This window comes from Calypte anna, chromosome W (assembly GCF_003957555.1).
Source record: "Calypte anna isolate BGI_N300 chromosome W, bCalAnn1_v1.p, whole genome shotgun sequence".
Taxonomy (NCBI): Eukaryota; Metazoa; Chordata; class Aves; order Apodiformes; family Trochilidae; genus Calypte; species Calypte anna.
In genome coordinates this window covers 20,949,597-21,093,775 of record NC_044276.1, presented here as the reverse complement: position 1 = coordinate 21,093,775, position 144,179 = coordinate 20,949,597, and the positions used below count along the sequence as shown (strand labels likewise).

General features: G+C 43.6%; 1 pseudogene; it reads left to right on the top strand.

Annotated features, from left to right (window-relative positions):
• Positions 1 to 60,772: 60,772 nt before the first annotated feature.
• Positions 60,773 to 134,819, top strand: LOC103534496 (annotated as a pseudogene).
• Positions 134,820 to 144,179: the final 9,360 nt, after the last annotated feature.

The window sequence follows — 144,179 nt, the reverse complement described above, 5'->3', positions numbered from 1 at the left end:
AGTTCTCTGTTTGCCCACCCCTGTTTGCCACACTCCCCAAGGGCATTTAAATCCCTCCACAGCTTGCCTGGACACGCCTCCCGCCATGCCTGATTGGCTTAGCAAGTGAGCTTCCGGGTTTCTTCCTGTGGTTCTGGGCAGCTGTACAGAGTGTCCTGATCTCAGGAACCCCCTGTACTGCTTGATCTCATTAAACAAGAACTACATTGTCTACCCCTCAAGCAAAACCAGTAGAAACCAGTCTTTCGGTCTGGAGCCCTGCCAACTCAGTAAAGGTAAAATGGACACCCTGAGGAAGACTTGGAGCCTTCCAAAAGACCCCTGCCCACGACCACCAGAGGACAGTGCGCATGCGAAGATGGGTGGAAACTTATGTCAATAGTTGATTTAAATAACCTCTGCTTCTCATATGCATGTGCATGCCTTTTGTAGTACATATGTATAACTTTGTGTAATAAATAGCTGCCTGCATTTAGCAAGGGTGTTCAAGATAGGAGTGATCCCCCTTATATCCAGCACTGTATTAAACATACCTGCTTTATAACCTTTTGTGGGTTGTGAAGTTTGTTTCTGCTCATCAGTTCTTGGGTCAGTCAAGCATGACTCCCCCTTGGTGAATCCCTGGTGACTACTCCTGACGACTGTCTTGTCCCTCGTGTGCCATCACCTTCGCAGGGATCGAGGCAAGGATGACTGGCCTGTAGTTCCCTGTGTCCTCTTTCTTGCCCTTCTTGAAGACAAGGCTGACATTTGCATTTCTCCAGTCCTCAGTCACCTCTCCGCATTTCCATGATTGATCTAAGATTATCAATAGTGGCTTCACAATGACTTTTACCCGCTCCCCCAGCACTCATGCCTGCACCCCATCAGGGCCCATGGACTTGTGTACATCTGGCTTGCTTAAGTATTCCTTGACCAGTTCTTCTTCTTAATACCTAGTCTAAACCTCCCCTGGCACAACTTTGGGCCACTTCCTCTAGCCCTATCATTATTCACTTGAGAGAAGTGGCCAGCACCCACCTCCCTACAATCTCCTTTCAGGTAGTTGTAGAGAGCAATAAAATCTCCTCTCAGCCTCCACTTCTCCAAACTAAACAATCCAAATTCTCTCAACTTCTCCACATAGACCTTGTTCTCCAGACCCTTCACCATCTTGGTTGCCCTTCTCTGAACATGCTCCAGCAACTCCATGTCGTTCTTGTAGTGGGGGACCCAAAAATGAACTTAGTACTTGAGGTGTGGCCTCACCAGTGACGAGTACAGGGGCACAATCACTTCCCTTCTCCTACTGGCCACACTTTTCCTGATAGAAGCCAGGATACTGTTGGCCTTCTTGGCCACACTGCTGTCTCATATTCAGCTGGCTGTCGACCAACTACCTCAGGTCCTTTTCTGAAAGACAGCTTTCCAGCCACTCCTCCCCAAGCCTGTAGTGTTGCATTGGGTTGTTGTGACCAAAGTGCAGGACCCGGCACTTGGCCTTGTTGAACCTCATATTAGTGGTCTTGGCCCACTGGTCCAGCCTTTCCAGGTCCTTCTGCAGAGCCTTCCTACCCTTGAACAGATCAACACCCTCACCCAACTTGGTGTCATCTGCACACTTACTGAGGAAGCACTCAATACCCTCAGCTAGAATGTTGATAAAGATATTGAACAAGACCAGTCCCAAAATTGGGCCCTGTGGAACACCACTGGTGACTGGCCACCAACTGCTTTTAACTTCATTGACTACAACTCTCTGGACCTGGCCATACAGTCAGTTTTTAACCCAACAAAAAGTACACCTGTCTATGCCATGAGCCTCCAGCTTCTCTGGGAGAATACTGTGGGAAACAATGTCAAAGGGCTTTACTGAAGTCCAGGTAGACAACGCCCACAGCCTTTTTTTGTCCACTAGGCGGGTCACCTGGTCATAGAAGGATATCAGTTTGGTCAAGCAGGACCTGCCTTTCCTGAACCCATGCTGTCTGGGCCTGATCCCCTGGCTGTCCCACACTTGCCATGTGAGTGCACTCAAGGTGAACCTCTCTGCAATTTTTTGGGGCACCAAGGTCAGGCTGACAGGCCTGTAGTTACCTGAATCCTCCTTCCGGCCTTTCTTGTAGGTGAGAGTCACATTGTCAAGCCTCCAGTCATCTGGGACATCCCCTGTTAACCAAGACTGTTGATAAATGATGGAGAGAGGCTTGGTGAGCTCCTCTGCCAGCTCTCTCAGTACTCTCGGGTGGATCCCATCCGGCCCCATAGACTTGTGCGTGTCCAGGTACTGTAGCAGGTCGTTAACCGCTTCCTCCTGGATTATGGGGGGTGGGTGGGTGTTGTGCTGCTCTCCATTCATCCTTATCTTCCAGCTCAGAGGGATGAATATCCTTGGGGTGGCTGGTCTGACTAATGAAGATGGAAGCAATGAAGGCATTAAGTACCTCAGCCTTTTCTTCATCCTTGGTTGCAAGGTTTCTCCCTGCATACAATAAAGGATGGAGATTGTCCCTGGCTCTCTTTTTGTTGTTAATGTATTTGTAAAAACTGTTTTTGTTGTTCCTTATAGCAGCGGCCAGATTGAGCTCCAGCTGGGTTCAGTGGTTTAGAAGCTACATCTTCCACTTCCCCAGTACCCTGGGACGCATCTCGTCAGATCCCGTGGACTTGTGTATTTTGAGGTTCCTCAGGTGGTCTTGAACCTGATGGTTTCCTTAGATGGGAGGGACTTAGTTACCCCAGTCTTATCCCTTCCTTGAGGTTCAGGGCCAGTGAAAATGGAGGCAAAATCATCGTTGAGTACCTCAGCCTTCTCCATGTCAGTTGTCACTCGATCTCCTGTCTTGTTTATCAGGAGGAGGTAGGGGGTTGTGTACATTGTCTTAAGTCTTCTTCATAAAAGACCCTCAGTCTTTTATGAGAGGATGTGCGAGAGAACTAGAAAGTGGACTGATTTAGATCCGGAGGAGGAAACTAACCAAAAAAGTGTTTAACATGCTGTTTATAGGTCGGTCAGCCTTGGATCCCAGAAAGAAATGGCAGAAAGTAGATGGGGCAGGAGGAATACCAATCTCACAGTTGAGCGAAATAGCATATAAGGCTTACATTAATTGAGATGAGAAGGAGAAAAAAGGAAAACAAACAAAAATGAGATTGCAGGCATCATTATTAGCTGCTGCTATAACTGAGAGTAATCTTATAAGACGTGGGTGAGAAAAAAAGCAGAGGCCAGGGCATAGTGAGATGTGTAAGATCATCATCTATGGGGAACTGCCATAAATGGAGCTTCGTTAGGATTAAATCAGTGTGCAACTTGCCGGGAGGAGAGGCACTGGAAACATGAATACCCAAACAAAAGCAAAAAAGGGAACAGGAAAATTTGGAAACTGATGTAAATTTGATGATAGTGAATCTGACTCAGACTGAAGGGGACTGGAGGAAATGATTCATAAACCCTTGGTTGATCTTCTGGTTTCAATTAAGCAGGTGTGTATGTGTGTGAAACTATAGATTTGTATTAGTGGAGCCACATACTCAGTATTTACTAGTTGTAAGGAACCTTTAAGTAAAATAACAGTGCTGATTGTTAAAAAAGGAAAAAGTATTAAATATATACAAATATACACAAAACCAATACCATTACTCTTTCTTTCCCCCCAATAATGTTCATGTCATCATCGAGTCTGCAGGGCATGCCCTGAAAAAGATGCAAGCTGGCCTGCTGTAGTCAGCGGCAGACGAGTGCTGGAGGCAGAAGCACAAGTTTCAAGATGGCAGAGATCAGGACCACAGGCAGATGAACGGATGGAATCCTCCCAGGATACCAGCCATGGACAAAGGAGCAGAAGAAGGAAGGGGCTTGACCCTTGTGATCCCTCAAATTTTTACTGAGTATGACACATATGGGATGGAATACTCTGTTTTGTCAATTTTGGTCATCTGTCTTGTCCACTCCTCCCTAAAGGAGGGATGACAGTATGAACCCTTTACTCCCTTTTAGGAGCATAAGATGTTTCTCAGATCTGAGCAGTGGCCTTGGTTCTGCTTACCATTCTCTAGCCATAATTATAAACATTGAGCATTATCAGTCCTAGAAGTAGACACTGACAGAGAAACTTGCTGTTAATTTCAGCAAGTGCAGCTACTTACAAGAGACTCAGCTGAAAGCAAAATTACAAGACAAAAAAATAGTTCTATCCAAACCAGGACATTCCACCCCTTATTCCATACCATTTGCATCATACTCCAGTCACTACTATTTCTTGTCCACACATATAAATATACACAGATTATTACCATCTTTCTATACAAAACCTCACTGAGTTAATTTAGTCCATGGTTGCAGATGTCCATCTATCATTGCAATATCTCAGGGCAAAGAACAATTATTATAGTTCATGTCCATGGGCTGCAGGTTACATATGTCAGCTTCAAGGAAGTTAGTGGTTTCATCACCACGATATTATCTCGGGAAACACTTATTGAACAGTGTTAGCATTATGCAACATTTCACATAACAATTAACGTGGGGCTTGAACCCATGACCCCCAAAATTCTTTGCTCTACTGATTCAATTATTCAGGCAAAAATTCGGTATTCTCACCCAGTGTTACATTCCCTTGTGGTACACATCGTACTTCCTCATCCTCCATCATCCCCCTCCGAGTATATCCAGGCCCTTGAGTGAAAACAACCCCACAAATGGGTTTGCTTTTGCCCAAGTCAGGAAAAACCCAAACCGTTTTCCCTAGCAGATTCCTTTCACACACCACAGGCACTTTATCCCCATCTACTGTGTGCAGAAGGTCTGACTGAGCAGGACCATCTCGATTGATGGAACCCCTAGTATTAACTAACCATATACTTTGTGCTAAGTGCTTGTCCCAATTTTTAAAGGTTCCAACACCCATTACCCTCAGGGTGGTTTTTAACAGTCCATTGTACTGTTCAATTTTCCCTGAGGCTGGTGCATTATAGGGGATATGGTATATCCACTCAATGCCATATTCTTTGGCCCAGTTACTTATAAGACTGTTTTTGAAGTGAGTCCTAGTGTGTGATTCAGTTCTTTTTGGTGTACCATGCTGCCAAAAGACTTGCTTTTCTTGGCCCAGGATGGTGTTTCAGGCTGTGGCATGAGGCACAGGATATGTTCCCAGCCATCTGGTACTTGCTTCTACCATTGTAAGCCCATAGCGCATACCCTGGTAGGTTTGAGGGAGTGTGAAATAGCAGATTTGCTGGGCCTCCCCATGCCTATATATCAACCATTTCCCTTCATATCACAAAGATTTCAACTGTTTAGCTTGCTTGACTGTAGTACCTGTTTCACAATTGTGGATAACCTGCGCAACCCCATCCAATGTTGAGTCCACTCCTTGGTTACAAGCCCCTCTAATGTTGAGCACAGTGCCCACACTGGACAGAAGGGTTTGTGTGGCAAACTGGACCCTCACTATTAATTCCTTGACTCACACTTGGACTGGAATTCCAGCTGCTGGGGCCAGCAATGGGTGTTTCTTGGGGTGAGGCTTGAGTGGCACAGCCGGCTAAGACACAGTACTGCAATGCTGACACCACGGGTTAGAGACTCCTCAGAGCCTCACCCTGACGGTAATGAGCGCTCATGGCGCAATGAAGGTAGTGCAGTGCTCCAAGAGCAGCTGCCCTCTCTGCAGGCATGCTCAGGACTGAGCTGAGCCTGTGCTTTGAGACTCACCTTTTATTGGCCCCCTGGTCCTGCTCATGCGCAGTGGGGGCCCACCCTAATTAGGCACAGGTGGGCTTGACACAAGCTCATGCTCACTCCCTGGCAATTAGTGGCACCTGGTTGCCTCATTTCACTACAGTCGACCACAGAGAACTCTGTGTTGTGTTCTAACCTGAGCTGGCCTCCTAGGGAAATGCTGTTTTTGATAGCTGATACATGAATCCATTCAGGAGGATGAGTGTTATTCTCTGTCTCCATCTTGGATAACTTATCATTCAGCTTCTCAAAAGAGTTTTTTAACTCCTCAGCTGTGGTTTTTAACTCCCCAGCCATTTTTTCCCCAGCTGAGACACGAGCCTGTAAGAGGTTAGACACACTTTCTTCATACTGTCTTAGCTGGATAATAAATTCACTGACAGTTGGTGGTTTTTCATCATCTCCCCCAAAGACCCTTCCCCCCAAAATGTGTGAGTACCTACCAGGGGCACTCTGTGTGAGCTTTTTAAGCAGAGCCCTCCATCATGGCATTTCATCAGGATCCTCAGGTGTTTCTCCATCACTATAGATGACCTCCTGAACTGCCAGCTCCTTCAGATATTTGATGCCTCTTTCCACAGTGTTCCATCTAATAGAGTGATGGCATTCGATATCCTCCATATAAGGATATTGGCTTTTTACAGCAGACAAAAGGTGTTTCCAAAGACTTTAAGTACTGACTTTTCTCCTAATTACCTGTCCTGGTTTGGGCCAGGATAAAGGTGGTTTTCTGTTTCTGTACTTTTGCTTTTAGCTAAGTCCCTTGTAAGTAGTTGCACTTGCTGAAATTAACAGCAAGTTTCTCAGACAGTGTGTGCTTCTAGGACTGATAACACTTGATGTTTATAGTTACTGCTAGAGACTGGTATGCAGAGCCAAGGACACAGAGGCCCCACCTGAACCCTCCTTTAGGGAGGAACGGACAAGATAGATGCCAGAATTGACCAAACAGAGTATTCCATCCCATATACGTCACACTCACTATAAATTTGAGGCATCACGTGGGCCGAGCCAGATCTTTTCCTGCTTCCCTTCCTTCACCCGGCATCCTGGAAGGATCCTGTCTGTTCATCTGCCTGTGGTCCTGATCCGTGCCAGCCCATATCTGTGTGTTCCTGCCTCCAGTTCCCGACTGCTGCCGACTCCAGGAGTCCAGCCTGGACTTTCCCAGGGCTGCCCTACAGCCTCGGTGGTGACGTGAGAGTTATTGGGGGAAAGGGGGGAGGAATGTGGTTTCCATTTTCCTGTATATTTGTATATATTTAGTAATTTTACCTATTTATCACTACTGTTTTATTAAAGTTGTGTAGTTTAGTTTCCAACCCATAAGTCTCTCTCCCTTATTCTCTCTCCTTTCTTCATTGAGGGGAGAGACAGATTAAAGAGAGCGTCTGTTATTCGGTTTAATTGCCGGGCCAGTGTTAAACCGTGACATTACCTTATCAATATCCCCATCTCTGGCTAAAGATCCCAGCTGCCCCCCTTCTCTGCCCTCCAGGTCTACCATATCTGCTCCCTTGTCCCAGACACGCATTATCCAAGCAGTCAGTGATTCACCTTCATCGAGCATAATCCTTTCTTAAATTTCCTATCTCTTTCAGAGACATAGATTGGACAATTATCTCAGGTTCTGAATCTCTCTCTTGTGTCATTCCTGCCTTGGGCCCACTCCTTCACTTGATTGTCAGGGTTTTCTGTTGTCTCTGTCTCTAAGTCATCATCATCACCCCTCATGGGGCAGTCCGACTTCTTTAGACATTTTCTGCAGGTTGTGACGGGGGGGACAAGGGCTGGTTCGGTGTCAGTGGGGGAGGTGTCAGTGGCAGTGGGATCGGCAGCGGGAGCAGCAGCAGTGGGGGCAGTTTTCCCGCACAAATATCGAACATTGAACCACCTCTGGAGCACATTTAGGCACAACAATAACCAAAACAAGTAACACCAGCAATCACCAAGGCCTCCAAACTCTGTCGAGTCGAACTCATCACAGAAAGGAGCAGAATCATTTTGCATAGTGAAAGCACTGGGGCTAAGATCTGATTTCTTTTGTTTCACTTTTGTTTTCACTGTTGTTTTGTATGGTCCCATCTCCCAGCCATGATACTTTACTATGCTGTTAAAACAGGGGTTTCTGTGAAAATGAGTTTGGTTGGGAATTTGATTGGGGAGTTTGGGGACTCTTTGGTGAATGCGTTCACTATGCAAAATGATGGTAATTTGATGGCAATTTGATGGCATTTGACACCCTCTCCCAAGGCATCCTTGGAGCTAAACTGAAGAAATGTGGCCTGGATGATTGGGTAGTGAGGTGGATCAGGAGCTGGTTGAAGGATAGAAGCCAGAGAGTTGTAATCAATGGGATGAAGTCTAGTTGGAAGTCTGTTTCTAGAGGGGTCCCTCAAGGGTCTGTACTGGGACCAATACTATTCAATATATTTATTGATGAACTGGATGAGAGAGTAGAGTACTATCAGCAAGTTTGTTGATGACAAACTGGGTGGAGTGGCTGATACCCCAGAAGGCTGTGCTGCCATTCAGAGGAACCTAGAAAGGCTGGAGAGTTGTGCAGAGAGAAATTCAATTCATTACAAGGGCAAATGTAAAGTCTTGAATCTGGGAAAGAACAACCCCAGGTACCAGTATAGGTTGGGGACTGAGCTGTTGGAGAGTAGCATAGATGAAAGGGACCTGGGGGTGCTGCTGGATGGAAGGATGACCATGAGCCAACAATGTGCTCTGGTGGCCAAGAAGGCCAATGGCAACCTGGGGTGCATTAGAAGGGGTGTGGCTGGTAGGTCAAGAGAGGTTCTCCTCCCCCTCTATTCTGCCCTGCTGAGGCTGCATCTGGAATATTGTGTTGAGTTCTGGGCCCCTCAGTTCCAGAAGGACTGGGAACTTTCTGAAAGAGTCCAGCGCAGAGAGACAAAGATGATTAAGGGAGTGGAACATCTCCCTCATGAGGAAAGACTGAAGGAGCTGGGTCTCTTCAGCTTGGAGAAGAGGAGAATGAGGGGTGACCTAATCAATGTTTATAAATATGCAAGGGGCTCATGCCAGGAGGATGGAGTCAGGCTTTTCTCAGGGGTCACTAACAATAGGACAAGGCACAGTAGTTATGAACTGGAGCATAAGCAGTTCCATATAAATATTAAGAAGAACTTTTTTCCCTGTGAGAGTGACAGGGCACTGGAACAGGCTGCCCAGGGAGGTTGTGGACTCTCCTTCCCCGGACATATTCAAAACCCACCTGGACATGTTCCTGTGTGTCTTGCTGTAGGTGACTCTATTTTGGCAGGGGGAGTTGGACTAAATGATCTTTTGAGGGCCCTTTCAACCCCTAACTTTCTATGATTCTGTGATCCTATGATTCTATGAACTCAATCGAACACATTTCAGCCAGATTGTTTCAGGTCACAGTCCTGAACAACACTTTTAAAAACTGTTTTGATGTTTTATAATTGCATTCATTTAACATCACATTTAAACAATTTTTGGATGTTTTATAAGTGCATACTTTTAGAAAATATCTCACATTTGATTGTGTTGCCTTTATCTCATCATCAGTTTTTCTTGTTACAAATTGTGTGACTCATACACCTGAACTCCCCTATATATACAGTTTCTCTGAAAAAAGTAGAGCAGTCATGAACAGAGCCATCTCTTTCCAAGGTTCTGTCCACAGCGCTGAACAATCGCCACCTTCTGGTCAGGCGCCAGTTATCCTGGTGGTGAGTTGACGGTGTAGAAGTGTCAGATGGCCAGTTGGGAACAGTGAGTTCGGCTCATGAGGTTCAACAAGGCCAAGCGCAAGGTCCTGTCCCTGAGTCAGGGCAACCACCAGTATCGATACAGGTTGGGGGTTGAAGGCACTGAGAGCAGCCCTGCAGACACAGCAGAGTGACAGAGATACAGAGCCCTAGTAGACAGTGGTACACTGAGTGTAGTGGGGGCTGAAATGAGCCTGTTGGGAAATGACTGGGAGACTCACTGTATAGTGACTGGCCCAGATGCTCCATACATCCTTGGTATAGACTTTCTCTGGAAAGGGTATTTCAGGGACCCAAAAGGATATAAGTGGGCTTTTGGTGTAGAAGCTGTGGAAACAGAGGGCATTAATCAGCTGTCTGCCTTGCCCAGCCTTTCAGATGATCCTTCTGTGGTGGGCCTGATGAGGGTAGAGTAACAGCAGGTACCAACTGCTTCTAACACAGTACACTGTCGCCAGTACTGTACAGAGACTCCTTGCTCCCCATACAAAATCTTATTTGCCATTTGGAGATCCAAGGGGTGATCAGCAAGACTCACTCACCTTTCGATTATGTTGGAGCTTCAATATGAACTGGAGTCTAAGGCAGCCAAATGATATGCAACTATTGACATTGCTAACGTGTTTTTCTCCATTCCCATAGCATCAGGGTGTGGGCCCTGATGTGCTTTCACCTGGAAGGGCATCCAGTAGACCTGGAACCAACTGCCTCAGGGGTGGTCATTTTCCCACCATCTGCCATGGACTAATCCACACTGCACTGGAGAAGGGTAGAGCTCCAGACCATCTGCAATACATTGACAATACTGTACATGGTAATACAGCAGAAGAAGTCTTTGGAAAAGGTGGGAAGGTAATCTGAATTCTGTTAGAAGCTGGTTTTGCTATAAAGAGTAGCAAGGTCAAAGGACCTGCCAGAGAGATCCAGTTTCTGGGAGTTAGATGTCAAGATGGGTGCTGGCACGTCCCTATGGATGTGGTCAGCAAAATTGCAACCATGTCTTCACCCACTAATAAGAAAGAGATGCAGACCTTCTTGGGTATGGTGGTGTTTTGGAGGATGCACATTCTCGGGTACGCTCAGATTGCAAAACTCCTTTATGATGTCACCCAAAAGAAAAACAGTTTTACATGGGGCCCTGAACAGCAACAGGCCTTTGAGCAGATAAAACAAGAGATAATCCGTGCAGTGAACCTGGGACCTGTCCGAACAGGACAGGAGATTAAAAATGTGCTCTACACTGCAGCCGGTGATAATGGTCCCATCTGGAGCTTATGGCAGAAAGCACACAATGAGACCCGAGGTTGACCCCTAGGGTTTTGGAGTCATCAGTATAAAGGTTCAGAGGCCAATTACACTCCAACTGAAAGAGAAATACTGGCTGCCTAGGAAGGATTTTGAGCCGCTTCAGAAGTGACTGGTACCGAGGCAATGCTCCTCCTGGTACCCCATCTGCCAGTTCTGAAGTGGATGTTCAAGGGGAAGATCTTGTCTACATACCATGCCACTGATGCCACCTGGAGTAAATGGATTGCCCTGATAACAGAGCGATTGGGAGTCCTGATAGTCCAGGCATTGTGGAGGTAATTACAAACTGGCCAGAGGGTAAAGACTTTAGAATGCCACCAGATGAGATAGTGAACCGCGCCAAGGAAGCCCCTCCATATAATGAACTCTCAGGTGATGAGAAGCAGCTTGCTCTCTTCACCGATGAATCCTGCCATCTTGTAGGAAGTCAGTGGAGGTAGAAAGCAATGGTTTGGAGTCCTACACAGCAGCACAGGGGGAAGCCTATTTGGGCTGCTACTCTGTGGCAAGATATCACTGCCCAGTTAGAGACACTAACAGTAAGGGTACAGCACATGGACTCTCATGTACCTAAGAGTCGGGCCAGTGAAGAACACTGCAAAACCATTGGGAAGACCAGGCAGCTCAAGTGTTTCAAACAGATTTAGATTGGGAGCAGAGGTGAACTGTTCTTAGCTTGCTGGGCCCATGACACTTCAGGTCAACAAGGACGTGATGCAATGTACCAATGGGCCTGTGAAAAAGGAGTGGATTTAACTTTAGGCATTATTACACAGGTTATTCATGAGTGTGATGCATGTGCAGCAGTCAAACGAGCTAAATGGTTAAAACCTTGGAGGGACTGGTCAAGTGCCTCCTACCAGAGGGTAAGTGCTATATGCTCACAATGGTTGAAGCAAGCTCTGGGTGGTTGGAAACATACCCTGTGCCTCATGCCTCTGCTTGTAATACTATTTTGGGGCTTGAAAGGAAAGTTTTATGGTGGCACGGTACCCCAGAGATGATTGAGTGGGACGCATTTCAAAATACACCTCATAGACAACTGGGTTGAATAGCATGGTGTAGAGGGAATATACCATATTCCCTATCATGCACCAGCATCTGGAAAAATCAAATGCTACAATGGCTTGCTGAAAACCACCCTGAAAGCAATGAATGGTGGGACTTTCAAAAATTGGGATATACATTTGGCAGAAGCCTCCCTGGCTAGTTAACACAAGGGGATCTATCAATTGAGCCGGTCCTGCTCAATCAGACCTTTTACATATAGTGGATGGGGATAAAGTCCCTGTTGTGTGCGAAAGGAACCTGTTGGGAAAAACTGTTTGAGTCTATCCTGCTTTGGGCAAAGACAAACCCATCTGTGGGATTGTTTCTGCTCAAGGTCTGGGACATACTTGCTGGGTTATGCAGGAGGATGGGGAAGTCCATTGTGTACCACAAGGTAACAACTCTATCCGAGAGCTTTTAGTTTCACTTTATATAGTTTTAATTGTTATATAATAGTAAGAAATTGCATTAAGTGTTTTTTTCCCCAGGATAATGCAGTGGCATCCAAGAGTTTCAGGAAGAGTTTGCAGCACATGAGGGTGTGAACCCTGACAGATCCTGTACCACCTGTCTTGCTTTGAGAAACTGCCATGCTGAGGATCTGTAGCCTGGACTTAACAAAAATCTTTTTTAAAGACAGGGTTTAACTCTTGTTTAAAGACAGGTGAATGAATATGGAGAAAAATTGAATTGAATAAGGTGTGGAATGTCAACGTTTGAACAGAAGGAACTAAAGAAGGAGGGCTTTTTGGACTCTGAGAGGGGTGGAACACAAAGGGAGGGCTCTATTCCTTCACATTTTCTTTCCATACTCTATAAAGTTCAGGCAGACCAGAAGCCCCGCTCTTTTTCCCCCGCTCCTTGCTTTGCTCCTTTACCATCAGCTCACCAAATGCTCTTCAGAATCCACACCCATCGAGTACTGGGAAGAGCCGTGGAGCCCTCTCCTGAGTCAGCCCTGTCACAAGGGGCCCTAAGGCACCTATTCTTGCAAGCATCGAGATCAGGTTGTATATATATTTCTATATATGTTTCCAATTTTTTTTTTTAACTTCCCAACTCTAAGTCTCTCGTCCTTATTTCCCTTTTATCTTCCCTTTAGGAGGGTGGAGGGGGGGAGGGTAATAGAGAATAATTCTATGCTCTGGTTTTTGCCTTCTGATAAGATGTGACATGTCCAGCTCTGAAGTCCTCAGTACAAGACAGACATGGAGCTGTTGGAGCAGGTGTTACGATCTGAGTTATATTTTGATTGCAAGGAAAAATCAGCCACTACTTATAGACGACGTGTGAATTTACAAAAATAACAAGGCTTTAGGATTTAAACAAGTTACAAGGATTTATTTTAGGATTTATACAATTAGCTACTTTGGAGAGAAGGGTCGTTAAGAAGAGAAAAGAGACAAAGGGGGTAATCAAGTTGTTATCACTGTTCGCTGGCCCTGGACTCGGGCTGCAGTCGCTTGTGAAGGATCCGTCGCTTCTGCCGCTTTTCCGTTCCTCCGCTGTAGGTGTCTCGTAGCTGAAGCCGAAGTGTCGAGAGAAGGGGGCGTCTAGAAGAAAAGCTGCTGCTTTTTCCTTTTTTCCTAGGGCTTTTTATACAGCAAAAAGAAAGAGGGGTCCCTTTTTTGCATAAGTCCCTGATATATACAGATTTCCAGACTTCCCGGAGATGAGTCATCCTTTTTGTCTATTGGTGTCTTGCTACTTTCATTGTTTTTTGTCTCCACCATGTGTGGGAAAACAGTCTGCGGAGGCTTAAGGATTCCATGTGCACATCAATATGATTGCATGAAATCGTTTATTAACAACTTGCACTCACTTATATAGAGAAGTCTTGTTTACACCATCTTATCATGCAGGTGGCTTTGTATTCCAATTACACATTCCATTCTCATGGAAAGATTCTTCTCACATAATTATTTTCCTCTTCTGTTGCCAATTAAGTTATCTCTTTCCCATTAGCTCATTCTCAGAAAGCCTCTAACTAGGCCTCAATAACCATTAACCCAATGTGGCCTAAATTGAAGTAAGTCAGGATTGCTCACAACCTGTATATTTCTGAACTGTTTCCCCAACAACCATGCACCAGGAGGCGACCTGATGAGCAATCTTATCTTTTAGGCGTCTGTCAGGCATATGGTGAGGTAACCAAGCAGGAAGAGGGAAGAAAAAAAAAAAAAAGAAGAAAAAAGAAAAAAGAAGAAAAAAAAAGGTGATTCAAGAGACATATTTTGTATTTTCAGTTCAAGGTGTATACATCAGCAGGCCCAGAGAATGACTGCAAAAATTATCAGAGGGATGGATATCCTATGAGAACAGGCTGAGAAAGTTGGGGGTGTTCAGCTTGGAGAAGAGAAGGCTCCTGAGAGACCTTATAGCAGCCCTGCAGTACCCAAAGGGAGCCTACAGGTGTCTTGCAGAGAGATGACTCTACAACTTGCAAAGTTATAGATGTATGTTTTATTATAGCGCCGGGTGCAAGGGGGATATCTCCTCCTAATTTGCACACCAATACTGCAGTTAGGCTTTTGTTATATACGTTGTTGTTTTACACATTTATTAGATTTTACAATAGACCTATATATATGCATCACCTACTCCTGCTTCGTATTAAAATTAGTCCCAAAAGGTCATTTTCATAACCTTCTCCCCTCTGTGCCTGCGCAGTGCCTCCTGGTGATGGTAGTCGGTGGTTGTGGGGATAAAGTAAAGTGAAGTAAAGGTCTTCCCTGTGCGTGAACTTTTCACCTCTTCTTTAGGCGTGCACATTTCTTCAACCCAGGTTGATTCGGCTGAATTGGCTATGATTTAAAACTCAACTGTTCTCCTCCCTTATCTCAAGGCTGTTAGTTAGACACATATTTTTCCCTTATAAGATATTGCTACCCCAAACAATTACTTAGTTTCTTTAAACAAGCATTCTGTGTTAGTTTCTATAAGGTCAACATGACCCCTAAACTAGCAGGAATTTTATATTAACCCTTATATCACAGGAAAGATGTGGAGGGACTTTTTACAATGACCTGTAGTGACACGGTGAGGGTGTCACGGTCTGTAACTATTAATATTTTATATTTTGTTTGTGAGGAAATATTGGCCACTGCGCATGTATGTCCTACAAATTGCAAAAGTAACCATCTTTAAGGTTTGAACAAATTATAACGGTTTATTTCAGGGGAAATGACACCACGTTGAAAGGAGTTTTTAGGAAGGAGTTAATAGTGGGAGAGAAACACAGGGAAAACAGGTTTTTAAGCAAATTAATCCCCCAGGAAAAGGGCTATTAAGAAAAGACAGGGAATGAATAACGTTCTTTTGACCCTCCTCACCCCCGTGATTGCTGTCTCTTTGAAGTCACCGGTGGGGGTGCTCTCTAGTGCTCTGCTCCTTTTCGCATCTGTCTGATATTGTCTGTTTCTTCTCGCTTCTGATTTTCCCCTTTTTTCCTCTGAATTTTTATAGTAAAAAGTTCCTTCTTTTCATCAGTTATTGCCAGAGGTTGAAAATTGGCAAATGCAGGTCCTCCCTTTGTATTCAGGATTCCTGGAATTCTTGTATTTGCTACTAATTTGCATTAGCTGTCTGGCAGCTTATTAGCATTTTGTCTTTTTAGTCCTGACAAAGGAGGGGGGTCTGTTGATGAGATTTTGCTGCTGGAAATAAGTTTGATACATTTTAAACAGTGTAAACAGAAACTGTGGAGACAGGGTTTTGCTGATGGAAATAAGTTTCATACATTTTAAACAGAGTAAACTATGCTGGCAGAGCCAGGTTTTTGCTGATTCAAGAGGCAATTTTTAAATTTTCAGTGTATCCACATTACAGAGGGGTAATGGTTTTAAACTAAAAAAGGGTAGATCCAGACTAGATGTAAGGAAGAAGTTTTTTTACTATGAGGGCGGTGAAACACTGGAACAGGTTGCACAGAGTGGTCGTAGATGCCCTATCTTGGGAAGCATTCAAGGTCAAGTTGGACAGGGCTCTGAGCAACCTGATCTAGTCAAAGATGTCCCTGATCATTGCAGGGGGGGTTGGACTAGATGACCTTCGTTACGATCCGAGTTATTATTTATATTTTGATTGCGAGGAAAAATCAGCAACTACTTATAGACGACGCATGAATTTTACAAAAATAACAAGGCGTTATGATTTAAGAAAGTTACAAGGGTTTATTTTAAACAGAGAAAACCAGTTTCCAGGATAGCAGAAAGCCTTTGCATAAATTAGTCACCTTGGAAAGAGAGTCGTTAAGGTAAAAGGGAAAAACAGAGAGATTTTGTCACCGTCCGCCGGCCCTGGACTCAGGCTGCAGTCACTTTTAGCTTCTGCCACTTTTCCATTCCTCCGCTGTAGGTGTCTCGTAGCTGAAGCCGAAGTGTCAAGAGAAGGGGGCGTCTAGAAAAAAAACTGCTGCTTTTTCCTTTTTTCCTAGGATTTTTATACCCCAAAAAGAAAGAGGGGTCCCTTTATTGCATAAGTCCCTGATACATACAGATTTCCAGACTTCCCGGAGATGAGTCATCCTTATCTTTTTGTCTTTTGGTGTTTTGCTAGTTTCATTGTTTTTTGGTCTCCACCATGCACCAGGAGGCGACCTGATAAGCAATCTTATCTTTTAGGTGTCTGTCAGGCATACATTGAGATAAACATATGTTAATTGCAAGCAGGAAGAGAGAAGAGAAAAAAAAAAAAGTGATTCAAGAGACATATTTTGTATTTTCAATTCCACGTGTATACATCAACCTTTAAAGGTCTTGTCCAACCCAAAGCATTGTATGATTCTATGTTCCTTGGGGATAATTGAATTACTTCCCAGTCAGTAAATTCTGGCTGACAGGGTATAGGTGGGTATGGGTGGAGTGAGAAGGGGAGCATGACTGTTCACCCACCCCAGGACGCAGCGTCAGAGCTGCATGTAGATCAGGAGATGTGGGCACACCTGTGAGTCTAACATTCCTGTGAGCTGCTTGTGATGTGGGGACAAGTGAGGGGACATGGGGTGGCTCTGATCCTTCCTATCCATGCACACATGCTGGCCAGCTGCTCTGCTCTCTCTGTGCCTTATCACACCAGATCGTGTTATCTCCAGATTCCCCATGCCTCCCTGCCCCTTTGTAGCCCTGATGATTTTTCTCTTGGCCAGATCTAGCTCAGGATTGCTCAGCCAATGAGAGGGCTTTGTGTTTTGCTCCCTGAAGCACTTCATCTCTTTGACCATAGCTGGTGGCAAGGTCGGGGGGGGATCAGTCAGGGTTTGGGGAACTGTGATGGACAGTGGGAGAATGTTAATATTTTCAGGAGGTGAAGGAGGAAAGGAGGTTTGGGGAACATTGTTGGGAACATTGTTTTCTTCAGCTTATCCTCCCTCAGCACTGCCTCCTTTGCTAACTCCTGCTACTTTGATCCCTCCTTGTATTACCCAGCAGCACCCACTGCACACTCTGCTTTCTTGACAAGGGACCCTATTTTTATCCCTATGCATAGCCTCGGTGGGACACAACTCAGGTCCAGAGTTGGTACTGAGCTAGGATAGAGAGAACAGAAAGTGGGATAATTGCTCGTGAACCTCACTGCTTTATAGCCTCGTATTGCTGTGACCTAGGATGATGGGGAACAACGTGAAGGAGCTAAGGACCAGGAGATTGTTTCTGTTCTTAGTATTTTCCTGCAGCTGTGGGAGATGTTTCAGTAGCTGTGCAAGATGGTTCCATATTGCAATGCTAGGTGTTTGAAGAAAAATTCTAGGGGGATTTTTTATGTGATCAATAATAGTCAAGTGATGAGCTAAATGCCCCTCTCCTGATGTAAATCTGGTGTCTCTTTTGGATTTGCTTGAGTGAATCATCTTGGGACACAGCAGTAGCAACAGCTACTGCCACAGATTAATGCTAGACTGAGGTGAACAGGGGGGTTCTCAGAGTCCAAGGAACCCAAGAAATATTGAGGAAATGTGTGGTATTGGCAGTTCTTGCAACAGCAGCTGATGCAGCTTGGGAGTTGCCAGGAGTAACCAAGGGAGATTTAAACTCCTTCCTGGAGCGCATCAATCAGAGCAGGCAAACAGGGCAGGGCATGGCAGTTTGCACAGGCAGGGTGCACAAGGAAGGTACGGCAGGTTGCTCGTAGGTCCATAGGCCAGGTAAGTTGTAGTGGAACAAAGCAACCAGATGCCTCTAATTGCCGAGGAGTGGGTGTGAGCTGGTATCAAGTCCACCTGTGCCTAGTTAGAGCAGGCCCCCTATTGAGCATGAGCAGGACCAGGGGGCCAATAAAAGGTGAGGCTCACACCCACAGGCTAGCTCACTCTTGGGCTAGGCAAGAGAGAGGCCAGTAGCTCTTCGAGTCACAGACTGCTCTAGGCTAGTTCCACTTTGTGAGTGATAGACTTAGAGCTTGGCTCACCAGTCTGTATTGTGACACCTAGTTAGACCTTGAGGCGCCGATCCCTAAAGAAAGGTTTGTCTCGCAACATCTGGTGGAGAATGCGGGCATAGACTTCGGTCTAGCCCGTGTTCTGACGAATCTGGAGAAAGGGATCCAATCTAGCGCGAACTGCAATTAGCAGAAGGTCTGAGTTTTCGGGTAAGAAGATCCGTTACCCTTCCTTCAAACTACTAATTAACCAAGAAAAAGGAAAAAGATGGGACTTTCATCAAGTACCCCGGTCGAGCAAGGACTCTCCTACTCCCCATCCGCTGTTGCTGCGCGGGAACTCTGGAAAGAGGTTTGTGACCTATTGAATAATCTCTATGATCAAGAAGTTCGCAAAAACATAACCGGAGTAGATGCTACCTGGGAAGTGGTGATTAATGCTTTAAAAGAGATAAAAGCTGAGGCGAAAGCTGCCATCACCACGATAGCGGCACTCCCACCAAACGGCAGCCTTGATAATAAAACACCACCACCTGAGGCAGAACCCGGCGTAGTCCCAACAGCACCTCCGCTACCTCCCGAGAATGAAAAAGCCCAAAAGGTGTTCCTAGATTTAAGGGACAACAACCTTGGCATCAAGGGCATGAGAGGAAAGGCACATCGTTCCATAGATGAATTCCTCTCAGACATCGGGCCGGAGGAAGAAAAAGAAGTACCTGCTCCAAAGACCGAAAGCAAGGTGAAGATGCCGACGACCCATGCCTCCGAGATGGGTGGCTTCAGCTGCTGCGTGAAACCGCCCTTACTGCCACCTTCCAGCTCAGAAAATGAGCATGGGAAAGTAGCAGCCGCCCCATCAGCTACACCCGTCGGCCCGGAGTCTACAGTAAAAGCCCTCCTAGAGCAAACGACTCAGGCGGTGAAGTCTTTAGAAAAAAGAATGACGGACATAGAGTAACGGTCACCCTTCTGTAACTATCGAGACCCACCCACCCTCCCTGACGACGACGAAGACATTCCAGCCCCACTGTTATCGAGGCGGACCAACCCTGGCATCAAAGGTGCTGGTAAACCCCGACCCGGAAGATGGTCTGGAATCATCCGTGATGCTATCCTCGAAGGGGATTGGGAGGCCAGCACTGTTGCTTGCCCTGTCCTACATGATAACAGTGGGCCGCCTATATTCGAGCAGCACAGCTGGAAAACTTTGCAACAAGCTAAGAAGACCATAAGAGACGGAGGACTGAAATCAGAAAGTGGTCAAGCCGTCCTGGACTGGCTATTCACCGCAGACACTAACTGTCCCCACAATTGCCGCAACTTGGCCAGGTACCTGCTTACCCCCTCCCAACAGATTGTATGGGTTAAAGAATGGGAACGCCTGGCCCAAGCAGAGGCAAACCGCCCTCGAGCACCTGGTGACCCATTGTCAGGGGTAACCGCCGAGATGCTCACGGGCTCGGGAAGATATGCGGACGTTCAAGTCCAGCTCCAGTTCCCGACCGTGCTCCATCACATTGCTGCGTATTTAGCCCGCCAAGCATTTAACGTGGTTCCCGAGCCCACTCCAATCCCTTCATTTACTGCTGTTAAACAAGGGATGAATGAGCCATTCCAACACTTTGTCGATAGACTCTGGCAGTCTATCACGGCTCAATCCGAGCTGGGAACTGAACAAAGGGAATCCATGTTTAAGTTACTGGCATTTGAAAACTCAAATCTGAAAATGAAGTCACTGTTTTCCACATTACCGAAGACAGCTCGCATTTCGGAAATCCTAGAGGTAGCTTCCAGGGCCACCCAGATGCAGCAACACCAAGGAATGGCCAGTGCCTTCGCTGCCGCTCTGGAACCCACCCAGAAGCTCCTTGCAGCAGTGGCACAGAGACTGGACGGAAGGAGAAATCGATTCAAAAGGAGAAATCGACCAAGAAAATCCACCCCTGTCTGCTACCAATGTGGAGTAACAGACTGCTCGGCCACAGTGTGGTGCGACCGCTGCCAGAAAGATAATCATAACAACCTGGCATGCAGGTCCGCAAAAAACGGAAGACGCAGTGCGCAAGGCCCCCGCGCCAGGACACAAGTAGCCAGGCCAGCGCTATACAACAGCTTCCCGCCCCAGCCACAAGGGGAAGCTTGGGCATCGATGTGCCCTCTGCAATAGACATCACGTTGACAACTACTCAGGTTTACCGGTTACCAACAGGGATATACGGACCTATACATCAGGAAAACAGTACGGTAGGAGCCTTATTAATGGGACGTTCATCCACCAGAGTCACAGGACTTCTTGTGCTCCCAGGGGTTATAGATGCGGATTCTACAGGGGAAATAATGATCACGTGTTTCACGTTGACGCCCCCCCCTGATAATCAAAGCGGGAACCCGGATAGCACAACTGGTCCTCCTCCCAAAAATGAACTTGGGAAAGAACGTCCCCACGGCACGAGGCGGTCAGGGCTTTGGATCCTCTGGAGGCACTCTAGTAAATTTAGTGCAGCAGATGAAGACAAGGCCCATTATTGTTGTGAAGATGACCGCTGGAAAAGAGGTAAAGACACTTTCTGTGATGATGGACATGGGGGCTTATGTCACAATCATCAACCTCAACGTGTGGCCTCATCACTGGAAACTTGTCACTGCCCGTGATGCCGTCCAGGGAGTAGGTGGTGGTTCCACCCCGCTTCAGGCCCTTGAATTGGTGCAACTGCAGTTTCCTGAAGGTCAAAAGTTAACCGTGCGTCCATATGTGTTGCCGCTGCCAGGGCAACTTGGAGGGTTGATCGGCAGGGAAGTAATGAGTCAGCTAGGAGCCGTCCTCTCCATCCCTGAACCCACCTGATCCCCTCAACATTTTCAGTAAGGGCCACTGCAGAAGTGCTGCCAACCCCCAGACTGAAATGGAAATCAGACACCCCTGTCTGGGTGGAGCAGTGGCCTCTACCAAAAGAGCGGCTACAAATTTCCAACAGCCTAGTAAAAGAGCAGCTGGATGCAGGACACATCCAGCCATCAATCAGTCCTTGGAACACACCTATCTTCGTGGTTCCGAAAAAATCAGGTAAATGGCGATTATTACAAGATTAACGTAAGGTCAATAACCAGATGTGGCCAATGGGCGCCCTCCAACCTGGGTTGCCATTACTTACAATGTTACCAAGAGGCTGCCACCTTCTGGTTATTGACCTCAAAGACTGCTTCTTTAATATTCCCCTACATCCAGAAGATACAGCGCGCTTCGCATTCACCATCCCTTCAATCAACAAAAGTGAACCTGCGAAGCGGTACGAATGGGTAGTGTTGCCACAGGGGATGAAAAACTCTCCGACAATATGCCAAATGTATGTGGTATGGGCACTATCGCCGATCCGCGACGAAATGCCGGATACATTAATATACCATTACATGGACGACATACAATTCTGCCAGGAAGCCCCGTTCCCTGACGACTTCGGTCAAATACTGACCAACCGACTGAAGATGAAAGGACTAATAGTTGCTCCAGAAAAAGTGCAAACCCAATCGCCCTGGAGCTACTTAGGGTGGAAAGTTACCGATGCCATGGTGAGACCACAGAAACTGGAGGTAATAAGCTCGGTTAAAACATTGAACGATGCCCAAAAGCTAGTGGGCGAGCTCCAATGGGTTTGACCCATTGTAGGTCTCGCCAACGCAGACATCCACCCCTTTTTGTCATTGTTGCGGGGCACGCAACCAGATGCGTTAGTGAACTGGACAGATAGCCATACTAATGCGTTAAAACAGGTCGTCCATAAACTGGCAACCGGCTATGCAGATCGACGAGATGCCACACAAGCCATCGGAATCTGGGTATGTAATCACCCGTCATTCCCATTTGCGCTGTTATTACAGGACTTTAATTGGCAAAAGGAAAATGGGGAGTATTACGGCGACAACTATGACCGAAAACGCAATCAGACCTCCCTGAGATCAGACTCAATAGCCATCTTCGAATGGCTATTTCCATCACACACACCGCAGAAAGGTATATGGCAGCAAACTGAGATAACAGCATTCTTGATACGTAAGGGACGGCAGCGTTGCCTGGAAATAGATGGTCAAGAGCCGGGATGGATCAGCATCCCTATAAAAGCAATTGACTTTGACTGGCTACTGCAACGCTCCACTCATCTACAACTCGCCTTATTCGAATATTCTGGGGAAGTCCGCCATGGAGGCCCAAAACATAAGCGCTTACAGGCCATCAGCCAGTTTCATTGGATTGAGCGTCCGATTGTTTCAGAGCGCCCAGTGCCTGGCATAACAGTATTCACCGATGCCGGAAAAAGGTCGAAAACGGCCGCCTGCATATGGCAGGATAAGGGACGGTGGAAACAACACCTGATTCCGGGCACTGACGAGGATAATCTACAGACTCTGGAATTACTGGCTATTATCTGTGCCCTAACACAATGGTGACAGGTTCCCCTTAGCATTGTCTCCGACTCGCAATATGCAGTCAGAGTCGCGAACCGTATCGAGGATGCTATTGTCAAGCCGGTACAAAACAAGTGGCTATTGGAGCTCTTCTTTATGTTACAACGCGTGCTGAAAATTCGAACAGAACCATGCTGCAACTTACACATCAGAAGTCATAAAACATCTTTGGGCCTAAGAGAAGGAAATGCAAAGGCCGACTCCCTGGTCAGCCTAGGATTACAGAGTCCGGTAAGTCAGTTTGCGAAGGCCCAAAACAGCCACTCCCTATTCCATCAAAATGCCAGGGCATTGAAGTGCATGTTTTCCATTCCATGGGAAGACGCAAAAGGGATTGTTAAAGCGTGCCCTCAATGCGCACAATTTGGCCCTGCCCTAGGAGTGGGAGTCAATCCACGCGGACTGCAAGCGGGGGAGATCTGGCAAATGGATGTCACCCACGTCCCAGAATTTGGACATCTGAAATATGTCCGTGTAACAATAGATACCTTTTCGGGCATGCTCTGGGCGACAGCTCAAACAGGGGAAAAGGCTTTACATGTGGTCCGTCATCTGACTAACTGCTTTGCTGTCATGGGGGTCCCCCAAGTAGTAAAAACCGACAATGCACCCGCCTATACAGGTGGAAAAGTCAAGCAATTTTTTGCTACTTGGGGGGTAAAACACATCACAGGAATCCCCCACTCGTCTACAGGCCAGGCAATAGTGGAAAGAGCTAATCGCACCCTGAAGACGTATTTGCAAAAACAGAAAGACAGCAAAGAGATGGACCCGCAGATGCGGCTTGGCAAGGTGCTTTTTACGCTAAATTTTCTTAGCCCAAGCCGTGACTCACAACAACCCCCTGTGCTGCTACACTATTCGTCCCAGAAGATCAACCGCATGCCAGACGTCCAGATTAATTACAAGGACCCATCTACAGGTCAGTGGGCAGGGCCCAAACCACTACTGTTTACCGGGAGAGGTTATAGCTGTGTCTCCACAGACTCTGGACCTCTCTGGGTACCCAGTAAGTGGACACGCCCTGCCGCAAACAGACCCTTAAGGAACAACAATGCAGCATCCAGCAGTTCAAATTAAATAATCTTGTCAAATTTGCCTGCCTGGACATTACATGACTTTTCTTTTTTGTTGGTTGTGATCCCCTAAGAAAACAAAAACAAAAAGGGGGGGGGGGGGGGAAATGTAGTGGAACAAAGCAACCAGATGCCTCTAATTGCCGAGGAGTGGGTGTGAGCTGGTATCAAGTCCACCTGTGCCTAGTTAGGGCAGGCCCCCTATTGAACATGAGCAGGACCAGGGGGCCAATAAAAGGTGAGGCTCACACCCACAGACTAGCTCACTCTTGGGCTAGGCAAGAGAGAGGTCAGTAGCTCTTCGAGCCACAGACTGCTCTAGGCTAGTTCCACTTTGTGAGTGATAGACTTAGAGCTCGGCTCACCAGTCTCTATTGCGACACCTAGTTAGACCTTGAGGTGCCGATCCCTAAAGAAAGGTTCGTCTCGCACCAGTAAGTGCTTGAGGTTTTAGCCAGAAGGGCGGGTACTCGCCTCTGAGCTGAGACTGGTGCCTACATAAGGAAAGCCCCTGAGATGTCTGATGCTTCCACCTAGACAGATCTGGTAAGGAGAGGCTTCAGTACAGACAGTTGTGGAGGATTGGTTAGCAGAACAAGGACATATGGACTTGACCAAAGTTGCAGACAACTTAGCAAGGGTCAGAGTGCAAGCTCCCTGACTTGCTGAGGTTGCACAAGTTCAGCAGTTTTCAATCTTAGAGTCACGAGTGTCCTTGTACGTGCTGCTCAGCACATTGTGGTCAGTAAAGCAGGATGTAGAAACGGCTGTGTCAGTGAATAAAAGGAGCAGAGAATGAAACTAACTTTTAAATTAGAGCACCAATCATGAGCTCAGCTTTTGCAATATGTATGAGCTAATTAACAAGAGTATATTAACCTGAACTTGGAATACAATAAATGAGCTTGGTGGATTCTTATATTAAGCGTCTCCATTCTTCCCTCGTCACGACAGACAGTAGCTTGAAATAGGTTCCTAGACCCTTCTCCTGGAGGTAAGGGAAGTACCTGCACAAAATGTACACAGGTGGCCAAGTTGAAGGGAACAATTAAAAGACTGGGTAGTATTAGAGGAGCCAAGTCTCAGACATAGATGGTTTCAGATGGTAACAGTCAACACTGAGAATGAGACACCTTGGACCCTGGTAACCCCCAAAGCCAGGGCACTGCCACAATCTCTGTCCTCCAACATTATGACCATTAACAGATATGAAGCATTAACAACTATAGACACTGTTACGGTCCACTCTGTGGATGATGTAACAACATTCAGATCTTGAAAGAACAAAGTCCAACTATGAAGGTTTGGGTGCAAATAGAAAGTTTTATTTGGTGGACAGCAATATGAAGTGACCTGGTAAAGATTTGGCAAGTCTTTTGAGAGAAAGAGTGGAAGAGAGAGAGAGGTAAGAGTATCACCACACAAGGATCCCACAGCATCCCAATGGGCCTTTTTCCTGGGGTGGTGGGCCAGTCCTAGGCAGGTCATCAGTCAGGTCCTAGGCAGCAAAGAATGTACGCATTGATGTTCTTTATATGCTCCTGGAGTTTCCCGTCGCTCCTGTTGAAGATCCAAAATTCAGTCATGTTGCTTCTTCAACATTTCTTTCCCCCCCATTGTAAGCACACTGGATACTATTGTCTGGGGATAGCCCTTATCTAGCCCAACAGTCATTAGCCAGTCTCTACAGGAGACAGCTCACTGGCAGCTTCTCTGGGTGAGACCCCTCATCTGACATTTCAGTCTTTGTGCTCATCAGGAGACCAATGTCCAACATTCCATTTGCCAATTGCCATTTGAGGCAAAGACAATTCTGCTGAATGGAACCTGACAGACACCCCCAAGCAAAGTCCAGTAGGAGCAACTGTACCAGCAGCACACAATGGGTATTGCAAAAAGAAATGCCGTGTGCTCATAGTGGATAACTCTCTGTTCAAAGGCACTGAGGAGCCCATCTGCAAGCCTGACAGGGAGTCACGGGAAGTGTGCTGCCTTCCAGGAGCCGAGGTTCGGGATGTTGCAGAGCCAGTACCTCAACTTGTTAATAGCACAGATTAATATACGTTGTTACACTTTCACGTGAGCACAAATCATAGAATCATAGAATTGGCTGGGTTGGAAGGGACCTCAGAGATCGAGTCCAACCCTTTTACCACCGTTGCGGTTGCTAGACTATGGCACTGAGTGCCACATCCAGTCTCTTTTTAAATATCTCCAGGGATGGAGAATCCACTACTTCCCTGGGCAGCCCATTCCAATGCTTGATCACTCTCTCCGTAAAGAAATTCTTTCTAATATCTAACCTAAATTTCCCCTGGCACAACTTAAGACCATGCCCTCTTGTCTTGTTGAAAGTCGTCTGGCAAAAGAGACCAACATCCGCCCGGTTACAACCTCCTTTCAGGTAGTTGTAGAGAGCGATGAGGTCTCCCAAATGACACTGCAACCTGTAAGATGGGCAGAATCAAGAAAGATTACAGAGCTCCAGGGCAACAAGTGAAAAATTTGGGGGCCCAAGTTCCTCCATTTTAGCAATTGGAGGCATGGGGGCAGACAGAAATAGAAGATATTAACCTCTGGCTACGTGACTGGTGTCATGAAGTTTTGGGGTTTTATGGCAATAGGATGTTCTTTTCTGGCTGTAAACTGTTAGGAAGGGATGGGATCCATGTCTCTAGAAGGGGCAAGGGGATCTTTGGCAGCAGGTTGGCAAACTTAGTTAAATGGTCTTTAAACTGAAGAACTTGGGGAGTGGGGGCCTGTCAGGGTCAGTAACTATTATTTTATATTATATTTGTGAGGAAATATTAGCCACTGCACATATACATCCTACAAATTGCAAAATTAACCAGCTTTATGGTTTATAGAAATTACAATGTTTTATTTCAGGGAAAATAACACCACGCTGAAAAGAGTATTAGGAAAGAAACCTCCCCTGGCACAACTTGAGCCCATTACCTCTTGTATCACTTGTAACTTCATTGAACAGACCTATCCCCACCTCTTTACAACCCCCTTTAAGGTAGTTGTAGAGAGCAATAAGGTCTCCCCTCAGTCTCCTCTTCTCTAGGCTAAACAACCCCAGCTTCCTCAGCTGCTCCCCATAGGACTTGTTCTCTAGACCCTTCACCAGCTTGTTTGTCCTTCTTTGGACACGCTATAGTAGCTTGATGTCCTTTCTATAGTGAGGGGCTCAAACCTGAACATGATACTAGATGTGCAGCCTCACCAGTGCCAGGTATAGGGGCAAGATAACCTTCCTGGTCCTGCTGGCCACACTATTCCTTTTACAGGCTAGGATGCCATTGGCCCTCTTGGACACCTGGGCACATTGCTGGATCATGTTCAGCCAGCTGTCAATCAACACCCAGGTCCCTCTCTGCTAGGCGTCTCTCTAGTCACTCTTCCCCAAGCCTGTAGCGCTGCTGGGGGTTGTTGTGGCCAAAGTGCAGTGCCCGGCATTTGGCCTAATTGAAACTTATGCAATTGGCCTCGGCCCATCTGTCAAGCCTGTCCTGGTCCCTCTGTAGAGCCTCAAAGATACTCCATTGGAAGATCCAGACTGGGAACTGTATATAGACGGCAGTGGTTTTGTCCAGGGAAGAAAATGGATGTTGGGGTATGCTATAACTGCCATCAATAAGGTAATTGAATCATAAGCCCTGCCCATCAAAGTCTCAGCACAGAAGGCTGAACTAATAGCTGTTACTAGAGCATTAGACCTAAGTGAAGAGAAACAAGTTAATATATGGACAGATTCTAAATATGCCTTTGGGGTGTGTTTAACACTGGGCTGGCAATTACCTGAATGACAGATGCTCTCTGTTAATCCCCCTCCCCTCTCTGATAAAGAAAAGGGAGACAATAAGGGAGAGAGAGAGACATGGGTTGGAAACTGAACTACAGAGCTTTAATGAAACAGTAATGATAAAAAAGGAAAAATAATTAAATATATACAAATGTACAGAAAACCAACACCACGTTCCTTCCCTCTTTACCCCCAGTAACACTCACGTCACCACCGAGGCTTCAGGGCAGCCCTGGAAAAGTCCCAGGCTGGATTCCTGGAGTCAGTAGCAGTCAGGAGCTAGAGGCAGGAATGTACAGGTCAGCACCACAGGCAGACAAACCAGGGTAATCAATTGACAGATAAAGCTGCAAAAGAGTCTGCAGACAGAAGCATCCTAGTACCTGACAAGGTACTAACAAATAGCCAACAAATAGTCCACCAAAATATGACCATAAAGGTACTAAATTAATAACCAAATTGAAAGACAATACATGGGAAAATGGGTAGGCTGTTACGCCTTTGGGACAAGTGGTAATTCCACCCTTCCTAATGAGAGAAGTTGCTAAGCAAAAGCGTAATAAGGTGCATTAGGGAAAAGAAAATTTTGTAAAACATCTTCATAAAACAATAAGTATAGAAATGAAAGAAATTGTTAGATCTATTACCAAAAAGTGTGCCTTAGAAGTAACCAGAATACTTGTAATAACTTCACAGAATCATAAAATGTTTAGGTTGGAAGAAACCTCCAAGATCATCCAGTCCAACATTTGATTAACACCATAGTCAACTACTAAACCATGTCCTTAAGGGCCAGGTCCAAATGCCTTTTAAATGCCTCCAGGGATGGTGACTCCACCACTGTCCTGGACAGGCCATTCCAATGCCTGACAACCCTCTCAGTGAAAAAATATTTCCTAACATCTAGCCTAAACCTCCCTTGGCACAGCTTCCATCTATTCCCTCTGGTCCTATCACAGTTTACTAAGGAGTAAACTCACTCCAACCTCCATTGAGGTAGTTGAATAGAGCTGTAAGGTTTCCTTTTAGCCTCCTCTTCTCCAGACTAAACAACCCTAGCTCCCTTAGCCTCTCCTCATAGGACTTGTGCTCCAGGCCCTTAATGAGCTTTGTTTCCCTTCTCTGGACATGCTCCAGCACTTCTATGTCCCTCTTATAATGGTGCTGTCCCTCTTATAGAGGTGCTGATGTAAACACTTTGAAAATACAAAATGTCTCTTGAATCAGTATTTTTTCTGCTCTTTTAAAAATATACCAAACATATTCTCAATTAACAGATTTTTACCCCAAACTTAACTAGCTTCTGTTTTATATCATACTTGCCAGGCACCTAAAGATAAGACTGCTAATCAGGTCGCCCCCTGGTACATGATCAAGACAAAGATAATAAATTTAGCAAGGTAACAAGGACTAAACGATAATAATAAATAAAAGTGAAGTTCTTGGGATGGAAAAATCTGTGTGTCATCTTTAGCAAGTCTGTGTGCCAGTGATTTATGAAAAGAGAGAACCCCTTTTTTCTGTATAAAAACTCCAAGAGAAAAGGAGAAGATGCGGGTCTCTCTTCCCCCCCCTTCTCTCTCGCCACTTCGACTTCAGCTACAGGACAGCAACAGCGGAGGAAAGAAAAAGCGTAGAACATCAGCGAAGCAGGAACGGCCAGTCCTACGCCCCCCCTCCCGCCGGAGACCAGAGCCAGTGGATGGTGATAAAACTTAATTGTTCTCTTGCTGTCCTGATTTGGGCCAGGATAAAGGTGATTTTCTGTCTTGTGCTTTTGCTTTCAGCTAGGTCTCTTGTAAGTAGTTGCACTTGCTGAGATTAACAGCAAGTTTCTCAGACAGTGTCTGCTTCTAGGACTGATAACACTCAATGGTTATAGTTACTGCTAGAGACTGGTATGCAGAACCAAGGACACTGCTCAGCTCTGAGGAAAACTTATACCCTCCAGAAGGAAGAAAGAGGTCCCACCTGCAGCCCTCCTTTGGGGAGGAACGGACAAGATAGATGCCAGAATTGACCAGAGTATTCCATCCCATATACGTCATACTCAGTATAAATTTGAGGCATCACGAGGGCCAAGCCATGCTTCCAGCTTCCGGCTGCCTGTCCTTCCTGCTTTTCCTTCTTCCCTTCCTTCACCCGGCATCCTGGAAGGATTCCGTCCATTCGTTTGCCTACGGTCCTGATCCGTGCCAGCCCATATCTGTGTGTTCCTGCCTCCAGTTCCCGACTGCTGCCGACTCCAGGAGTCCAGCCTGGACTTTCTCAGGGCTGTCCTGCAGCCTCGGTGGTGACGTGAGAGTTATTGGGGGAGAGGGGGGAGGAACGTGGGATCAATGTTCCTGTATATTTGTATATATTTAGTAATTTTTCCTATTTATCATTACTGTTTCATTAAAGTTGTGTAGTTTAGTTTCCAACCCATAAGTCTCTCTCCCTTATTCTCTCTCCTTTCTTTATCAGGGAGGAGAGAGAGATTAATAGAGAGCATCCGTCACTCGGTTTAATTGCTGGGCCAGTGTTAAACCGTGACACTTGCTTTCTTTCCTTTTCTTAACAACTCTCTCCCCAAAGTGACTAATTTATGTAAAATCTCTCCTCTTATAAACTTGTTTTTTCTTTTAAAGGTGGCATTATTGTCTCCTTTCCCTGAAATAAATCTTTGTAATTTGCTTAAATCATAAAGCCTGTTCTTTTTGTAAATTCGTGTGACGTCTATGAGTAGTGGCTAATTTTTCCTCTCAATCAAAATATGAAATAATAGCTCAGATTGTAACAGGTGCCAAGAAGTGAACACAGTACTCATGATGCGGCCTCACCAGAGCTGAGTACAGAAGCATGATCACCTCCCTATTCCTGCTGGCCATTGAGTTCCTAATACAAGCCAGGATGCTGTAGCAGAACAGCAGAAGAGCAGACGCTGCGTGGGACAGAGGCTCCTGATGGACTGCCTGATACTGCTTGACTCTGAGGGGAACAGGGTGCTGTAAATATCCTGAGTAATGTGCCTCCTGGACAATGTTATGTCTTGGTACCAGGTGTCATCAGTGGGAAATGGTTAGATAAGGATTTATGTTAATGCATGTTTATCATAGAATCATAGAATCATAGAATCATAGAATTGGCTGGGTTGGAAGGGACCTCAGAGATCATCGAGTCCAACCCTTGAACCACCGTTGCGATTGCTAGACTATGGCACTGAGTGCCACATCGAGTCTCTTTTTAAATATCTCCAGGGACGGAGAATCCACCACTTCAGTGGGCAGCCCATTCCAATGCCGGATCACTCTCTCCAGAAAGAAATTCTTTCTAATATCTAACCTAAACTTCCCCTGGCACAACTTAAGACCATGCCCTCTTGTCTTGTTGAAAGTCGTTTGGCAAAAGAGACCAACCCCCACCTGGCTACACCCTCCTTTCAGGTAGTTGTAGAGAGCAATGAGGTCTCCCCTGAGCCGCCTCTTCTTTAGGCTGAACAACCCCAGCTCTCTCAGCCTCTCCTCATAGGGTCTGTGCTCGAGTCCCTTCACCAGCCTGGTTGCCCTCCTTTGGACCTGCTCCAGGACCTCGATATCCTTCCTGAACTGAGGGGCCCAGAACTGGACATAGGACTCGAGGTGTGGCCTCACCAGCACTGAGTACAGGGGCAGAATCACTTCCTTGGACCTGCTGGCGACGCTGTTCCTGATACAGGCCAGGATGCCATTGGCTTTCTTGGCCACCTGGGCACACTGCTGGCTCATGTTCAGCTTCCTGTCAATCCAGACTCCCAGGTCCCTTTCTGCCTGGCTGCTCTCCAGCCACTCTGTCCCCAGCCTGTAGTGCTGCATGGGGTTGTTGTGGCCAAAGTGCAGGCCCCGGCACTTGGCCGTGTTAAACCTCATCCCATTGGAATCAGCCCAACTCTCCAGTCTGTCCAGGTCCCTCTGCAGGGCCCTCCTGCCTTCCAGTTGATCGACACTCCCCCCCAGCTTAGTGTCGTCTGCGAATTTGCTGATGATGGACTCAATCCCCTCATCTAAATCATCTATGAAGATATTGAACAGAACTGGGCCCAACACTGATCCCTGGGGGACACCACTAGTGACCGGCTGCCAACTGGATGCAGCCCCGTTCAGCACCACTCTCTGCGCCCGGCCCTCCAGCCAGTTCTTAACCCAGCACAGGGTGCTCCTGTCCAAGCTGCGGGCTGATAGTTTTTTCAGGAGGATGCTGTGGGAGACGGTGTCAAACGCTTTGCTGAAGTCCAGGTAGACCACATCCACAGCCTTCCCCTCATCCACCAGGCAGGTCACCTGATCATAAAAGGAGATCAGGTTGGTCAGGCATGACCTGCCCTTCCTAAACCCATGCTGGCTGGGTCTAATCCCTTGCCCATCCTGCAGGTGCTGTGTGATTGCACTGAGGATGATCTGTTCCATGACCCTGCCAGGCACTGAGGTCAGGCTGACGGGCCTGTAGTTTCCTGGGTCCTCTTTCTGGCACTTTTTGTGGATTGGCGTGACATTCACCAACTTCCAATCATCTGGGATGTCCCCAGAAAAAACGTACTATCAAAACGTACTATTTTCACAATACTGCTAGACAGAGCACTTTTAGATGTAACCTATAAATCAATCAGTAGATATTGGAATACTATACAAGTGTAGCAAACCACACAATAAATGATTCTGATTGTTCACCGCAATTGGGGTCCGTGCATTCATGTCCTCCGACATGTGGCACTCCATGTGAGGAATTCAAGAAGAAACTGAAAACTCAGAGGAGAAAACTGCAAATACTGGGAGGGCACCCCCCCCCAGTGAGCCGAATGGGAGGTGAGCAAAAATGCATCCGTCCTCGAAGGGAGGTAATTGAAGATTGTGGACAGGGATGAATTAAGATGGGTCAAACAGCTACCTGATCCCAGCAGCTTCATCATGAAGTTTTGCTGTGTATAGCCAGAGAACAGGGCTTCAAAATAAGCCCCCAGAAAATGACTTTATTATTATTACGGGTGCGGCGCAACTGCCTATAGTATGCAGTCTCAGGCACTTACAAAGTGTCAGAATGGGAAAGAGAGGGCGATGCATTGACAAAGGCATGGGTTGCCGATCAAGACTTCACCTGATCATCTGATAACATGGTGAATGTTAATTGCCACTTTATGGTCATTATACACTCAACCACCTCTCTCGCCAGTGCTATCTGATTCATGTCCTGTTGCTTGAGAAGCAGGGCAGTCTCAGAATGCTGGCAATAAAGCAAAGACGGAAAAAGATCTCATGTTGTTCGCCGCGGAGGGTGCAGGAGCCATGGCTAAGCCGCTTTTTCACGATGCAGTAATACAGACTAGTCTTATTGATAAACCTACTACTACTGATGCATTGTTAACTGACTCTGAAATTTCACATCATAACTTCGCAATGGAGGATTCTGATTCCTTAGAGGGTGGGAATACTTTTGATCCAGGGGTAATAGATCCTGAAGAGGAGCCAAACTTACAGCCCCCCTCGCCCCTTTAAGAGCTGCCGCTGCCGTGGTGCCTGTAAAAGATACATTGGCAGCAGCCCATGAGAAAAGCAAGAGAAGGAGGTGGGTGGAGGCAGAGAGGGGGTCCAAAAGAGGATCCTTATGTTTACCCCTGACACCTACAGCGCCAGTTGTGCTAACCCCCACGTGGCCATTCGTGTTCGGGGAAAATGCTAATCCTTGGTGTCCTCGTTCTTACGAAACAGTAAAATATTTATGCAAATCAGGAGCAACAGTGACTTCTTGGTTGAAAAGTACAACAACCAAAGTAACTGCTGACAGGGACGAACAGAAAGGAATCAGAACTGATTTGCTGCCATACATCATGAATCCCCAGGCTTTCCCAGTATAGTATCGGGAAGCAGAACAGAATGACGATAATGGACAGCCTGTTCATGCTAAAGTCCCAGAGTATCATTCTATGTGCTATGATTTATTGCAAGAATTAAGGAGATGGGTAGTAGAAAGAGGCTTAAGGTCTCCGTATATAGAAAATCGATTGGAAGCGATACAGGAAGCATATTTGATGGCTCCACATGATTGGAAGGTTATTATGAAACTTATACTGTCACTTAGTCAAGATACTATTTGGTCTATTGAGTTTAAAGATTTGTGTATTTTTTATGTGAATAAGGGTACAGAGCAACTTAATCCTGAACAATTGTTGGGGGAGGGACAATTTGCCAACCTGAATTTACAAGCCCATTTTTAAAAACTGATTCTTGAAGCGGTGGCTAAATTAGCAGTAAAAGCCTTTAAAAAGATTCCCAACCTGAGAAAATCTTCCAAGCCGTTCAGCGTTATCGAGCAAGCTAATGGTGAGCTATGCATTCAGTTTATAGGTAGATTACAACGAGCTGTGAAGCGGCAAGTTGATCTTCCTGATGCTGCAGAGGCATTGCTAAAACAGCTAGCTATTGAAAATGCTAATGATGACTGTAAGAGAATCTTGGAAATGTTACGATCTACCAATAGGCAAGCCTCTGTCTGACTATATTAAAGCCTGTGTACACGTAGGCTCTGATTGGTATTGTGCAGAAATGCAAGCGGAGTTGTTAGCCTCAGCTATAGCACAGCAATTAGCTGTTAACAAGACACAGATCAAATGTTCTAATTGCGGTGATGAAGGGAACGTAGTGAGAAATTTTCCGAGGTCTATATCTGACAAAAAACCTAACAAGCTTTGTCCTAAGTGTAAAAAAGGATATCACTGGGCAAAACAGTGCCATTCAAAATTTGATATTGCAGGAAATCCATTAGACATGGCAAACCCTGCCACGTCGGGTCCCGTGCTGGGAAACTTGATACAGGGTGCGAAACCCAGTGCCCATAAAACCATCAGGGTTCATTACTCACAAACGCAGGTTCTGGAAAACACACCTAGCCCCGAAACAACCAATGTGGATCTTTTGTCTGATCCACTCCTGGCAGTGCTGGAGTGGACATAAAAACCACTGAAAATATCTCTCTGCAGGATACTAGCATCCATCTAGTGGATTCTGATGTAAATGGACCACTTGCATATGGTGCTCATGCTTTATTGTTAGGATGCTCCTCAGTAACAAAAATGGGACTTTTCATTCTTCTGGGATTAATCGATAAAGATTACCAGGGCACCGTTAAAATGATGATCCGGACCCTGTGGCTGCCCTGTGTTATACTGGCAGGTGAAAGAATTGCCCAGCGAGCCCTTGGAACATGCTGATATTTGTTGTTCCAAAGAAATCTGGGAAATGGAGACTGTTAAAAGATTTATAAGCTGTTAATAATGTCATGTATGATATGGGAGCTTTACAGCCTGGTTTATATCACCTGTTGCTTTCCCTCAAAATTTGCTAAGTTATATTATTGATCTCAAAGGCTATTTCTTTACCATTTATTTACATGAGGAGGACTGTAAACATTTTGCATTTTCGATTCCTTCTGTAAACTGTCAAGCTCCTATGGAGAGGTATGAATGGGTAGTGCTACCACAAGGTATGAAAACAGTCCTACAATCTGTCAATATGTTGTGCATTCATCATTGAAACCAGTTCACTGAGCTCATCCTAGAATTATGATCTCTCATTATATGGATGGTGTTTTGCTTTGTGCAAGTGATGAAAGTCAAATCCAAAAATGTTTACCATTACTTACCAAATGCCTGGAAAATTATGGCTTACACATAGCTCCTGAAAAAATTCAGTCAGAACCACTCTGGAAATACCTAGGATGGAAATTAACAGAAATCTGGGTTTCCCCACAAAAACTGAAAACTATCCAAACTCTGAATGATCTGCAAAAATTATTGGGGACAATAAATTGGATAAGACCTTTACTTGGTATCTCTACTGAGACACTACCTCCATTATTCAATTTATTAAGGGGTGATAGCAATCTTACATTGCCTACGCAATCGGATCCTGAGGCATCTCGAGCATTACAACTTGTGATGACTAGAATTAAACAGTCTTTTGGAGATCATTATGATCCAAATTTAGTTCTCGGAGGTTTTGCGATGAACAACATTTTCCAGCCATTTGGCATACTAGGGCAATGGGATGGTGAGAATTTCTGGATACTGCAGTGGCAATTTTTACCACATCATTCAGCTAAAACACTATGGTCCTGTTTTGAAATGTTATCTGAGGTGATTGCAAAACTGTGACTACATGCTAGAAGTATTTTTGCGCTAGATCTTGCCATAATACATATCCCTATTACGAAACAGGATTTTGATACAGCTATTCAAACATCACTGTCTTTTCAAATTGCTTTAGCAGATTACCTTGGGGAAATACAGTTCAATTTACCAGGTCACAAATTATTGCAATCTTTACATGAATTAACAATACAGCGTTCTATTTTAACAACAGTACCACTTGAGGGAGCTCCTACTCTGTTCCAATAGGCAAGCCTCTTTGTCTGACTATATTAAAGCCTGTGTACACGTAGGTTCTGATTGGTATTGTGCAGAAATGCAAGCGGAGTTGTTAGCCTCAGCTATAGCACAGCAATTAGCTGTTAACAAGACACAGATCAAATGTTCTAATTGCGGTGATGAAGGGAACGTAGTGAGAAATTTTCCGAGGTCTATATCTGACAAAAAACTTAACAAGCTTTGTCCTAAGTGTAAAAAAGGATATCACTGGGCAAAACAGTGCCATTCAAAATTTGATATTGCAGGAAATCCATTAGACATGGCAAACCCTGCCACGTCGGGTCCCGTGCTGGGAAACTTGATACAGGGTGCGAAACCCAGTGCCCATAAAACCATCAGGGTTCATTACTCACAAACGCAGGTTCTGGAAAACACACCTAGCCCCGAAACAACCAATGTGGATCTTTTGTCTGATCCACTCCTGGCAGTGCTGGAGTGGACATAAAAACCACTGAAAATATCTCTCTGCAGGATACTAGCATCCATCTAGTGGATTCTGATGTAAATGGACCACTTGCATATGGTGCTCATGCTTTATTGTTAGGATGCTCCTCAGTAACAAAAATGGGACTTTTCATTCTTCCGGGATTAATCGATAAAGATTACCAGGGCACCGTTAAAATGATGATCCGGACCCTGCGGCAGCCCTGTGTTATACTGGCAGGTGAAAGAATTGCCCAGCGAGCCCTTGGAACATGCTGATATTTGTTGTTCCAAAGAAATCTGGGAAATGGAGACTGTTAAAAGATTTATAAGCTGTTAATAATGTCATGTATGATATGGGAGCTTTACAGCCTGGTTTATATCACCTGTTGCTTTCCCTCAAAATTTGCCAAGTTATATTATTGATCTCAAAGGCTGTTTTCTCGCTGAATAATGATCTGAGTTGGTTGAATTCTAAACAGTGGTTCACAGGATTGAATTTGAATATCTGAGTATTGGGAGGTCTAATGATTTTGGCAGGAATAATAATTTTGGTAATTATTGTATTGATTGCTAAAGTGATCTTAAGCAACAGGAGGATGGAAGAAAAGATGGTTCGTTTGGTTCTTTCAAATATAAAAATGGGGAATTGTAGGAGAACAGCAGAGGAGCAGGCCTGTGTAGGATAGAGGAGTGCTGCAGATTCCCTGGCACTCACTGACTCTGAAGAAGAACAAAGAGCTGTATATAACTTCAGGAATTTGCCATGTGGCCGATGCTATGTCCTGGCACCAGGTGCCTCCGGTGGGAACGGATAGATAAGGCTTTATGTTTGTAGAGAGAGCACTTTGAGGTGCAAATTGTAGATCAATCAATAGATATCAGGATACTATATAAGTGTAACAAACCACACAATAAACAGATTCTGATTGTGCACAGCAATCGGGATCCATGCCTTCATGTCTTCCATCAATGTCATGTACAATTTCTTGTTTTATCTGTTTGAATGCCTGTATTTGTTCAGGGCCCCATACAAAATTGTTTCTTTTCCAATTTTTTTATAGAGAGGCTTCAGAATATCACTGTACAATGGAATATGCATCCTCTAAAAACCTACAACACCCAAGAAGGTCTGTGTCTCCTTTTTACTGGTAGGTAAAGACATGGCTGTTATCTTATTCACCACATCTATAGTAATGTGGCATCATCCATCTTGCCATTTGTTTCCCAGGAACTGTATCTCTTTGGCAGGTCCCTTAACCTTAGTCCTCTTAACAGCAAACCTGGCTTACAACAGGTCAATTATCTTTTTCCCTTTTTCAAATACTTCATCTGCTGTGTCTCCCATGCAATTATATCAGTGATGCTCTGGTGCCCCATCCTTGTCCAGTGCAGTTTGGATCAGTCCATGGCAGATAGTTGTGAATCCACCACTGAGGCTGCCGATTCCAGGCATAGTGGATTCCCCTCCAGGTGAAAGTAAATTGGGGGCTGCACTCTGCCACTGAGGGAAAGGAGAAAAATGCATTAGCAATATCAATTGTAGTCTACCACTTTGCTGCCTTAGACTCCAGCTCATACTGGAGTTTCAATATGTCAGGCACAGCAGCACTCAGTGATGGTGTTACTTCATTCAAGCCATGATAGTGCACACTTCATTTCCATTCCCCATCAGACTTCTTCACTGGCCATATTGGACTGTTGAAGGACAAGTGAGTTTGCTGATGACTTCTTGGTTCTCTAATTGGCCTCTCAGATGCTATATGGAAAGCAGGGAGTCTGTCAGTTCATTACTGCTGGCAATGGTCCACGATGGATGCTGTTGGCACTTTTTGTTCCTCCACCTTCATCAGGCCCACAATGGAAGGGTCATCTGAGAGCCCAGGCAAGCTAGACAGCTGCTTAATATTGTCATTCTCCACAGCTGCTATACCGAAGGTCCGTTTATACCCTTTTGGATCTTTAAAGTGCCCTTTCCGGAGGAAATCTATACCAAGAATGCAAGGAGCATCTGGGCCAGTCACAACTGAATGTTTTTCCCAGTTGTGCTCAGTCAAGCTCACCTCACTTTCTATTACTGATAGGGTTTGAGAGCCTCCTGTAATTCCACAAAATGTAATGGTTTGTTTTCCTACATGAGTTGATGGAATCAGGGTGCACTGGGCACCAGTATCTACCAGGGCTCGATACCTTTTGGGTTGTGATGTGCCAGGCCATCTAATCCACACTGTCCAATAAACTCAGTTATCCCTTTCCTCCACCTGGTTGGAGGCAGGGCACCTCTAATCTCTCGAGTATCTTCCACTGTCAACAGGTTCAGTTACATAACTTGTTGTTGCATCAATGAATGGGTTTGTGTTGGGACTGTAACTACTGGAATTGTAAAACTTTTCACTTGATACTGGTGCAGCCATCTTCCAGGAAGTCTTCTGATCTGGGGATTCCACCTTGTAGCTCATATACTCAAGCCCTCAGGGTTGCTGTAGGTATCCTCTCCATGGCTGCACAGGTAGCGCCACATGTCACCTTGCCGCATGTCCCATTTTACTTGCGCTGGTTTCATAGGAAGACGTCTTCTGACAGTGGAGACACGAGTCCAGGCAGGAGTGGAGTATGACTTCTCTGCCATCTTGTCTAGTCTACCCACTATCTCTATGGCCATTTTCTCCACAGCTGCAACAATGGGAGAATGAAGGGACAGACTATCTATTGGCATACCTTGCTAGCCACTTCATTAACTGTCAGTATATCACCATCAGGATCTCCCCAGACCATGGTAGAAAGTGTGTGGGAGTAAGCTGATGGTGCACTTTGCACAAATTTCTTTAATATGGATTGGGGGCAGGGTATCTCATCAGGATCAACATTTACTTGCCAGTCACCATAAATACCTCTTTCACAGCTAGTTCTATATGGTATTAAATACCTTTTTCCATATTGTTCCATTTGCTTGGGCAGCACTCAATGTCATCCTTAAAGGGCTATCTGGCCATCACAGTTGTCAGAAGCCATCTCCAGAGGCTGACCGTTTAATTTTTTCCAATTGCTTTGTTGATGCCTCCATCTCTGGCCAGGCTCCCTAGTTGTCTCACCTCTCTATTATTTAGGTAGATTGTACCAGCCCCACCATCCCAGCACCAAAGCAAGCAGGTGATAAGTGTCTCACCTTCATGCCGGCCAAAGTCCTTCTGTAGGTTTTGCCAGTCCTTCAGAGAAAAGGATCGAGTACTTCTCTCTGGCTCTGATTCCTCCTCTTGTGATGTGGGAAGGGCTACCTTTGAAGGACTTGCTACTTGAGGCTTTGCAGAGGACTCTTCTTCCTGATCTGGTCTTTCATCTTAATCAGAGCTCTCCCCCAGAGGTTCTCTTCCCTATGTCTTCAGTGAGACAGGGCTGAGCTTGCGCTTTTTTCACTTTTTGACAACAGGATCAAGCTGTGCAATTATGGGTGGAGAGATGGTAGAAGTGCTTGTTGCTGGGTCTGATACAACAGTGACTCGTGCCAGTATGGGGGGAGGGATATCAGCAAAGGCTGCTGTAAAAATTAGAGTGGTGGTTGTACTTGTCTTGTAACTCCTACCCTTGCACCTATGCCTACTAATAATAAACCACCCCTGCAACACAGTAAGCATAAGTAGCATAAAGAAACAGGGACAACTATTTCCAGAACCTCCAAACTCTGATAGGGTCAGCTTGGTACAAAGAGAAGATGTACATTTTCCCATAAAAAGATCAAAGATATAGTCTGTAATATGGTTGATTAGAAACTATCCAATTATCCAGGCCGAGCCACTCCCCAGTTTTTCACAGAGTAGATGAGGGGCATTACACATGACAAAAAACTAATGCCTGTAGTGAAATGAGGCAACCAGGTGCCACTAATTGCCATGAGCTTGTGTTAAGCCCACCTGTGCCTAATTAGGGTGGGCCCCCACTGCGCATGAGCAGGATTAGGGGGCCAATAGAAGGTGAGGCCTAAATCACAAACTCAGCTCATTCCTGAGCATGCCTGCAGAGAGGTCAGTTGCTTCTCTCAGCACCGCAGTACCTTCATTGCACCACTAGCGCTCGTTGCCCTTAGGGTGAGGCTTGAGTGGCGTAGCCGGCTAGCACGCTGTTATACAGACAACCCGAGCAATGCTGAGGCCGTGGGTTTGAGACTCCTCAGAGCCTCACCCTAAGGGCAACAAGCGCTAGTGGTGCAATGAAGGTACTGCGGTGCTGAGAGAAGCAACTGACCTCTCTGCAGGCATGCTCAGGAATGAGCTGAGTTTGTGATTTAGGCCTCACCTTCTATTGGCCCCCTAATCCTGCTCATGCGCAGTGGGGGCCCACCCTAATTAGGCACAGGTGGGCTTAACACAAGCTCATGGCAATTAGTGGCACCTGGTTGCCTCATTTCACTACAAATGCCCTTTGCACATCACCTCCGACCAAAAAGAAACAAACCCATACTTAAGAGGTTCAAATAATAAGATATCATATATGGCAAGTCAGGCAACAATGTTGAGAAACTGTTATTTGCAAGGAAAGAATATAGAGTATTAATAAATGACATGTTAATAACTTTTAAATCCCAACCTTTCAGAGAAAAAAATAAAAATAATATATTGAAGTATAGGCCTATGAAGTTATTAGAGCCCCACGCTGGGTACCAATAAATCTGCTACAGCTTGGACAGTGGCTGAGCAGTGACAGATGTTCTCTGTTACTCCCACTTCCCTCCCCAAGGGAAGAAGGAAGAGAGAGTTTAAGGTTGAAAAAACTTGAGTAGGTAGAAGGCAACCTATCTTGGTAAATGCTGTCCTTCTCCAGTAAGGAAACAAGGAGGATCTGAGGGAAGGAGGGCCCTAACTCGGCTAACACACCAGCCAACCAACCAACCAACCAACCACCACCTAGGTCACATGACCCATTCTCTCCTCCCATAGAATCATAGAATCATAGAATTGGCTGGGTTGGAAGGGACCTCAGAGATCATCGAGTCCAACCCTTGAACCACCGTTGCGGTTGCTAGACCATGGCACTGAGTGCCACATCCAGTCTCTTTTTAAATATCTCCAGGGACAGAGAATCAACTACTTCCCTGGGCAGCCCATTCCAATGCCAGATCACTCTCTCCGTAAAGAAATTCTTTCTAATATCTAACCTAAACTTCCCCTGGCACAACTTAAGACCATGCCCTCTTGTCTTGTTGAAAGTCGTTTGACAAAAAAGCCCAACCCCCACCTGGCTACACCCTCCTTTCAGGTAGTTGTAGAGAGCAATGAGGTCTCCCCTGAGCCGCCTCTTCTTTAGGCTGAACAGCCCCAGCTCTCTCAGCCTCTCCTCATAGGGTCTGTGCTCGAGTCCCTTCACCAGCCTGGTTGCCCTCCTTTGGACCTGCTCCAGGACCTCGATATCCTTCCTGAACTGAGGGGCCCAGAACTGGGCACGCTACTCAAGGTGTGGCCTCACCAGCGCTGAGTACAAGGGCAGAATCACTTCCTTGGACCTGCTGGCAACGCTGTTCCGGATACAGGCCAAGATGCCATTGGCTTTCTTGGCCACCTGGGCACACTGCTGGCTCATGTTCAGCTTCTTGTCAATCCAGACTCCCAGGTCCCTTTCTGTCTGGCTGCTCTCTAGCCACTCTGTCCCCAGCCTGTAGCGCTGCATGGGGTTGTTGTGGCCAAAGTGCAGGACCTGGCACTTGGCCGTGTTAAACCTCATCCCATTGGAATCAGCCCAACTCTCCAGTCTGTCCAGGTCCCTCTGCAGAGCCCTCCTGCCTTCCAGTTGATCGACACTGCCCCCCAGCTTAGTGTCGTCTGCGAATTTGCTGATGATGGACTCAATCCCCTCATCTAAATCATCAATGAAGATATTGAACAGAAATAGGCTCAGCTTCTCCTCATTATACCTGCCTCATCAACAGGCTGGTAGTTGCTGGGGGTGTTCCAGGTAGGGTTTTTCTATCCTGGTCTTCTCAAACCAGGACAATGAGGTTCTTTAAGAACATTATTTTCTTATTTAATATATAAAAATTGAAATAAGAAAGTGGTTGAAAATGGTATTTTAATCTAAATATACTTGACATAATCCTTTTACAACAAGGCTTTGTTATGTGTGTCATGAACTGATATGCTAGAAAGTTAAAAGTGATAGTACTTTTGTTTCTCTACATTGGCTTTATAATTATTTTTAACCTCCTAATTCAGTATTAGCATTTTAGAAGTGCAATCAGTGTAAAAGCTAATTTACAATTTTCAGATGAAACTTAATATTCATGAATACTTTATAAAACCAGATTTATATGCAAGTATACTGTTTCTTGTAGTTGAACTTCTTTTTCTTTGTACATACACTGATTTTTAGGCAAGTTTAATAAGCATCAAGGTAAGAAATAGATTAACACTTTAGCCTGCAGAGAGACCCACTGACTAAATCAAGAAAGCAACAAAAAGATTTTTTTTCCTTTTTCTGTTTTTAATTACTTCACATATTAACAAGTGAAGCACGGAAAACACCTTATAATGTCCATAGTCATGCTGTATCCACTTGAATGACCATCTCACCATAAGCCTTTTCTAAAAAGGACAAGAGGGAAAACGTCATAAAAAACCAAAAATAAATTCACTTGTCAGATCAAATTCTTTAGACGTAGTGATAGAGCAGTTATGTGGGAAGTCAGTTCCCAGCACCACAAGAGCTTCAGGAAACGAAAGCATTTTGCCAAGTTTTCTGATGGAGCATATGCCCGCAACTGAAGCCAGTGCATCGGTGTGGAGCTGTTGGGAGTTTTTGGAAGAAAACGGATATGTGAGCAATCCTGACTAATTAGCTTTAGCCAGAGTGAGCTAAGGGCCTTGAGGCCCAGCTGCAAGGTTATTAAAAGATCAGCTATGTGCAAAAGATAAGGGAGTTGGCAGCAGAAAAGAAGAATAACAGGATGGGAAAGCATTGCATAGACAGCACATAAACAGTTGTATTTAACCAGTTCTGAGCCCCTGAGAAGAAGAAAGTTACGGCAGATAAAAAGCTGCAAACAGGATGCCAGCGATCAGCAAAGCAGGACAAGGACGATAAGCAGTACCCTATCGCAACGCAACAACAGGTGTGTGGACAGCAACACGCAGCCAATCAACATGAGCCACAAAGATGCCAAGACCTTATAAATGTAACGCTTTGCTTAATAAAATTGAGCATTGTTGCTAAGTCATATTGAGTCGTCTCTTTGCTCCACAAGCCCGCCTCCGCAAGTGGTGACCCCACCGTGATCAGTTATTTGGCTCTCTGCAAGAGCGACTCCGACGTGGTCGGCTATTTGACTCTTCATGAGAGCGGTGACTGGAGGAAAGGCTTGTGGCACTAAAGAGGATTGATAAAAAAAGGGAGCAGCTGCCCTCTGAGTGCTGGTGAGTTCAACTTCCCTATTGAGATATGGAAAAGGAAGCGACGATCTCATTATACTCTCTATGAGAGGGATTCCTAGTAATTCGAAACAGCTCCATGAGCTGATCAAGGGGGCTAAAGAGAGAGCCCTGATCCCCACTGTTGGTATAGCTGTCGAGCTGGAAATGTGGGAAGATATTGGGAAGTCCCGATGGGACGAAAATATCAAAGGATCTAAGGAGGCTGGAAAAATAGCCATATTGTGGAAAGGATCTAAGGAGGCTGGAAAATTATCCATGTTGTGGAGACTGATTTGAGACACATTAAAAGAAATGAAAAGTGAGAGGGCAGAAGCAGCCTCAGCGTTTGCTGCCCTAATGCCTGATCTACCAGTACTGATGAATGCTCAAAATATGGACTTGACCTCTAAACAGTTATTTGAGTTATTTTTGTTTTGAAACTCAGAACAATGAGTCCCTGTGGTTGGATGCCAAAGACGTATTTCACAGTTAACTATTTTTTAGAAGCAGGATCTATAACAGGATGCCCCTGTACTCAGCGCTGGTGAGGCCACACCTTGAGTAGTGTGTCCAGTTCTGGGCCCCTCAGTTCAGGAAGGATATCGAGGTCCTGGAGCAGGTCCAAAGGAGGGCAACCAGGCTGGTGAAGGGACTCGAGCACAGACCCTATGAGGAGAGGCTGAGAGAGCTGGGGTTGTTCAGCCTAAAGAAGAGGCAGCTCAGGGAAGACCTCATCACTCTCTACAACTACCTGAAAGGAGGGTGTAGCCAGGTGGGGGTTGGTCTCTTTTGCCAAACGACTTTCAACAAGACAAGAGGGCATGGTCTTAAACTGTGCTGGGGGAAGTTTAGGTTAGATATTAGAAAGAATTTCTTTACGGAAAGAGTGATCCGGCATTGGAATGGGCTGCCCAGGGAAGTAGTGGATTCTCTGTCCCTGGAGATATTTAAAAAGAGACTGGATGTGGCACTCATTGCCATAGTCTAGCAACCGCAACGGTGGTTCAAGGGTTGGACTCGATGATCTCTGAGGTCCCTTCCAACCCAGCCAATTCTATGATTCTATGATTCTATGAAAACTTGATCAAGATTTGGTAAGAACTTAGTCCTGGCAGATAGATTGAAGGTATTTGCCTTAGCTAATTTTATTGCTAAAACCCACACCCCTTTGTGAATAATGAGCATGTTGATCAAGTCACCTCCCTAAATATTATTAACATGAGCTTAGATGCATATGGATAATTAGGAGTGGTGAATGAATCATTCTTGACAGATCATGTGTTTGTTGTAGTTTTTCCTTTGTTTCTATTTTGTACATTAGACATATGCATCCTGAAAGGTGAGCTGGCTGGTGTTAAATCTCCAACACCCTACTCTACAGGTGAAAAGTAAATACACATATCTAGAAAAAAAAAGAGAAAGAAAAAAAAAAAGGGAAGAAAAAAAAGCAAAAAAAGAAAAAAAGAGAAAAAAAAATAGAAAAAAAAGGAGGGGGGGGGGGAAGAAGGTGTGCCTTTGCTGTTTATAGGCTTAAAATTTTGTCTCTAAGCAATTTTATTAGGCCTTTTTGGGCTTCAATTTGGCAACCATGGAGGAAACCAGGACTCCACCGTGCCGTGATCCGGGAGGGGTCTGGGGACGCTTTTGGGGCCCCCCGATGAATATTTGTCGGATAAGCCTCCTCTACCCCCTTGGCTCTATGCGCCAGTGGACACCAGACCTTCCTCATAATAAAAAGGTATTTAAATCCTTCCACCGCAGTGTGAAATGTGCTTTTTGTATTGTATTGTATTGTATTGTATTGATAACAGGGTTTTGTTAATGTTGTAATTCATGTGATTGTTTATATGTTGATTATGGGATCCCTTGTCTATATGTTGATTGTGCTATTCTGTTGCACTGCTAAGCAGATGAACTTAACTTCTGGTATTTTAACACAGATGCTAAAAGATGTTGATAGTGTCAGACATGCAGTTTTACAATATCGTGCTGCCACTGACTTTTTATTGTTAGCTTTTAGGTTATGTTTGTGAAGACTTTGATGGAGTGTATTTGCATGAATTTATCTGATCATTCAGAGTCAATTCACAACCAAAAGCGATTGATTAAGATAACATGAAAAAATTAACTGTTGCATATACTGGGTTAAATCGCTTAAGGATATGGGGATAGCTTAGAGATTTAATTAGGCAAGGTTTATCAATTATATTTGTTATTATTGGTTTTGATTATTAATATGTTATTATTGCTTTTGTATTATTAGTATGTTGTTTATGGCAACGTATCATTAGCATGTTATCTCGCGTGATGAAGTAAGTCAGGATTGCTCAAAAACAAAAAGGGGGATATGTTGGGAAACTGTTTGGAAGAAGACATGTGAGCAATCCTGACTATTTAGTTTTAGCCAGAGTAAGCTAAGGGCCTTGAGGCCCAGTTGCAAGGTTACTGAAAGATGAGCTATGGGAGAAAGATAAGGGAGCTGGCAGCAGAAAAGAAGAATAACAGGATAGTGATGTAGCCAGCAGAAGTTCTGTGAGAACAGGATTTGTGGCCAAGATCTAGCCACCTGCAAGATATCGTTATATAAACAAGGGCTCTATATAAAGCGAGTGTGAATTGTTAATAGACGACTTCACTTTAACCATATTGGTGACTACGTGTTGTCCTTAAGCCTCCGCGGATTTTCTACAGGTGTGAGTGATAGAGTAATGTTCTTTCTCACAATTTTATGTAAAAAAGTAGCACTTGTGTTTTGGAAAACTGAGCTTGCTTTGTGGAATACCCCCCTGCTTCCCTTTTCTGCGCAGAAATGGATATTAAGGCAAATACCTCGACTCTATGGATTGGCTTTTGCACACCGGGTAACGGACCCGCTTTCGGGACAATGGTTTTGGTGATAATAGCAGCTCAGCCTCGCCTCAGCCACCCCCGCACTTCTCCCATCAGCAGCGTGGCTATGGGGAGGGGGTGCTGGCTGCGGCGGCAGCTCTGTGTGTTTCTCCTCACGAGAGTAGGTGAGGTTTCTGGTATTGTGAGCATAAAACTGTAAACATGGCAGTGAATCTCCAAGCCCGCTCCTTGAGACACCTCCGCATCCGAGGTAAGGGACCCAGGCAGGCCGCTGCAGTAGGCTTCCTCCTCAGCCCTCCCCCGGTGGCTCTCGCCCTGCTCCGGTACACAACTGTCCCCTTTGCTTCCTCCTCTTTCCCTCCCTTCATCAGTGGCCTGCCTAATACATTTCTCTCCCATATCCACTGGTCGGAACAACAGCGGCGCGGAGAATGTCCCCCTCGATCTTGGCAGAGGTATGGGCTGGTGTGACGGGGGTCGCCATCTGAGGCCTTCAGTGTAAGAAAGCAGTGCCATTAACTATTTCAGATCTAATAATAGGGGAGGGTACTAGGCTTGTTTGTGTTGCTTTGGCTCCTACTTCCTGCCTTTTTATGTAGTAAGACTCAGAATGCTTTGCTAAATGTAGAGCTGATCTAACTTTCTCTGTGTGCTTTTTGTTTGCTCTTTTCTCTGCTGCGGTAGTTTGAGAGGTCCCCGTATTTTTCTATAGCACACCATGTTGTTCTCTTACATATTTTTACCATGGCTGATATAGTTGGTTTTACTCTTTTGAGCTTTTTGGTGCTCTGCATTTTAAAAGATGTTATATAATAATGTTTATGAAAGGCATTTTATATAATGGTGCAGTGTGTGTGTGAACACTCAGTGTACAAGATTAGTCTGGTAAAAGATGATAACATGAAGTCTGCGGATTGTTGTTACTGGTTTTTTGGGTTTTTTTTCTTAAAACTTCAAAGCTACTCATCCCTGGCTACACCTCCTCTTATTCTGATAAAATCTCTTTTGGGATGATGTTTTTCTTTTTCCTAGAAAATCAGTTTGCTGAAAGGATGACCAACTCTAGAAAAATTGTCCCCAGAATAAATATGATTTGGCATAGTGGTGGTATAGCAAGAAAAAAAACTGTGCCGGTCAGCCTCACCTCCATCCCTGGAAAGGTGATGGAACAACTTGTTCTTGTCACTATCTCCAGGCATATCAAGGACATGGGGGTCATCAAGAGCAGTCAGCATGGTTTTATCAAGGGTAAATCATGTTTGACTAACCTCATAGCCTTCTATGAGGAAATTACTAGGTGGATAGATGATGGAAGAGCGGTAGATGTGGTTTATCTTGATTTCAGTAAAGCATTTGACACCGTCTCTCACAGCATCCTTGTAGATAAGTTGATCAAGTATGGGTTTGGTGATCAGGTAGTGAGGTGGATCAGGAACTGGTTGAAAGGAAGGAGTCAGAGAGTTGTAGTCAATGGGGCAGAATCTGGTTGGAGGTGTGTGACTAGTGGAGTCCCTCAGGGGTCGGTACTGGGATCGGTGTTGTTCAATATCTTCATCAACGACTTGGATGAGGGTATAGAATGTACCCTCAGCAAGTTTGCTGATGACACTAAGCTGGGAGGAGTGGCTGACACACCAGAAGGCTGTGCTGCCATTCAGAGAGACTTAGACAGGCTGGAGAGTTGGGCAGAGAGAAACATGATGAAATTCAACAAGGGGAAGTGTAGAGTTTTGCATTTGGGGAAGAACAACACGATGTCCCAGTATAGGTTGGGGGCTGACCTGCTGGAGAGCAGTGTAGGTGAAAGAGACCTGGGGGTCCTGGTAGACAAGAGGATGACCATGAGCCAGCAATGTGCCCTTGTGGCCAAGAAGGCCAATGGCATCCTGGGGTGCATTAGAAAGGGTGTGGTTAGTAGGTCAAGAGAGGTTCTCCTCCCCCTCTATTCTGCATTGGTGAGGCCGCACCTGGAATATTGTGTCCAGTTCTGGGCCCCTCAGTTCAAGAAGGACAGGGAAGTGCTTGAAAGAGTCCAGTGCAGAGCTACTAAGATGATTAAGGGAGTGGAACATCTCCCTTATGAGGAAAGGCTGAGGGAGCTGGGTCTCTTTAGTTTGGAGAAAAGGAGACTGAGGGGTGACCTCATCAATGTTTTCAAATATGTAAGGGGTGAGTGTCAAGGAGATGGAGTTAGGCTTTTCTCAGTGGTGACCAGTGATAGGACAAGGGGTAATGGGTGTAAATTGGAGCATAGGAGGTTCAAGTTGAATATTCGAAAAAATTTTTTTACTGTAAGGGTGACAGAGCCCTGGAACAGGCTGCCCAGGGGGGTCGTGGAGTCTCCTTCACTGGAGACATTCAAAACCCGCCTGGACACGTTCCTACGCGAAGTGCTCTAGGTGGCCCTGCTCTGGCAGGGGGGGTTGGACTAGATGATCTTTCGAGGTCCCTTCCAACCCCAAGGATTCTATGATTCTATGATTCTATGATTCTATGATAGGTACAGGTTAGACTGGTTGACTTTGTCTAGTTAAGGTCATATATCATGTTTTCTGTTGATTACAAAATTGCAATTAATAATTGGGATTCAGAGCACTCAGGTTTTGGCCTTGTGTTATATTACCCGTTCAGAATGGAACACAAAAGGGAAAGGAGGACAGACTCACTACCAGTGCAACTCCAGTTGCAGTTATCTGGAAGGAATTGGCAATGGGATGAAGCAGACTGGTTTAATTAGAATACTGAAATCAAACTTCAAATTTCATAAAGACAATTGGCATGATTGACCAAGTTATTGCATTTGGTAGGAATTATTGCATTGAATCTGGTCATGGTTGTCCATGTAGCCATGCTACGAGTATTTTATGCTTTTAGCATAGTTCCATCTCTGATTGTTTTACAGGGATTCCCAGCTGAATTCCTCAAGCTTATGTACCTCCCAAAGGTCTCGGCAGTAAAAGGCTTGTGTAATCCACACTTTATTTATTGCTCAACTATGTAACTGAATCTACTTACAAATGTATTTTGAAAATTTTTTACTGTTTCAGTATTGCCTTATCCTCTTAGGTGACCCAACACCCATTCCTTTGTTGCAGTTTCAGCTGTTGCCTTTGGTCTGTGAAGGCCTAAATAGTTTGGAACTTACCTAGTGGAGGGTGGTGTCTTACAATGCCTTATCTGTAGTCAGGCAACTCGTAAATGTCCTTCCTTCAAGGGATCCCTGTTTTCTTGGATTCCTGTAGCTCTGAGTATGCAGTGGTTATTAAGAACTCTTCAGAGAGAGTTCATTTACTGAAGCTTTTTGACAAGGGTGTCAACTGCTGATGGTTGAGTGCTGTTTGTGGAGGATTGGTTAGCCGAACAAGGCCATACGGACTTGACCAAAGTTGCAGACAACTTAGCAAGGGTCAGAGTGCAAGCTCTCTGACTTGCTGAGGTTGTACAAGATCAGCAGTTTGCAACCTTAGAGTCACAAGTGTCCTTGTACGTGCTGCTCAGCACATTGTGGTCAGCAAAGCAGGATGAAGAAATAGGCTGTATCCGTGAATAAAAGGAACAGAGAATGAAACTAACTTTCAAATTAATACACCAATCATGAGCTCAGTTTTTGCAATATGTATGAGCTAATTAACAAGAATATATTAACCTGAACTTGAAATACAATAAACGAGTTTGGTGGATTCTTATATTAAGCGTCTCCTTCTCCCTCATCGCGACAAATGGCGCCCGAACAGGGACAAAGAATGGCCCGGACCAGGAACTAAGGCCGGCCGGGACCAGGGACAAAACTGAACGGCGAGAGCCCCGGGGACAAAACCAAACGGCGAGAGCCCCAGGGACAAAACCGAACGGCGAGAGCCCCGGGGACAAAACCAAACGGCGAGAGCCCCAGGGACAAAACCGAACGGCGAGAGCCCAGAAGCCACGGTCCGATGCAGTAACGGTCGATCTTGATGCAGCACAAGAGGCAGAAGAGCTGGACTCCGTGCCCCGAGCGACCTTATAGAAGAGTCTCGGTCGACGACACCGCCGAAGCCTTGCAGGGCTGCAACAGCGCGCTGACGATTTTGTAAGTATGGAAAGGCAAGCGGTGCTTTCATTATTCCAGAGCTTTTTAGAAAAGCGGGGAATTAAGGGTTTAGATTTGAAAAAGGAACTGCCAGGATTACTGGCAGCAGGGGTTGCCAAAGGTTGCTTTGCAGACCCCAATACAGTTTTTGAGGAAGGAGAATGGAGGCATTTTGGGGACAAGTTGTGGGAAGGTACAATAGAGGATGATAAAATTGCTAAGAAATTAGGGAAACAGTGGCGGGTCGTTATCAATGCGTTACAACAACATAAGGCTGAGCAACAGGCTGCTCGTGCAGCGGCACAGCGCCTGGAAGAGCCCAGTCCTCCTGTTGTTGTTACAGAGCCTAATTGCCCATTACTCCCCTCTACCAATGTCATAAATATTCCAACTGAGCCCTTAGGAAAGGGAAGTGATTTGCTGTCTGCCCCTGCTGTGCCTCCTACTCCGGAGGGTCCTTCTACCCCCTTGTCGGGTTCTGCCCCACCACCAAATTTTTTAGACCCTCCTGAGCCTCCTTCAAATCCTTTTTTGGAATCCTCTAAATTGTCAAAAAATCCATTTAGGGATAGTGCTCCTGTTCTTCCGCCTGAGGAGCTGCAAATGACTGCCATGAGACAACAAATGCTGTGGCAAAATATTGCTGCAGACGCTATGCAGGCGGGAGATAGGGACGCAGCCGAGTCTTTAACCAGTGCGTTCCCAGTAGTTTATTCTCAAGTACCTGGTGGTATGCAGGCGAACATTAATAATCTGGTCTGGAAAATACTATCTCAGTTACGTGCCACTGTCAGTGAAAACGGAGTGCAGAGTGAGCCTGTTCGGCAAATGTTGGATTATATCTGGGGAGGTAATCTGCTTCTGCCAGAAGATATTAAGAACATCATGAAATTGATTCTTACCCAGCATCAGCAATTGCTATACAATGCATACTGGCAATCATTCTGCCAGGAGTCAGTGGCAGTGCAGAGGCAGGCTGGCGATCCTTTGTATGGAATAACACTTGAGGAGCTAATGGGTCTAGGTCCGTGGCGTCGGTCTGAGGCACAAGCACTGTTGGGACCAGATAAAATCAGGGAATCCATGCATTTAGCACGTCTCGCTTTGAGGCGCGTTAAAGCGCCTGGAGGAGTTCCGTCTTATATGGGAATCAAGCAGGGGAGGGAAGAGCCTTTCGGGTCGTTTGTGGACAGAGTTGCTAGTGCTATTCAAGCAGCCGGAGTTCCGGAGTATATGCATGGGGCTTTACTAAAACAATGTGCCATGCAAAATTGTAATTCTGTGGCCCGTAGTGTCATCGTTACGCTTCCAGGGACTTGGTCGATAGAGGAATTATTAGAGCGCATGCAACAAGTACCTCAGGGACCAAATGCTATGTTAGTAGAGGCAGTTAAGGACTTAGGTGAAAGCCTAAAGGAACAGGCGAGAGCTACTAGCTCTCAGGTGTTAGCTGCTCTTGCGCCCCTGCAAAGCTCGGCTGGATCTGCTCAGCGGAACAGAACAACAAAGTATCGCTGTTTCCGATGCGGCGCCCCTGGACATGTGCGACGACAATGCCAAGCTGGCCCGGTATGGTGTGCGCGCTGCCAGTTAAATTCGCATGCCACTTCTGTCTGCCGACGCATGTCGGGAAACGAGAAAGCCAGCGCGAAGGGGCCCCGCGCCAAGACACAAATGACGACCCCAGCATCACAGAGCTTCCCAGCGCAAATGATGACCCCAGCAGTACAAAGCCCCCCGGCACGACCGATGCCCTGCGACATTCCCTACAACCTGCCACAAGAGGGAGCCTCGGATTGGATTTGGCAACAGCAGTAGACTGTACTCTTATAGATCAATGCCCACAAAAGATACCGACGGGAGTATGGGGACCAATACTGGTTAATAATAAACCAGTAGGTGCCCTACTGATAGGTCGATCATCATCCATAATGGCGGGGCTAAATGTTTTGGTGGGACTGATCAATGCGGATTACATCGGAGAGATTTCAATCATGGTTAACACACTGTTTCCCCCACTGCATATACCTGCCCAGTCTCGTATTGCTCAATTGATACCACTTCCACAGAGTACTCCTGCTTTGCCAGACAAACCTGAACGAGGAGACCGAAGTTTTGGATCTACGGGCATATCAGCCCTTCTAACCATTGATTTAGCCACACGACCACGAAAAAATGTCACACTACAGTGGAACTCAGAGACTGTACATTTGTTTGCTTTGCTAGACACTGGAGCTGATGTCAGTATTGTTGCCGCCCAGAAGTGGCCCGGTTCATGGCCACTGGTCAGTACTGGAGCGACGGTGGCAGGAGTAGGTGGACTGACTCTAGCAAAGAAGTCCCCTCCAATAACTGTCATCTTGGAAGGGATGGCTGTGAATTGTGTTGTTTCAGTTTTGCCACTGCCAGACGGTGTACAAGCACTGATAGGAAGAGACGTTCTTGCACAGATGGGGATGGTGTTAACAAACGAGTCAAAGCTCCCTTTAGCATGACGGCCATTGCGTGGACTTTCCCGATCCCTCTCCGGTGGAAAACAGATGAGCCGGTCTGGGTTGAACAATGGCCCTTAAAAAGGGAAAGTCTTCTTCATGCTCATGAATTAGTGCAAGAGCAGGTTAAGCAAGGACACCTTCGGCTATCAACGAGTCCATGGAATACACCTATCTTTGTCATCAAGAAAAAGTCTGGCAAATATAGACTGTTACATGATCTGAGAGCGGTCAATGCTCAAATGCACAGTATGGGTGCCTTACAACCTGGCTTACCCAGCCCTGCGATGCTACCTGAAAATTGGTTTCTTCTAATTATCGATCTTAAAGATTGTTTTTTCACAATTGCATTACATGAGGATGACAGACAAAGATTTGCATTCACCTTGCCGGCAATCAACAGAGAGAGCCCAGATGAGCGTTATGAATGGACAGTCCTGCCTCAAGGCATGAAAAATTCCCCGACGCTTTGTCAACTTTATGTCAATGCAGCCTTACAACCTATTCGACAGAAGTGGCCCTCTACAGTAATTTACCATTACATGGATGACATATTATTTGCTCAAACAACAAAATTTACAGATTCACAAAAACAGTTTCTGGCAATGCAACTGCAACAGCAAGGCTTAATTATAGCCACTGAAAAAATTCAAGAAAACAGCCCGTGGCATTACTTAGGCTGGAAAATCACAGATTCAATCATTAGGCCTCAAAAATTATCTATTAACATCGACATTGCCAATCTACATGATGCTCAACGACTTTTAGGAGATCTGCAATGGCTTCGTCCGGTAGTGGGAATTCCTAATGAATGTTTGGAACCTCTCCGCCCACTACTAAAGGGTACAGACCCAGCAGCACCAGTTACCTTGACCAAGGAACAACGAACTGTGTTACATCAACTTACAAATCTGGTGGCAACCCGAGTCACACACCGTCGCCTAGAGGATGTACCTATTGATTTTACCATTCTGGCTGGATCAAAATATTTCATGGGAGCCCTCACACAGCTTAAAATAAAAACGGGGGACTCGTCCCGGGGACGGGACCAACAGATTGTATTAGAATGGTTAACAACATCGCTACAGCCTCGAAGAACAATCCAAGAAAAAATTCGGACCTTATCAGATCTTATTAAAAAAGGACGAACTCGGGTTGTACAAATCACAGGTCTCGAGCCTCATACAATACAAGTACCCATACGAAAAGAAGACTTGGACTGGTACTTGATACATTCTCCAGAGCTGCAAGAAGCATTGCTTACAACAGATGCCACCATCAACATTTGTCCGCTGCAATCAACTACGCTGGCTTGGATGGCCAATCAAGCATGGCTGCAGATTCCAAAACGATCGACAACACCACTTCAAAATGCTATTACTGTATTTACTGATGCAGGCAAAAAGTCACGCCGTGCAGTGGCCACTTGGAAAGAGGGCAGTCATTGGCATCAAAACTTTCTGAATGCTGAGGCGACAGACTCTCTACAAACTTTAGAGCTTGCAGCAGTAGTTTGGGCTCTATCCACGTGGATGGATCATGCCCTTAACGTGGTTACAGACTCAATGTATGTAGCGGGAATAGCTAATCGGATTGAAGACGCAAGCATCAGAGAAGTAAAGAACACCAGGCTTATGCAGTTGTTACAACAACTTCACAAAGTGATTGGCTGCCGATCAGCTAAATATGCAGTGCTCCACATCAGAAGTCATCAATGGGAAATAGGGTTAGGGGAAGGAAATGCTAGAGCTGATCAACTAGTATCAGCCGTAACTGAGGCCCCCATATCCCCTTTTCTGAGAGCCCGTGAAGCTCATGCAATTTATCACCAGAATGCAAAAGGGTTGTCTCACTCATACGGGTTGTCACTTGATGACGCTAGAGCTATAGTAAAAGCATGTCCTATCTGTAGTCAACAAAATAAAGGAATAGGTTTGGGAGTTGGGGTTAATCCCAAAGGATTGAAAGCTAATGAGTTATGGCAAATGGATGTGACACATGTCCCTTCCTTTGGTCATCTGAAATACATGCATGTATCCATAGATACCTATAGCCATTATGTGTGGGCCACCCTGCAAACTGGAGAAAAGGCTCAAAATGTTAAACGACATCTAACAGCTTGTTTTGCCATCATGGGAGTGCCCAAAGCCCTAAAAACAGACAATGGGCCTGCCTATGTTAGTAGGGTCCTGGCACAATTTTTGCAACAATGGGACATTAAACATATCACAGGTATAGCCCACTCGCCTACAGGACAAGCCATAGTAGAGAGAATGAATGGGACACTTAAAAATTACCTAGTAAAGTATAAAGAAATCAGAGATCCTCATGAAAGAGTCAGTAAGACTCTCTTTGTGCTTAATCATCTGTGTATTTTTGGTATGGACTCAGTACCCCCTGCCATGAAACATTACCAGGTGGATCAAATACAGGATAAACCATCAATGATGGTCCATTACCGAGATCCTAAGACTGGGATTTGGTATGGTCCTGTGAAGGTCATTTATATAGGCCGAGGTTATTTTTGTGTATCTACTTCCACAGGTACCTTATGGGTTCCTAGCCGATGGGTCAAGCCAGCGATTGTGGACCCTGAAGAGCAAGGAAGGAAGGTGCACATGCCTGAATCTGACCATAGACCACTTACACCTGACGCTGATGTTTCCAGGGAGGTTGACTGAATACCGTGCAGGAATTATGTCCTTTACTATCCCATCCTCCGGGCAAGGAGGTCGTGCTTTACTAACTTACTGGTTTTTGTTACTTATCATTGTTACTGTTAACACCTTACACTTGATTAACCCTAGGAAAAATATGTGGATAACATGGGCTAATGAAACTGGCACCACTGATTTTTGTATCGCAATGGCCTCCGCCACAGACCCCTTTCGTACCTGCTTAATAGGGGTCCCAGGGTTTAATGTCTCTTTGTTTCGTCAATTTTCAAGTGGCTCATGTGATAATAGCCCCTCTCTAGGAAACTGCTCAGCAAAACTGATTTTAGGCCTCCAGAAATCCCTTCCATGGGCCCCTCAAGAATTGAATCTATTAGGATCCCAGAAAATTGGTAATGTATCAGGAAATTGGACACCAACCTGTATAGTTTTTGGTCCCAAATATGCTGCTCGGCCGTATCCTATTACCTGGCAGGATGTTAGTCCTAAGACTTGGGAATATACTTATGAATCTGGGTATTGTGGATACAATGGCTCTATCAAAATGCGACCTATAGGCTCTACTCATAACCCCCGTGATAATACTGTGCTAATTTGGGTCAATGATACTGCCAAGGCTCTACCTCCTGGAATATTTTTGATTTGTGGAGATAGAGCATGGCAAGGTATTCCCCATAATATAGTTGGCGGACCTTGTTATTTAGGCTCACTAACTCTTTTTGCACCTCACTTTGCTGACTTGCGAAGACTAACAAAACAGCGCAACAAGCGTAGTATTGGCCTTACACCACAGTGTAATGATAAGGTTGAGCTTTTAAGTGTAGCAGCTAAAGCAGCTTTAGCTATTTTTATTCCTGGCGGTGCAGCAGCGAATGCCTTGAGTAACCTTGCAAAATTGGCTTGTTGGTCTGAGAAGCAGGCGAATGTTACTACTGAAATCTTAGATAAGCTTTTAATGGACCAAAGTAGCTTAAGACATGCTTTGTTGCAAAATCGTGCTGCCATAGATTTTTTGTTACTTGCCCAGGGCCATGGTTGTCAGGATTTCGAAGGGATGTGTTGCGTGAACCTCTCTGATCACAGTGAAAGTATCCACGCCAGCATTCGCTATTTGAAGCAACACACACAACAGATTCAGCAACAAGTAGCTCCCCTCGATGATGTTTTTACAACCTGGTTTCATGGTCTTGGCCTTTCAGGATGGCTTTTGGCTTTAGTTAAAATGCTTTGTTATTTTGGTATTGTTATCATGATTTTACTTTTGCTTCTGCCCTGTATTTTGCAATGTATTCGACGAATGCTTGATAAAGCTGTATCAAAAATTTTTCTCGTACAAAATAAAAACGGGGGAATTGTGGAGGATTGGTTAGCCGAACAAGGCCATACGGACTTGACCAAAGTTGCAGACAACTTAGCAAGGGTCAGAGTGCAAGCTCTCTGACTTGCTGAGGTTGTACAAGATCAGCAGTTTGCAACCTTAGAGTCACAAGTGTCCTTGTACGTGCTGCTCAGCACATTGTGGTCAGCAAAGCAGGATGAAGAAATAGGCTGTATCCGTGAATAAAAGGAACAGAGAATGAAACTAACTTTCAAATTAATACACCAATCATGAGCTCAGTTTTTGCAATATGTATGAGCTAATTAACAAGAATATATTAACCTGAACTTGAAATACAATAAACGAGTTTGGTGGATTCTTATATTAAGCGTCTCCTTCTCCCTCATCGCGACAGCTGTTCATGTCTGTAAGTCTCATTTCCTTCTTTTTAAGGGTAACAGGTATGTTTCAGTCTTCACTTTTGAACATTGTACTTTTTATGATCTCCAACATTGTTACTTTATCTCATAATGCACATTTATTAATAATACTACTTTGATTTAGTTTTTCTAGTATGGCTGATTCATATATTTTGTAAATGTTGAGTTTTCTAGCTATAACACTAGACAAATATGAATGAAGTAGCTGAGAATACTAGCTTGTTTTTCTCCCCAAGAGTGACAGTTTCACAAAATTGGCTTGGTGTTATCTGAAAAAAAACATTTTCCTTTTTTTCTTCCCTTCTCCATAATTTCCTTCTATTGTGTAGGTAAAAAAAAATATATACAGAAGTTTATTTTAACTTCAAGATCTGAACTGTATTGCTTTTCTTACTGTTCTTACATCACTTTAAACTATGTTGTATTTGATTTAATGTTGCTCACATGGAAAATGGTAATGCATCATGTGCAGGGCAAATATCTCAGGATTTTATTTGTAGTTTACAGCCCACAAGAATATCAAGTATTTTCAAGGGTTATTTGTGGGATAGTTAAATAAGATTAGATGAACTTTGTTTGCAAATTAAGCTTGAAAAAACCTTTTTGGAGTGCTTGCAGAAAGGCAGTAGAGAACTGGTGCAGAGATGGTAGCTGGTGTATACTTTCTTGGTGGCTCAAAGGCAGTTCTTCCACAGTAATGGCAAGACTGTTATGGAAAGCCTTTAAGTTCTTTGTGTACTCTTGCAATGTATGTTCCATCTTGAAAATATGGAGAAGTGGGGCTCCACTGCACCTTATAAACACTGATTGAAAACCACCTAAATAAACAAAATGTGTGGGCACCTTTAAACTTGGCTTTGCGATATGCTATCATTGTGATGGGTTACTATAGCAGGACGCTGTCCTTATTCAATAAGGGACAGAGGCAGGCAAGCTGCACCCTGTGGAGGCGGAGTGCTACCTTGTGTGTGCCCCCGGTAAAGCCACTGGAGAGGGTGCATGCACAGAAATAAGGGTTATTGCTGTGTCATCCCATCTGGAGGGGTCCAAATGAACACCTGGCTTTGCAAGATATGCCAAAGCCCCCTCCCCCCCCTTCTCCAGAAAAGGTGAGGTCAGGTGGCATGAAAGAGGCACACTCAATGCTGGATGCATGCCTGCCATCTAAGGACCCAAACTTCATACCAAGATCATCACTGGATCCAAGGGTGGTGGTATCTTTCCTATCTCTTCTTTGTCTTTACCTTTACCTCTCTCTCTCTCTCTCTGTCTCTGTTTCTAACCTTATCTCAGCGCATGAGGGTAACATAGTTTCTAGCTTTAAGTTTACTCCCCGTCGCTTTGTTAAGTTTTGTTAGTTGTAACCTGTTCTTTTGACCACTTCCTTAATTTTTGCTAAATTGTAATCCATTGCTTTGAAAATATCATCCTTTATAATTCTGCTAGTTGTAATCTCACATACTTTATAATCCTACTCACTTTTAAGTACAGTTGTGTTTTTATACAAACCTCCTGGGTAATAACCTTACTTTTTAGTACCGTGCAGAGAAGTCCCAAACTTAATCTTGCCAAATGAGACGTTAAAAGATATTAATTATGGGAGGAGAAGGATTGGGCCCAGCTGCACCTAATCTCTCTGAAGGAGTTTAGAAAGCAAAGGGGGTCCAGTCCAAATCTCCCTGGGTTGACCCTCACTCTGGGGAACCCTACCTGTGGCCACTCTGTGGGATGTGCTGTTTGGTTTGGCCCCCACATCTGAGGAGCTGTGCTTACTCTGTGAGACATGACAGTGCTGCACCCACCTTGTGGGGTGTGACAGGAGCAAGGATTTTTTTTTTCTGGTAGTTCTGAGATATAGAGGGGAAAACTTGGAAAACAGCTGGAGGGAGATCTCACTTGCCTTGCTGTTTGAGAATTTTTTTACTGCATTATTCGGAGCCAGGAAGCCCGAGGGGGGTAAGAAGGATCACTACCTTCTTTCTAACGTTGACTCATCAAAAGAAAAAATGGGACTTTCATTAAGCACCCCTGTCAATGAGAAGCTTTCAGAGAAGTCAATGACATGGATGAAAGAGCAAGAACTCTTCTCCACCCCGTCTGCATCGGTTGCATGGGAACTCTGGCGAGAGGTCGGCGACTTGATATGGGACCTCCACACTCAAGAGAAAAATAAGCATGAAATTGACTTAGAAGATACATGGAGGATAATAACTAATGCGTTAAAAGAAATAAAAGCCGAAGCAAAAGCTGCTGCTACCACCATTGCGATGCCTACGCCAAAAGCCAATGTTGTTCCCACGGCACCCCTGCCAGAAGCAAAGCCTAATGTTGACCCCACAGCACCTCTGCTACCTACTCCTCCTTCTGAGTATGGTAGAACTTGGAAGGCATTCTTGGGATTAGGGGACAAAGGCCTCGTCATTAAAGGCATGTCGGGAAAGGCACACCACTCCATAGCTGACTTTGTCGGACATCGGGCTGAAGGAAGAGGAAGAAGTGTCCACTTCGAGCATCAGAAACAAAGTACCGGAGAATGCGAAAGTACCAACAGCCTACGCCCCCGAGATGGGCGGTCCCAGTTGTTACCTGAAACTGCCTCTAATGCTACCTCCCGTTCAGAGACGGAAAAGGGGAAAGAAGTGGCCACCCCAGCCACCCCACCAGCTGCACCTGCCGGCCTGGAGGATAAAATAAAAGCCCTCCTTGATCAAACAAATCAGGCGATGAAGTCCTTGGAAAAGAGGGTTAAAGACATAGAACAACTGTTGTCTTTTCACAAATACCGGGATCCATCCACCCTCTCTGATGATGATGAGGATGCTTTAACCCTGCTGCAAACACAGCAGAACAAACAAGGCATTAAAGGTGCCGATAAACCTCGACCCGGAAGATGGACTGGTTTTGTTCACGATGCCATCCTTGAGGGGGAATGGGAAGCTAGCACCATCGCTTGTCCATTTTGCTTGATAACAACGGGCTGCCTCAATTTGAACAACACACCTGGAAAACCCTGCAACAGGCCAAAAAGACCTTGAAGGAGGGAGGACTAAAGACAGAAAGTGGTAGGGCCATTCTGGATTGGCTTTTCACTGCCGACACTAATAGCCCCCATGACTGTCGTAATCTGGCCAAGTACCTGCTCACCCCCTCCCAGCAAATCATCTGGATCAAAGAGTGGGAGCGCCTGGCCCAGGTAGAAGCAAACCGCCCTCGAGCACCTGGGGATCCATTATTAGGGGTAACCGCTGAGATGCTCACGGGTTCAGGATGCTATGGGGACATCCAAATTCAGCTTCAGTTCCCAACTGCACTCCACCACATCACTGCACATCTAGCCCACCGAGCCTTCTATGTGGTTACAGAGCCCACTCCACTTTTCTCATTTACCGCTGTCAAGCAAGGGATGAATGAGCCTTTTCAGCACTTTGTTGACCGACTTCATCAATCTGTCATGGCCCAATCTGATCTAGGAATAGAGCAAAAAGAGTCTATGTTTAAATTATTGGCATTTGAAAATGCAAATCCAAGAATGAAGTCGTTGTTTTCCACCCTACCAAAAACTGCTGATGTCTCAGAAATGCTAGAAGTGGCTGCCAGGGCAGCCCAAACACAGCAAAGCTAAGGTATGGCTAGTGCCTTTGCCGCTGCCATGGAACCCACCCAGAAACTCCTTGCGGCAGTTGTGCAAAAACTAGACAGAAGAGGGAATCGATCAAGGAAATCCACCTCTGTTTGTTATTGATGTGGAGCCAGAGGCCATACAAGAAGAGCTTGCTCGGTCACGGTGTGGTGTGATCGATGTCAAAAGGACAATCACAACAATTCAGCATGTAGGTCTGCAAAAAACGGGAGGAGCAGCGCGAAGGGCCCCTGCACCAGGACACAAGTAGCTGGGCCAATGCTCTACACCAGCTCCCTGCCCCAGCCACAAGGGAAGCCTGGGTCTTGATGTGCCAGCAGCAATAGATGTCACTCTGACGACAACCCAAGTGCAGCAGATCCCGACAGGAATATACGGACCAGTGTACCAAGAGAATAGTACGGTTGGAGCCTTACTGATTGGCTGTTCTTCTACTGGCATTGCAGGACTTGTGCTCCCAGGAGTAATTGATGCGAATTATACAGGTGAGATCATGATTACCTGTTTCACATTAACGCCCCCCCTGATAATCAAAGCAGGCACTCGGTTAGCACAACTGGTCCTTCTCCCAAAAATGAACTTAGGGAAGAATGCTCCCGTGGCATGAGGCACCTAAGGCTTTGGATCTTCTGGAAGCACTCTGGTCACCTTAATGCAACAGATGAAGACAAGGCCTACCGTAATCGTACAATTGGCCGCTGGTAGTGAAGTCAAGACTCTTTCCATGATGATGGACACCGGGGCTGATGTTACAATAATCAATCACAATGTGTGGCGTCGTCATTGGAAACTCATCACTGCCCTCGATGCTGTCTAGGGAATAGGCGGTGGTTCCACTCCCCTTCAAGCCCTTAACCCCATGCAATTGAATTTCCCTGAAGGACAGGCAGTGACTGTACGACCCTATGTGTTGCCACTACCAGGACAACTTGGAGGGTTGGTTGGCAGGGAGGTCATGAGCCAATTAGGGGACATTCTCTCCATTCCCAAACCCACCCAACCCCCTCAACATTTTTAATGATGGCCACTGCAGAAGTGTTGCCAACTTCCAGGCTTCGGTGGAAGACAGACACCCCTGTCTGGGTGGAGCAGTGGCCCCTATCTAAAGAGCAGCTAGAAATTGCCAACCGCCTGGTGCAAGAGCAGCTAAACACGGGACACATTCAGCTGTCTGTCAGCCCTTGGAACACTCCCATTTTTATAGTCCCAAAGAAGATGGGGAAATGACGGTTGTTACATGACTTATGTAAGGTCAACAACCAGATGTGGCCGATGGGTGCCCTCCAACCGAGGCTGCCCTTACTCACCATGTGATGTATACACCTTGAACTGAAAATACAAAATATGTCTCTTGAATCACCTTTTTTTTTCTTCTCTCTTCCTGCTTGGTTACAATTAACATATGTTTACCTTACCAAATGCCTGACAGACGCCTAAAAGATAAGATTGCTCATCAGGTCGCCTCCTGGTGCATGGTGCAGACAAAAACAATGAAGGTAGCAAGACACCAAAAGACAAAAAGATAAAAAGGATGACTCATCTCCAGGAAGTCTGGAAATCTGTATGTATCAGGGACTTATGCAAAAAAGAGACCCCTCTTTCTTTTTGCTGTATAAAAAGTCCTAGGAAAAAAGGAAAAAGCAGCAGCTTTCTTCTAGACATCCCCCTTCTCTCGGCGCTTCGGTTTCCAGCCACGAGGCGGAGAACCCAGAAGCAGTTCCAGCCCGAGGCCAGGTCCATCACGGACGGTGACAAAATCTCTTTGTTCTTTCCTTTTACCTTAATGACTCTCTTTCCAAGGTGACTAATTTATGCAAAAGCTTTCTGCTAGCAAAACCGGTTTTCCCTGTTTAAAATAAATCCTTGTAACTTGTTTAAATCATAACACCTTGTTATTTTTGTAAATTCATGCGTCCTCTATAAGTAGTGGCTGAATTTTCCTCGCAATCAAAATATAAATAATAACTCGGATCGTAACACGTCATTGTTGATTTTGCGGATAATTTGAGAGTGCTGTTCACAATAGAAAGGGTAAAAGTTAAATCAAATTTAGGAACAGATATAGTGCTTTTTTTTTAAATTTGGTGATGGAATATTGTTATTTATTTAATGTTTTCTAGGTATTATCAGTCTGTGCAAACCTGGAAATTCTGGGATTCAATCTCTTATTTGGGTACTCTGTATACCAAATGTGGAAATACAAGTAGGTGGTAAATATAATTGATATAGTAAAAATATTGGATTTTAAAATAACATTTAAAATTTTAACATTTTTATTAATTTAGTGCTTTAAATGCAGACTCCCATTATGATAACGTTAGCCTCAAGTTTATTTGACCCCCAAGTCTAAGTCTATCATTCCAGTATAAAATTCCAGTGTGATCTTAAGCAAATTGCTTGCTTTTTCTGTCTTTTCCTCACACATAAAATGAGAATGGAATAACACCCTGTATGCCTGAGAGGAGGGAATGGAGGAGAGAAAAGTGCATAAATTAATTTTCACTCTGGATATAGGTCAAAACAATTTAACAGTAGCTGCAGTTATGAGTTTAAAGCATTGAAACCGAGATAAATAAAAATATTCCTTCTTGATCACCTGCTAAATGACGCAGTTGATAATGACAGCACTAACCATTCTAAAAAAACTGTAATCTAAGTAGCCTGAACTTCTGTAGAATTTGTAGTGACAATCAGGCACACGTCGAAAATATGCAAGTCCCTTCCCTTCTCTTCTCCAGATGCATTCAGATTATGAAAATAAGCATGTTATCCTAAAAGAAACCCTGAAACAAAGACATCAATGTTAGCACTCTCTCGAATTCTTAACTTCAATATTAATAGTGAACAAAAAGACCATTTTTTGTAAATCTATAGATTTTCTGACCTTGTTTGTTTGTTTGTTTTTAGGTAGCAAGGTCTGCTTGAAATTCTTTATGATATTTTTCACCTTCCTCTCCCTATTGTTGCAGAAGAATTTATTCTGAGGCACTTCTCAGTATAGATAAGTTTTTCAGTAGTGGTTCACATTAGATTATTTCTATTAAGCTCTGTCGAGAAAAGCGCAATGGACAACACGCAGATTAATATAATCGAAGTATTGCCATTTATTGAGAGTAGTGGTAGCCCTTTTATACACAGTCAGGCTGATAACAAGCCTATCTCTATCATCTACCAACAGTCCTGGCACACTGGGGACATCCCGGATGATTGGAAGTTGGCGAATGTCATGCCAATCCAAAAAAAAGGCCAGAAGGAGAACCTGGAAAACTACAGGCCCGTCAGCCTGACCTCAGTGCCTGGCAGGGTCATGGAACAGATCATCCTCAGTGTAATCACACAGCACCTGCAGGATGGGCAAGGGATTAGACCCAGCCAGCACAGGTTTAGGAAGGGCAGGTCCTGTCTGACCAACCTGATCTCCTTTTATGATCAGGTGACCCGCCCGGTGGATGAGGGGAAGGCTGTGGATGTGGTCTACCTGGGCTTCAGCAAGGCCTTTGACATCATCTCCCACAGCATACTCCTGAAAAAGCTGGAGGACCACAGCTTGGACAGGGGCACTCTGCGCTGGGTTAGGAACTGGCTGAATGGCCGGGCGCAGAGCGTGGTGCTGAACGGGGCTGCATCCAGTTGGCAGCCGGTCACTAGTGGTGTCCCCCAGGGATCAGTGTTGGGCCCAGTTCTGTTCGATATCTTTATTGATGATTTAGATGAAGGGATTGAGTCCATCATCAGCAAATTTGCAGATGACACTAAGCTGGAGGGGAGTGTCGATCAGATGGAAGGCAGGAGGGCTCTGCAGAGGGACCTGGACAGACTGGAGAGATGGGCCTATTCCAATGGGATGGGGTTCAACAAGGCCAAGTGCCGGGTCCTGCACTTTGGCCACAACAACCCCATGCAGCACTACAGGCTGGGGACAGAGTGGCTGGAGAGCAGCGAGGCAGAAAGGGACCTGGGAGGCTGGATTGACAGGAAGCTGAACATGAGCCAGCAGTGTGCCCAGGTGGCCAAGAAGGTCAATGGCATCCTGGCCTGTATCCGGAACAGCGTCGCCAGCAGGTCCAAGGAAGTGATTCTGCCCCTGTACTCAGCGCTGGTGAGGCCACACCTTGAGTAGTGTGTCCAGTTCTGGGCCCCTCAGTTCGGGAAGGATATCGAGGTCCTGGAGCGGGTCCAAAGGAGGGCAACCAGGCTGGTGATGGGACTCCAGCACAAGTCCTATGAGGTGAGGCTTAGGGAACCTGGGCTGTTCAGCCTGGAGAAAAGGAGGCTCAGGGGAGATCTCATCAGTCTCTACAACTACCTGAAAGGAGGTTGTAGCCAGGTAGGGGGTGGCCTCTTTTCCCAGGCAACTCTCAGCAAGACAAGAGGGCACGGTCTTAACTTGTTCCAGAGGAGGTTTAGGTTGGATATTAGAAAGAATTTCTTTACCAAGAGGGTGATCAGACATTGGAATGGGCTGCCCTGGGAAGTAGTGGCTTCTCCATCCCTGGAGATATTTAAAAAGAGACTGGATGTGGCACTCAGTGCCATAGTCTAGTAACTGCAGCAGTATTGGATCAAGGGTTGAACTTGCTGATCTCTGAGGTCCGTTCCAACCCAGCCAATTCTATGATTCTATGATTCTATAACATAATATAAGCATATTGCTGATTGGTACAACACATTCTTCATATTCTACAGGGCACTATCTAACTGCTTTAAATATAACTGTTTATGTGCAGTCTATGCAATGCTTTCCCATCCTCTTATTCTTCTTTTCTGCTGCCAACTCCCTTATCTTTTGCCCATAGCTGATCTTTTAATAACCTTGCAGCTGGGCATCAAGGCCCTTAGCTCACTGGTTAAGGCTAAATAGTCAGGATTGCTGCCATGTCCATTTTCTTCCAAAAACTCTCCAACAAAGCTCTTCTTCAAATTTGAGCACTTCACTGATTCCTCTATATTGTAAATTATATGTCTTAACTGTTTCATCTCTGTATTCGTTGAGTGTTTTGAAGTCCTTTTTAAAAGTCTTTATCAACTGTTCAGTGTTGATCAAGATACTAGAAGTAGTTTCTGACTTTCTTCTGACATCCTTACTATATATTATTTCTATATTTTATACAAGAGCAGTAGTGGAGAATGTACACAGACTGTGTAAATACGTACTACAAACTAGGTTTCTTTGAAGTGTTAGAAGCATGAGTAATATAAAAATGTTGGTGAATATTACAGAAGTTATGAAGGGTCTTCTCTATATATTGTCTATCTGCTAGCAATCTCCACTGCCTTTCAGCAGACTTTTACTTTTTCTAGGCCAACTGTATGTGTTTCTATGTCTAGATATTTAGCAGAGTTAATCTTTTGTCTTCAGAGTTATTCCTTGTCAAGGTTTAGGCCCAGCTGGTATCAACCAGACCTCTGCCCACTCACCCCCCACCTCCACTGGGGGACAGGGAGGAGAAAATTAAACTAAAGGCTTATTAATCAAGACAAGGATAGGGAAGTTTTCATTCCCCAGTTACAGTAACCGGCAAAACCCAGACAGTTTCAACTTGGGAAGGAAAAAACCCTAATTTAATTGACAAGGAGGAAGAGAAAACATAGCCAGATCTTAATACATTCCCCTCTGCACCCCTCCCTTCTTTCCAGGCCCAGATTACTTCACTCCTGCTTCCCCCTCAGTGGCACAAGAGGATGAGGAGTGGGGGTTTAGGGTCAGTTCACCACATGTTGTTTCTGCCACTCTTTCCTCCTCAGGGGGAGGACTCCTCACATTCTCCCCCTGCTCCAACACAGGGTCCCTCTCACAGGAGATAGTCCTTCACAAACCCCTCCGACATGAATCCCTCCCATGAGGTACAGTCCCTCACGAACAGACTGCTCCAGCGTGGGCTACTTACAGAGTCATAGTCTACTTCAGGAACAGTCACCTCATCTGGCATGGGGGTCCTCTATGGCTGCAGATCCACATCTGCCCCTCTCTGTGATCCTGTATAGGCTGCTGCTTCACATCTGCCCACCTGTGACACTTCAGGGACTACAAATCCACATTTACTCCACCATGGTCCTTCATGGACTGTTCCACAGTGCTCCTCCATGGGTTTCAGGGGAATAGTCTGCCATCTCACTACAGGCTGCGGGGAAATCTTTGCTCAGGCACCTTCTCCCCCTTGTTCCTCACTGACCTTGGTGTCTTTGCTCTGGCATTTCTCTATCACCTCCTCCTCTCCTCTGCAGGTCTCTTTTTTCATATTTTTGCAGTTTTGTTTCCTCTTTCTTTAATGTGTTTTTCACTGAGGCACTTCCATCTTCCCATATCTGCTCAGCCTTGGTCATAGGTGGGGCCAGGATTGGAACCAGGGGAGCTTCCAGCAGTTTCTCATAGGAGCCACCCCTGTGCCCCCCCTGCTTCCAAAACACCACTGAACTAACCCAAGACACTCCATTATAAACCTAAGAATATAGTCTACTTTATCTGACAGTGCAGAAGTATGAGCCCAAAAGGAGCAAGTCTCATGTTCCAGTGATTTCTTCAAACTCTGATTATAAATGTCTTTGTCACGCAGTTGTATAATCAAGCTTAATCCTTGTTCTGCACTTACAAGTAATCATTCTTTGTTGCAAACTTGCTATGGTTTAAATTTTAGGTGTTTATTATATTTTCTGTTAAAGAATTTAATGTTCTTGTAAGTTGGAAATTTTATTATTTTGGTTGATACTTAAGTGAGATCTTTGTCCTAGTTTTAAAGTTAGCCTTGCTTTGTGCAGGAGTGTTTTAGATGATGTCTTAGAGATCTGTTCTGACAAAATTTTCTTGAATTTTAAACCTTAAATAACAGTTAGTGAGAACTATTATTTACATACTGACAACTATTAAAATAACACTATAAAATCCAGTATTATAATTACCATTGTTCATACTTTCTTGTTATAGATCCAAACAGGTTTCAGGACTGCTGGAGACTTTCTGATGGTTTTGTAGCTGTTGAAGCTAAAACTATACTACCACATCAACCCAGGTCAAGGTTTGCATTTTGCAAACTCAGTCTAAACGCTTGTTTTAGTTTTCTGTTGTTGTTGACAGAAACATTTGTTGTTTTCTTGCAGATAAAATAATAAACGTACTTTCCAAACAATTTCCTTTTTTCTCCTTAGGCTTGATCTCATGGTTAATTATTTAGCTTTAGTGCTTTCAGCTTTTATTACTAATGGACTTCTAGAGGTAACTAATGACTTGAAGTTTGAATAGATGCTTGGTACTTTTTTCTATAAATATTAAAATAATATCCTATACATTATATGTAATACTTTCGAAACTTTTTGAAGGGTCTGGTTGAAGTGATCATAATTAGTGATGAACATGTATCTGTTAGAGCAACTATTCTTTTAGGAGAACTTTTGCACATGGTAAGTAAGATTTTTTTTTCCGAGAATAAGTAATATTAGTAGCTCATTGTAAATAGCTATTTCCATTTATACATTTGGAACATCCATTTTCATCAAAATAATGGGTTATTTTATGTTACAGCATATTGTGTTTCATACATTAAAATCAACATGAATTCATAGGAAGGTTGTTTGGAATGCACTGAAAGTGCTGGGGCTTATGCTCCAAGGATAATCCTTTGTCTACGTCCCTATTTGAGAAGTGACTGAACTCATCAAGTACTGGACTAATGTTATCTCTGATCCTTCTTTTGCTGTTAACATTTTTAAAAGCTCTTTTTGTTGTCCTTCACAGTGCCAGCCATTTTGAACTATAATTGAGCTTTGTCCATACAAATTTTCTCCCTGCACTGGCAAACAACATCTCTGTAGTCTCCTCATGCCACCTGTCCTTGCTTCCAGTGTTTGTAGACTTTCCTTTTCTGCCTAAGTTCTAGAAGATCCCTGCTCAACCTTGCTAGCCTTCTGCCCCGCTTACTTGTGACACTTTGGAACTGCCTGCTCCTGCACCATTAAGAAATGGCTTTTAAAAAGTGACCAGTATTCCTGGACCCAAATACCTTTAAAAGCAGATTCTCTGGAGACCTTACTAACTAGCTCCTTCAGCATACAGAATTCTACTCTCTTCATATCCATTGTCAAAATTTTTCTGGCAGTTTTTCTCCTATTGCCAACAATTTGAAACTCAACTACTATATGGTCACTGTGACCAAGACAGACACCAATCTCCACTTTGCCTATGAGTCCCTTTCTGTTTACAAACAACAAATGTTGGAGGGCACCTTTCATTGTCAGGTCCCTTAGTACCTGCATTAAGAAGTTTATCTCAACATGCTTCAGGAATTTCCTGGACCTGTTTATTTTAACTATGGGATATTCCCGGTTGACATCTGACAAGTTAAAATCACCCATAAGGACAAGGGCAGTTGATCTAGAGATATCCCTTAATTCCTTGTAGAATAATTAATTGGTGTCATTGTCCTGGCTGAGTGATCAATAGTAGACTCCCACAACAGCATCTACTTTACTTGCTTTCCCCTTCAGCCTTACCCAGAGGCTCTCAACTGTATTGTCACCAACTGCAAGTGCCATACAATCCAACTCCTCCCTTACATACAGTGCCACCTTCTTCCTCACCTGCCTTGCCTATCCCCCCTGAAAAGCCTTTAACAGTCCACCACAACACTACCGTATTTGTCTCGCTCAGGTTGCTTAAGCCTACTCAGGACCAAAACCAACCAACCAAAAGAAACCTGCTTGAAGAGCAGAACTTAACCTAAATTATTTTGTTATAGTGATGATTTTGTTTTCATATACAATCCAATATACTTCCTTTCAATCTGCTGAGAAGCTGCTAGTAATATGTGAAGTGATATGATTTACATTTCTTGCAAAACAGTTTTTTCATTTTCATGGCCTTTCTTGATGGCAGAAAGTGTATGCAGCAGAACACTTTTTGATCTGCTTTCTTATGGTTATGTTTTTGTTTCTTTTTTTTTTTCAAATTAACTGCTTTATAAGAGACAGTAAGAATGTGAAATACAACTTTGTTACAAAAATTTGAATATGGGTTATCAGACATAGTCTTCATCTTCAGACTATAGACTCCTTTCAGTAGTGTGGTATCAGCCTGTCCTAAAAAAACAAGATCACAGTCTTCAGGTATAGGATTGCTAATTACTTCATCTGTTTTACAGCAGCTCAACTTAGCAGCATGGGTCACAACTACAACAAACCTGTTCTTTAGTTTCTTCAGTGATTTTTTTTTCTCTAAATAACTGGCAGAATTTTTTGAGCATTTAGACAGCCTTGCAGTTTTAAAAGATGAATCTGCACTACCATATGCTATTTTTCATGGTTTCTGGAATACTTTTTAATAGGAGTTATTAGATGGACTGACTGAGTATGCTGTGAAGCATAGGTATTTTTTTGTTTTATAAACAGATTATTCCCTAGTCTGGCTGTTCAAAATATTGAACAAATATTTGTACTCTATTTAATGTTGAGGTTGAAGTAATTTCTTTACCTTCATTGTTCTTTAGTTTGCAGAAGTATTTGCACATCTACCTATGTTTTTTTCCTAATCCTAGATGTTTCCCAAAATAAAAGCCATTAAATGTCCAGTAACTTATGAAGTTATATTTATTTATCAGATAAATTTTTGTACAAAATTATTATCATTCAAAGGTATTGAATTAACATCATTAGCTTAAATTGTGTTTCTGATTATAGGGTTTTTAGTACTTTTATACACAGGACATAAGAATATCTGATGCTTTGCATGCTTTTGCATTTTACAGATTTAAAAAACATCAATGCAAAAAATACAAACAAGGCTCCAAGTCCTAAAATTGTCTTGTTATTTTCAATTGTATTTCAGATTGATTAATTAGATCAAATATTCAAAATGGTATGTGTAATTATCATTCTGACATTATGAAAAGGTAGTTTGTTGTCATGCATTTGTGATGGACTTGTGAAAAGTGGTAGATTTAAATGCTGACCCTAAACAGTTGGCTGAAAATGTTGCAATAAGTTATTCTAACTGGTCTTCTGTTGTTGTTTAGGCAAACACAATCCTTCCTTATTCTCATAGCCATCACCTGCACTGCTTACCAACGCTAATGAATATGGCAGCATTTTTTGATATCATGAAAGAGAAAAGACTGTAAGAATTCTAAGTTACATTTAAAGGAAAAATATGTACAACTCCTTTTCCCCCCTACAGATGAGTGAAAACCTGCATTACAAGTTTGGATGAAATAACTTCTGTCTTTACAAGAAAAATGGAATATAGAAATTAGAAATGTTCTGTGACACAAGAGAAGGAGTTTCCAGTTCATGATTCCAAAATTGTAATCAATTCACAGTACCAATTTAGAAATTCAGAAATTTGGAAATACAGTTTTGATGGTAGATTTCAGAACATTTTTGCATAGATTACAAGATTATTTTTTTACACAAATTTTCTTAAACGATCTCCTAAGGCACTGTTTCTGCAATCACCATCTTAGATATGTTCTGTGTGTTTGACCTCTCCATTGTTTCACACATCTTTTTTGGCATTTTGATACAATTAAGCTTTCTAAACTAAAAAAACCAAACAAACAACCCCGCTCCCCCCAAAAAAAACTTGTACCAATTTTTTTCTTTTGATGTTTATCTATACCTAGTTAAATTTGGTCTAATAATAGACCAAATCAATGAATCATTATTAGTGTGAACAAGAGCAACAAACATATTGGCATGAAGCTGTTGTCTTAAACCTTTTTTCTTCAGAAATAAATGGTCATTGTAGCAATAATAATTATGTTAAAACTTTCTCGGCATTTGTTTGAAATTTGCACTGATTTTTTAAGTTTCCATCTAAATATAAGACTACAAACATAAATGTTAAAGAAACTTAGTGCAGCTTTCTGCAGTAGCATGTTAAACAGTGTTCAGAATTGTTTGGCACTTGTGGTAAATAAATGAGATATATTCAGGCATGTGACTTGAAACAAGTGTTTATAGAAGATTTATATTTCTCTTTGAATGAGAAATACCTGAATTTTGAAACTTTAAAAACCTGAGTTTTTTATTTTATTTTCCTTATTTTTTAGAATTTATTTATACATCTACTAATCTTGCAATTTAATCATAAAATGCTCATAAAATACCATCTCCTGGGTACTTCACTGAATTTAAACCTCTTAAGGAAAGTAATCAAATCATGTCATAGATTCTATTGTCTTTAAAATGTGTTTCTTTAACTCATTGGTCTTGCATTTCTTTGTAGAAGACCACTTAAATTAAGTGTGTTGGGTTGTTTTTTCTAATAGTAAATTATAGGAAATAGTTTTGTTAATTACTTTTGCCATTCCTGATCTGGTTTGTCAGATCATTATTCTGATAAATTTGTCATAACTTTGTATTTTGTCTTTTTGTTGTCAGTGATAAATTACAGAATCGTTTTGAACAGTGAAATTTTTATTTTCCCTAAAGTGAAATGATAAATGCTGCTTGTAGAGTTCTTCCCAGAAACGTAATGATCTTCTGCTTTTTAGTTTAAAAGGTTTCTTACATGTCACTAGAAGATTTTGATATGTGAAAAACAGGTATTTTTTAAAAAATGCATATCTGAAACTCCATAGGGTATTCCACTAGGTCAAAGCTATGGAAGGACAGGAAGGATGAAGAGCAGAAGGGATATGTTTGTAGATTACTTGCAGTTTTTTTGCTTTTTGTCATTTGTGGACATACCTGATAGAGTAGTAAGAAGTCCAGGTTTTGCTGGAAGAAAGTGATTTTGTAGATGAAGTATATGTTATATTTGGGGATCTTGGTTTTGGTCAACTCTGCGTTGTTTCATACTCTGAAAAATGGTTAATTGCTGGCTCAATGTTAAACTATGACACCTGTTAAAGGTGAAATTTATGTAATTCAGGTAGGTGAGCAAATTCACAGGTATTTGTTTGAAGAGAATACATAAAACCACAGCTTAAACCAGGACACTACCCTATGAAAATATTTTATTTGCTCTTCAATTTTTTTTCTTCTACTATTTTTTTGCAGTTAACTGTTTCTGTCCATGTAAAATGTAACTTCTATTACTTCCCATCTTTTCCTGTAGAATGACTTACATGTTGTTGCTGAGTTTTAGATATAAAGAACAGTAGTAAACTACTGATACTCTTGTCACCCTCAAGAGAGAGGAAGAGAATTTACAAGAAATACTTTGTGTCACTCCCCACAAGGTGGGTGCAGCACTGTCACGTCTCACAAAGTGAGCACGGCTCCCCAGACGTGGGGGCCAAACCAAATATCACGTCCCACAGAGTGAGCACATCTCTACATCCCACGGAATATCACATCCGACGGAGTGAGCACATCTTTACATCCCACGGAGTGGACACAGGTAGGGTTCCCCAGAGTGGAGGTCAACCCAAGAAGATTTGGACTGGACCCCCTTTGCTTTCTAAACTCCCTCAGAGAGGAGCCTAGGTACGGCTGGGTCAAATCCTTCTCCTTCTCTAATTAATCTCTTTTAACAACCCATTCGGCAAGATTAATTTTGGAATTCTCTGCGGGGTACTCAGGAGTAAGGTTATTACCCAGGAGGTTTGTATAAAAACACAACTTTACTTAAAAGTGAGTGAGATTATAAAGCATGTCAGATTACAACTAGCAGAATTATAAAGGATGGTACTTTCAATGCAATGGATTACAATTTAGCAAAACTTAAGGAAGTTGTCAAAAGAACAGGTTACAACTAACAAAACTTAACAAAGCAACGGGGAGTAAAACTTAACAAAGTTGGAAACTGTGTTACCCTCATGTGCCAAGATAAGGTTAGAAACAGAGACACAGAGAGAGAGAGAGAGAGGTAAAGATAAACAAGAGATAGAGAAGATATCACCACCCTTGCATCCAGCAATGATCTTGGTGGGAAGTTCAGGTCCTTGGATGGCAGGCACGAATCCAGCATTTTGAGTGTGCCCCTTTTATGCTGCCTGACCCCACCATTTTGGAGGGAGGGGTGGCTTTGGCATATCTTTCAAAGCCGGGTGGTCACTTGGACCCCTCCAGATGGGATGACACAGCAATAACCCTTATTTCTGCTCATGTGCCCTCTCCAGTGGCTTTAACCGGGGCACACACAAGATGTCCCTCTGCCTCTGCAGGGTACAGCTTGTCTGTCTCTGTCCCTTATCGTATAAGAACAGTGTCCTGCCTATCAGGGTGGCCATGAAACGGAGCTCCCCTTGCAAGGCCAGTGTTCATCTTATCAAGATAGCCACTAAAGGAGGGACTGCTCTTGCAAGAATAGGGCCCTGCTTATCAGGGTGATTACACAAATGAGGGTCTCTCCTTGAGAGAAGAGAGTCCAGATGGCTATTAAATGAAGCCTCCACCCAACCACAATATCCACTTTATCAGGGCGGCTGTTTTGAGACAAATAGTCATAGAATCATAGAATTGGCTGGGTTGAAAGGGACCTCAGAGATCAGCAAGTCCAACCCTTGATCCACTACCGCTGCAGTTACATAGAATCTAGACCATGGCACTAAGTGCCACATCCAGTCTCTTTTTAAATATCTCCAGGGACAGAGAATCCACTACCTCCCGGGGCAGCCCATTCCAATGCTTGATCACCCTCTCGGGAAAGAAATTCTTTCTAATGTATAACCTAAATCTCCCCCGGCACAACTTGAGACTGTGCCCTCTTGTCTTGCTGACAGTTGCCTGGGAAAAGAGACCAACCCCCACCTGGCTACAACCTCCTTTCAGGTAGTTGTAGGGAGTGATGAGGTCTCCTCGGAGCCTCCTCTTCTCCAGGCTGAACAGCTCCAGTTCCCTCAGCCTCTCCTCATAGGATCTGTGCTGGAGTCCCTTCACCAGCCTGGTTGCCCTCCTTTGGACCCACTTCAGGACCTCGATATCCTTCCTGAACTGAGGGGCCGAGAACTGGACACATTACTCAAGGTGTGGCCTCACCAGCGCTGAGTACAGGGGAAGAATCACTTCCTTGGACCTGCTGGCGACGCTGTTCCGGATACAGGCCAGGATGCCATTGGCCTTCTTGGCCACCTGGACACACTGCTGGCTCATGTTCAGCTTCCTGTCAATCCAGCCTCCCAGGTCCCTTTCTGTCTGGCTGCTCTCCAGCCACTCTGTCCCCAGCCTGTAGTGCTGCATGGGGTTGTTGTGGCCAAAGTGCAGGACCCGGCACTTGGCCTTGTTGAACCTCATCCCATTGTAATAGGCCCAACTCTCCAGTCTGTCCAGGTCCCTCTGCAGAGCCCTCCTGCCTTCCATCTGATCGACACTCCCCTCCAGCTTAGTGTCATCTGCAAATTTGCTGATGATGGACTCAATCCCTTCATCTAAATCATCAATAAAGATATCGAACAGAACTGGGCCCAACACTGATCCCTGGGGGACACCACTAGTGATCGGCTGCCAACTGGATGCAGCCCCGTTCAGCACCACGCTCTGCGCCCGGCCATTCAGCCAGTTCCTAACCCAGCGCAGAGTGCCCCTGTCCAATCTGTGGTCCTCCAGCTTTTTCAGGAGGATGCTGTGGGAGACGGTGTCAAAGGCCTTGCTGAAGTCTAGGTAGACCACATCCACAGCCTTCCCCTCATCCACCAGGCGGGTCACCTGATCATAAAAGGAGATCAAGTTGGTCAGACAGGACCTGCCCTTCCTAAACCTGTACTGGCTGGGTCTAATCCCTTGCCCATCCTGCAGGTGCTGTGTGATTGCACTGAGGATGATCTGTTCCATGACCCTGCCAGGCACTGAGGTCAGGCTGACGGGCCTGTAGTTTTCCGGGTTCTCCTTCTGGCCCTTTTTGTGGATTGGCGTGAAATTCGCCAACTTCCAATCATCCGGGATGTCCCCAGTGTGCCAGGACTGTTGGTAGATGATAGAGAGAGGCTTGGCGAGCTCTTCTGCCAGCTCCCTCACCACCCTTGGGTGGATCCCATCTGGTCCCATAGACTTGTGGGGATCCAAGCAGTTCAATAGGTTGCTGACTGTTTCCTTTTGGATTACAGGGGGGCTGTTTAGATTCTTGTCACCTTCTATAAGCTCCAGAAGCCAGCTGCCCTCAGGACAACCTGTCTTACTGTTGAAAACTGAGGCAAAGAAGGTGTTAAATACCTCAGCCTTTTCTTCATCTTTGACAACTATATTCCCACCCGTGTCCAGTAAAGAATGGATGTTTTCCTTGCCCCTTCTTTTGCTGCTGATGTATCTGTAGAAGGACTTTTTGCTATCCTTCACAGAGGTGGCAAGATTCTGTTCACATTGTGCCTTTGTCTCTCTAATTTTCTTTCTACACAATCTGACTATATTCCTAAATTCCTCCTGAATAGTTGGCCCTTTTTTCCATAATTGGTAGGCCCTCTTCTTAACCCTAATTTCTTTCAAAGTCTCCCTGTTCAGCCAGACCAGTCGTCTTCCCCACTGGCTTGCCTTTTGGCACACTGGGACCGCCTGCTCCTGTGCTTTCAAAACTTGCTCCTTGAAGTATGTCCATCCCTCCTGGACCCCCTTGTTCTCAAGGGCTGTTTCCCAGGGTATACTCTGGACTAGTCTTCTGAATAGGCCAAAACCTGCCCTCTGGAAGTCCAATGTAGAGGTTTTATTGATGACCCTCCTTGTATCCCTTAATATTGAAAACTTTGTTATTTCATGATTGCTGAGTCCCAGACATCCACCGACCACTACATCTCTCACCAGCCTGTCTTTTGGGGATTCTACATTTTGTTAGTCAAAGTTGAAGATAGCCATCTCAACTTCACTGTAGATCATTGATCACAATACTTTATCAACTTTACACTTCGCCATATCTTCTGTAAACCCTGAAAGGTATCACTAATTGCAGAGTAGAAAAGTTATCAGTAAGGCTCATTCTTTGGTACTAGAAATGCTGAAAGATAATTTTCTGTATAATTTCAGTACAAGAATGACAGATATGGAAGTATGAAAACATAAAAAAAAAGTTATTTTATTTTCATTGTCTTTGGAATTGTTGGTGAGTTCTGCTTTGAACTATGTTTATAGATACAGCAGTGGTGCTCTTCAGTTGAATAACAGTTGTCAAATACTGATTATAGTATTTTTTCCATTAGACAAGCAAGTGTCGCACTCAACTGATTAAAACATTTTCATGAGATGAAGAGGATCTAAACCTTACAGCCTCCATTTAGATCATATTATTCATAAAGCAATCTCAACCCACCAAATAGGGGATCAGTATCATGTGCAGAAAGACATCTTTATTTTAAAGGCATTACCTTTATTGATTTTTCAAAACTGAATTTGTTTTTCTATTTTGGAGACCTAAATCCCACCCCCCAAGCTTCACTCTCTCATTTAATTCAAAGAAATTGAGACGTGAAATTACAATAATTTTAAATGCATTTAGTCCCAATTGTTTTCTTACTATTAGATTTTTAATGCAGTACAATAACATGCAATTTACTTTCAAATGCACAATACTGTGGAGCATAGCCCTTTTAATGATTATTATAAACAATAAGCATATCATGTGACAAGACATCATACAAGGAAACTTATTGTAATTTTATATATCTGTATTACAGGATATAGAAGAAGTACTTGTAATAAATCTTCAAGACAGCCAAGTTCTCAGTCATAAAGAGAACCTCAAGTGGAATTGGAAACTGATAGGGACCATAGTGAAGGTGAGTATAAAAAGGACATGATATTATTTTTATGAAATGATTTAAGGGGGGGAGTCTCCATTTCACATCTGAGCTTTGACTTTCTAATATCAGTTCTATACTACATCCCATGATCTGTTTTATTTCAGAAAATTAGGTACTCATGGGTTTAGTCTGTGCTTATATAGTCTCTTTGTATACAACCCTGTCATGATCCGCTTATTATTTCATATATTGATTATGAGGATAAATCAGCCACTACTTATAGGAGACGCATGAATTTTACAAAAATAACAAGGCTTTCAGATTTAAAACGAGTTACAAGGGTTTATTTTAAACAGAGAAAGCCGGTTTTGCTAGCAGAAAGCCTTTGCATAAATTAGTCACCTTGGAAAGAGAGTCGTTAAAGTAAAAAAGGAAAGAACAAAAGAGGGTTTATCACCATCCACATGGGACCTGGCCTCGGGCTGGAATTGCTTCTGGGTTCTCCGCCATTCAATCCTCTGCTGTGTCTGCCTCGTGGCTGGAAACCGAAGCGCCGAGAGAAGGGGGATGTCTAGAAGAAAGCTGCTGCTTTTTCCTTTTTTCCTAGGGTTTTTTATACCCAAAAAGAAAGAGGGGTCCCTTTATTGCATAAGTCCCTGATACATACAGATTTTCAGACTTCCCGGAGATGAGTCATCCTTATTTTTTTGTCTTCTGGTGCCCTGCTATGTTCATTGTTTTTGGTCTCCACCATGCACCAGGAGGCGACCTGATAATCTTATCTTTTAGGTGTCTGTCAGGCATACATTGAGGTAAACATATGTTAATTGCAAGCAGGAAGAGAGAAGAAAAGAAAAAAAAAGTGATTCAAGAGACATATTTTGTCTTTTCAATTCCACGTGTATACATCAAACCCTTAAACTGTATACAAAAATACTCTACAGTTAAATTCACAAATTTCTTAATGAGCACCTGTCATTCTGTGCATCAGTTATCCTTTCATTGTTTACCCCCAAGTAACACTTTCTTTACTGTCATCTTTACTGTTATTATAAAGATGGCAAAAGTACAAAACAGGATTAACAGTGACAGACATAATCAAGGTTTTATTATAAAAAACAACACACATAGACACACAAAAACATCACCCTAGATAGTTCTGCACATTTTTTCAGAGACTGATAAACTTCTGAGGGCAAAAGTCTGTCTAGTATAAAGACCTGAGTAAGTATATGACAGCAGCTTTGCTCTACCAAATTCCACTGTTCACTGTCTCTTTGCTATAACACTACTAGATATGATTGTTGATCATAGATATTTTAACCTTTGATTCACTATTAAAAGTATTATCAAGAAACCGTTCTTCAGAATCTTACTTTTTAATTAGTCTTTGTAGTACTTTGATAAAGGAAGTTTTGTGTACTTGACAACTAAGGACTTTTATCAGGGGGGTTATTGTTTTCTTTTTTCTCCCCTGAAATTTAGGTCAAGCTGTCAGTTTCCCTGCTATCTCAGACCTCCCTTGCAATATAGTTTCTGGTGTCCTGTTGAACAGATCTAAATGTCTCAAAATCAAGGACTTCTATCTTTCAGAATGACAAGTTACTGTGTTTTTCAGTTAAATTCTAACCACTTCACTTCCTGCTAACATTATCTTAGCTTACACTGGTGTTGTGAAATTTATGAGTGATCCATCTTTAGTCCCTGAATTGGCAGGATCCAAATTCCAATGTTTGGACTTGTCCATCTCATGTGGCTACTTCTCAACTCCTTCCCATCTCAGTCAAAATCTCACGACTGTGGAGCATCAGCTTTCCTACTTCCTCATTACTAGCCTTTTTTTAATTGCTCATCTTGCTGTCTATGCTACTAAAATAGCAGCAAAAGTGGTAGTGGTCAGGGTAGAGGAACTGAGACTGTTAACAGTAGAGCTTCATATGTAATCTGGCACTTTGGGTTCAACATTACTAGTGTAGTCAGTTTTACTAATCATTAATTAGTGTATTATATGTCTTAATACTAGTATACCAATTGCAAATGTAGAAATTTATTGCTTACAAAGGAAAGAAAAATGTTTAACATACTTTTTTCCATCCCTTCCAAGAAGATATTAGTAGCAACAAGAATAAATCTAAAACCACAGAGACAACAGATGTCTGTAAAAACATAAGAACATATAATAGGAAGAAAGAATGGATCTAGAAGAGAGTATTATGGCTTTGTCGGATCCTTTTTAAAACATCTTGAAGACTACCAACAGAGGAGTTGAAATATTTCAATAATCAATATTTAAGTGAGTTATAATAGAAATATTATTATTTTTAAAACAAATTGGATTAATAGTGAAAACAGTAACAAAACCTGATTTTCCTGTTCTGTGTATCAAAATTTAGTTTTTATTTGCAGAGAATAAACTGAAAAAAATTGTTTATTTTTCATTAGTATGTCATAATTTGCTATTTTCATTACAATTATGGACCTGTACACATAGTATGCACCCACCATTCCTTGCCCTTCTCTAGAAAATAATAGAACAGATCTTGGAGCAAGACTGTGGGCTTTTCAGTAAAATTAGGAGTTGTTTTATAGGTAGCATTAGAAGCCAGAAAATTTACACTTCTAATTATTATGTGAATAGAGCCATAAGAGAAATTAGTACATTTCAGTGATTAATCAAGCACTGATATACAAGTGTCATGGTTTAACGCTGGGCCAGCAATTAACCAAATGACAGATGCTCTCTATTATTCCCTCTCCCTGGTAAAGAAAGGTGAGAGAATAAGGGAGAGAGACTTATGGGTTGGAAGCTAAACTACACAGCTTTAATGAAACGATAATGGTAAAAAGGAAAAATTATTAAAAATTTACAAATATACAGGAAAAAAAACTAGTACCACATTCCTCCCCTCTTTCCCGCAATAACTCTCACATCACCACCAAGGCTGCAGGGCAGCCCTGGGAAAGTCCATGCTGGGCTCATGGAGTCAGCAGCAGTAGGGAGCCACAGGCAGGAACACACAGATTCAGGCTGTCACAGATGAGGACCACATGCAGACAAGTGGATGGAATCCTCCCAAGATGCCGAAGCAAACAGGAACAGGTAAAGAAGGATGAAAGCAAAAGGGTAAACAAAGAAGAAAGAAAAGAGAAAGGTGTCGGAGAGTTTTTGGAAGGAAATGGACATGTGAGCAATCCTGACTACATTAGCCAGAGTGAGCTAAGGGCCTTAAGGCCCAGCTGCAAGGTTACTAAAAGATCGGCTATGGGCAAAGGATAAGGGAGTTGGCAGCAGAAAAGAAGAGTAATAGGATGGGAAAGCATCTCATAGACAGCACATAAACAGTTGTACTTAACCAGTTAGATAGCACCCTGTGGCATATGAAGAATGTGTTGTACCAATCAGCAATATGCTTATATTATGTTATCAGCCTGTCACGGACACAGCCTGACTGTGTATAAAAGGGCTACCGCTGCTCTCAATAAACGGCAATACTTTGATTGTATTAATCTGCGTGTTGTCCACTGTCCTCCCGCAGAAAGGGGTTTGACCCTCGTGATCTCTCAAATTTAATCTTAGTATGACGTGTATGGGATGGAATACTCTGGTCAATTTTGGTCACTTGTCTTATCTGCTCCTCCGTAAAGAAGGGTTGCAGGTGTAACCTTTTTACTCCCTTTCTCTTTCCAGAGCACAAGATTTTCCTCAGAACCAAGCAATGGCCTTGGTTTTGCATACCAGTCTCCAGCAGTAACTATAAACATGGAGCATTATCAGTCCTAGAAGCAGAGACTGACCGAAAAAATTGCTGTTAATTTCAGCTAGTGCAGGTACTTACAAGAGACTTGGCTTAAAGCAAAATTACAAGAAAGAAAATTACTTTTATCCTGGCCCAAGCCAGAACAACAAGTTACATTTAATGCTATATTGTCTGTTTTTCTAGTGGCCAAATGTAAATCTAAGGAACTATAAAGATGAACAATTGCACAGGTATGTAAAAATTACATAGACTTACTTTGAAGAAAAAAATTTTGAAAAATTGCGTTTTAATGTTACAATAAACTTCCTTGATGTGTCACATTTCTGAAACTTAACCTATAAGCAGCAAAAATCAAAGTTTAAATAATTAGGTTGCAATATTTGCTTTAAATAAATGGATCTTCAAGCTTTAATGTTCTCTTTTCCATGCACAGATATTTTATATATTTACTCCCCGGACAAATATCATATCAGTTTGCAAATGCCCTGTTTTATTTTAAAACTTAAAGTATTACTTCTTTGATGTTTCATGCATTAGTGTTTGATGTCCACACTTGACAAATTTTGACATAATAGGTGTATAGTTTTACAGCTATATAGCTGTACATCAAAAAGCTGTACATCAGCTTTCATCAAAAACCAAGAGGAAATTATTTCTAGTCACTATGAATAGAAAGGGAAGCACGTGTGATTTCAAAATACAGTACAGCTCTGCTTCCTTTCATGTCTGTTGGCATTAAGGCATTTTTATTACTTTTGTGAATGTGTGGTAATAGTGTTACCAATTAGTTCTTGGATGTCGCTTTTAACATGTATTTAAGAAATTTGCTTAAGTAAAAAGCTACTTTGAAGAGTAGCTCTGTATTTGTAGGCATAGAAAGCTACTTCTACATATATTTGAGAAAAAAACTAAAGCTAAAATATATTTTAAAGGCTTACAGTACATAATTTTAAATTTTTATTAAAAAGCAATCAGACAACTTTTATATAGTATTCCCAGTATGCATTATACTCCCATTGTAATCATAGTCATAATTTAATTTTGCATTTGTATGTTTTTCTGTTTTTTTTTCATTCTCTAAACATTAATTGTTAACCTATACTTTGTGGTAAAGATTATTTACCAAATCTGTTGGTTTATAATGCTGCTTCTTGTCCTGGTTTGAGCCAGGATAAAAGTAATTTTCTCTCTTGTACTTTTGCTTTCAGATAAGTCTCTTGTAAGTAGCTGCACTTGCTGAAATTAACAGCATGTTTCTCAGTCAGTGTGCTTCTAGGACTGATAACGCTCGATGTTTATAGTTACAGCTAGGGATTGGTATGCAGAGCCAAGGACACTGCTCAGCTCTGAGGAATATTTTGCCCTCCAGGAGAAAAGGAGTAGAGAAGTCACACCTAAAACCCTCCCTTAGGGAGGAATGGACAAGATAGATGGCCAAAATTGACCAGAGTATTCCATCCCATACACATCACACTCAGTATAAATTTGAGGGATCATGAGGCTCAAACGATCATGATATTGGCAGCTTTGGCAAATAGCTTCTTGAGTACCGCTAACATGCAACTAAGACACACCAAAGTTATCAGTATAACACAAAGTACAAGCAAAACAGTTTTACATAAACTTTGAAGCCATCCAGTGAGGCCAAACCAATTGACTAATTCATCTATACCAAAGAATCCTGCATTTTGCTTGCTGTTTTGAGTATGTTCTACTAACTGTTGTATCTCCTTATGTATTGACCTAGAGTGATCACTCAAGTTCATACAGCACATACCATCAAAATCTTCGCAACCATGACCATGAGCTAAAAGCAAAAAATCAATGGCAACTCTATTTTCTAATACTGCATGTTGTACAGAAGATAAATCATTAGGTAGTTCAGATAACACCTTACTAGTATCACTAGCATGTTTTACCACCGAACAACTCAGTTTCTCCAAGTTTCGATGTGCACGAGTGGCAGCTGCTCCTGGCAAGAAGATGGAAGTAACAATCACCTGCCATTTGGACCAGAGGTTATCATCATCATCACATTCTTGCGTTAATGTTTGAGCCAGACTTCGTTTCCACCGCACACGATGGGTACTGTTCAGGTGTGCCTGAGGCATGGCTAAACTCAACTGACCAATGGTGCAAGGCCCTCCAATGGGACAGAAAGGTATACCTGACCATGCCCGATCTCCACAAAATAAAAAATGCCCTGCTGGTAATTTCCTGGGGAGCTGCGTCCCAGGCAATGGGTTAGTAGCACCGCGGAGGGTGTAGTTGCTCCATTGGCTGAAAATGCCAATTGGGAAAACATTGGTAGTAGCACATTGTCTTCCCATACCCTCTGTGCAATCAATGGACGAGCTACTCATCCAAAAACAGTAAGTGGCATTTAAGGAGTCTATAAGGCTTAATCCTTGGGGATTGGGCCCAACAGGCAAACGATCATCCCAAGTGTCATAATCACTTAAACACACAACTAAACTGGTCTTGGTAGGACATAAACTCTCAGTGTGAAACTGCACTTGTGTGCAATTGATAGCCGCTTGAAACACTGGCCAAGTTTCTTCAGAGGTTGATACACCAACTAAACACGTAATAAAAGGTGATTGGGGGGTCGCTAGACTGGCACAAAAGGAAGTAACGTTAAGCTGATGCGCAAGGGTAACCCAGACATTCTGTCGAGGGTCGAAGTTCAGGAAAGCAAAGCAATCAAAACTTAAAATGACAGTTAAGCCTATGATGAAGCCAACATGGCAGTTCTTGTTTTCAAACGTGTTGAGCACTTAATACGGCCGTCTCTGCTCTTGAGCTTATGCTTTCAAATTTGGCAAGATGGGTGCCGGCCGAGTCCACTTGCTGGGAACCCACAAGGTACCTGTAGGGGTGGAAACACACGTGACCTCTACCTAGATGTTTAACTTCTGCTGGTCCTTGCCTTATACCTGTTGCAAGATCTCTATGAGCAACATATAGCGGGGGTTCCTGGGACTCTGTTCGTTGGGCCACTGTCCCATGAACATAAGCTGGTGCTAACTTTTGATCCCCAAATATACACAGATAATTCAAAACAAATAGAGTCTTTGCTAATCATAGAATCATAGAATTGGCTGGGTTGGAAGGGACCTCAGAGTTCATCGAGTCCAACCCTTGAACCACCTTTGCGGTTGCTAGACTATGGCAATGAGTGCCACATCCAGTCTCTTTTTAAATATCTCCAGGGAAGGAGAATCCACTACTTCCCTGGGCAGCCCATTCCAATGCCGGATCAACCTCTCCGTAAAGAAATTCTTTCTAATATCTAACCTAAACCTCCTCTGGCACAACTTAAGACCATGCCCTCTTGTCTTGTTGAAAGTCTTCTGGCAAAAGAGACCAACCCCCACCTGGCTACAACCTCCTTCCAGGTAGTTGTAGAGAGCGATGAGGTCTCCCCTGAGCCTCCTCTTCTTCAGGCTGAACAGCCCCAGCTCCCTCAGCCTCTCCTCATAGGGTCTGTGCTCGAGTCCCTTCACCAGCCTGGTTGCCCTCCTTTGGACCTGCTCCAGGACCTCGATATCCTTCCTGAACTGAGGGGCCCAGAACTGGACACACTACTCAAGGTGTGGCCTCACCAGCACTGAGTACAGGGGCAGAATCACTTCCTTGGACCTGCTGGCGACGCTGTTCCGGATACAGGCCAGGATGCCATTGACCTTCTTGGCCACTTGGGCACACTGCTGGCTCATGTTCAGCTTCCTGTCAATCCAGCCTCCCAGGTCCCTTTCTGTCTGGCTGCTCTCTAGCCACTCTGTCCCCAGCCTGTAGCGCTGCATGGGGTTGTTGTGGCCAAAGTGCAGGACCTGGCACTTGGCCGTGTTAAACCTCATCCTATTGGAATCAGCCCAACTCTCCAGTCTGTCCAGGTCCCTCTGCAGAGCCCTCCTGCCTTCCAGTCGATCGACACTGCCCCCCAGCTTAGTGTCATCTGCGAATTTGCTGAGGGTGGACTCAATCCCCTCATCTAAATCATCAATGAAGATATCGAACAGAACTGGGCCCAACACTGATCCCTGGGGACACCACTAGTGACTGGCCGCCAACTGGATGCAGCCCCATTCAGCACCACTCTTTGAGCCCGACCCTCCAGCCAGTTCTTAACACAGCACAGGGTGCTCCTGTCGAAGCTGCGGGCTGCCAGCTTTTTTCAGGAGGATGCTGTGGGAGACGGTGTCAAAGGCCTTGCTGAAGTCCAGGTAGACCACATCCACAGCCTTCCCCTCATCCACCAGGCAGGTCACCTGATCATAAAAGGAGATCAAGTTGGTCAGGCATGACCTGCCTTTTCTAAACCCGTGCTGGCTGGGTCGAATCCCTCGCCCATTCTGAAGGTGCTGTGTGATTGCACTGAGGATGATCTGTTCCATGACCCTGCCAGGCACTGAGGTCAGGCTGACGGGCCTGTAGTTTCCTGGGTTCTCTTTCCGGTCCTTTTTGTGGATTGGCGTGACATTCGCCAACTTCCAATCATCCGGGATGTCCCCAGTGAGCCAGGACTGTTGGTAGATGATAGAGAGAGGCTTGTCGAGCTCTTCTGCCAGCTCCCTCACCACCCTTGGGTGGATCCCATCTGGTCCCATAGACATGTGGGGATCCAAGCACCTCAGTAGGTCACTGACTGTGTCCTTCAGGATTACAGGGGGGCTGTTTAGATTCTTGTCACCTTCTATAAGTTCCAGAAGCCATCTGTCCTCAGGGTAACCTCTCTTTCTGTTGAAAACTGAGGTAAAGAAGGTGTTAAATACCTCAGCCTTTTCTTCATCTTTGACAACTATATTCCCACCCGTGTCCAGTAAAGAATGGATGTTTTCCTTGCCCCTTCTTTTGCTGCTGATGTATCTGTAGAAGGACTTTTTGTTATCCTTCACAGAGGTGGCAAGATTCTTTTCACATTGTGCCTTTGTCTTTCTGATTTTCTTTCTACATGACTTAACAATATTCCTAAATTCCTCCTGAGTAGTTAGCCCTTTTTTCCATAATTAGTAGGCCCCAATTTCTTTCAGAGTCTCCCAATTCAGCCAGACCAGTCGTCTTCCCCACCAGCTCGCCTTTTGGCACACTGGGACATCCTGCTCCTGTGCTTTCAAAACTTGTTCCTTGAGGAATGACCATCACTCCTGGACCCCCTTGTTCTCAAGGGCTGTTTCCCAGGGTATACTCTGAACAAGTCTTCTGAATAGGCCAAAATCTGCCCTCCGGAAGTCCAATGTAGAGGTTTTATTGACGACCCTCCTTCTATCCCTGAATATTGAAAACTTTATTATTTCATGATCGCTAAGTCCCAGGCGTCCACCGACCACCACATCTCCCACCAGCTCCTCTCTGTTTGTGAAAAGAAGGTCAAGCGGGGCTCCATCCCTGATGGGCTCATTTACTAGTTGGAACAGGAAATTATCCTCTATACACTCTAGGAATCTCCTAGACTGCTTCCTCTCTGTGGTGTGGAGTTCCCAACAGATGTCTGGCAGGTTAAAGTCGCCCACGAGAACAAGAGATGATGATTTTGAGACATCCGCCAGCTGCCTGTAGAATAATTCATCATCCTGATTGGTTGGTCTGTAACAGACTCCCATCACGATATCAGCCTTGTTGGCCTTTCCTCTGATTCTAATCCACAGGCACTCCACCTTATTGCTGACCTCAACTTCTACAGTGTCAAGAGACTCTCTAACATACAGGGCTACCCCTCCGCCTCTCCTACCCTGCCTGTCCCTTCTGAAGAGCCTGTAGCCACCCATGGCAGCACTCCAGGCATGGGAGTCATCCCACCACGTTTCCGTGATAGCGACTACATCATAGCTTTTCCTGATGCACAATGGCTTCCAGCTCCTCCTGTTTGTTGCCCATGCTGCGTGCATTGGTGTACATGCACTTCAGCTGGGCTGCTGGTTTGTCTCTTATCTTGGGTAGACCATCCTTAGTCTCCTTTCTGGAGAGCCCAGTTTCAACCTCACCCCCCTTCAAACCTAGTTTAAAGCCCTCCTTATCAGCCTCTCCAACTTATAAGCTAGAGTCTTTTTCCCCTTGTTAGTTAGATGAAGCCCACCTGATTTGAGGACACTAGGTAGTATGGAAGTTGTTCTGTGGTCGAAAAACCCAAAGTTCCGCCGGTGGCACCAATCCCTTAGCCACCTGTTGATCAGATAAATTTTCCTAGTTCTCTCCTCATTCAGGTCTTCTACTGCTGGAACTGAGGCGAACCCCACCTGTGCTCCTGACCCATCAACTAAACGACCCAGTGCCTCACTTCTGCGGGTCTTGCAAATCTGTAAATTTCATCAGATAGTCCTTTAATGTTTGATTTGCCCTCTCTACTATAGCTTGACCTGTTGGCGAATGGGGAACGCCTGTGATATGCTTAATTCCCCACTGTTGAAAAAACCGAGCTAGCTTGCCACTAATATATGTTGGTCCATTGTCTGTCTTTATCTGCTCCGGCACACCCATGGCAGCGAAACAAAGGGTGAGATGCTGTATCACTTGTAACGCTTTCTCACCAGACTGAGCCATAGTCCAGACAAAATACCTTTAAGTATCAATAGTAGCATGAACATATTTGTCTTCCAAATTCTGTCACGTGAGTGGCATCCATCTGCCATTTTTCATTTGGATCAAGACCTTGGGGGTTAACTCCAAGGCCGAGACGAAGTCCCTTTTGATTACATTGTGGGCAAGCTTTCACAATGCCTCTGGCCTTGTCCATGGAAATCTGGAAGTGACAGTGCAGTCCTCTGGCGTTCTGATGGAAGGTAGCATGCGCATTTCTTGCCTTAGTAAACTCGTCCATGGGTACGGATAATGAGACTAGTCTATCTGCTCGGGCATTGCCTTCTCCCAGGCTGTCAGACCACTGGTGACTCCGAATATAAATGATAGCATTGGGTTGATATCTCTGTTGGATGGCAGCCCGCAACTGGCAAAATAAGTCATATAGTCACCAGTTTGTAACGCCTTTGAGATGAGCGTCTTCAATTTGCTGTACAACTCCTATAGCACATAAGGAATCTGAGACAACATTGAGACGTACACTCATCCAGTGTGAGAAGGCATAAACAATTGCTGCCAACTCTAGAGTCTGTAGGGTATCACCCTCTTATGCGAACAGGAGTTCATGGCACCATTGCTCTTTGTCTTGCCATGTCACTGCAGCTTGTCGTGAGTGTTTTCCTGCATCGGCAAAGACTGCTAATGCATCTCGAAGGGGTTCCTCAGATTGTTTTGGAACAGGAATCCATTCATGCAAGGACATTCACTTTAACGCAGTAGACCGCAACGGGTAAAGATCAATGGTTTGCGCAGTTTCTAGGAGGCTTGACTGTAGGGCTGGAGAGTGCTGCAAATACCAGTCCAACTCTCCTTGTTTCATTGGGAGATAGGTTGTGCTAGGTTCATCTCCAGTAATTTGTATAATACAGGTTCGGCCTTTACAAATTGGAAGGGCCAATACCTCAATCTTTGTCTGGAATATCAGCAGGCCCCGTCTCCCCCTTTTTCTTTTTGGACTGCATGAGAGCTCCAAGTAAACGTTGCTTACCTGTAAGAATGGTTAAGTCTATGCATAAGTTGACATCACGGCGATCCACGGAGTGCTGAAAAATTGTCAAGCCAATTTCAGCTATCATAATGTCAAGATTGCTCACATGTCCGTTCTCTTCCAAAAACCCTTTTTGTTTTTGAGCAATCCTGACTTGCTTTATCACGCAAGATAATATGCTAATGATACATTGCCATAAACAACATAGTAATAATATAAAAGCAATAATAACATACTAATAATCAAAACCAATAACAATAAATATCATTGATAAACCTTGTCTGATTAAATCTCTAAGTTATCCCCATATCCTTACTAATAATCAAACCAACAATAACAAACATAATTGATAAACCTTGTCTGATCAAATCTCCAAGTTGTCCCCACATCCTTAAGCGATCCAACCATTCATTCAACTCAGAATATGCAACAGTTAATTTTTTCATGTTACCTTAATCAATCGCTTTTGGTTGTGAATTGGCTCTAAATGATCAGATAAATTAATGCAATACACGTCATCAAAGTCTTCACAGACATATTCAAACAGCTAACAATAAAAAGTCAGTGGCAACACAATATTGTAAAACTGCATGTCTGATACTATCAACATCTTTTTAGCATCAGTGTTAAACTATCAGAAATTAAGTCAATCTGTGTAGCAAGACAAACCTCTTTTAGGGTACAGCGCTTCAAGGTCCAACCAGGTGTTCCAGCAGAGACTCACAAACAGTGCTCTGAGCCTACAGGCCACAGGGTTGACTAACCTGAATTGATGCTGTTGCTCTGAGAGCAACTGATCTCTCTGCTGGCTAGTTCAGGAGCCAGCCCTGCCTGTGTCTCAGGCTCTCAGAGTTGACTAGCCTAGATCAGTGCTGTTGCTCCAAGAGTGACTGGCCTCTCAGTTAGCTAGCTCAGGACTGAGCTCCACCTGTGTCTTAGACCTCACCTTTTATTGGCCCCCTGGTCCTGCTCATGCACAGTGGGGGCCCACCTTAATTGGGCACAGGTGGGCTTGACACAAGCTCATGCTCACTCCCTGGCAATTAGTGGCACCTGGTTGCCTCGTTACACTACAATCTGCTTAGCAATACAACAAAATCGCACAATCAACAATCAACATATAGACGAGGGATCCCATAATCAACATATAAATGGTCACTTGACTTACAACATTAACAAAAACCTGCTATCAATACAATACACTACAATATCAATACAATACAATATGAAAGGAAAGGCCCAATAAAATTGTTTAGAGACAGAATTTCGAGCCTATAAACGGCAAAGGCACCAGACACAATTTGTCCAGTAATGCTGTAAGGCGACACTGGTCCTGTTGATGCTCCAACAAAATCGGTGCTTTGGGGCATTGATCCATCGGGAGACATAGTAAAGCCATTTCTCCTGTAGAGCCAAACGCTGTTGTTCGGCGGGGACCTGTGAAAGAGGCGGCTGCTGCATCAGTTAGTTGCTATGTCAGAACTAGCCTGGCAATTCAAGTTCTTTTTGGCATTACCATAGGCAGTGTCCAAGTCATAGCCATAATACAAATTTCTCCAGTATAGTCACTGTCTATCATTCCTGGCAAGACGAACAGACCCTTAAGTCCATCAGACGATCGTCCTAGTAAGAGGGCTCTGCATGGCTTTCCCTCATATTTCACTGGACCGGTGATACCCGTAGGGATCTTTTGGGGTTTGCTGTCAATAAAAGTCACGTCTACTGTGTTTGCCAGGTCCTGCCCGAGGCTTCCACTGGTTGCTGGTTGGAGGGAAATGGAAGTGGCTGGTGTTGTCGTTGGAGGGATGTGGAAGTGGCTGGTTGCTGGAGAGAGGTGGCTGGTTGGAGTTGCTTGGAGGGGTGCACACTAGAGCCGAAGTTGGGGTGTGCACGCTGCAGCTTCTCGCACTCTTCGATCCGTTTCTCTGGTGTGTGCAGGCTTCAGCAGCATGACTGTCCATATTGCAGTGGTGACACCAGATTCTGGATTTACGACACTGGCTTTGAAAGTGTCCATTGCGTCCACAGCGAAAACATTTGCTGGTTGATCGTTGCAGCTGTTTGGTGTCGGTAGGACGTAGCGGGGCTAGGGCTGCAAAGGCTTGCACTAAATCTCTCCTTACACCCTGTATTGCTTCAATTAACATTGCCTGAGCTCCTACTGGCATTTTAGATAACCGTTCCAGCATCTCCTCAATTGATGCCTCCAATGGCATAGAAGAAATTGCATTTTTTGTGGGAGTGTTGCTGTTTTCTAAGATACACTGATGGAGCAATGCAGCTTTCATGTACTCTGGTACACAAGCCTGGTTAATAGCATCAGTGAGTTTATCTACAAACTGTGCAAAGGGCTCTTCCCTGCCTTGCTTAATTGACATATAAGATGGAGCAGCTGGTATAGTTCTGACTTTACTGATAGCTTCTTTTGCAAGTCTCATGCAAGTCTCATTATATGTGGGCCTAATCTTGCTTGTGCCTCAAAATTAGCATACTGTCCACAACCCATAAGCTGATTCACTGTTACCCCATACAGGGGGTCATTTGGTTCTCTAGGAATGTCTGCAAATCTATGACATAATATTTGCCAGTGAGCTTGCCATAACATTAGTGCTGACTGAGTCATAATCATCCTCATTATCCCCTTTATATCCTCTGGGAGCAACAATGCTGATCCCCAGATATAACTTATCATTTGCTTAACTGGTTCACCATGCAACCCGCATTCATTAACGGTAGCTCTTAATTGTGTTAGCAATTTCCAGTTTAAAGGGTGATATTCCACCTCCACATTTCCCCGATTATCTGCTGTATATATGATCGGGAAAGCTTGTGGGAGACTATTTATGATTGAGGATAACTCATAATCTTTATTATGAAGGGCCTCCTCATGCATTTGCGACCAATTAATCGTTAAAATGCGGCAAAACCGCGTGTCAGCCTTTTGTTTTTGAGAAGTGGCTGTTTGCGGCAGCCCGGAACCGTCCCCTCTGGAAGACGCGTGATGCAGCGTTTCCGGATTCTGGTTCAGTCCGCTTCCGGTGCTCGAAGCGGTAACTTCCATCCCGTCCCCAGCTCCCGAACCACGTGGCTCAAGATGGCTGGCACAGGCCACATTAGGTGGGGGATGGGGGAGGAGCAGCGGGTTGCATGGGAACTTCAATGGGATTTTGAGCAAATTGTACAATTATTTTTTCCCCCGTAGGGGGGCACGGATCATAATCAATCCCTAACTGGCATAAACCTGGTAGCGGCTGGCCTTCTAAGTTGACAGTGGCTACTGCAGCGATTTTTTTTCTCTGCCTGGTAACGCTGCAAGGAGGTAATTATTGCATACCATGGTTTCGCTAACTTACGGGCTGTTTTATCCTCGTTTATTACCTTATGCCATAAAATATCTCCCAGGCTTTTCCATTCTTTCTGATCAAATAACTTAGAGGGCTCAGTAAACAACTGGTGGGAGCGGCTGTACTCTACAAGCGCCGCTGGATCTTTTTTAAGATCTAAATCTTTCACGGCGTGTTTCTGTAAAAAACTAATAAGAAGGTCTAGGGCTACTTCATTCTCCATTTTTTGTGTGCTTAACTATCCCTCTATTATTTTGCTGCAGCCTTAATCCGAGCCTTTTTCGGGCTTTTTTTCAAACGAGCCTTATTTTTGGGCTTTTCTTTCGAACCTTTTGCGTACAGGTTTTTCCTTCGAACCTTCTACGCACAGGTTTTTGCAACTTTTTTACAACTAAAAACCAGTAACCCTTTTGCAGCAGCAAACGAACCCATTCATTTTCGTTCAGTTACGATTCGCCTCTCTACGCCTGCGCCGAGAGAAATTTATCACCCTCCAGGACGTTGCTTTTTTGGTGCTTTACTGGAGCCCCCCCATTCCCAGCCAAGTTATTTGGTTTCAGTGGTTTTACCTGCCGAACTGTGATTGGTGGTATCGATGGTTAAGTCCTCCACAAGGCTTCCTTGGCGAAAATCGGTCTTCCGCGGAGTGTGCCTGTCGATTTCGGAACTTTTCAAACTTTCTTCAAGACTCTTCAGACTTTTTAATTGTTCAGGGCCTTATCACTTGTTCGGGCGCCAGTTGTTGGGAAACGGCGAGGAAAACTCGTGCAACCAATATGGTTGATAAACAAGCTTCACTTTATTGCGCAGTAGCTTTTACTTATATAGTGCTTTTGTGACCACACCCCCGTCACCAAACATCAACATAATGTCTTATTGGACACCCGGTGTGTTTACCTGTAGCACAGCGAATCCCTGATGCAGGTAGCACAGGATTGTGGGCCGATCTCATTGGCCCCTCAGACATGGGGTTGGGCACGGCAAAGGGTTCACACCCCCTACTTTTCGGGAACATTCGAGACCATTCTACGACAGGGGGGAGGAACGTGGTATCAATTTTCCTGTATATTTGTAAATATTTAGTAATTTTTCTCATATATTGGTGAGGAGTAAGACAAAAAACACAGTCATGAGAATGAGTGTAGTGAAATGAGGCAACCAGGTGCCACTAATTGCCAGGGAGTGAGCATGAGCTTGTGTCAAGCCCACCTGTGCCTAATTAGGGTGGACCCCAACTGCACATGAGCAGGACCAGGGGGCCAATAAAAGGTGAGGCTTAAGACACAGGTGGAGCTCAGTCCTGAGCTAGCTAACTGAGAGGCCAGTCACTCTGGGAGCAACAGCACTGATCTAGGCTAGTCAACTCTGAGAGCCATAGGCTTAGAGCATTGCTCATGAGTCTCTGCTGGAACACCTGGTTGGACCTTGAAGCGCCGTTCCCTAAGAGAGGTTCGTCTTGATACAGCTGGTGGAGAATGCGGGCATAGACCTCCATCTAGCCCGTGCTCAGACGAATCAGAAAAAAAAGGGATCCAGTCCGGCACAAACTAGCATTAACAGAAAACCCGAGGAGTCGGGTAAGAAGATCCACTACCCTTTCTTCCCTACCACTGATTGACCAAGAAAAAGGAAAAGATGGGGTTGTCAGCAAGCACCCCTGTTAAGGAGAAACTGGTGACTCTGGCGAAGGAGCAAGAGCTCTCCTCCTTCCTGTCCTCTGCGGCTGCGTGGGAACTCTGGCAGGAGGTCAGTAGCCTATTGGGAGACCTCCATACTCAAGAAATGAACAAAAACATAACTGGATTAGGCGGTACCTGGGGAGTGGTGATCAATGCCCTAAAAGAGATAAGAGCCGAGGCGGAAGCTGCCATCACCGCCGTTGCAGCACTCCCGCCGAAAGCTAGCATTGACACTAGAGCACCACCACCAGAAACAGGATCCAGTGTTGTCCCCACAGCACCTCCGCTACCCACCCCTCCTCCTGAGGGTGGAAAAACCTGGAAGGCGTTCCTAGGACTAAGGGACAACAACCTTGCCATCAAAGGCATGACAGGCAAGTCACACCATTCCATAGCCAAGTTCCTATCAGATATCGGGCCGGAGGAAGAAAAAGAAGCACCTGCTCTGAGTACCGAAAGAAATGAACAAAAGAATGTGAAGATGCTGACAGCCCATACCCCCGAGATGGGAGGCCCCAGCTGCTGCTTTAAACCACCCCTACTGCCACCTCCCAGCTCAGAAAAAGAGCATGGGAAAGAAGCAACCACCCCACCAGCTGCACCCATGGGCCTGGAGGACAAAATAAAAGCCCTCCTGGAACAAACAAATCAGGCCATGAAATCCTTAAAAAAAGGATGACAGACATAGAACAACGCTTGTCTTTCCATAAATATCAAGACCCACCCACCCTCCCTGATGATGATGATGAGGACATTCCAACCCCGTTGTTATCAAAACAGAACAACCAAGGCATCAAACGTGCTGATAAACCCTAACCCGGAAGATGGTCTGCCTTCATCCGCGATGCCATTCTCGAAGGGGATTGGGAGGCCAGCACTGTTGCTTGCCCTGTTCTGCACAATAACAATGGGCCACCTCAATTTGAACAGCACAGTTGGAAAACCTTACAGTAAGCCAAGAAGACCCTGAGAGAGGGAGGATTAAAATCAGAGAGTGGTCAGGCCGTCCTGCATTGGCTCTTCACTACTGACACCAATTGCCCCCATGACTGCCGCAATCTGGCCAGGTACCTGCTTACCCTCTCCCAGCAGATTGTATGGGTTAAAGAATGGGAACGCCTGGCCCAAGGAGAGGCAAACGGCCCTCGAGCACCCGGGGATCACTATCAGGGATAACCGCCAAGATGCTCACGGGCTCAGGACGCTATGCAGATGTCCAAGTCCAGCTGCGGTTCCCGACTGTGCTCCACCACATTGCTGCGCACCTAGCCTGCCGAGCCTTTTACGTGGTTCCAGAGCCTACTCCAGTCCCTTCATTTACTGCCGTTAAGCAAGGGATGAATGAGCCTTTTCAACATTTTGTTGACAGACTCTGGCAGTCCATCATGGCTCAATCCGAGCTGGGAGCAGAGCAGAAGGAATCCATGTTCAAGCTGCTGGCGTTTGAAAACACGAATCCGAGAATGAAGTCGCTGTTCTCCACTCTGCCAAAAATGGCTGACGTCTCGGAGATGCTAGAGGTGGCTTCCAGGGCCACCCGAACACAACAAGACCAAGGCATGGCCAGTGCCCGCAAAAACTAGACTGAAGGGAAAATCGATACAGAAGGAGAAATTGATCAAGAAAATCCACCCCTGTCTGTTTCTGATGTGGAGCCACAGGCCACTCAGCAAGAGCCTGCTCAGCTACAGTGTGGTGTGACTGATGCCAGAGAGACAACCACAACAACCTGGCATGCAGGTCTGCAAAAAATGGAAGACGCATCGCGCAAGGCCCCCGCGCCATGACACAAGTAGCTGGGCCAGCGCTTTACACCACCTCCCTGCCCCAGCCACAAGGGGAAGCCTGGGCATCGATGTGCCCTCAGCAATAGATGTCACACTCATGACAACACAGGTGTACTGGATACCGATGGGAATTTTGGGACCAATATACCAAGAAGATAGCACAGTTGGAGCCTTGCTGATGGGCCGTTCTTCCACTGGAGTTGCAGGACTTGTTGTGCTCCCAGGAGTTATAGATGTGGATTATACAGGGGAGATAATGATTACTTGCTTTACATTAACGCCCCCCCTGATAATCAAAGCAGGAACCTGGCTAGCACAACTGGTCCTCCTCCCAAAAATGAATCTGGGAAAGAACGCCCCCGTGGCACGAGACAGTCAGGGCTTTGGATCTTCTGGAAGCACTCTGGTAACCTTAGTGCAACAGATGAAGACAAGGCCCATCGTTATTGTAAAGTTGACTGCTGGAAAAGAGGTCAAGACCCTTTCCATGATGATGGACACCGGGGCTGATGTTACAGTAGTCAACCTTAATGTGTGGCCTCATCATTGGAAACTTATCACTGCCCACGATGCCGTCCAGGGAATAGGTGGTGGTTCCACCCCCCTTCAGGCCCTTAAACCCGTGCAATTACAGTTTCCCGAGGGACAAGCGGTAACCGTACGTCCTATGTGTTGCCGCTACCAGGACAACTTGGAGGGTTGGTTGGCAGGGAAGTGATGAGCCAACTAGGGGCCGTTCTCTCCATCCCCGAACCCATCCAACCGCCTCAACTTTTTCAATAAGGGCCACTGCAGAAGTGCCGCCAACTCCCAGACTGCAGTGGAAGACAGACACCCCTGTCTGGGTGGAGCAGTGGCCCCTATCCAAAGAGCGGCTAGAAATCGCCAACCGTCTGGTAAAGGAGCAGCTGGATGCAGGACACATCCAGCCGTCTGTCAGTCCTTGGAACACGCCCATCTTCGTAGTTCCAAAAAAGACAGGAAAATGGAAACTACTGCACGACTTGCGCAAGGTCAACAACCAGATGTGGCCAATGGGTGCCCTCCAACCTGGGCTGCCCCTCCTCACAATGTTACCAAGAGGCTGGCACCTTCTGGTAATCGATCTCAAGGATTGTTTTTTCACCGTTCCCCTACATCCGGAAGACACAGCTCGCTTCGCATTCACCGTCCCATCGATCAACAAAAGTGAACCTGCGAAGCGATACGAATGGGTAGTGTTGCCCCAAGGGATGAGAAATTCCCCAACGATATGCCAAATGTATGTGGCATGGGCACTCTCGCCGATCCGAAAAGAAATGCTGGACACGCTAATATACCACCATATGGATGACATACTGCTTTGCCAGGAAGCCCCGTTCCCCGACAACTTTAGTCAAATATTGACCGACCAATTGAAGACAAAAGGACTAATAGTAGCTCCTGAGAAAGCGCAAACACAATCGCCCTGGAGCTACTTAGGGTGGCAAGTCACTCATGCCATGGTGAGACCACAAAAATTAGAAGTGATAAGCTCGATTAATACATTGAATGATGCCCAAAAGCTAGTGGGCGAGCTTCAATGGATTCGACCCATTATAGGTCTCACCAGCGCGGACATCCACCCCTTTTTGTCACTATTATGGGGCATGCAACCAAGTGCGTTAGTGGACTGGACAGATAACCATACCAATGCATTAAAACGGGTCGTCCACAAACTGGCAACCGGCTATACGGATCGACGAGATGCCACCCAAGCCATTGGAGTCTGGGTATGTAATCACCCTTCATTCCCATTTGCACTGCTGTTACAGGATTTTAATTGGCAAAAGGAAAATGGGGAACACCACCATGACAACCGTGACAAAAACCACAATCAGAGCTCGCAAAAATCAGATTCGATAGCCATCTTGGAATGGCTATTTCCACCACACACGGCCCAGAAAGGTATCTGGCAACAAACTGAGATAACGGCATTCCTGATACGAAAGGGACGACAGCGTTGCCTTGAAGTAGATGGTCGAGAGCCAGGATGGATCAGCATCCCTATCAAAACAATTGATTTTGATTGGTTGCTGCAACGCTCTACACCTCTACAACTCGCCTTGTTCGAATACTCTGGGGCAGTCCGCCATGGAGGCCCAAAACATAAGCGCTTACAGGCCATCAGCCAGTTTCATTGGATTGAGAGTCCGATTGTTTCAGAGCGCCCAGTGCCTGGTATCACAGTATTGACTGATGCTGGAAAAAGGTCGAAAACGGCCACCTGCGTATGGCAGGATAAGGGACAGTGGAAGCAACACTTGATTCTGGGCACCAACAAAGACAACCTGCAGACTCTGGAACTACTGGCTATCATTTGGGCCTTAACCCAATGGCGACGTGTCCCCGTTAACATCGTCTCCGACTCGCAATATGCAGTAGGAGTAGCGAACCGTATCGAGGATGCTCTTGTCAAGCCAGTGCAAAACCAGCGGCTTTTAGAGCTCTTTCTTGCATTACAGCATGTGCTGAAAATTCGCACACAACCATGCTGCATCTTGCACATCCGCAGCCATAAAACGTCTTTGGGCCTAGGAGAAGGAAATGCAAGGGCTGACTCCCTGGTCAGCCTAGGATTACAGAGTCCCGTAAATCAGTTCGCGAAGGCTCAAAACAGTCATTCCTTATTCCACCAAAATGCCCGGGCGTTGAAGCACATGTTTGCAATTCCATGGGAAGATGCAAAAGGGATTGGTAAAGCATGCCCTCGGTGCGCACAATTTGGCCCTGCCCTAGGAGTGGGAGTCAATCCACGCGGGCTGCAGGCGGGAGAGATCTGGCAGATGGATGTCACCCACATCCCAGAATTCGGACGACTCAAATACGTCCATGTAACAATAGACACCTTTTTGGGCATGCTCTGGGCGATAGCTCAGACAGGGGAGAAGGCTCTACATGTGGTCCGTCACCTGACCAATTGCTTTGCTGTTATGGGGGTCCCTCAAGTAGTAAAAACCAACAATGCGCCTGCTTATACAGGCGGAAAAGTCAAGCAGTTTCTTGCTACTTGGGGAGTAAAACACATTACAGGAATCCCTCATTTGTCTACAGGCCAGGCGATAGTGGAAAGAGCTAATCGCACCCTGAAGACATATCTACAAAAACAAAAGGACAGCAAAGACATGGACCCACAGATGCAGCTTAGCAAAGTGCTTTTTACACTAAATTTTCTTAGTCTAAGCCGCGATTCCCAGCAACTCCCTGTGTTACTCCACTACTCGTCCCAGAAAATCAACCGCATGCCAGAAGTCCAAATCAACTACAAGGATCCATCTACAGGTCAGTGGGTAGGGCCCAAGCTGCTACTGTTTACCGGAAGAGGTAAGACCTCTTTGGGTACCCAGTAAATGGACACGCCCTGCCGCCACCCGACCCCTAATGGACAACGGTGCATCATCCAGCACGTCAAACTGAGTAACCTTGCCAAATTTGCACGTTTGGACATCGTATAATTTTTCTTACTTGTTGCTTGTGTTCTTCTAACAAACCAAAAAAAACCCCCAAAACCCCAAAAAAACCCCACAAAAAAACAAAAAAAACCCAAAAAACAAAACGAAGAAAACCACAAAACTTAAAAACTTAAAAAAAAAAAAAAAAAAAAAGAGGAATTGTCATTTTTGTTGTATTTGTGTTTATAATGTACTTATTACAACTGTCACAGTAGTTCTTCACAAAAAAAAAAAAAGGGGGGGGGGGGATGTAGTGAAATGAGGCAACCAGGTGCCACTAATTGCCAGGCAGTGAGCATGCCAGGGAGTCAAGCCCACCTGTGCCTAATTAGGGTGGGCCCCAACTGTGCATAAGCAGGACCAGGGGGCCAATAAAAGGTGAGGCCTAAGACACAGGTGGAGCTCAGTCCTGAGCTAGCTAACTGAGAGGCCAGTCACTCTTGGAGCAACAGCACTGATCTAGGCTAGTCAACTCTGAGAGCCATAGGCTTAGAGCATTGCTCATGAGTCTCTGCTGGAACACCTGGTTGGACCTTGAAGCGCCGTTCCCTAAGAGAGGTTCGTCTTGCTACAAATGAGCATGCCTTTTTGGAGGCTGGGAGTTGCTGCTCAAAGAGCGAGAGCTGCCCCTCGTACAGAGAGCACCCCCACTCCTGCCTCTGCAGTCGGTTCTCGCCCCCCCCTCATACAAGGGCACAACTCTGATACGGCTGGTGAGCATTGCCAGCGTATCTGCTAATGCTGCAGCTGCTGCCTCTACCACCACAGTCATTGTTGTGGTTCAGAAAGTGAGTCCTGCTGCTGCTGCTGATTAAGCTAGCCAAGCAAAAATCAAGTATTCTCACCCGGTGTTAGATTCCCTTGTGGTGAACATTGTACTTCTCCATCTTCCATCATCACCCACCAAGTGTGTCCAGACCCTTGAGCAAAAGCAACCCCACGAATGGGTTTGCCTGTGCAGGAGGCAGGATAAACCCCAAGTGTTTTCCCTAGCAGATTCTTTTCATGCACCACAGGCACTTTGTCCCCATCTATTGTGTGTAGAAGAGCTGATTGAGCAGGACCAGCTCAACTAATGTAACCTCTGGTGTTAACTAACCAGGTGGCTTTTGCCAAGTGCTTGTCCAGGTTTTTAAAGGTTCCACCACCCATTGCCTTTAAGGTAGTTTTTAACAGTCCATTGTACCTTTCAATTTTCCCTGAGGCTGGTGCATGATAGGGGATATGGTATATCCACTCAATACCATGTTCTTTGGCCCAGTTACTTATAAGACTATTTTTGAAATGAGTTCCATTATGTGACTCAATTCTTTCTGGTGTACCATGTCTCCACAAGACTTGTTTCTCTAGGCCCAGGATGGTGTTCTGGGCTGTGGCATGAAGCACAGGATATGTTTCCAGACATCCTGTACTTGCCTCCACCATTGTAAGCACATAGCAGTTACCCTGGCTTTCGCACCAGTTTTTATAGGACTATTGAAGACACCAAATGACACTTCTATAAAGGAAAAATCTGTAATCTGTGATGCTGACATCCACTCTTCTACTTGCCTACATGGGATGGTGTTCCTGTTCCCTGGTTTTCTGATGCACTCAAGTGTTGTTCAATGACTAAATAATTTAATTCTAAATAAACTGAGAAAACCTAGGATTAAGTTACTGTAAAACTTCTACAGTTGTACAGTTGGTTCAACCTTTCTTCAAGATTGTAATTTAGATGCTTTAATAGATTTATAATGATGTTTTTCTTGTTTAATTATAACTACTTAACCCCAAAATCTCTCTAGTTTCAATGCTAATCATAAAAAATTTTCAGTCACTCTTTTTGAAGAGTATAGTAAATTTATTTTTCTTTTTCCATAAGTTGATTTTTTTCTTTACTATTAGTGGTTTTGTGATTTATCTTCTGGCTGTTAAAGTGAAATTTAAGTTATTTTTTGTATTGAAGCCGAAAAAGGCCAAGCAAAACTGTTTAGAGACAGAGTTTGAGTCTTTAAACAGCAAAGGTATTTATTTTTGGATCCGGGGAACCCCCCAGCTTGTGCTGGACAAAGAGTTCCAAGGGTTAAGGGAAAGGGTTAGGATATTTATACAGTAAAAGGGTAGGTTACATCATCCTTACATACATATTCATAACAGGTGGAGTCTGGGCGGAGTTGTCTTTTTGGGGATGTGTTCGGGGGTCTTTGGGGGTCTTCAGATGAAGTAACGAAGTCTTCCTCAGGGTTGAACTTTTTACCTTTCTTTCTCTTGATGACTTCATCCCCTTGTTATAGAGGATAATTGGACCCTTGCAATAAAACTTCCCCTTATCTGCTAGTTCTGGCAGCCTCATCCTGCCTTTCGTGCCAGTGTTTACACTCCCCCAGTGCCCAGCTGTCTCAGTGGTGCCAGGACTTACACTTCTAATTATCTCCAAGACAGAAGTTAATCCCGTTAGGGTCTTGACATGTCTCATCTGCTTTTGGTCACTTCTTTCTTAGTTTATCCCTGAATTCTACTGGTTATGAACACAAATTCATTAACATATATTACAAGTTCTAATTCTACATAAAGTAAATTCACACAAACAGTTTGGCCTGATCCACTCTCTTCTTTAGTATACATACTTTAATTTCATACAGATACAGTTAATGCAGAGTGTGTATATGTGTATATACATAGAATCATAGAATGCTATTGGTTGGAAGGCACCTTAAAGATCATTGAGTTCCAAACCCCCCCCTGCCATGAGCTCAAAGCCCCATCCAACCTGGCCTTGAACACTTCCAGGGATGAGGCAACCAAAACTCCTCTGGGCATCCTGTTCCAGTGCCTTACCTACCACCCTTATAGTGAAGAGTTTCTTCCTAATGTCTAACCTAAACGTACCCTCTTTTGGTTTAAAACCATTACTCCTCATACCATCACTACATGCCCTTGTAAAAAGTTCCTCCCCAGCTTTCTTGTAGGCCTTCTTCCAAATTGGCAAGATGCCATAAGGTCTCTCCAGGGCCTTCTCTAGGCTGAACAACCCATACCCTCTGTCGTGATCCGCTTATTATTTTATATATTGATTATGAGGATAAATCAGCCACTACTTATAGACGATGCGTGAATTTACAAAAGTAACAAGACTGTTGGATTTAAAATTAGTTACAAGGGTTTATTTTAAAAACAGGGAAAGCCGGTTTACTGGCAAAAAGGCCTTTGCATAAATTAATCACCTTAACAGGAGGGTCGTTAGAGTAAAAGAAGAGAGAACAAAAAAAGAAGTTATCACCATCTGTGCGGGGCCTGGCCTGGGGCTGGAGTTGCTCCTGGTTCTCCGCCGTTCCAGCCTCTGCTGTGTCTTTCCGTAGCTGGAAGCCGAGGTGCTGAGAGGAGGGGGCGTTTGGATGAAGAAGCCACATTTTCCTTTTTTCCTAGGGTTTTTTATACCCCAAAAGAAAGAGGGGTCTCTTCATTGAATAAGGCCCTGATACATACAAATCTCCAGGCTTCCTGGGATGAGTCATCCTTATCTTTTGTCTTTTGGTGTCCTGCTAGTTTTGGGTCTCCACCCCCTACCAGGAGGCGACCTGATAAGTAATCTTATCTTCTAGGTGTCTGTCAGGCATACACTGAGGTAAACATATGGTAATTGCAAGCAGGATGAAGGAAAGAGAAAAAAAAAGCTGATTCGAGACATATTTTATATTTTCAATTCCACGTGTGTACCACACCCTCTCAGCCTGCGTTATAGGAGAGGTGCTCCAGCACTCTGACCATCTTTGTGGTCCTCCTTTGGACTCACTTCAACAGCTCCATGTCCTTCCTGTGATGGGGGCTCCAGAACTGGACACAGTACTCCATGTGGGGTCTCAGAAGAGCAGAGTAGAGGGAGAGAATTACCTCTCTCAACCTGCTGCTACATACATATATATGCACATCTAAGTATACATATATACACTCACATATAAGTCTGTGTACTAACATATATATTTATTGCTTATAACCCAGAATAAAATAAACTTCATTTAACAAAATTTAAAGAAGCCTTCAGATTTCCTTTATAACTGGTCCTGTATTTGGACTTGGAATAGTGCCTTACTCTCACTTTTTTAACTTAAGACAGTACTTGAGTTATGCATTCTTAATGCTTAACGTATCTACCTTCACACAGAACATTCTGTGTTCCTTTAAAGCGCACGTTTTTATTTTTTGACTAAGAATAGACAGGGGGAAGCTCTTCGCTGAAAATTTATTTCTGCAATGCAAAATTCAAGCTATATTTCTCTCCATGGATTCAAAAAGTCTGACTGAGAGTCTGCATTTGCAATCACTGTGTTATGCTTCAGAAATGCTTAAGTGAGGTGAATGAAAAATACTGTTGATGAATCAGTATGGCCTTTTTCTGGTAGAACACACAAAATTTTTTCACAGTATCATTAAATATTATAGCTAAAGAGAAGAAATATCATATAAATGTGAAGACTTCTTTACCTCTTTTTAAGTTTAAACAGTATAGTCTTTGAAACTCACCACAGGATAAATTACAGCAGAATAAATTATAAGCATGAGAATGAGAAGGAAGCTATGGCTTCTAAGAGCATATAGATTTTTAGTTTCTTTGCTTATTTTAAGTCATGGCATAGAAAACCATTTATAACATACAGCATAGCTCCATCTCTGAAATTGTGCCTGGATGGTTTCATTACTGATATTGGCTACTCTCTTTTAATAACTTCTGAAACTTTATTGCCAATAAGTTAATTTAGTGATAAAATATCTGTTATACCAGAATCGCTTCGTAATGTGACACTGTCTTTGTCTTACTGAAAAATAACAAATTCTCTTTTACTTTCCATAGTTTTGTAAGGAGATTGCTATATTTTTACAAGCCTAGCAGTAAACTGTACACCAACCTGGATCTGGACTATGCCAGGGGTAAGCAGCTCACTGTGGTGGGTTGTCAGTTTACTCAATTTATTCTTGATTCAGAAGAGGTAAGAAATTTTCATCTGCAGGACTGGAAAGAGAATGATTAGGTATGTTATATGCCAATTAGAGGAAGAAGACCTTAATTTTAGTACTTTTGTAGACTTTGGGTGTTAAACCTAAAATGATCAGGGTAATTAAGAAATATAACTTAAAATCTTGAATTGTTCAGATAAGATACTGGGGAAATGACTGTGTTTGAGTGGGATATCTATTAAACACAGCTTTATTAAATGTAACTTAGGATTTGGTTATGGGTTTTTTTGTTTGATTTTGGCTTTGGTTTTGGTTTTTTTTTAATGTATATCCTTTGTTTCTCTGCCTCCTTTCTTCTTGTGTGCTAAAGAATTTTATGCATCAAACCAGAGGAAATGTCACTGAACAATCCTTTTCTTTGAAAGAATAGAATTGGTCCTAAGATGTCTCCAAGCTAAACTCCTTTTATTTGCCTTGAACCTTTTTGTTTAGTCTGAATTGTTTGCCAAACAGCATTTCTATTTTGTATCTGTATTGTGTTTACAAATGTTAAGAAACTTTAAATGACTGATTTCAGTAAAGAAGAGAGATCAAGTTCTGTTACTAGTAAATGCTATTACTCTGTTTTATTAGGATGGACAAGGTTACCTGGAGGAATTGTTTAAAGATATTGTGAATTGGCTCAATGCTTCATCAGGAATGAAACCCGAATGTAGTCTTCAAAATAATGGGTTACTAAATACCCTTAGCCAACATTACTTTCTGGTTTTTGTACACTCTTGTCACCCTCATGGAGTCAAAATGCTTGAAAAATGTAATGTGTTTCAGTGGTGAGTGTTTTTATTCTATTTGAATTGTGCTTACAGGTATAATTGTTATGAAACTTGTAAACTGTGCATGAGGATCACTATTTAAACTTAAAAATTTTTTAATTTGTTTTCAAATAAAAAACTTCATTTGTGGGGGATTCAGGTGTTTTTTAAAGAGGTATCAGTATCAGAGAAATCAATATCAGGAAGGATGATAGAGTACTGAAATGTTAAAAAAAAAAAAATGGTAGGTATCATACTGTCTGTGAAATGTAATGATGCATGTTGTACCTAAACTTTAGTCCAATATATTTGAGTGAAGCTGTGGAGTTCAAAATTTTGTTCAGGTACAAATAAACTTACTGTGCTTTGGGAGTAATTTGGCCAATGTCTGCTATTTCAAATATAGCAAATTTTAAGAGAAAATTCAGATGTTTCAATGTACTGGGGGTTTTTAAATTAAGTTGCTTTAATTTCTTATTAGAATGCAAGTTTTTTACTGGCTACATAAAACTTCATTTACAATAAAATCTAGACAGTTAATAGGACTAACCTTATGGCAAGCTATATACACAGAATGGTTTACAATGTGGAATTGTTCACAGAGCTTCATGAACATTTATTTTTGTACTCATAATAATTAATCTAAGTATATTGACAAAGCTGTTACATAGCAATTATAAAAAATGTTGGTGTTACAATCCGAGTTATTATTTATATTTTGATTGCAAGGAAAAATCAGCCACTACTTATAGATGACGTGTGAATTTACAAAATAACAAGGGGTTATGATTTAAGAAAGTTACAAAGATTTATTTAAAACAGGGAAAGCCTGTTCTGCTAGCAGAAAGCCTTTGCATAAATTAGTCACTTTGTCAAGAGAGTCATTAAGGTAAAAGAAAAGAACAAAGAGGGTTTATCACTGTCCGAGTGGGACCTGGCCTTGGGCTAGAATTGCTTCTGAGTTCTCCACCATTCAATCCTCCGCTGTGTCTGCCTCGTGGCTGGAAATCAAATGTAGTGAAATGAGGCAACCAGGTGCCACTAATTCCCAGGGAGTGGCATGAACTTGTGTTAAGCCCACCTGTGCCTAATTAGGGTGGGCCCCCACTTCGCATGAGCAGGATTAGGGGGCCAATAAAAGGTAAGGCCTGAATCACAAACTCAGCTCACACTGGAACTCACAATCTCGGCATGCTTGGCTTTAACTGCTTCTTTCAGCACTGCACTACCTTCATTGCTCCACTAGAGCTCATCACCAGCAGGGTGAGGCTTTGAGGAGTCTCGAACCCGCGGCCTCAGCATTGCTTGGGTTGTCTTGTTACTGTGTGTTAGCCGGCTGCGCCACTCAAGCCTCACCCTGACGGCAATGAGCTCTAGTGGCACCTGGTTGCCTCATTTCACTACCCAGAGAAAAGCAACAAGGCTGGTGAAAGGACACAAGTCCTATGAGGAATGGCCGAGGGAGCTGGAGTTGTTGAGTCTGGAGAAGAGGAGGCTCAGAGAAGGCCTCATGGCTCTCTACAACTACCTGAAAGGAGGTTGTAGCCAGGTGGGTGTCAGTCTCTTCTCCCAAGTAGCTACCAGTAAGACAAGAGAGCATGGCCTTAAGCTCTGCCAGGGGAGGTTTAGGTTAGATATTAGGAAAAACTTCTTTACAAAGAGGGTGATCAGGCATTGGAATGGGCTGCCCAGGGAGGTGGTGGATTCTCTGTCCCTGGATGTTTTTAAGAGACTGGATGTGGCACTCAGTGGCATGGTCTGGTAACCACGGTGGTAGTGGATTATGGGTTGGAATTGATGATCTCAGAGGTCCTTTCCAACCTGGCTGATTCTGTGATTCTGTGAATACTTGGTTTGGTCAATTTTGGTTAGCTGTCTTGTCAGCTCCTCCCTAAAGAAGGGTTGCAGGTGTGACCTTTTCACTCCCTTTCTTTTTCCGGAGCACAAGATGTTCCTCAAGACTGAGCAGTGGCCTTGGTTCTGCATACCAGTCTCTAGCTGTAACTATAAACATCGAGCATTATCAGTCCTAGAAGCAGAGACTGAGAAACTTGCTGTTAATTTCAGCAAGTGCAGCTACTTATGAGAGACTTAGCTGAAAGCAAAATTACAGGACAGAAAATTAGCTCTATCCTGGCCCAAACTAGGACAGGCTTTTGGGTGGTTTTTTTTTTTTTTTTAAACCAATTTTAAAAAACCAACAAAACAGAGCAGATTTTCACATGTATTGTTATGGAACCAGTGGTTACCACTTGCTGTGGTGTATTTTTAATATATTTACTGTGGTATTATAAATTCAGTTTTTCTGGAAGAAAGTTGGCTGCCACTGTTGATGTGTGTGAATATATATAGTCATGACATTCCTGTTGCTGGGGATAACTTGGAAAAATCTAGTGTCTGTGCTTATCCAAGCTACACTTCTGAATTTGCTTTGCCACTTCAACTGTTCATCTGCCTCTTTCTTGTCTTCCCCAAAGTTTATTTTGGAACACTTATACAAGGTGACTATTACTGGAAAATATTGTAGGTATGTAATAAAATGCCTGTTTAAGAAGAATGTAAAATGAGTAATTTGAGATCATACTGCTGGCTGTAGTAGAACTGTTAAAATGAGGAATATACAGTAGTTAACTGTGACCAGTTTAAGAATAATATATAGTGTGCCGAGTCCTTTTTGGGTTTACATGACTAGGAAATGCAAAAAGGGTGCTCAGATCTCTAATTGCTTTGAGAAGATATACCTCGAAACTGTACCACCACCAAACAAAATATGTTTGCATTCACAGTGCTGCATATCACATTAGAATTAAAACTTATCTGAGAAACTGTTTTATTCCAGGGAAATATTGGATCATCAGATTGGGTTCTTAACTTGCTTCAAGAGGAGAATGTAATTCCTGATACAGTGGCACTTGCACAACATTGTAAGTTTCTCTCTGTTAGAGGGTATGTGTATGTGATTTTTATATAAAAGTAGTTCCAGTAAGTTTTCATAGAATCATATAAAGTTAGGGGTTTGAAGAGACCTCGAAAGATCATCTAGTGCAACTCCCTCAGCCAAAGCAGGGTCACCTATAGCAGGTTACACAGGAACATGTCCAGGTGGGCTTTGAATGTCTCCAGGGAAGGAGACTCCACAACCTCCCTGGACAGCCTGTTCCAGTGCTCTGTCACCCTCAGAATGAAGAAATTCTTACTAATATTTATACGGAACCGCCTATGCTCCAATTTATAACCATTGCCCCTTGTCCTATTATTAGTCATCCCTGAGAAAAGCTTGACTCTGTCCTACTGGCACTCGCCCCTTAGATATTTATAAACATTAATGAGGTCACCCCTCATTCTCCTCTTCTCCAAGGTGAAGAGACCCAGCTCTTTCAGTCTTTCCTCATGAGGGAGATGTTCCACTTCCTTAATCATCTTAGTCACTCTGCACTGGACTCTCTCAAGCAGTTCCTGGTCCTCCTGGAACTGAAGGGCCCAGAACTCGACACAGTGTTCCAGATGCGGCCTCACCAGGGCAGAGTAGGGGGGGAGGAGAACCTCTCTTGACCTACTAGCCATACCCCTTCTAATGCACCCCAGGATGCCATTGTCCTTCTTGGCCACAAGGGCACATTGTTGGCTCATGGTCATCCTTCCATCCACCAGTACCCCCAGGTCCCTTTCCCTTTTGCTGCTGTCCAACAGATCAGTCCCCAACCTATACTGGTATGTGGGGTTGTTCTTTCCCAGATTCAAGACTTTACATTTGCCCTTGTTGTAATACATGAAATTTCTCCCTGCCAAACTCTTCAGTCTGTCTAGGTCCCTCTGAATGGCAGCACAGCCTTCTGGGGTGTCAGCCACTCCACCCAGTTTTCTGTTATCAGCAATCTTGCTCATCCAGGTCATCAATAAATATATTGAATAATACTGGTCCCAGTACTGACCCTTGAGGGACTCCACTAGAAACAGACTTTTGAAATAGCTGTACCTAATTTATGTGAATATAGTTTTGCCACTTACTTGGAAATAATTTTTTAAAGATCATTGATCAGTTTCAGTCCTATACAATCTCAGATAACAGTGAAAGTGAATCTTTATCTTCAAGTAAGTAACAAGCAAAAATCCCAAACAAACAAGCAAAAACCCAAAGAAACAACAAAAAACCAAACCAAACAACAAACAAAAAGCATACCACAACTTAGCATTTTGGTGTGATGAGGTTCATGCAAATGGTTTAAAGGTACTATTTGCAAGAAAAAAGAGCACAAGCCAGGAGACATTTTTATGGACTGAGAAACATAATCAAGTGAGAGGGAAGAGAACAGTTTCTGAGATTTATGTACCTTTGGTGTAGAAATAAGAAATTTTAATATTAGGTGAAGTTACTATTTTTTATATCAAGTTATGGCAGCTTGCTATAATACCCCGTATAAATCTCCATGCTTTAGGTATGAAGATACATTTACTTGTTTGTCCTCAAAGGAATAAAGGAATATTTAGAATATTTATTCTGTGTATGCACACATATGTATATATACAGTATAGCTGTATTTAAATTCTTGTATGTTTTGTGTATCTAGTACATTTTAATTTTGCTATTGATATTTGGAAAATAAATCCAGAAATATACCATATTTAGATACAGTTAAAGGGGTGCATCAGTTGTAATCCTAGTAGCTGGATATTTGCACTGAAATAAGATAGTGTAGCTTTTCTTATGAAGCAATGAGACCTTCAGCTCAGGTATTCCTTAATTTACAGTACTAAATGTTGAATTAAAATTGTGATAAATATTGTCTCCCATTTTAGCTTTTATGGAATTGCTTACTTCTTTGCAACATCATTTATACCCTTTGAAGAAATGTCCGTTTTCAGTGACAAAGTCTCATATAATTTTAGGTATGTTCCTCATGGAGGATGACTGTTTTGATAATACTTCCACTAGTACATTCTTCCTAGATATTACTGAAGATGCAAAACAAATATTTTATGACAGACCTGGACATTCAAAGGACAAAGACCGTAGTCTCTTTCTTGTAGCAGACTTGTGAAAATTCGCATTCTAAACTCTCTTGCTATACCTAATAAAAAAACATAGAAGTAGCAGTGATCTGAAAGGAGGAAAGCTGACATCTGACAGTAAATGAGGCCTGAGGCAAAATCGTACTGTAATAGAACCTTCCAGTATCATAAACTTTCCTGTTTGGGTAGAATTCAACCCTGTTTGTAGGGTTCCTAAGATCCAGACTTTATGATTAGAAACTTGTTTTGTTGGAAGTAAGCACATGGAAGATACTTTAAGTACCCCAAGTATTGGAGAAAATGATCTGAAGCTGCCAAAAGGTCTTGGAAATGAAATTCACCAGGAAAACACAAGCAGAGAAAGGCTAATAGTAGATGGTACTACACAAACACATTTCAAAAGTCGTAGTTTAAATTTTAATACAGATACCACAACAAGTGTCATAAGATCAATGAGCTCTAGCCCTTCAAGAGATAATGTAGGTATGGACACTGCAGATGTAGATATTGACTATGGAATTTTGAGTACTGTGGCAAGCACAAAAACAGTTAAACCAAGTTCAACACCACAGTCTAACCACCTGCCTCTCTCAAAATCTAACTCTGTCCCTGGTACCACCAGGATCTTATACACTTCCCTGAAGAGCCCAGTGTCTTAAGGCTCCTTCTCTTGCTACAATAAGAAGTCTTGCTGACTGTAACTTCAGCTACACAAGTTCTCGTGATGCCTTTGGCTATGCTACACTAAAACACAATAGCAGAGAATGCATCCTTCACTGTCTCACTCAGAAGCCCTAGCATCTCCATCAAAGGACGTGCTCTTTACTGACACTATTACTATGAAATCTGGCAGCCTGGATTCTCGGCTGACCCCAAGCCGGTAAGATTATGATGTGCTTGTTTCTTACTTCAAAGCTGTAAGAGTAATTTAAAAAGAAAAGTATCTTTCTACTATTTTTATCTTACTTCATCTAAAAGTGACAGTTGTTGCAGGATGACTCTAACTTTGCTTACAGCAGTTATATTAGGAGAATAATTGGCTAATGAGAAGTCTGAACTCTAAGTTCTGTCAGATACGCCCAGTTTTCATAGCTGTCAGTTCCTTTAATGCTGTCAGTGACAAAGGATTGTTTCCTTCTATCTCATTTGTTTCCTGATTAACTTTTTAAATATTTAAATTCAATTGCACTGCTAAAATTACTACGATTTCAATTATGCAAAATTACTTGTGCAGTCAGAGCTGTATTTCAGAAGAGAACATTCTTGATTTCACTTGGTAAGGTTTTAGGACAGGAACTCCTAACAATATACTATATTACTGTTCATTGTGGCACTGAGGCCAGTGGATCCTGGTACCACTGACATGAATGTGAGTTTTACTTTTTATCTACAACGGAGCAAAGATTTTGCTTATAGGGTTTATTTTTAGATTTAAGTGTCACCTCTTTATTTTTGAGTAACATAAGCTGTTCTGAAGACTAATTGGATAGTTATATAAGGTATCTAGCTCATGACATTGACACTGTTCCTAGCAGCTACAGTAAGTGCTTAACAACTTTCTTTTAAAAGCTCTTCTCCTTCCCAAACTTTTCCTTTAAAACCTGTGTTTGTCTAGTAGAATGTATTTTCAGATTACTATTGAAAGGGAAGACACTTTCTATCTCTGTTTTTACCTAAATATCCTGACTCATGTGAAAGAAAGGGAAAAGTTACCAGCACATTCGCTGCTTCCTTACTGCACAGAAAAGCAAATGCCTGGTCCATGAATTTCAATCCACGTACTCAGTTGAGTGTCTACAGTGCCAATTTATTATTGCTAGTTTCCTTCCTGATTAGGAGCAACATTCATTTTTTTTTCTATTTTCATGATTATGCAAAAATGCCATAAAAGATAAGCTTTATTCCCTTTGTTCATTTAAATTAGAACTAGACTGAGCATGCTGATTAAATTAAGGATGGTTTGGTAGTTAATCTGCACCATCTAGAAAATCAGAAGTGCTCTTCCTTGCTCTATCACTATCTTCCTGTGCTAATGCATAACAAATCAGTGTAATTTCAGTGGTAGTACAGGTTTGGTTGTGGCTGTAGTCATGCTGTAACATTCCTTGCAGCCATGCTCTTGATATGCAAAGAAGCTTTGCTGCAGCGGACTTTCATCCCAAGACTCAGCATTCAGTGTAATACTAACAGTATTCCTGGTACATAGCTGTTCACTATCTCTCTTTGGTTAGGTGCAAGGATTTGAGCTGACCTGTTTAACATTGAACTGAAATGACTGGAGTGCTCATATCTTCTGGGGAGGTTAAAAACTTGCAGATCTACATATTACAAAAGGTTGTCAGATTGTACTGATTACTGATATAATTGATCGGAAAGACTATGATTTAACCACTGTATGTAATTTTCTTACTGGTTGCAGCTGAGTGTCTCCACTGAATAATTGTGATCCTTTTAATTTCAGAGTATCTTACTACTTCCAGATAAATATTATCTTTACTGTTTAAGTAATAAAGTGGAAAGAAATATTCTGTCCTTTTTTCTCAGTCTTCAGGACATTTTTCTCTCAGTCTTCAGAAAATTTTCTTTCATTCATGCTTCATTCACAAATTCAGGTGTTCCTAGCAAGTAGCAGATGTAAATTGACTTTGGTAATTGTTTCTAGTTGTTCCATTTGTCCAAAGGGTTGAAAAGCTTATTTCTTTGCTCAAATTATTTTGTGAGGCTGAATTTTCCATCTGTGTATTTAAAGATCAACCAAAAACGTTAAGGTACAAGTTTCAAATCCTGATCATGGCTCTTGCCCAATCACTTGCAGACATGATTTCATAAGAACTCATTAGTGTTTTATCAGTACTAATGATATATCTGTTAGCATTTCTAAGAGAAGCAGGGACAAATGTTTAGGATTAACAAGATTGAGAGTAATTATAGAATGCTTTATTATGAAATAACTAATGCAGTTGGTAATTCTGTATTTTGAAGTATGGCTTGAGTTTTATTCCAAGTCCACAGGTATTATAATTAGCATTGGTCAGAATTAGTAGCAGGAAAACTATTACTATCCTATAATGTGTTCTGCACATTCCCATCGCATAACAATATATTGAAGAGCACATGGTCAAACCATAATAATTTACTTTGATCTCAGTATAAATCTGTTACGATCTGAGCTATTATTTTATATTTTGATTGTGAGGAAAAGTCAGACACTACTCATAGGAATCGCACGAATTTACAAAAAGAACAGGCTTTATGATTTAAGCAAATTACAAAGATTTATTTCAGGGAAAGGAAACAATAACACCACCTTTAAAAGGAAAAAACCAAGTTTACAAGAGGAGAATTTGTACATAAATTAGTCACTTTGGGGAGAGAGTTGTTAAGAAAAGGAAAGAAAAACAAGAGAGCAATTAAGTTTTATCACCGTCCGCTGGCCCTGGCCTCTGGCTGGAGGGGGGGGGGGGGGGGGGGGGGGTCGTAGGATTCACAGTTCCTGCTTGGCTGATCTCCGCTTTTCACTCTGGTGATGCTGTCCCATAGCTGAAGCCAAAGTAGCGAAAGAAGGAGGGGGGGAAGAGAGAGCCCGCGTCTTCTCCTTTTCTCTTTGAGTTTTATACAGCAAAAGGGGTTCTGTCTTTTTACAAATCACTGACACACAGACTTGCCAAAGACGACACACAGATTTTGCCATCCCAAGAACTTTTTTAATTATTGTAATCTTTCAGTCCTTGTTACCTTGCTAAATTTATTATCTTTGTCTTGACCATGTACCAGGAGGTGACCTGATTAGTGGTCTTATCTTTAGGTGCCTGGCAGGTATGATACAAAACAAAAGCTAGTTAAGTTTGGGGTAAAAATCTGTTAATTGAGAATATGTTTGGTATATTTTTAAAAGAGCTGAAAAAATACTGATTTGAGAGACATATTTTGTATTTTCAAAGTGTTTACATCAATCTGTTAAGCTGCTACAGATGAGAAGACATTTTAATTGCCTATCTAAACAAAAAAAATTATAGAAAATTATTTCTAAGGCAGAAAGTCTATCTCAAGAAATAAAATGTTCACTGTATTTACCTTCCAATGTATAATTTGCATTAATATAATAAAAATTTACTGTTTCTAAGGAGTGTCTCTTTATTAGGAAGCTATAATCCACTGCATAGACCATCTACTTAGGTTGATTAAAAGAAAGCATTCATAGGTTTTTATCTTTCATGAGAAATAAAATGAAAGATAGCCAAATGAGAGATTTCCATCATCAGGACTCTGATCAGCACTGAGGACTTGTTCTCCAACCTCCCCTCGTTTCCTTTCCCAACCTATTTCTTTCTTTGTTTCTCAGGCTGCTTGTCACAGTCAGCTCTGCTCACTGCTCAGGTTAAAGTTTGTTCTTCGTCAGTTCATGTTGAGGGAATTTTTCTTTCATGCCTGGGTGACCAGTGGGTGGCTCCTTTAGAATACAGGAAAAAAAAACGTTCCTTGCGCACATCTCTGGTACCTAGCAGGCTCAAGCTCTGTGTTAGCAGTTTAAAAGACTGAATATTCAGCCTGGTAAACTGGAGAAAATTTGTGTATTTACAGGGTTGATAACCCCTTTGGCAGAAGTTTTATCCTGCTATCTTTCAAGTTTCCATCCCGTGACTTTGAAAGAAAAGATCATAAATTTTTACCTGAAGAACTGTCAAACCATTCAATACAACATGAGACACAACAAAAGTAATAATCCTATAGCTATAATTCAACCAAGTAAGAAGCTCTGGGTTCTACAATGGGAAGATAAGGATAGTTGTTGTGTCAACAGTCCTTCTTACTTATAATGTGCCAGAAAGAGAGATTTACCAAGACTGTGATTAATTATTTCAGTGTTGCAGGTTCATGAAAGCTTTAAGTTATGCTTTATTAGATAAAGAAGATTTATTAAGTTCTATTAACCAAAACACACTTCAGCATTCTTCTGTTCGCTCCATGGTTTCTAATGCTACAAATGGTAGCTCTGATGATTATATTGGTCTTGCTCTCCCAGTGGATATCAATGAAATATTTCAGGTATGTATGTGATAACTTAATGGATTAATTGGGATTTTCATACTGGAAGGTAATTAACTGTTGCATTATCATCAGAATAGATTACTTCTACAGAAATGAAGAAAACTGCATGTGGTAGTTTCAAGGAATTAATTTTGAAGAACAAGAGTTACTTTTCTAACCCTGTTTACAGAAAAATGCTAGTCTGTTTTGTGATATTAGGGAAATAACGACAGACTAGGTTAGAAGTGTGTCAAAAAGTGGTAGCATAAATACACTGTCATAAGATCTTTAGCTGACAGCTCGCTTTTATACTAAAATCAGTATAGTCTGTGGACATTTATTAATATCTCTTTAGCCAACTAATTAATATATTCATCGGTCAACCATAAATGCATAATCCCACAGGAAATTTCCTGCTACCATGATTTCTGATAATGTGATTTGGTTTAATATTAATTTATTTGTATATCTATCATCATAGCATAAAATTATATTGTATTAACCTCACAGATATATTTCTTAAAACAGATTATTTTAAGTATCTTATTAATTGCATTCCTTGCTCTACTTGGTTAAAACACATTCCCGTATAACAAACTGATGTATCACAATTTTTAATGTTCTGTTACCTAATTATCAAAACCAGGAGAAGGTCCATGCCAAAGGTAAATCAGTTACTTTCTTATCTTTAGTTTACTTAGTATTTCCTTTCAAAACTAAATTCCTTTCTTACTAATCTCAAAAAAATACTAAAGCTTGAGCAAAGGAGAGATTTTCCATCATACCTTCTATTTCCCCTTTATGAAATGACTGGCTTGTCTCTCTCCTCCCCAGTCTTTATGACATGTTTATGTTGCCTCACTTCTTTTCTCTCAACTTTTTGTAGAGACACATATCAACTCTGCAACATCTTACAGGTGACATTTTAGATGTTTTGAGTGATTCTCCAGTGTTGTAGATTTTTTGTGGACAGATCATGGATAGCCACTTCTGAGTCATTAGCTTCCTTACAGCCTGTCTCCACTGTGTTTTAACATTTACTGACTGTTCATAATCCTTGCTTAATAAATGTTATTTCACAAATGTATGGTTTTCTCAATGGCTGTTCTTTAGTACTCAGGAGCCCATTCTTAATTTTCTCCTCCAATTATATATTTTTCCTGAAGTAAAAAATTGGCAATGTTTTATTTCCTTACTAAAAAATATCTGTTTTTTCTAACTTTCACTTGAATATTCTAGGTAAAGGAAACTCCATATTTCCAGAAGCAAGCCACACCTCCATTTGATGACCATGGAGCTAGGGTCTTTGCACCTGATGCAGGAGGTACTGGTTTTATTTCTCTTCTGTACCTTTATATTGTTTATTTGTACATTCGGTGGGGCATTTGGTCTTACTTGTTGATTTTTCTTTACAGAACAGATTATTTTTAGCTGCTGGTTTTTGAGAGCTGTGTTCTGGATTCAGGATAGCAGGCTCTTAATTCCCTGGTTTATTTTATTCAAGATAATGGGGTGTTGCTTCAAAACTTGATCCAGCTCTAATCAACTAAGAAGGAAAGTCTACATATCTTTGATTATAATATGAGCTAATGCTAATTGAAGAATGGTAGTGATACTGCATTAAACAAAGGAATAAAATGTAAGCTATGATAAAATATGTATGCCACATATATATATTGAGCTGTTATATTTTTACTCCCCTTTGATTACATGTGAATTTACAGAAAACAATAAAGGCATTAGATGTGTATTTCAGAAAGTAAATTTTGTCTTTCTGTGATGTTTCTGTGACAGCTGATCAGCAGAGGTGATGGGACATAGTAAAAGAAAATTATAATAGCTCTGTAATGCCTGGCTTGTTCTGGAACGTGCTTTCTTTGTACTCCAGAGAAGTCAGAAACCTGTAGGTCATCAGTATGTATCTTTTCAGTAGTACAACTGAAAAAGAAACATTGATACTGGTCCTAAAGTGTGTCACCGTTTGAACAGAAGGAACTAAAGAAGGAGGGCTTTTGGACTATGAGAGGGGCTAAATGCATAGGGAGGGATCCATTCCCTCCCATTTCCTGCCATACTGTATAAAAGATCAGAAAGCCAGCAGCTCGTCCCTCTTTCTCCTCTCACGTCCTGCTGGTCATGCTATTGTTCATTCCCACTGGCTTGCCATGTGATATCAGGTTGTCTATATAAATATTTGTATATGTATGTATATGTTTGTATTCTTTGTTACCTTATCCTTTATGTTATTACATTTCCCTTGTGTTAGGAAAATCTGTATCTAATTGTTTTGAGTTTCCAACTTAAGGTCTCCAGTCTTTATTCCCATTTTATCTTCCCTTTTTTTTTTTTTTTTTTTTTGAGGGGAGAGAATAGAGAGGAATTCTATCATTAGGTTTGTGGCCTGCCCAAACTGCTAAACTGTGACAAAATAATTGGCGCCCAATGCGGGGCTTAAATTTAAATTTTTCATTTAATTGAAAATATTGTAAAATTGGAAATTGAAAAGAGAAAAATGGGTTTCAAAATAGCATGGGTGAAAGACATATACTGGCGTTTTGAATTTACTCAACCATGGATGTTGTTTTGATGGTCCCATCTCATAGCCATGATACTTTATTATACTGTTCAAACAGGGGTTTCTGTGGGAATGAGTTCAGTTAGGAATTTGACTGGGGAGTTCGGGGACTCTTTGGTGAAGGCATTCACTGTGCAAAATGATTTTGGTGGTTCTACCCACCAGACTTTTAAGGCCTTGGTGATGGTTGGTGTTAGTTGTTTTGGTTATCGTTGTACCTAAATGTGTTCCAGGGGTGGTTCAATGGTGGGAAACTGTCTGAAAGAAAACAGACATGTGAGCAATCCTGACTATTTAGCTTTAGCTAGAGTGAGCTAAGGGCCTTGAGGTCCAGTTGCAAGGTTACTGAAAGATGAGCTATGGGAAAAAGATAAGGGAGCTGGCAGCAGAAAAGAAGAATAACAGGATAGTGATGTAGCCAGCAGAAGTTCTGTGAGAACAGGATTTGTGGCCAAGATATAGCCACCTGCAAGATATTGTTATATAAACAAGGGCTCTATATAAAGCGGGTGTGAATTGTTAATAGACGACTTCACTTTAACCATATTGGTGACTACATGTTGTCCTTAAGCCTCCGCTGATTTTTTACAGTTCAATGTTCAATATTTGTGCGGGAAGACTGCCCCCACTGCCGCTGCCAGTGACACCTCCCCCCACTGGATCCGAACCAGCCCTTTTTGCCCCTGTCACAACCCGCAGAAAGCATCTAAAGAAGTTGGAGGGGTGATGATGATGACTCAGTGACAGACACAACAGAAAACAATGATCAGCGAGAGTCAGCCCAAGGCAGGAATGGCACAGAAGAGTGATTTGAAATCTGAGGTAATGGTCCAATCTGTGTCTCTGAAAGAGAGGAAATTTAAGAAAGGATTATGCTCACAATGAGAGCGAGTCACTGACTGCATGGATGCTGGGGTTCTGGGACAGGGGAGCTAATAGGATAGATCTGGAGGGTAGAAAGGCTCCGCAGTTGGGGATCATTTGCCAGAGATGAGGGCACTGGTAAGGTAATTGGGAGAAAAAACAGTACTTTGGAAATGCCTTTTATCCGAAGTAAAAAGTGGATATTCTTGTAAGGAGGATATCAAATGTTGCCCTATTAGATGGAACACCATGGAAAGAGGCATCAAATACCTGAGGGAGCTGGAAGTTCAGGAGATCATCTATGGTGATGGGCAAGCACCTGAGGATCCTGACAAAATTCCATGTAGGAGGCCTGTCTTTAAAAAACTCACACAGAGTGCCCCTGCTAGGTATTCCCACATTTTGGGGGGAAGGGTCTTTGGGGGAGATGATGAAACACCACCAACTGTAGTGAAATGAGGCAGTCAGGTGCCACTAATTACAAGGTAGTGGGCTTGAGCTTGTGTTAAGCCCACCTGTGCCTGGTTAGGCTCTGAGTCTCGAACCCACGGCCTCAGCATTGCTTGGGTTTGTCTGTATAAGTACTGTGTGCTAACCGGCTGCGCCACTCAAGCCTCACCCTAAAGGTGATGAGCTCTAGTGGCGCAACAAAGTTAGTGCGGTGCTGAGACAAAGCAGCTAATCTCTCTGCAGGCATACTCAGGAGTGAGCCAAGCCTGTGTTTCAAGACTCACCTTTTATTGGCCCCCTAATCCTGCTCATGCGCAGTGGAGGCCCGCCCTAATCAGGCACAGGTGGGCTTAACACAGGCTCATGCCCACTACCTTGTGATTAGTGGCACTTGGTTGCCTCACTTCACTACAACCAACTGTCGGTGAATTTGTTAGCCAGCTAAAACACCATGAAGACAGTGTCTCCAAGCCCGTACAGGCTCATGTCTCAGCTGTGGAAAACCTGGCTGTGGAGTTCAAAACCACATCTGAGGAGATAAAAACCTCTTCTGAGAAGTTGCATGAAAATTATCTAAGATGGAAACAGAGTAACACTCGTCGTTCTCCTGAATGGTTCCATATATCACCTATCAAAAATAGGCCCTTCCCTAGGGGGCCAGCTCAGGTTAGACAGAACTCAACATGGAGTTCTCTGTGGTCGACCCTACATGACCTTGACAAAGATGTGTATATGAAATGGCAAACCCACCGCTACCCTGTAGTGAAATGAGGCAACCGAGTGCCACTAACTCCCAGGGAGTGGCATGAGTTTGTGTTAAGCCCACCTGTGCCTAATTAGGGTGGGCCCCCACTGTGCATGAGCATGATTAGGGGGCCAATAAAAGGTGCGGCTTGAAGCACAGGCTCAGCTCATTTCTGAGCACGCCTGCAGAGAGGTCAGTTGCTTCTCTCAGCACCGCACTACCTTCCTTGTACTGCAACCCGAGCAATACTGAGGCTGTGGGTTCGAGACTCCTAAGGGCGATGAGCCTGCCCTAATTAGGCACAGGTGGGCTTAACACAAGCTCATGCCACTCCCTGGGAATTAGTGGCACCTGATTGCCTCATTTCACTACACTACCCTGCATCCAAGAGTACAGGAGCTGCAAGGTAATACCACTGGGAGTAGTGTTTCCAGAAGGGTGATGGCTCCAATCTCCCAAGAAACACCCATTATTGGCCCCAGCAGATGGGTCTCCAATCCAACTGTGAGTCAGGGAAGTAACAGTGAGGGTCCAGTTTGCCACACAAACCCTTCTGTTTAGTGTCGGCGCTGTACTCAGCAGTAGAGGGGCCCTGCCTCTAGCCAGGTGGAGGAGAGGGATAACCAAGTTTACTGGACAGTGTGGATTCGGTGGCCTGGCACAGCAGATCCACAGAGATACAGAACCCTGGTAGATGCTGGTACACAGTACACCTTGATACCATTGAATCACAAAGGAACAGACTCTATTACCATCTCTGGAGTCACAGGAGGGTCTCAAGAACTGACTGTAGTGGAGGCTGAAATGAGCCTGTTGGGAAATGACTGGGAGACCCACCGTAAAGGGACTGGCCCAGATGCTCCGTGCATCCTTGGTATAGACTTTCTCCGGAAAGGGTATTTCAAGGACCCAAAAGGGTAAAAGTGGGCCTTTGGTGTAGCAGCTGTGGAAACTGAGGGCATTGACCAATTGTCTGCCTTGCCTGGTCTTTTGGATGACTCTTCTGTGGTGGGCCTGATGAGGGGAGAGTAACAGCAGGTACCAACTGCATCTAACACAGCACATCATCAGCAGTACCATACCAACAAAGACTCCCTGCTCCCCATACAAAATCTTATTTGCCAATTAGAGATCCAAGGGGTGATCAGCAAGACTCGCTCACCTTTCAACAGTCCTATATGGTCAGTGTGGAAGTCTGATGGAGAATGGAGATTAACTCTTGACTACCATGGTCTAAATGAAGTTACACCATCAATGATTGCTGATGTTCCAGATATGTTGGAGCTTCAATATGAAGGGGAGTGTAAGGCAGCCAAATGGTATGCAACTACTGACATTGCTAACTCATTCTAATCCATTCCTATAGCACCAGGGTGCAGGTCCCAATTTTCTTTCACCTGGAGGGGTGTCCAGTACACCTGGAAATGTCTGCCTCAGGGGTGGAAGCATAGTCCCACCATCTGCCATGGACTAATCCACACTGCACTGGGGAAGGGTGGAGCGCCAGACCATCTGCAATACATTGACGATGTTGTGTGAAGTAATATGGCTGAAGAAGTCTTTTAAAAAGGCAAGAAAGTAATCTGCATACTACTAGAAGCTGGTTTTGCTATAAAGAGAAACAAGATCAAGAGACATGCCAGAGAGATCCAGTTCCTGGGAGTAAGATGGCAAGATGGGCGCCGGCACGTCCCTATGGATGTGGTCAGCAAAATTGTAACCATGTCGTCACCCACAAAAGAGATGCAGACCTTCTTGGGCATGGTGGTATTTTGGAGGATGCACATTCCCGGGTACGCTCAGACTGTAAAACCCCTTTATGACGTCGCTCAAAAGAAAAATGGTTTTACATGAGGCCCTGAACAGCAACAGGCCTTTGAGCAGATAAAACAAGAGATAATCCGTGCAGTGAACCTGGGACCTGTCCGAACAGGACAGGAGATTAAAAATGTGCTCTACACTGCAGCTGGTGATAATGGTCCCATCTGGAGCTTATGGCAGAAAGCACACAATGAGACCCGAGGTTGACCCCTAGGGTTTTGGAGTCGTCAGTATAAAGGTTCAGAGGCCAATTACACTCCAACTGAAAGAGAAATACTGGCTGCCTAGGAAGGATTTTGAGCCGCTTCAGAAGTGACTGGTACTGAGGCAATGCTCCTCCTGGTACCCCATCTGCCAGTTCTGAAGTGGATGTTCAAAGGGAAGATCTTGTCTACATACCATGCCACTGATGCCACCTGGAATAAATGGATTGCCCTGATAACAGAGCGATTGGGAATCCTGATAGTCCAGGCATTGTGGAGGTAATTACAAACTGGCCAGAGGGTAAAGACTTTGGAATGCCACCAGATGAGATAGTGAACCGTGCCAAGGAAGCCCCTCCATATAATGAGCTTTCAGATGATGAGAAGTAGCTTGCTCTCTTCACCGATGAATCCTGCCGCCTTGTAGAAAGTCAGTGGTGGTGGAAAGCAGCGGTTTGGAGTCCTTCACAGCAAGTCACTCAAGAAGCTGAGGGGGATAGTGAATCAGTCCAATTTGCAGAGGTGAAAGACATCCAGCTGGCCCTGGACATTGCTGAAAGGGAAAAGTGGCCAGTGCTTTACTTCTACACTGACTCATGGATGGCAGCAAATGCCTTGTGAGGGTGGCTGAAGGAATGGAAATAGGACAATTGGCAGCGCAGAGGAAAGCCTATTTGGTCTGCCACTCTGTGGCAAGATATTGCTGGCCCGTTAGGGACACTAACGGTAAAGATACAGCACATGGACACCCACATACCTAAGAGTTGGGCCATTGATGAACACCAGCAAAACCATCAGGTGGACCAGGCAGCTCAAGTGTTTCAGACAGATTTAGACTGGGAGCACAGAGGTGAACTGTTTCTAGCTCACTGGGCCCATGACACTTCAGGTCACCAAGGGCGAGATGCAATGTACCAATGGGCCCATGACTGAGGGATGGACTTAGTTTTAGATATTATTACACAGGTTATTCATGATTGTGATGTATGTGCAGGAATCAAACAATCTAAGCAGTTAAAACCTTTGTGGTACACGGGAAGTTAGTGTAAATACAAGTATGGAGAGGCCTGGCAGATAGATTACATCACACTCCCTTGGACTTGCCAGGGTAAGCACTATGTGCTCACAACGGTTAAAGTAAGCTCTGGGTGGTTGGAAACATACCCTGTGCCTCATGCCACTGCCCATAATAATATTCTGGGGCTTGAAAGGCAAGTGTTGTGGTGACATGGTACACCAGAGAGGATCAAGTCAGACAATGGGACTCATTTTAAAAAAAAATCTCATATACAATTGGGCTAAAGAGCATGGTGTAAAGTGGATATACAATATCCCCTATCATGCGCCAGCATCTGGAAAAATTGAACGCTACAGTGGCTTGCTGAAAACCACCCTGAAAGCAATGGGTAGCGGGACTTTCAAAAATTGGGATATGCATTTGGCAGAAGCCCCCTGGCTAGTTAACACAAGGGGATCTTTCAATTGAGCCAGTCCTGCTCAATCAGACCTTTTACATATAGTGGATGGGGATAAAGTCCCTGTTGTGTGCGAAAGGAACCTGTTGGGAAAAACTATTTGGATCTATCCTGCTTTGGGCAAAGACAAACCCATCCGTGGGATTGTTTCTGCTCAAGGTCCAGGACGCAGTTGTTGGGTTATGCAGGAGGATGGAGAAGTCCGTTGTGTACCACAGGAGAACCTAACTCTAGCCAAAATAATCTAGTTTCACTTTGTATAGTTTTAATTGTTATATAGTAGTAATTATTTGTATTAAGTGTTTTTTCCCCAGGATAATGCAGTGGCGTCCAAGAGCCTCAGGATGAGTTTGCAGCACATGAAGGTGTGAACCCTGACAGACCCTGTACCATCTGTCTTGCTTTGAGAAACTGCCGTGATGAGGATCTGCAGCCTGGACTCAACAAACATCTTTTTTAAAGACAGGGCATCGCCAGGGGAATGAGTATGGAGAGATATGGAATGGAATAAGGGGTGGAATGTCATCGTTTGAATAGGAGGAACTAAAGGAGGGCTTTTGGACTCTGAGAGGGGCAGAAAGCAAAGGGAGGGATCTATTCCCTCCCATTTCCTGCCATACTCTATAGAACATCAGAAAGACAGCAGCTCCTCTCTCTCTTTGTCCTCCCGTTTCCTGCTAGCTGTGCTGTTTTTCATTCCTGACAGCTTGCCACGTGCTATCTATTGTGTTTTATATATATATTCATATATATTTGTATATATATTTCTTTGTATGTATATTTCTTTCTTGTCTTACCCTTTGTGTTATTACCTGTATCCAATTTTTTTCATTTTCCAACTTAAAGTCTCCATTCTTTATTCTCCTTTTATCTTCCCTTTCAGGGGGGGGGCAAATAGAGAGGAATTTTGTCATTAGGTTTCTGGCTCGCCCAAGCTGATAAACTGTGACAAAGTGTAGTATAATATAGCTGTTGTCCTGCTTCTTACTCAAGTGGAACTTTATTTAAGAAGGGTTCCAAGGAGGACCCAGGCAATTATAGACCCATTAGCCTCACTTCAGTCCCTGGGAACATCATGGAGTGAATTCTCCTGGGGACTATCATGGGTCAATTAAAACTGTGTTCAGGAAAAGCCAACATGGATTTATCAGGGGCAAATCATGCCTAACAAGCCTGATGGCCTTCTGTGACAAAGTAACCCACTTGGTTGATGCAGGGCAAGAAGTGGACATTGTCTACTTGGACTTTTCCAAGGCTTTTGATGCAGTACCCCACAGCCTCCTCCTGGAGAAATTGACTCAGCATGTCCTGGACAAGTGGTCTGTACAGTGGGTGGGGAACTGGCTGACAGACCATACCCAGATGTAGTGAAATGAGGCAATCAGGTGCCACTAATTACAAGGTAGTGAGCATGAGCTTGTGTCAAGCCCACCTGTGCCTAATTAGGGCGGGCCCCCACTGTGCATGAGCAGGACCAGGGGGCCAATAAAAGGTGAGGCCTAAGATACAGGCGGAGCTCAGTCCTGGGCTAGCCAGCAGAGAGGCCAGTTGCTCTTGGAGCAACAGCTCCGATCCGGGTTAGTCAACTTTGAGAGCCATGGGCTTAGAGCATTGCTTGTGAGTCTCTGCTGGAACACCTGGTTGGACCTTGAAGCGCCGTTCCCTAAGAAAGGTTTGTCTTGCTACACCCAGACATTAAATAATTCATACTCCAGCTGGCAAAAGGTCACAAGTGTAGTCCCCTTGGGATTGATATTGGGCTTGATGCTGTTTAACATCTTCATAAGCGACCTGGATGTTGGGATCAAGAGCACTCTGATGAAATTTGCTGATGACACCAAGATGAGTGGAGAAGGGAGAGGCATCCTCCAGGATGACCTAGGAAGGCTGGATAAGTGGGCTAAAAGGAACTTCATGAAGTTCAGTGTAGAGAACTGCAAGGTCTTGCACCTGGGAACACATAACCCAGACTGGGATCCACTTGGCTAGAGAGCACCCCTGTGGAAAGGGACCTGGGGGTCTTGGTGGACAGTACGCTCAACATGAGCAAACAATGTGCTACAGCAGCAAAGAAAACCAGCAGGATGCTGGGTTGCATCAACAAGGATATCACCAGCAGAGACGAAGTCATCATTCTGCTCTACTTGGAGCTTGTCAGACTGTACCTGTAGTACTGCATCTCGCTTTGGTCCCCACTGTACAAAAAGGATGAGGACAGGCTGTAGAGGGTCCAGAGAAGAGCTGGAAGAATGATCAGAGGACTAGAGCACCTGCCATATGAGGAGAGGTTGAGAAAACTAGGTTTGTTCAGCTTTGAGAAGAGAAGGCTTAGAGGAGACCTAATTACAATCTTCCAGTACTTAAAGGGCAGCTACAAAGAAGATGGAGATTCCCTATTTACAAGGATTCACATGGACAAGACAAGGGGCAATAGGCTCAAGTTGCTTCTGGGGAGATTCCGTTTGAACACAAGAGGAAAATTTTTCACTCTGAGGACAGTCAGATATTGGAATGGTCTCCCAGGGGAAGTGGTGTATTCCCCCACTTTGGAAAGTTTTAATTTTCAGCTTGATGGGGTGCTGAGACAGATCATATAAAAACTTATATTAGAAGGCTTGGACCAGATGATCCTTGAGGTCCCTTCCAACCTAATATTCTATGATTCTGTGATTCACATTCTCTGATTTATTACAAGCACTTTGAACACTCAAATAGGCACATCTAAATCTGATTCTTTTTCTTTTCTTTCTTTTTTTTTTTTTTTTAATAAAATATATAAAGGTGACTTTCCTGAATGTGTGTTTCTGTAATTTACTAAGTTTTAGTGTAAAGTATTCCTGTTCAGAATTGTATTTGTATTTTCAAGCCAGAGAAGAGCATATTACTAAAGTGTCTTCGGCTTGTTTCTGCATTTCTGAGTCTGGTTTCATCCTATTACAGGTACCAAGTTAGGTTTTTTTAGTTGTGTTTCTGTATTCATTGGTGCATATGTCATTTATACATCTGGTATATTGTTTTACTAATCTTGTCTGATACTATGAAAATTCTTAATATGTTAATGTTACATGGGTATTACTATTACTCATGTTAATATAATGTCAGGTTTTACCATGTATCTTCTTGCACTATGTGTGTTTAGAGGTTGAATTCTGTCCTTTGCAATATTTGTTATATATCATAAGCCAGGACTAAAATATAATGTTCATTTCCTGAATCCTGACAAATCTTGGGAGCCTAACCATTAAAAAAAGTTTCTAGATCTTCACACACACCCCTCCCAGCCTTAAAAGACTTAAAGAGGGAAAACTGAAATACTTGAAATTATGTTTTATTAACTGTTGATTGTGTGGCTTTGTTTTTTTCTGGTGTCTAACAGGTCTTCTATCAGGTAGAAATGATGCTGTCAGAAGTCCTTTTCAGATGCTCCAACAGCAGATCAGTCTCACAGAAATAATGAATACCAGTCATTCAGATGCCTCTCAATTTTTAGAAAATACAGAAGATATAGGGCCACAGGAGCATACAGATGAGAACTGCCTTTACTGGGTTATCAGCCTAACAACAAAGTGAACTCTTCACATAGTTATACAGGTTAGTGTTCCTTCTATGTAAGTGTGATAAAATGGAATGAAATTATTGAATTTTGATTATCTTTAAAATGATGTATCTGTAAAGGGGTTTTGTTGTGTTTTGTTTTTAATACTTACTGTTGACCTTGAAAATAATTCTCCTTAATAAGCTCACTATGTAACCAATGGTATTTATATGGTTGTTTCTATCTCTTTCTAGTGGTGTTAGTATTTAATTATTTCTAAAAGCTTATCAAAAGATAAAATTCAAAACCTTATTTAGTACTTTCAAATTAATGTCCTGATAACTGATATTTGTGGTCAAACTAATGAAAAGTCTGACTTGAAAGCAAGTCTACCATAAAACAAAACAAAGGAAATCTTATTGAGGAGTCTGTTGAAGTTGAGCTGTAACATGTTCATAATTCTTTTCTTCCTAAACTCCTCTGCAGAATTTGCAGTTATATGCCTTTTTATGCTGTCTATAATAAAAAAAATAATCCTGTAATGGAAATTGCAATGTCTGCTTAGTAGCAATCCTTACAATTTTTTCAACAGTGTTATGCATTCAGTTACTAACACATAAAGAGTACTGTTGGCAAAGGGAGGTTATGCACAAAATGCGAGAAATGTCTGGGAGAGCTGAGTTTGAGCTCAAGTTCAGTATCGAGAAGAGATGGCAAATAAAATCCCAATTGTAGTCTTCAATTAGCATGAGGGAATTACAGGTAAGGCCAGGCTCTTGTCAGACACACTGCTAAAGGATGAGAGACTACAGACGTGCTGTAGGAATGGAAATTCCAGTTAAATATAAGGGTAAAAATTCTTTGCAGTGTAACTTGATCTCATTTTGAAGTGAGGCCTTCTTTGTTCAAAGTGTTGAACTAGGTGATATGCAGAAGTCCCTTCAGACCTATGTTTTTCTGTGGTTCTGTTAACAGTGCAACAAACAAAAACTTGTATTTTACAATAATTTCTTTATATCTGAAATGCCAAAGGCTTTGGATAGAATCTTAAATATCACATCTTTCTGTTGATGAAGTCGGAGCCCTTTCTGCAAGACCTGTAGTAACTGCATGAACAAAAAATTTGTGCATATGCATGAGCTTCTTGCATTGATATATCCATGTTCTATTTCATATAAGAGCTCTACATGTTATTAAAGTTTTTTAGACTTTGGTCAATGCGTAAGAGTTGATTATTTTCATGTGAGTAGTATAAGATTCCCAAAAAAAGTTATTTTTTAAACATTTTGACTATGAATTGACCAAAATCAAGCATTTAGTTTTCAGCTGTTTATATGCTGATAGTTATCTGTTATGGTTTAAGGCTGTACTGGCTATTAAATGTATGACAGATGCTCTCCATTTACCCTTTCCTCTCCCAGAAGAGAGATCTATGGGTTGAAAAGAAAAACTCAAACAGCTGTAATTAAAGTCACAATTAAAATAAAAGGTAAAATATTAAAAAATAAAATATATAGAAACATATACAAAACCAACATCACACTCCCCTGATGACAATCACATCACTATTGCTTCTGGGAAAGTCCTGAACTGGACTCCTGGACCCAACAGCAGACAGGAAATGGATTCAGGAACACGTGAAGTGGGATTGAAGGCAGAAGAATGGAGAGAGCTGTCATTGGATGCTGGCCATGGAAAAAAAGTTTGACCCTCATGAGCCCTCAAATTTATACTATGACACTTATGGGATGGAATGCTCAATTTGGTCAGTTTTGGTCACCTGTGTGCTCTGCTCCTCCCTAAAGGACGGTTGCAGGTGTGATCCTTTTACTCTCTTTCTTTCCTGAGCATAAGATGTTTTTCAGAACCAAGCAGGGTCCTTGGTGTTCTTGTCATGGTTTAGGCCCAGCTGGTATCAACCAGACCTCCGCTCACTCACCCCCCACCTCCACTGTGGGACAGGGAGGAGAAAATCCAACTAAAGGCTCATTAATCAAGAAAATGATAGGAAGGTTTTTGTTCCCCAATTACAGTAACAGGCAAAAGCCAGACAGGTTCTGTTGGGGAAACAGTTCAGAAATATACAGATTGTGAGCAATCCTGACTTACTTCAGCTTAGGCTACAGTGGGTTAATAGTTATTGAGGCCTAGTTGCAGGTTTTCTAAAAATGAGCTAATGGGAAAGAGATAACAATTGGCAACAGAAGAGGAAAATAATTATGTGAGAAGAGCGGTTCTGTGAGAACGGAATGTGTAATTGGAATACAAAGCCACCGGGATGACATGATTGTGTAAACGAGGCTTCTCTATTTACGTGAGTGCAAATTATTAAAAAACTATTTCATACGATCATATTGATGTGTACATGGAATCCTTAAGCCTCCGCAGACTTTTTTCCCACAGTGCAGTGGTGTTTTGGAAGCGGGGGGGGGGCACAGGGATGGCTCCTGTGAGAAGGTGCTGGAAGTTCCACCAGTTCCAATCCCTGCCTTGTCTCTGCCCAAGGCCAAGCAGATATGGGAAGCTGGATGCGCCTCTGTGAGTAACATATTCAAGGGAAAATGAAACTGCAAAAATATAAGAAAAGGACCCGCAAAATGGAGGAGAGGATGAAGTGAGAGGGAAATGCCAGAGAAAAGACACCAAGGTCAGTGAAGAGGGAGGGGGAAAGATGCCTGAGCAGAGATTTCCCCACAGCCTGTGATGAGATGGCAGGCTGACCCCCTGCAGCCTATGGAGGAGCATGTTGGAACAGTCCCTGAAGAAGCATGGTGAAGCAATCCTTGAAGGACCACAGTGGGGTAAATGTGGATTTGTAGCCCCTGAAGCATCACAGGTGTGCATATGTGAAGAAGCAGCCTGTGCAGGATTGCAGAGAGGGGCAGATGTGGACCTACAGCTGTGGAGGACCCTGTGCCAGAGAAGGCAGCTGAAGCAGCTGTGACTCTGTGGGTAGCCCATGCTGGAGCGGTCTGCTCCTGAGGGACTGCACCTGGTGAGAGGGACTTATGTCAGAGGGGTTCATGAAGAACTCTCTCCCATGAGAGGAACCCCATGTTGGAGTGGAGGAAGAATGTGAGGAGTCCTCCCCCTGAGGAGGAAAAGCAGCAGAAACAATGTGTGGTGAACTGACCCTAAACCCCCACTCCTCATCCACCTGTGCCACTGAGGGGGAGGCAGGAGTGAAGTAATATGGGCCCAGGAAGAAGGGAGGGGGTGGGGGAAGAAGGTATTAAGATCTGGACATGTTTTCTCTTCCTCCTTGTAGATTAAATTAGTTGATTTTTTTTTTTCCTTCCCATGTAGAACCTTGTGGGAAAAAAGTCTGCGGAGGCTTAAGGATTCCATGTACACATCAATATGATCATATGAAATCGTTTATTAACAATTTGCACTCACTTATATAGAGAAGCCTTGTTTACACCATCATATCATGCAGGTGGCTTTGTATTCCAATTACACATTCCATTCTCATGGAACTACTCTTCTCACATAATTCTCTTCTGTTGCCAATTAAGTCATCTCTTTCCCATTAGCTCATTTTTAGAAACCTGTAACTAGGCCTCAATAACTATTAACCCACTGTAGCCTAAGCTGAAGTAAGTCAGGATTGTTCACAGTCTGTACATTTCTGAACTTTTTCCCCAACACTGCACTAACCCAAGACACTTCTGCATACTATTCTCTATCCATAACTATAAACATGGAGCATTACCGGTTATAGAAGCAGACACTGACTGAAAAATATGCTGTCAATTTCAGCAAGTGCATGTTAATTTTCAGCAGCGTGTGTGATGCATATCGGACGGAATACTTCATTTGATCAGTTCTGCGTCACTTATCCCATCCACTCCTTCCCACAGGAGGGTCTCGGTTGTGACCCCTTTTACTTTTGTCACATAAGGAGTTTAACAGAACTAAGCAGTGATAAGCAAGAGCCTGCCTGCGTTACATTCATACCATTACCTATGCAATAGCTATAAACATCAAGCATTAGCATTCCTAGGAGCAGACACTGTCTGAAAAATATGCTGTTAATATCAGAAAGTTGAGTCACTCAGAATGGACTTCACTGAAAATTAAAATTGCTAAAAAGAAAATTGGTTCTGTCCTAACTCAAACCAGGAAATTACCATATATAGTGCATTAGTGTATTGCATGCTTAACATTGTTAAAAAATAAGAAAAGCATGTGAAGTGAGGAAAAGTGTGAGTAAAAAAGATGCAACAACAAAGATGTTTCTCTCAGATTTTTCAGACATTCCATATACTGACTGGTGTGGGCAGATCATACACAATCACTTAGATGTGTGTTCCTCCAAATTTTCAGGAATTGCAGGCTGTATTGATGGAGTATCCCATAGTTCAGCTAGCAGCACCAAGAGTACAGAGATTGTACTAGGTAAGTTTGAAAGCGTTATGATTATTAGAGACCAGAACTCTTGAAGTATTTTTTAGGTGTTGTGGAAAAATATTTTATTTATACATACTGCAACAAACAATTGTTCTTTATTAAAAAGAAAACCACAAACAAACAAAAAACCCCTCTTTGGATGCCCTAATCATTATACAGAAAGGTAGTTGCATTACCAATGACTATGGCAGATGGCATACTTTCAAACTGCTCTGCTTTACATATATTGCTTTTTTGCAGGAAATGTAAATGCAGCTCTGTATCCAACAATGCAAGCAAATTGATTGCCTTTTCCCCCCAGTGTTGTTAGCTTAAAAAAAAGCCTTTAAAAAAATTACTGAATTTCTGTAAAGAGAAAGACGCTTCTTTTTTTAGGCTTGTTTTACATTTTGAATTATCATAATTTCTTATGAAGTAGTGGTTTATAACTTCACCTGTAGCAAGATGAACCTCTTTTAGGGAACAGCGCTTCAAGGTCCAACCAGGTGTTCCAGCAGAGACTCACAAGCAATGCTCCAAGCCTATGGCTCTCAGAGTTGACTAGCCCAGATCAGTGCTGCTACTCCAAGAGCAACTACCCTCTCTGCTGGCTAGTCCAGGACTGAGCCAAGCTTATGTCTCAGGCCTCACCTTTTATTGGCCCCCTGGTCCTGCTCATGCACAGTGGGGGCCTGCCCTAATTAGGCACAGGTGGGCTTGACACAAGCTCATGCTCACTCCCTGGCAATTAGGGGCACCTGGTTGCCTTGTTACACTACATTCACCAGTATCTGATACAGAGCAAGTAATCACCCAATTTGCAACATGATTTAGCAGTAGAGACAGCACTGTAATAGAACTTCACAGATTTTTTTAAATGTCACACAGCATTTATGGAATGCTAGTTCACTTTTTAAAAATATTTCCAGGTTGAAACTCATGAAAATAATACTTTTGTTTGTTTTATTTTAATGGGAATATTTTTTGTAGTTCAGAATAAGTACATAAATGCCTACTTGTGTGTGTAATGCAAAAACAGACTTATATGGCATAAGATTAGCACAATGAAAGACTATTCTGCTTAAACTTCATAATGTTGAATTTGTTTTTCCAGGAGTAAAACCAATCCCAGATTATACACCAGTGTGCAGAATACTTCTGTGGAAAGAAATCTTAGGTTTAGTAATCAATTTGAGTAATTCAGTAGGAACTAAGAGTTATGAAATTGGACTCCTGATATAAGTTAAATACATTTCAGATGTTTTAGAAACATTTAGTTGTATGTGTTTTCTAAGATCTTTGAGATAGTGATTATTTCTGACTTCTCAAAAAATTGTCAAGCAGGTATTATTGTGGGTTACTGGGTGTGGTATACACGTGGAATTGAAAATATAAAATATGTCTCTTGAATCAATTTTTTTTTTCTCTTTCCTTCATTCTGCTTGCAATTACCATATGTTTACCTCATTGTATGCCTGACAGACACCTAGAAGATAAGATTACTTATCAGGTTGCCCAAAACTAGCAGGACACCAGAAAGCAAAAGATAAGGATGACTCATCCCAGGAAGCCTGGAGATTTGTATGTATCAGGGCCTTATTCAATGAAGAGACCCCTCTTTCTTTTGGGGTATAAAAAACCCTAGGAAAAAAGGAAAATGTGGCTTCTTCATCCAGACGCCCCCTCCTCTCGGCACCTCGGCTTCCAGCTACGGAAAGACACAGCAGAGGCTGGAACGGCGGAGAACCAGGAGCAACTCCAGCCTGAGGCCAGGTCGCGGGGATGGTGATAACTTCTTTTTTTGTTCTCTCTTCTTTTACTCTAACGACCCTCCTGTTAAGGTGATAAATTTATGCAAAGGCCTTTTTGCCAGTAAACCGGCTTTCCCTGTTTTTAAAATAAACCCTTGTAACTAATTTTGAATCCAACAGTCTTGTTATTTTTGTAAATTCAAGCGTTGTCTATAGGTAGTGGCTGATTTATCCTCATAATCAATATATAAAATAATAAGCGGATCACGACACTGGGGATGATATGTTTGTCCTGTATTTAATTTCTTACTCTTCCCTATTATTTTTCAAATTGGTAGTTCAAGTGTAGTGATTTTTCATTACAAACTCAGTATGTCATGCATCTTTATTAAAGAAATTATAATTTTTTTTTGGTATTTGTGCCAAATAATATATATCAGATAACCAGAATAAGAATCTGAAAGTAACTTGTTGAGAAATACAAATCTGCTTTAAGCAAGAGTACAACTACTGGAATTAATTTATAGAAAATCTCGTGATAAATATAGGAAAATAAATCCAGGGACCAACATTACAATAAAAAATGGTTTCTGTGCTACTGAAGTTGGAAACTGGCATACTACTGTTAAAAGAAAATGCAGAAGTCCTCATTTTAGTTTTAACAATGGTTACAGGTATCTAAGTTAGGTTTTCTAATTTTTTATTACTTCTGTACATGTGGATGCCTGTTTTTCTATATACTCTTCTCTTTCTACATCTATTATTTTAAGACTAGGTGATCTCAGAGATTCCATACATCTTTCAAATTACATATTCTGTCTCATCTGAATTTCTTCTGGTTTGGTACAAAATAATGCTATCTGCTTTGATTATCTTGTTTTGTAAGATCCAGAATGGATAATATTGTAGCAGATGAAACCTTTCTTGGGGCACGGCGCTTCGAAGTGAAACAGGTGTTCTTGCCAAGGTGTACAAACAGTGCTCCAATCTTGTCACCTTTACACTTGGCTAGCCTTGTTCAGTGCTTCTGCTCCGGACTCAGCTAATCTCCTCCTCTGGCTGCTCGAGAGCGAGCTGGGAATGCACTTGGAAGCTCACCTTTTATTGGTTGCTCAATCCTGCTCATGCGCAGCTGGGGTAGTCCTTGATTGGGCACAGGTGGGCTTGACACAAGCTCACACCTCCCGCCTCGTAATTAGCCACACCTGATTGCCTCATTTCACTACATAATATAATGACGATTACTGAGGAGTTCTACTTTGATAATGATGACAATCAATATTTAATTGAACATTTTTAAAAAATATGATGGAAATCTGTTGAAGACACTTAAAAATTTGTTTTTCCTGTTGATCAGAATTAAAGAGAAATATCCCCAAGCATTTGATGCCTTTACTCTGAGGTGTCCTACTTCTTAGCACATTGTACATTTCGACTTCCAACTCAAAGGTTCATTCCGGAGCTATTTCAAGATGTACAGTTCTTACAAGTGGAGACTTCAAATGCAGTGAATGCACCAAAATGTGTCAGCTGGGTGCAGGTTTCATGTTCTGAATGCTTTCAGATATGTCTTAAAGGAAACCATTTTATGATGTCTTTCTAAGTAAAATCACTGACAACATTAATACTTCATCTACTTTTTCTTTTAGATGCATGAAGAAGTTGAGGATATTTTAGCAGCACCAGCAAAACAGCCAGTAACTGATACGTCAGCTGAATCCTGACCTCTGTCTTGTGCAATGCATTGCATATAGACTTTATGAAATCCTCAGACATCCTCCAAATGACTGGGTAAAAAGCTCTGGAACATCTTCTAGACCATTCCAGAAGCTACTGGTACCTGAAGACTGTACTGAAAACGTTTTCTTCCTAAACAGTTCTGCCCAAGTTTTTTGAGCCCTTTGGGGAGTTATTAAACATCATCATAGTTTTAATAATAGCAATTACCACTATATGCAAGAGCCAAGCACTGAACACCTCCACAAGTTTTCTTTTCATTTTTTAACAGAAATTAAAAAAAAACAAAACACAGGACAACATGCAGAGACATCTTTTATGGTTGATTTAGATTCTGTTCCAGAAAACCAGAATGATGTTTTAGCCCCTGAATACCAGGAATCAGAGAGATGAGGGTGCATTCCATTGCCAACAATGGGGAGCCATGCTATAATAATGAACACCAGGGGACTAATGTTAGACCTTGTCTGTTGTTTTTTGTGCTGTTTCTAACACTAAGGGGTTTGTAACTTCAAACAGAGAGAAAAGCCTATGTGAATCTGAGGTTTCAAACATGTTGGGGAAACAGTTCAGAAATATACAGATTGTGAGCAATCCTGACTTACTTCAGCTTAGGCTACATTGGGTTAATGGTTATTGAGGCCTAGTTACAGGTTTCTAAAAATGAGCTAATGGGAAAGAGATAACTTAATTGGCAACAGAAGAGGAAAATAATTATGTGAGAAGAGTGGTTCCGCGAGAATGGAATGTGTAATTGGAATACAAAGCCACCTGCATGATATGATGGTGTAAACAAGGCTTCTCTATATAAGTGAGTGCAAATTGTTAATAAACGATTTCATACGATCATATTGATGTGCACATGGAATCCTTAAGCCTCTGCAGACTGTTTTTCCACAAATGGCGCCCGAACAGGGACTCTCATGCTGTTGCTTCCAGGAGCGATGAAGACGGCTAGAATGAGAGGGTAACGGAGAAGCCAGTCGAAAGGAGACTGCTGCCGCGGCAGTCTATGTATCTGGTGCCAGGCTATGGAACGAAAGAGGTACCTCGGAATTGAAGAATCTTGCCCTGATCAGGTGAGCGGCTGGGGAGGAGATGGGATCTACACTCTCTAAAGATGAAGAGGCAGTAGTTAAGCTCCTCCTGTTGAAATATATTTTTACATGTGATTTGTTGACACTGCAAGATATATCTCAGTTAACTGACATTTTGCTTTCTCCCTCTCAATTACTATTGTTTTCTAGGGAATGGCAGAAATTATGCAGTGCTGAAGCATCTCAGCCACGACAACAAGACGACCCATTGTATGGTATTCAGGTGCAAATGCTAATGGGTCAAGGTCCTTTTGCCGATAGCAATTTGCAAATTCAGTTTGCGCCACAGGTGTTGCAATTAACTCAAAAGCTTGCTTTACAGGCACTGACATCGATCCAGGAACCTGACCAACCGCATACTTTCGCTCATATTAGACAGGGTTTAAATGAGTCTTTTTCTGATTTTCTTGATAAACTGTTCAGGGCGATCCAAAACCACCCTGATTTGGATGACGATTCCAGACAGCGTACGTTTAGGGTTTTAGCTTTTGATAATGTGAATGATAAAACAAGGCAAATTTTAGGACCATTGCCTCGATCAGCTGAGGTTGCAGATATGACTGAGTTCGTAGAACGCACTCGGCAATCGGAAAAAGCTGCCTTTATGGATGCGGCGCTAAAAGATGCAGTTTCAACAGCGCCGAAAGACAGGTTGCCGAATGATAAAAAATGTTTTAATTGTGGTAAAGCAAGTCATTTTAAATCGCAATGCAGAGGTGCAGGACCCAGACGGAAATGGTGCTCTGTGGGAAAACAGTCTGCGGAGGCTTAAGGATTCCATGTGCACATCAATATGATTGTATGAAATTGTTTATTAACAATTTGCGCTCATATAGAGAAGCCTTGTTTACACCATCATATCATGCAGGTAGTTTTGTATTCCAATTACACATTCCATTCTCACGGCACCACTCTTCTCACATATTTTCCTCTTCTGTTGCCAATTAAGTTATCTCTTTCCCATTAGCTCATTTTTAGAAAACCTAGGTCTCAATAACCATTAACCCACTGTAGACTAAGCTGAAGTAAGTCAGGATTGCTCACAACCTGTATATTTCTGAACTGTTTCCCCAACAGTGCTCGAATTGCAATAGAAATAATCAGATATAATAGAAATCATAAATATCAGAAATAATAGAAATAATAGTAATAGAAATAATACATCTGAGCGCCGACAATCGGGAAACCGTCTGCGGAGTGCGAATTACCCGCCCGCCAAGACACAAATTCGGGGAGCTTGATACGCTGGTCAGGGACCTCAGGGGCCCTGGACACCATCAGCTCCGCCACGCACAGGAGTGCCAGAGTTGACGTGGAAACTGCAGTAGATGTAACATTGTTAAACACTGATATGCATTTAGTGGAATCGAATATTCAGGGACCCTTAGGACATAATTTGTGTGCTTTACTTTTAGGACGGTCATCTACTTCTAGGCAAGGTATTTTTGTAGTCCCTGGTGTGATTGATGCTGATTCTACTGGGTTGGTAAAAATTATGGTTTATACTATTGCTCCACCGGTATCCATTCCAAAAGGCAGTAGGATAGCACAATTAGTACCATTTGTGTCACAGGTGCTGTGTAAAGGTGACAAGGACAGAGGAAGTGGAGGTTTTGGCTCCACTGGAGTGAATCATAGAATAATAGAAGCATAGAATTAGCCGGGTTGGAAGGGACCTCAGAGATCATCTAGTCCAACCCTTGACCCACCGGAGCAGTTGCTAGACCATGGCACTGAGTGCCACATCCAGTCTTTTTTTAAATGTCTCCAGGGACGGAGAATCTACCACCTCTCCGGGCAGTCCATTCCATAGCCTAATCACCCTCTCCGTGAAGAAATTCTTTCTAATATCTAACCTAAACCTCCCCTGGCACAACTTAAGACTGTGTCCTCTTGTCTTGTTGAAGGTCGTCTGTGAAAAGAGTCCAGTTCCCACCTCGCTACAGCCTCCTTTCAGGTAGTTGTAGACAGCAATGAGGTCTCCCCTGAGCCTCCTCTTCTTCAGGCTGAACAGCCCCAGCTCTCTCAGCCTCTCCTCATAGGGCCTGAGCTCGAGTCCCTTCACCAGCCTGGTTGCCCTCCTTTGGACCTGTTCCAGGACCTCTACATCCTTCTTAAACTGAGGGGCCCAGAACTGGACACAGTACTCGAGGTGTGGCCTAACCAGTGCTGAGTACAGGGGAAGAATCACCTCCCTGGACCTGCTGGTGACGCTGTTTTTGATACAGGCCAGGATGCCATTGGCCTTCTTGGCCACCTGAGCACACTGCTGGCTCATGTTCAGTTTCTTGTCGATGCAGACTCCCAGGTCCCTTTCTGCCTGGCTGCTCTCCAGCCACTCTGTGCCCAGCCTGTAGCGCTGCATGGGGTTGTTGTGGCCAAAGTGCAGGACCCGGCACTTGGCCTTGTTGAACCTCATCCCGTTGGAATCGGCCCAGCTCTCTAGTCTGTCCAGGTCCCTCTGCAGAGCCCTCCTGCCTTCGAGTTGGTCCACACTTCCTCCCAGCTTGGTGTCATCTGCGAATTTGCTGATGATGGACTCAATCCCTTCGTCTAGGTCGTCGATAAAGATATTGAACAGAACTGGGCCCAATACTGATCCCTGGGGGACACCACTAGTGACCGGCCGCCAACTGGATGCAGCCCCGTTCACCACCACTCTCTGGGCCCGGCCCTCCAGCCAGTTTCTAACCCAGCACAGGGTGCTCCTGTCCAAGCTGTGGGCTGACAGCTTCTTCAGGAGAATGCTATGGGGGACGGTGTCAAAGGCTTTGCTGAAGTCCAGGTAGACCACATCCACAGCCTTCCCCTCATCCACCAGTCGGGTCACCTGATCATAAAAGGAGATCAGGTTGGTCAGGCAGGACCTGCCCTTCCTAAACCCGTGCTGGCTGGGTCTGATCCCTTGTCCATCCTGCAGGTGCTGTGTGATTGCACTGAGGATGATCTGCTCCATAACCCTGCCAGGCACTGAGGTCAGGCTGACGGGCCTGTAGTTTTCCGGGTTCTCCTTCTGGCCCTTTTTGTGGATTGGCGTGAAATTCGCCAACTTCCAATCATCCGGGATGTCCCCCGTGAGCCAGGACTGTTGGTAGATGATAGAGAGAGGCTTGGCGAGCTCTTCTGCCAGCTCCCTCATCACTCTTGGGTGGATCCCATCCGGTCCCATAGACTTGTGGGGGTCCAAGCAGCTCAAGAGGTCACTGACTGTGTCCTTCAATATTACAGAGGGGCTGTTTAGATTTTTATCACCTTCTATAGGCTCCAGAAGCCTGCTGTCAACAGGATAACCTGTCTTTCTGTTGAAAACTGAGGTAAAGAAGGTGTTAAATACCTCAGCCTTTTCCTCATCTTTGATAACTATATTCCCACCCATGTCCAGTACAGAATGAATGTTTTCCTTGCCTCTTCTTTTGCTATTGATATATCTGTAGAAGCATTTCTTATTGTCCTTCACAGAAGTAGCAAGATTCAGTTCATGTTGTGCTTTTGTCTCTATGATTTTCTTTCTACATGATCTGACTATATTCCTAAATTCCTCTTGAGAAGTTAGCCCTTTTTTCCATAATTGATAGGCCCTCTTCTTAATCCTAATTTCTTTCAGAGTCTCCCAGTTCAGCCAGACTGGTTGCCTTCCCCACCGGCTCGCCTTCCGGGACTCTGGGACAGCCTGTTCCTGTGCTATCAGAATATGCTCTTTGAAGTATGTCCATCCCTCCTGGACCCCTCTGTTTTCAAGGGCTGTTTCCCAGGGTATACTCTGAACTAGTCTTTTGAATAGTCCAAAATTTGCTCTCCGGAAGTCCAACACAGAGGTTTTACTGACAACCCTCCTTGTATCCCTGAGTATTGAAAACTCTATTATTTCATGGTCACTAAGTCCCAGTCGTCCATCAACCACCACATCTCCCACCAGCCCCTCTCTGTTTGTGAAAAGAAGGTCAAGTGGGGCTCCGTCCCTGGTGGGCTCATTTACTAGTTGGAGCAGGAAATTGTCTTCAATACACTCTAGGAATCTCCTAGACTGCCTCCTCTCTGCGGTGTGGAGTTCCCAGCAGATGTCTGGCAAGTTGAAGTCACCTACGAGAATAAGGGATGATGATTTTGAAACATCCTCCAGTTGCTTGTAGAATATTTCGTCGACCTCATCATCCTGATTGGGCGGTCTGTAACAGACTCCCATCACGATATCGGCCTTGATGACCTTCCCACTGATTCTAACCCACAGGCATTCTGCCCTATTATTGGTGGTCTCAACTTCTACAGTGTTGAGAGATTCTCTAACATATAGGGCTACCCCTCCACCTCTCCTACCCTGCCTGTCCCTTCTGAAGAGCCTGTATCCACCCATGGCAGCACTCCAGTCATGGGAGTCATCCCACCACGTTTCCGTGATAGCGACTACATCATAGCTTTCCTGCCGCACGATGGCTTCCAGCTCCTCCTGTTTGTTGCCCATGCTGCGTGCATTGGTATACATGCACTTCAGCTGGGCTGCTGATTTGTCATTTATCTCAGGTAGTTCACCTTTAGGTTCCTCTCCGGAGAGCTCAGTTTCAACCCTCTCCCCCTTCAAACCTAGTTTAAAGCCCTCCTTATCAGCCCCTTCAACCTATGACCTAGAGTCCTTTTCCCCCTGTTAGTTAGATGAAGTCCATCAGACCTAATGACACAAGGCAGTTTGGGATTTGCCCCATGGTCGAAGAACCCGAAGTTCCGCCGGTGGCACCAGTCCCTTAGCCACCTATTAATGAGATGGGTTTTCCTAGTCCTCTCCTCATTCAAGCCTTCTACTGCAGGAACTGAGGCGAAGACTACCTGTGCTCCTGACCCATCGACTAACCGACCCAGGGCCTTGAAGTCCTTTTTAATCCCTCTTGTACTTCTTCCAATAATGTCGTCACTGCCAGCCTGAACTACCAACAGTGGGTAATAGTCCGAGGACTGAATTAGCTGAGGGAGTGTCTTACTAATATCCCTCACCCGGGCGCCAGGAAGGCAGCAGACCTCTCTATGGGATGGGTCAGGTCGACATATAGGGCCCTCAGTTCCCCTCAGAAGAGAGTCACCAACTACAACTACCCTTCTTCTTTTCTTTGTGGGTGAAGTTTTAATCCGTCTGCTAGACAGGGGGTGAACGGGAGGCCTTATGGACAGATCGTCCTCTTGTCTGTCCTCTTCTTGATTCTCTGAGTCCAGGGCCTCATATCTGTTCTCTATGGGCACCTGGGGGAGTGGTGGGGGTTGGGAGAGAATTCTTTTGCCTTTTCGGTGGGGGACCTGTTTCCATTCTCCCCTATCCACCTGGTCTGCATCAGCTGCCTGATAGGAGGAGGGGCAGGACTTCACCGTCTCCTGTTGGATTTCAATTGTAGTTGAGAGGGTGTGACTCCACCAGTCAATTTCCTTTTCACTTTCCCTAATACTTCTTAGTCGCTCCACCTCCTCCTTAAGCTCTGCCACCAGCTCTGCCAGAGGTTTATTTTGCAATGGATATAATGAAAGGGAAACCTGAGGTAGAAGTACTTCTCAGATCTAAATGGAATGAGACTATTACATTAACAATGATGATTGATACAGGAGCAGATGTCACAATAATTTCTCAGCAGCACTGGCCCTCAACATGGCCCACGGTACCATCCCCCGCAAGTATTATGGGGGTGGGAGGAACGCGGGAGACTAGGATTAGTAAAGATCCAGTTGCTTTGCAATTTACTGACGGGTCTCAAGTGTCAGTTAGACCGTATGTTATGCGTGCACCTATTATGTTAATAGGGAGAGATGTACTCAGTCAGCTGAATGCTAGGCTCATAACACAGCCTTTTTAGTAGCGGTCACTGAGGGGCAGCCTATCCTAAAAATCAAGTGGTCTACCGACAATCCTGTCTGGATAGATCAGTGGCTGCTAACTAATGATTGGTAATAGATTTAAAAGATTGTTTCTTTACAATTCCTTTACATCCAGATGATGCTGAACGTTTTGCTTTTTCAGTTCCTTCTGTTATAAGGCTGAGCCAGCACAAAGATATCACTGGGTTGCATTACTGCAGGGAATGAAGAACTCCCCAACAATGTGTCAAAATTATGTTGCCTGGGCCCTGCAGCCTTTACGATCGCAATTTCCTGGGTTGATTATCTATCATTATATGGATGACATTTTAATTGCAGGGAGAACACTTAATCACGATGATGTTTTAGCTCATGTAACGCAAATTGTAGAACAACGTGGTTTAAAAATTGCCCCAGAAAAGGTACAGAAGCATGAGCCTTGGAAATATCTGGGGTGGACAATCACAGGGAGTGCAGTACGGCCACAGAAGGTTGCTTTTAAAACAGAAATTAATACTTTAAGTGATGTACAGAAACTTGTGGGTGATATCCAATGGGTAAGGTCACTTTGTGGGATTACTAATGATGATTTACAGCCTTTGATTGATCTTTTGGGTACCACGTCTAATGTGATTGATAAAAGAGAGTTACAACCCATACATCAAAAGGACTTGACTGTTATTCAGGAGAAAATTTTAACGTGTCATGCATCTCGCTTTTTAGCTGAGTTGCCGATAACATTAATGATAATAAATTCAGGTCAAGATCGAGTTCATCCTTTTGGGTTATTAGTTCAATGGGATGCCAAGAAAACACAAGCTTTAAGAATTTTAGAATGGATCTTTTTGTCAATCTGTTTTTGCAAAACAATTACAACAAGGGTTGCAGTTTTATCTCAAATTGTTATAAAGGGCAGAGCGCGATGTCAAGACATTGCTGGAGTGGACCCATGATAGATCATTTTGCCCCTTATACAGGACTATTTGGTTTGGCTGCTGCGAATTTTAACGGACCTGCAAATAGCCTTGGTACAGTTTGGTGGGGAAATAACGAATTCTTACCCTTCATATCGCTTGTTACACTTTTATCTAACATGCAATGGAAGTCATGTAGGTCCAGTGGACGGCATAACGGTCTTTACGGATGCTGGAAGAAAATCCCATAAAGCTTTCATAGAATCATATAATTGGATGGGTTGGAAGGGACATCAGAGATCATCGAGTCCAACCCTTGAACCACTGTTGCAGTTGCTAGACTATAGCACTGAGTGCCACATCCAGTCTCTTTTTAAATATCTCCAGGGATGGAGAATCCACTACTTCCCTGGGCAGCCCATTCCAATGCTTGATCACCCTCTCGGGAAAGAAATTCTTTCTAATATCTAACCTAAACTTCCCCTGGCACAACTTAAGACTGTGCCCTCTTGTCTTGCTGACAGTTGCCTGGGAAAAGAGACCAACCCCCACCTGGCTACAACCTCCTTTCAGGTAGTTGTAGGGAGTGATGAGGTCTCCTCGGAGCCTCCTCTTCTCCAGGCTGAACAGCCCCAGCTCCCTCAGCCTCTCCTCATAGGGTCTGTGCTCGAGTCCCTTCACCAGCCTGGTTGCCCTCCTTTGGACCTGCTCCAGGACCTCGATATCCTTCCTGAACTGAGGGGCCCAGAACTGGACACACTACTCAAGGTGTGGCCTCACCAGCGCTGAGTACAGGGGCAGAATCACTTCCTTGGATCTGCTGGCCACGCTGTTCCTGATACAGGCCAGGATGCCATTGACCTTCTTGGCCACCTGGGCACACTGCTGGCTCATGTTCAGCTTCCTGTCAATCCAGCCTCCCAGGTCCCTTTCTGTCTGGCTGCTCTCCAACCACTCTGTGCCCAGCCTGTAGTGCTGCATGGGGTTGTTGTGGCCAAAGTGCAGGCCCCGGCAATTGGCCATGTTGAACCTCATCCCATTGGAATCAGCCCAACTCTCCAGTCTGTCCAGGTCCCTCTGCACAGCCCTCCTGCCTTCCAGCTGATCGACACTGCCCCCCAGCTTAGTGTCGTCTGCGAATTTGCTGATGATGGACTCAATCCCCTCATCTAAATCATCAGTGAAGATATTGAACAGAACTGGGCCCAGCACTGATCCCTGGGGGACACCACTAGTGACCAGCTGCCAACTGGATGCAGCCCCATTCAGCACCACTCTCTGGGCCCGGCCCTCCAGCCAGTTCCTAACCCAGCGCAGAGTACCCCTGTCCAAGCTGTGGGCTGCCAGCTTCTTCAGGAGTATGCTGTGGGAGACAGTGTCAAAGGCCTTGCTGAAGTCCAGGTAGACCACATCCACAGCCTTCCCCTCATCCACCAGTCGGGTCACCTGATCATAAAAGGAGATCAGGTTGGTCAGACAGGACCTGCCCTTCCTAAACCTGTGCTGG